At 46.7% G+C, this 127,163-nt stretch overlaps 2 protein-coding genes across 7 annotated transcripts; both read right to left on the reverse strand.

Moving 5' to 3' along the window:
* Nucleotides 1–885: 885 nt before the first annotated feature.
* txndc15 (thioredoxin domain containing 15) lies at nucleotides 886–12,165 on the reverse strand. Of its 2 annotated transcripts, none has more exons than XM_038795852.1 (5): nucleotides 11,948–12,165; nucleotides 8,850–9,364; nucleotides 5,902–6,065; nucleotides 2,283–2,413; nucleotides 886–1,289 (listed from the first exon to the last, which is right to left on the reverse strand). In XM_038795852.1, exons 1-5 carry the CDS (start codon nucleotides 12,036–12,038, stop codon nucleotides 1,093–1,095), a joined length of 1,098 nt encoding a protein of 365 aa, XP_038651780.1. In that variant the 5' UTR covers nucleotides 12,039–12,165; the 3' UTR covers nucleotides 886–1,092. The 2 variants fall into 2 exon arrangements, with proteins under 2 accessions (XP_038651780.1, XP_038651781.1); XM_038795853.1 differs by lacking the exon at nucleotides 11,948–12,165 and adding an exon at nucleotides 11,673–11,879.
* An 18,955-nt stretch (nucleotides 12,166–31,120) lies between these two features.
* On the reverse strand, nucleotides 31,121–74,949 carry c4h5orf24 (chromosome 4 C5orf24 homolog). 5 transcript variants are annotated; one of them, XR_005460486.1, is made up of 5 exons: nucleotides 74,538–74,945; nucleotides 48,562–48,601; nucleotides 44,720–45,145; nucleotides 42,008–42,144; nucleotides 31,121–32,214 (listed from the first exon to the last, which is right to left on the reverse strand). XR_005460486.1 is itself a non-coding variant. In XM_038795860.1 (4 exons), the coding sequence occupies exons 2-4, from the start codon at nucleotides 48,572–48,574 to the stop codon at nucleotides 42,092–42,094; spliced, it is 492 nt and encodes a 163-aa protein (XP_038651788.1). In that variant the 5' UTR covers nucleotides 48,575–48,601; nucleotides 74,538–74,945; the 3' UTR covers nucleotides 39,202–42,091. The 5 variants fall into 5 exon arrangements, 3 of the variants coding, with proteins under 3 accessions (XP_038651788.1, XP_038651786.1, XP_038651787.1); XR_005460487.1 differs by lacking the exon at nucleotides 31,121–32,214 and adding an exon at nucleotides 39,202–41,888 and having other exon boundaries at nucleotides 74,538–74,946; XM_038795860.1 differs by lacking the exon at nucleotides 31,121–32,214 and having other exon boundaries at nucleotides 39,202–42,144.
* Between the last annotated feature and the right edge of the window lie 52,214 nt (nucleotides 74,950–127,163).

The raw sequence follows: 127,163 nt of genomic DNA on the forward strand, positions 1-127,163 counted from the left end.
CTCGAGCCCCGGAATGAGCCATAGGCATAAAGGTTCAGGACAACTGTCACCTTGACAGCCACGGGGAGCGGGTGTCCTCCTCTATGCCCCCACAGTCCCAGGGGAACCACAGGTGTGTGGTGGGGACAGTCAACGTGTGCTTCCAGTTACCTCTATGCCAAGAGACTTGTGTATGGACTGGTCCAACAGCTATGGGTGAGAGAGATGTGTGTTTGCAGGCAGCTTAGCTGCAGTGTTATGCGGGGTCTGGGCGGGGCCTTCTTTGCACCACTGCCAGATATACCTACAGCCAGCAAAGTTCTGACATTCTCTTTATTGATCCTTCTGTTTTGCCTCCTTCCTCTCCTATTAAATGAACCCCACCCTTTTGTTCATCCTCTCCAAATATCAGCTTCTTAGCTTCAAAATCCATTATTTTTCTTCCACTTCTGTATAGCTGTGGGATGTTTTAGGCACCTTGCGCAAACAAGGTATTCTAAGTACATTCCTAAAATGTTCTCAAGATTTTTCTTTCCCGCTTCCATTTCTCTCCAACAGGAGACAAACATGAAATCTATTATAGACTCCAAAACATTTTTAAAATATGTAGTGATTAGCTGGTCTAAATTTGGAGTTTGGTCCTCAGGCTCCAGTAGATCTAATTGTATTCTCCAGCATGAAGTTGAATTCCAAGTTATTTAATATTGTTAAACCATACAGTGGATTCTCCTTCCATTCCTCAGTATTTCTAATTTCCAACATTTGCTTAATCATGAGCTCAGATATAGGTGATCTTCTAAACCGGAGTCATGTCTGAATCCCTTAATTCTGGAACTGATGTTTGATGCATATAGGCAAATCTTTCAACACCTATTAAGAAGCAATCACTGAGAAACAAGATACATCTGATAGTTTGGGAAATACTTTATATGTATTCAAAACAGGCAAATCAGCCTTGATTACTGAATATTTATATCCATAATTTAAATGCTGTAGAACAAACAGAGGAATTGTGTGATGAAAAGCTGTCTTGTTTATGAACATCTTCCACTGCTTCCAGGTGCCTAGTGCAGTTTCTCTTTGTGGTGGGTTGTGATCAATTTCTGTATGAGTTCAGTCCTGGTGTTCATGCTCTTGTCCTGTGACCAACCACTTGATACCATCTGACTGCACTGTACCATAAACTAAAAAAGCACAGACAAAAAACACAGAGAAGACAAGCAGCCAGTCAATGCCTCTCACTGCAACACTGGGAAGTGGGCCACTTAGATCTTGTTCCGTCACTTCAACGGTGCCATTTGCTTCTATGCCTGAAAAGCAGATCAGATTCTTTATTAGTGTCACAACTAGGCTTACATTAACACTGCTATGAAGTTACTTAGAAAAGCCCCTAGTCGCCACATTCCAGCGCCTGTTCGGGTAGGGGAGAATTCAGAATGTCCAATTCACCTAACAGCACATCTTTCGGGACTTGTGGGAGGAAACCGGAGCACCCAGAGGAAGGCAGATTATACCTGAACATGTTAAAACTGTAACTACAGCTCTGTATCCTGTTCTGAACTATTATTCTATTTTCAGGCTTATTTACTCCAATAACAGATAAATGGAACAAGACTTTAGCATAGCAACATGTTTAAGAAAGGAAGCAGTGCACTGAATTAACAGGGAGTACTACTGACCGCCAAGAAACACAATGATCTCCAAACACCTAAATTCCTAATCTTAGTTGCCTCACATGGGAAGGTGTTGAGAATTCCCTTCACCACAGGGAAGGAAGAAAAATCAGCTGTCTACTGCGGCCTCTGTCTTTCATCACATTTTATGACTAACTCAAATGAAGTTGTCGATGGTGAGGTGGCAATATTGGTCTTAGAATAGACGGTTCATCCACTGTCTCAGCTGCAGTTTGTAATTACAGGGCAGGGGGATGGAAGGAGAAAGAGACAGAGTGAGCAAGAGAGAGAAAGAGAGGGAGATAAAGGGGGAAAGTTTTTCCTTCAAATAAATATAAAATTAAAGCAGTCAAAACTGCCCAAAGAATTGTAAATCAATACTGTAAAGCAGGAACAACCTTTGTTCTGAGAGACACCGGAATATAACACTGAGTCAGCATCGGGTGAACTGAGTTCAAGTACCTTGTGCTATCGAAACTGTACAAAAGAAACTACATAATATTAGCCTCTCATGAGACTGTACTGGTCCCAAATCTTTATCTTTACTCACAGAATAAATATAGCTCTATTTTTAAATAGAAATTATACCTTTTAGTGAATACCCAAATAATAGTGAGAATTGCTACTAACCAGTTTGATTAAAAATGAAAGCTCTCAACGTTGAAAGCGTTCTATCCGTATGGTTAAATCTGGCCATTGGCTTGACCCCTTGGAACAAGAGGATGTTGGGAACAGCTACAGTACCAAACCTAGTAGAAAGGCTTAAAGTAATAGAACCCATAATTAATCCAATGATGAAATGCTGGCATCAGGCAACAAATACTAATTTGTGTTCATCACATTATATAATGTACAATACTTGGAATTTCTACTTCCAAAAAATTGCTTCTACAAATTGTGAAATCCCAGTGCTCCAACTTAGAAATCATTATTCCTAATGATGAAAAAGAAGGCTCAAATGGAATAATTCTTCCATTTATGGTTGAGGCAGAAAGATTTATTGAGGTTAGTAGACCAAATAAATAGGTTGCATGCTAATTTAGGTAAATGAACATACTCATGCATTTTGTAGATTAGAACATTTTGCTTTTGTCATAATTCACTCATGGCCAACATTTCTAGGTGCAGTGCACACTTCAGAAGGCTATAAGATTGTTACAAGTTGAATGCAGGTTTACAAGAATGATACCTGGACTTCAGGGGTTTAGGTACGAGAAGAAATTATACAAATTAGGCCACTTTTCTCTGGAATTTAGAAGGTTAAAGGGTGATCTGATAAAAGTCTTCAAGATATTAACAAGAAAAGACAGAGTAGATAAAGATCAACTATTTCCACTGATTGGAAATTCTAGAACTAGGGAGCACAGTCTAAAAATTAGGGCCAGACCATTCAAGATTGATGTTGGGAAACACCTCTACACACAAAGGGAGGTTTTGGAACTCTCTTCCACAAAAGTAGTTGAAGCTAGATCATTTTTAATTTAAAAAAAATCTAAGCTCGATACATTTTTGTTAAGCAAATATATTAAGAGATATGGGCTATAGACAGGGTATATGGAGTTAGCCATAGATTAGCCAGGAACTCTTTGGATAATGGAGCAGGCTTGAGGGGCTGAATGGCCAACTCCCATTCCTATGTTCATGACAATATCACAAGAAAGCTTGTCAAGTGTGTTTGCACCAGCTTTCTTTCTCAAAACTATTTTAATACTTTTGAGAGAATGAAAACTATTCAAAAAGTCAAAACATTTAAAAGAAAAGAGTGCAAAAGCATTTATTGAAGTCATATTAAATCTGATATGACCCCATACTGGAGTTATATTCCATGAGAGTCTAAAATTTCTAAGAGATGGTTTGGATACTTTACAAGACGCATACTAAAGAAATATGCATTTTTACTTTTCATAGTCTTACTTTCATTTCCATTCCTTTCATTGTCCCCTAGCACCAAGTACAATCCTCACATTTTAATATGACCCGTTGGAAGTTTTGATTGACTTAGAAAATGTTACATTCAACATTATGTCTTATACAGTGTGTAAGTAAAACCTTTATTTTCTGTCAGCTGCCACAGATAGAATTCTTGAATTCTTAATGATAAGGAGGTACATTGCATTGCTCAGGTCACCATGGCATCAGCTAAAAAAAAATTGTAACAGGAAGCTCAAAGTGTACTTAGATGAGAAGCCATGCTATCAAATTAAAGCACAAAAGAGCACACAAAATTTGCAGGAATTGGAAGATTATAAAATAACTGGGAATATACAAGATTGTAAACAATTTTCACGCTCACAGATTAATCATAAACCCTCAACGTTTAATGATTTAATTTAAGAAGTAATTTGAACTTGCATAGCCGTTGGCTGTTCCAGGATTCGCGGATGATGTCAACGCAGGGTCACAGGTTTCTACCATAGATCTTCATGTGACTGAATGTGCAATTCTCAACCCACAGATCTTTGGGCACATGGGGCAAGATGTCCCAAGAGCTAGTGGGATAAAGATTGCAGGATTTCCATTTCCTTCTCTGCCACTGCTTTGCCTCAATGAGAAGTTGCAACTCAAAGCGTGCTGCAATTTGATGGACAAGTTCTTGCCATTTTGAACGAATGGTAGCAAGCTCCTGATCAGTTATTAATGTCAATGTTCCCATGCCTCAAGGAGAGCTACAGAGTGGAAGTGTTTTCCTTGTCCTGTCCTGGAACATTGGCCATTTAAGAAAACTGGACCCGAGATGGGGCGCTTTTCACCACCATGAACCATGCATTCCACCACATGATACTGGTGGTTAGCCTGGAGAACATCAGCTGCCACTGTGGATTCATGGTTGAGGAGAGAGTTGTTCAAAATATCCTTTCCAGTTTTGACAGATTAAATTGTCATCTTTAAGAAAATACACACGATCCTGTGAACAAAGGGGATTTTATCTAAAGATATGGCACAATTGGCTTTGAAAAAGGTATTTACAATAGTTGATGGTTGTCCGGGGAGGGGGGTGGGGGGGGGCCTCTTCCCCGGCCAGGATAAAATGTTTCAGCCTATTTTTAGGGCATATCCACATTTAGGGTGAGCAGGGTGAATCATGAAGAGCACTGCTTGGTAACAGATGCAGCTCCTCAAAAATACCTTTGTTCTAACATGGGTGGAACAGCCTTCTTCCATCTGTCGCTTGTGTGCAAATTCTTAACTAGGGACTCCAAGGTTCGCAGCCCTATCCTCGTGACCAATTCACAATTGCCACAGGTTTTGGCAAATGGACCCCTATGGAAGCCTTTTACACAACTGTTTAACGTGGGGACCTCCATAAATTAACCACACAATCTTGACAGGCTGGTGGTCAGATTTCATTGACGTCAAACAATGATGACCAGGACCTGGATCTTGCTGCTGCAACCTTCTTCTGCCTTTGCAATTAGCGAGGGACAGAGTCTTTATTCACTGGTTCTGCCATTGAGGACTTTTTAGACCACATTTTGTCTAGCACTTCCCACAATCTTGCCGCCATGGTTAGTCCTACCATGAGCACCCAACAGCATTGCTCAGGGTTCTAGTCTCTCCACCATGTCATGCTGGCGATCATATTAAAACCTTTTAAAATATTCTTTCATTCTTCCCATGTCATCTGTCAACTGGACCAAAGAACCAAGTAACCTGTTCCAAAGATAATTATCCATAGTGCATCTGGTCCCATTAGAAAGTGCAAAACAGTGACCCATACTTCAACCTTTAATGTTCCCTTCTTCCTGTGGGAACATGCTCATCCTCCACTTGATGCCTCATCTGACTTAAGAGTGAAAACTCAGCAGCACAAGGATAATCAAACTTTCTTCATCATTCTGCGGAGTCAATGGTTTGTCACACAGCTCCAATCATTTGTTTATGGTCCTCTTTGTACAAAACATCACCTCGAAATAATTATTCCCTGGCAAAAGCCACGGTGAAATCAGAAATCAAGTTAAACATGTGGTTTAACTGAACACACTCAATGGCCAAACATAAATGGCCCAACTGCCAAAACTCCGATTTTATTGTCCATTTTCTCCCACTAAATTATTGAAATAACAAAGTTGGAAGAATGTTTTTTAAAACATTTAGTAGCTTGGCAAATTATCATGGTCAGTACATTATCGTGAATTTTTATTGGCTGATAGCATATGCAATACAATGTATTTCAAACGCAAGATTATTTAATCTAACCCCGTGACATCCTGCTTCCAAAAAGTTTCGTCCAAAATGTTGCTCTAAGTACCTGCTGTGCTGAGATGCATCCAGTGCCAGAAACTGCAATGAGGGGAAAGCACGTGGCAGTGCATTGAAATGTGGACCAAGGTCCGCAGAGAAGCGACACCATGGCGTGTAGAAAAGGACTACAGAGCAATCAGTGCCATTGGCATTCAGGAATTCCATCAGGTCCTGTAAATATATATTGCATTCATACCAACATTACTTAACTCAGTCCAGGGTCAAAGAAAACAGAAAAATAAAAAAGTATTCTATTATGTGTACATCTAAAGGCTCAATCATAAAAATGACAGTATGTATTGTGTAACAATGAGCTAAAGTATTGTGTAAAATATTTCATTTACAAGGTACCCTGAAAACTAAATCTACTATGAAGATGCTGGCATGTCTTGCTCTTATCCTATTGTTTTGGCATTTCAATCTCCTGCTTAACCATATTCTTTCCCCAACTCTTCCACCGTTTTTCAAAAAACAATTTTAAGTACCTCTTTGCAATGGCACCATTCTTTTCCCAAGAGGCTAATGGAACAGTGCCTTGGCACGTCCAGCAGCAGCTAAAGATGGAAAAGGTATGCTGTTGGTGACTTATTTGCCAATTTTCCCTTGCCTGATCAACCGTCTAAGAAATGTGGGGGTCACAGGCACATTTTCACCTCTACAAATCACAGCATTAAACAGATTTTGATGCTGCAAAATAACTGTCACAATTATAGTCACTTCTCCCCTGTTTTCTCCCCCCTCTTCAAATGACACGGAATCCTGTTAGCATGTAATTTCACTCATAGCTCAGTCAAATGGCTGTTCTTCAAGTAAGCCCATACAGTAATAGTTGGAGGCTATTCATTATGATGTCATCATAGCAGAGCCCAAATTCTGTCCTCACCCATCTCCAGAGCATTTTCAGCATCAAGTCACTAGATTGAAGATGATAAAATATTGGATCTCCTAGTCTATGTGACTCAGTGCTACACCAACCAATGTCTTTACTCACTAACTAACACAGACTACTAATTCATATTATAACTTGAAGATTTATAACCATAAAAGCTCTTTTGGTCAGAGTTTAAAATGTAACTAAGGGAGCTGATTTTAAGATTTCTCCACATGCAGTATTGTTTCAAAAATTATGATTTAATAACCTGAGAAAAATGTTACGGTCCATACATCTTTCAGGATGCTAGTGCAGCACATGGCTGCAATAACGAAAATCTGTAAGCATTTATTACTTACATCTTTGTGCTTTGGCATCAGCCAGTAACTGAAGTGTTTAAAACTCAAATGCATTTGCGGATTTAAATAAAAACTCATCATCTCCTCTTCAGGTTCCCCCATCCCCACATAAAACTTCTGAGCAGAAGGCAGTCAGGGAATTTGGCAGTATTGGTTCAAAGCATCTGTAACAAACACAGGATGACCTAGCTCTATCCCTCTAGGAGAAACCACTTGGCATCCAGACTGCACCTGTTCCTGACCAAAAGGGCTAGATCGTAAACTTTAACTGAGCATTCTGAATGCTAAAACATGCATCATTGCTCTGTGATACACAAATACAATTCATAATCAAAACCCCTTCTCTTTCAAGTTTAATAGATTTCCCCGTCTAATTTTAGGAGCAAATCCATGCAAAGGACAGTAACCATCAGAAACATTTGTAGATTGATTCCTCATGATTAATTAACAGCACAGAGGTCTTTTATTGTTTAATGCAGCAGCTCCAGCTTCCACTAATTAATCAGCGGGGAGCCATTCCAATATTCAGGCAAGAACTTATATAAAAGCTGCAAATCTGGACCACTTACAAAGCTGGAGGGGCTGTCAGAATCGGAAACGCAAAATCTGCTCTTTTATTTCTATCGGCACTAAAACTTCAAAGTCACTGGGCTAATAAACCAAAGTATCTTGAAAGTCCTGGTTTACTGTCAGTCAGGTAACCTAGTAATTACAGCTTTGAATTCCTAACCAGGCAGACAATCACAAATAATGACATTTTGGATTACAATTTCCAAAATAATCTTTATGCAGAAATTTCTGAAATCAAAGAAATAAAGACACTGTACAGTTTACGGCCTATCACAGTTTGCTTGTAGCTTCTTTTCCTGGATGGGAAAGTAAATTCAGCATGAGCGAAACCATAGGTACAAACTCACATCCAGTATTGCTCCGGTGTATTAGTGAAATATTTTACTATTAATCATTTTTGCCCCTGTGGATTTTCATCCAGTTCTCATTTCAGTTTAAAGTTCCAACAGATCATACACCAGAGTGTAACAGCTGTCTGTGAATTCCACTCCCATTTGTACTGTAGTAAGGAGGAGCTGAGAGTTGGGGCCAGATGTTTCTGAACAGGAGAGAGAGAATTTTTTTTAAAAAAACAATCTTTATGCTTGGCATAAATTGGGTATAAAAGAGCATTGCTCGAGACTTCTCCTGGAAAAAATGGAAGGCCACATTTTAGCATTAAAAAAAACTACTATATCAGCGATGCGCCGAAGGGTCTTTTCTGTGCTGTAGACTATGACTCTATACAGGCAGAAGTTAAAGAAGTTTGAAGACCCACACGTATCCAAACATCGGAATAGCTTCTTCCCCACAGCTGCTAGACTCCTCAATGACTCTCTCTCAGACTGATCTGTTCCCTGTAAGAACACTATTCACGACGTCCTATGCTGCTCTTGCTCATGTATTTGCTTTGTTTGGCCCCTTGTTCCGCACTGTAACCAATCACTGTCGATGTACCATTTGTCAATGTACTCAGTCGATTATTTTTTTTGTCTCCCATGTACGTTTCCTTGGCCACAGAAAAATACTTTTCACTGTACTCCGGTACATGTGACAATAAATCAAATCAAATTAAAATATGTATATATATGACAATAGCAAAAGTTACACAAGACTTTATGAAAGAATTATTAGCAAATTTTCCAAAATAAAATAGAAATTGTAAATTTCTCTTACCTGTGTGCTATTAAGAATTTGGACAATGATGTTCTCCAAACCAGTCATATTCCTTTCATCACAGTTTACTTTTGGTGCTCTGGCTGTTTCAGTTGCATTTGCTTCTTCTGCTGCTGGGTTCTCAGCTGGCACTGGTTCCAAAATGCCAGTTTCTCTCTCTCCAAGAATTTCTCCCTCCTGACTACCAGATCGAATATATGTAAGGGAAGGAAATATCTCCTCTGGTACACTGCATTCGCCATTCCCTCCACTCACGTCGGTACAGGGAGTATCTTTGACTTCAAAGACAGGGTGTTCATTTTTAATATTCTGAATAAGAGACAATATTGCTTCTGGATTAGAATTAATTCCAGTTCCCAGAACAGCATCAGCAATTTCTGCAGTTGGAAACTGCACTTTTCTTTTAGTTTGCTCGTCCATTCTTTCAAGTTCAACATTACTGGCTGAATTGGAAGTTACATCACTTTCTTCCGTGGACAGATGTTTTGACGGACTACCATCTCTTTGAACTTCAGCTGTTCAAAAAAAAAATGTTTCTTTGATTAAATGTTGTATGCTGACATAAACTAAGATGCCAAGACTTTTTGAGCTGGAGCTGTAAGCAAGCAACCAAAACTATTGTGCAATGTTTAACTTTTGTGACATATTTTCAAAAATGGGAAGACCACAAATATGAATATGTAAATTACATAAGTGGCAAATAATTAAGCAGTTCTTTTGATAGTTTTACTAGAATTTAATAAGCAATTTCCTATCATATTGGTGCCCCACATTTCACAAAGTTCAATCTGTACAATGTCTAGTTGTACAGATACAATAAAAGATTGTCAAAACCTGTTTCAAGGCTTCTGTGCTGCTTCAAACTATTGTCACAGAAGGCATGACAGCACCTACGCTAACATAACATTTCCTGAAAATACTTTTCAATTTTGTACATTTATTTCATTTATCCAACAATACCATGACTACCACTTCTGGTTCTGGATGCTTAATTACCTTAAAATAAAGTTATTGGTTGTATTTTTGCAGACTTTTTCCTGTAATTTACTGTTAATTAATCCTGAAATTTTGATTTTGTGTTTTCTATGTATTTTACAATTACTGTTAATATTTATACCCAATTACAAAAAAACTAAAAATTTAGCTAATAAACAAGTATAAATCTGAGACTGTCTGCTCCATGCTCAGACATCATTATTGACAATGGAGAAATGTTAGTAGTAGGACTAGAAATAACTTAGAGCCTCAGAAATGGAAGTGTTACAATTGACCCATATGCTCTTTAGTTTTGTTTTATTTCTTTATCGATTTAAGATCACAGGATAGAGTTGATTCATCACGTGTCACCTCTCAGGGCTTAAAAAGTACTTTGGGTCATAAAGGGCATAATATAAATGCAAGTTGTTTTTAATTTCTAATAGCCAATACATTTTTTAAAAATCCTAACCCTAAGTCTCAGGAATGGAAGGATTGTGAGAATACCATTTGTGACCAGAGCAATAGTGAGCCCAAGTGTGTTGGTAAAGAAAGACCTATCATGTGGGCAGCACAGTAGCACAAGTGGCTAGCACTGTGGCTTCATTGCACCAGGGTCCCAGGTTTGATTCCCCGTGGGTGTGGTTTGTGCGGAGTCTGCACGTTCTCCCCGTATCTGCGTGGGTTTCCTTCGGGTGCTCCGGTTTCCTCCCACAGTCCAAAGACATGCAGGTTAGGTGGATTGGCCACGCTAAATTGCTCTTAGTGTCCAAAAAAAAAGGTTAGATGGGGCTATTGGGTTACGGGATAGGGTGGAAGTGAGGGCTTAAGTGGGTCGGTGCCGACTCGATGGGCTGAATGGCCTCATTCTGCACTGTATGTTCTATGTAACCATTAAAAAGAATAAATGTAGTAACTACTGGCTACACGTGCAGACATGACAATAGTAAAATAGGAACACTGACAAATATAGAGGAGCTTTTGTAAGTTAGCCATTACACTGATAGTAAGAAGTCTTACAACACCAGGTTAAAGTCCAACAGGTTTGATTCAAACACGAGCTTTCGGAGCGCAGCTCCTTCCTCACCGAAAGCTCGTGTTTGAATCAAACCTGTTGGACTTTAACCTGGTGTTGTAAGACTTCTTACTGTGCTCACCCCAGTCCATCGCCAGCATCTCCACATCATTACATTGATAAAACAGGGGAATAGTGCACACCAAGTTCTATCTGTTCAATGCTCCATTATGCCTGAAACATCCAGGCCTATTCTATCTGTTCAACCATTTTTTGTTCCAAAGTTGATCAATGGTTTTACTGTGTCTACTTTATGCAAACAAGTCAATAATTGTTTAACCTGGGCTACAAGTTAAAAATATACATTTTAGTTCCTGTAACAAGCTCAAGATATCCCATTTACAGCCAAGGTACTTTTGAAGCATAGCCTTGTTGGAATATTGAAATGCGGCAGACAAAATTGTGCCCAAGGTCCTACAAATTGGAAGGGGACAATGAATAGCTGGTTTAGCACAGGGCTAAATCACTGGCTTTGAAAGCAGACCAAGGCAGGCCAGCAGCATTCAATTCCCGTACCAACCTCCCTGAACAGGCACCGGAATGTGGCGACTAGGGGCTTTTCACAGTAACTTCATTTAAAGCCTACTCGTGACAATAAGCAATTTTCATTTTCATTTCAATAGATCAGGGAGTTTCAGGGCGTTAGTTAAAAGGTCAATACGGGCCAGGACACCAGGAAGAACTCCCCTACACTTCTTCGAGTAGTGGGATGCGATTTTTTACGCCAACCCAACAGAGAATACAGCATCTCAGTTTATCATCTGACAACACACCTTCAGTAACCTCCTCAATACTGCACTGCAGTGTTAGCCTGGACCAAATCTCTGAAGTGAACCAACAATTTTCTAACTGATGAAGAGAGCTGCTACAATCAGCCTAGGGGCCAGGCCCTGCCCTGCTTCTTTGCACAGAGCGATGTGAATGCTCCATCTCTCTCTGCCTCTGCACAGCTCCTGCTCTGGGCCACGGCCCAGTCCCTGTTGGTGGCAGTGGGCGCAGGCAGCTGCCCCCTTCCTTCACTCAGCCGACAACCCGCCAGCTCACTCACCGTTCGCACTCACTCCTGTGACCATCAGCGAGGCCACGATTAAAATCGCTTTCGTCCCAAGGCCGCCCATTCTGCCCACTGACATGAGCATCGCATCAGATGATGAGGCCGGCGGCCCTCATGCTGAGTGGCACAAAGCGGCCTAACCCGTGTCCGACACCCCCCACCACCAGCAGCCGGAGATCGACGCATAGCAACTTGCTGGCTGGTGCATAACCTCCAATTGGCAGCGAAAGGAACCAATCAACCGCGGCGTCTCTCCGAGCGACCCGCCAGATCAGCCAATAGCCGAACAGTAAGTGACAATGACGGGCCGGAGGGGGCGGGTCTTTTACACAAGTTTGTGTGAAGCGCAGCCGGTTACTAGGAGACATCGTGAAGGCGCTTCCTCCAGAAAACAGGCTAGCCAGGGATTGAAGGGAACGACACCTGTATCGAGCACAACGTCAGGCTGCACCAAATCATTCATTCGTTTCAAACAAATGTTTTGACAATAGTTGTTCAGAAATGTGAACGGTTGTGTTTTATCCTTTCATCTCTGATTTACCGAACTGAAAAAAAGGGCTAGGTTTAGCACACTGGGCTAAATCGCTGGCTTTTAAAGCGGACCAAGGCAGGCCAGCAGCACGGTTCAATTCCCATACCAGCCTCCCCGAACAGGTGCTGGAATTTGGCAACTAGGGGCTTTTCACAGTAACTTCATTGAAGCCTACTCGTGACAATAAGCGATTTTCATTTTCATATGTCGCCCTCAATCACTAAAGCAGATTAACTGGTCATTTGTCTCATTGCTGTTTGTCGGACTGTGCTGTGCTTCGTTGCTATGTTACGACAGTCACTACATTTTTTAAAATTTGATTTATTGTCACGTACCAAAGTACAGTGAAAAGTAATTTTCTGCGGCTGAGGGAACATACACAGTATGTACATAGTAGACAAAAAGAATAATCAACAGAGAACATTGACAAATGGTACATCGACAAACCATGATTGATTACAGTGCGGAACAAGGGGCCAAACAAAGCAAATACTTGAGCAAGAGCAGCATAGAGCGTCATGAATAGTGCTCTTACAGGGAACAGATCAGTCTGAGGGAGAGTCATTGAGGAGTCTAGCAGCTATGGAGAAGAAACTTCCTATGTATGGATGTGCATTAACACTGCAATTAAGTTACTGTGAAAATCCCCTAGTCGCCACATTCCACGCCTGTTCGGTACACTGAGGGAGAATTCAGAATGTCCAATTGACCTAACAAGCACTGTTTTTGTAAATTCACCACTCTGTCTTAGAATTCCCCCTATACCAAAAAGGGCCAATATTCCAAATGGTGAACAGGGATTCTCACTCCCTGACTCCGATGCAGGCTTCGGTGGGTGCTATTCAGGTCAAACTATATTTCCAAGTTATTCCCCGGTATAACCCATACCTTCACCGAAGAATTTTACCTACTTACCCCTTAATAGCATCGATGTCCTGGGTCCTGCGTTATTAAGGAAGTGAAGTAAGCTAATAACCACTTTTTCAGGTTAAGTTATTTTATTATTATATATTTTTTTCCTTTAAGTTGCAAACACTTTCTTTACAGAAAGGAAAAACGATTAGTGATTCTGGATGCTGCTGGTTTGTTGTAGGGACCTTCAGACTCTCTCTCTCTCTTGTAGTTCTCCTCCCCTTCTCTCCTGTTGCTGTTTCTCTGTTTTCTCTGTTCTCTGTGTTCTGTCCTCTGTCCTCCCCATTGCTGCTGGTTTATTGTAGGGACCTTCAGACTCTCTCTCTCTCTTTTAGTTCTCCTCCCCTTCTCTCCTGTTGCTGTTTCTCTGTTTTCTCTGTTCTCTGTGTTCTGTCCTCTGTCCTCCCCATTGCTGCTGGTTTATTGTAGGGACCTTCAGACTCTCTCTCTCTCTTTTAGTTCTCCTCCCCTTCTCTCTTGTTGCTGTTTCTCTCTCTCTTTTAGTTCTCCTCCCCTTCTCTCCTGTTGCTGTTTCTCTCTCTCTCTCTCTTTTAGTTCTCCGCCTCATTCTTGCTGGCGTTGATCTTCGAGCCTTCCACCTCCTTGAGGGGAGCGGAGCTCCCCCGGGCCGTGCCCCGGCCGCCAGCTGTTGCTGCTCTCATGTTCTGCTGCTCTCTGCTCCTGCCTCGCGCGTGGGGGGAGGGGGAGGAGCGAGGGGAGCCCGCGCTTAGTGCTTTTTGGCGGGAGAGATCGGGACCTCCGATAGGGGATGGGCTACGGGACTTAAAGGGGCATGGTGGGACACAACCAGGCCAATGGGTCCCCCTCTATTCAGTACATCACAGTGCTTCAACACAGCAAAAAGAAATCTATGCAAACTCTCTTTTTCTGTTTCCCTTTCTCCTGCTGCAGGTTGTAATAACAATTCTGACAGACTGAAATTGACTGCATTTTTGACAGAAGAGCTGGCCACAGTTTCTGCTCTTTTCAGCTGCCACCAACCTCTTGTGGGATCTTTCCCTGCACTCTCCCAGACCAGATATTGGCAGACCTCTATGTTTCAAATGACACATTCTGTATTTTCCAGAACAGCACGTCTTTCGGAACTTGTGAGAGGAAACTGGAGTGCCCAGAGGAAATCCAAGCAAACATGGGGAGAACGTGCAGACTCCGCACAGACAGTGATCCAAGCCGGGAACCGAACCTGGGACCCTGGCATTGTGAAGCAACAGTACTAATTTCAAACCTATCTATGTATGTAGAGAGCTTTCAGAAGTCTATGTTCAGTCAGGTACTTGGGGGTCCAGGTGGCCAGGAGCTGGGGGGCCTTGCATAAGCTTAACCTCACAAGGCTGGTGGAGCAAATGGAGGAGGAGTTCAAGAGATGGGACATGTTGCCGCTGTCTCTGGCGGGTAGGGTGCAATCAGTCACGATGACGGTGCTCCTGAGATTTCTGTTCCTGTTCCAGTGCCTCCCCATCCTTATCCCGAAGGCCTTTTTCAGGTGGGTTAACAGGAGCATTACAGGGTTTGTGTGGGTGCACGGGACCCCAAGGGTGAGAAGGGTGTTCTTGGAGCGGGACAGGGATAGGGGGGGGCTGGCGCTGCCCAACCTCTGTGGATATTATTGGGCTGCCAACGCAGCGATGGTGCGTAAGTGGGTAATGGACGGGGAAGGGGCAGCATGGAAGAGGATGGAGATGGCGTCCTGTGTGGGCACGAGCCTGGAGGCGTTGGTAACGGCGCCGCTGCCGCTCCCTCCAACGAGGTATACCACGAGCCCGGTGGTGGTGGCTACCCTCAGAATTTTGGGGCAATGGAGACGGCATAGGGAGGAGTTGGGGGCCTCGATGGGGTCCCCGATACGGGGGAACCACCGGTTTGTCCCGGGGAGAATTGATGGCGGGTTCCTGAGTTGGCACAGGGCAGGTGTCAGGAGGTTGAGGGACCTGTTTGTAGACGGGAAGTTTGCGAGCCTGGGTGAGCTGGAAGGGAAGTTCGGGCTCCCCCGGGGAACACCTTTAGGTACATGCAGGTAAGGGCGTTGTCAGGCGACAGGTGGCGGAGTTCCCTCTGCTGCCGCCGCGAGGGGTTCAGGACAGGGTGCTCTCGGGGGTGTGGGTCAGAGAGGGGAGGATCTCGCCAACGTACCAGGTGATGCAGGAGGTAGACGAGGCCTCGGTGGAGGAGCTGAAGGGTAAATGGGAGGAGGAGCTGGGTGAGGAGATCGAGGAGGGGACATGGGAGACGCCCTAGGAAGGGTGAACTCCTTCTTGTGCGAGGCTTAGCCTCATACAGTTTAAGGTGCTGCATAGGGCTCACATGACCAGGACAAGGATGAGCCGGTTTTTTGGGAGCAAGGACAGGTGTATTAGGTGCTCAGGGAGCCCAGCAAACCATACCCATATGTTCTGGGCGTGCCCAGCGCTGGGGGAATTTTGGAAGGGCGTAGCAAGGACGGTGTCGAGGGTGGTAGGATCCAGGGTCAAACCGGGCTGGGAGCTCGCAATATTTGGGGTTGCAGTCGAGCCGGGAGTGCAGGAGGCGAAAGAGGCCGGCATTCTGGCCTTTGCGTCCCTAGTAGCCCGGCGGAGGATTCTTCTTCAGTGGAAGGATGCGAGGCCCCCAAGCGTGGAGGCCTGGGTCAACGATATGGCGGGGTTTATTAAATTGGAGAGGGTGAAATTTGCCCTAAGGGGATCAATGCAGGGGTTCTTCAGGAGATGGCATCCATTCCTAGAGTTCCTGGCAGAACGGTAGAAAAAGGCTAGCAGCAGCAGCAACCGGGGGGGGGTCTCTTTGTTTTGGCTGAAGGGACGTGTATATTTGTTCTTTGCTAATGACGGGCGTTAATTTATTTCTTTTTTTTTGTATGCATGGGGGGGTTTTTGTTCTTTCTGTTCTTAGTATTTTCTGTTATTGATATTTTGTGAAAATTTGAATAAAAATTATTTTTTTTTAAAAATAAGTCTTATGTTCAGAAGTCATGACAATAGGATAAGATGAGATGCCAGCAATTCCAACTGTTGAAGTCAAAATGGACTTTGAGGAGAAGGTCCTTATGATTGAAACAATGCCATCCACTAATGGCCCTTTAATATAACATCAGATGCCCTCATTTTTGGTAAAGGAAATTATGACTGACACCAGTGCCCCAGTTTCTGACAATTCTAACATTCTCCTCTCATGGCTATTGCTATGACTAATGTTTGCTAATGCCACTGTACATGTTCTGGGATCATTATTTCTTATTTACCACAAATTTTCTATTACCCCCAGGATGTTGCTGGCCCAAAGATTCCCTCACAAAATTTTCAGTTTGCAAAAAAAAACGCAAAGAAAGTTGCAAATTACAGATTGATAAGACATCTATTCAGATTGGAAAGAGAAAACACTGCACACAAAGTAACAGACTGATATATTGTGAAGGCAGATCAATCAATCCCTACTTGGTGTCCCCATGAACTGTTAAATTCTGTACCCATAAACCAAGATGAATTCAACATGCAAAATTATTTCATGCATGTGACGTATGGAAAAAAAAATCACTTCTGTCCTGTGAAAATACCACGAGGCCACTGCCTTGCTGACCATGATCTCCTATTGTGCACTGCTTTTTCCTGTAAAACTGAATTGTTTATTAATTATTTGACAATGGCTTAATTGAATTTGCCATTTGTGAAGAGGCAATCTATAAACATTGTAAAGCCTAAAATAGACGAGGCGGGCTGTATGTATTAATGGTGACTATGAGTGATTCCTGATTCCTTTTTGTTATTTGGTTATGTTAACATGTGGGCTGCTGTTTGGGGGTTTGGTGGGAGGATGGATTGCTGTTGTTGATATGGGGATTGACATTGTATTCATAACTCCTTATTGTTTATTGTTGGTGAATGTAAATTTGGGAGAAAATGTGAAAAAGGAGAATAATTTTTTTAAAGACTGAAATAAATAGGCAACTCACAGGTAGTCTGACCATTCTTGTGTTGAAGAAAGTGATGTTGGGCAAGTCTAAGAATCGTGGAAAAGCCCTCCTTTGGGTTGTCTTGCTCATTTGTGCAAATCTTTAAATTGATTGTTATACTCAATTATATTTTTAATGCTATTACTTATTGCCCCTTGGGTAAATAGTTGAGAGGTGACTTGATGAGGAATATTGTGGGTTTGGCCTTCACCAGAAAAACAACATCAGCAGAAATCATGTAGAATGTGAGCAATGACAGAGCGGGAGTTAAAGGCCTCACGGTAGCATGGTGGTTAGCATCAATGCTTCACAGCTCCAGGGTCCCAGGTTCGATTCCCGGCTGGGTCACTGTCTGTGCGGAGTCTGCATGTCCTCCCCGTGTGCGCGTGGGTTTCCTCCGGGTGCTCCGGTTTCCTCCCACAGTCCAAAAATGTGCGGGTTAGGTGGATTGGCCATGCTAAATTGCCCGTAGTGTAAGGTTAATGGGGGGATTGTTGGGTTACGGGTATACCGGTTACGTGGGTTAAGTAGGGTGATCATTGCTCGGCACAACATTGAGGGCTGAAGGGCCTGTTCTGTGCTGTACTGTTCTAAGCAGAAATACCAGCCCTAGCAATGAATTTTTTCCAAAGTATAAGAATAGTTATTGGACAGGGGATTCTTCAAGCAGACAGAAAGCAAGCGGAGGAACCTCAAATGATTGTTCTGTGCTGACTGGTGCAATCAGAGCGTGATTATATGGAGATCAGAGTATAATGGTAATGTTGCTGCACTTCAATATTGCTGTTCAGACATCAGCATATGCCAAATTTTACATGTACTGAATAAAATATAACCATAATATAGGGCAGCAGGGTAGCATGGTGGTTAGCATAAATGCTTCACAGCTCCAGGGTCCCAGGTTCGATTCCCGGCTGGGTCACTGTCTGTGTGGAGTCTGCACGTCCTCCCCCTGTGTGCGTGGGTTTCCTCCGGGTGCTCCGGTTTCCTCCCACAGTCCAAACATGTGCGGGTTAGGTGGATTGGCCATGCTAAATTGCCCGTAGTGTCCTAAAAAAAGTAAGGTTAAGGGGGGGGTTGTTGGGTTACGGGTATAGGGTGGATACGTGGGTTTGAGTAGGGTGATCATGGCTCGGCACAACATTGAGGGCCGAAGGGCCTGTTCTGTGCTGTACTGTTCTATGTTCTATGTTCATTGTCACCAATGCAGGTTATCACTTTAAATCATTTCAGGTGTTTCGGAAAAGGAGGATAAATGGTTAATTGTCTCCCCTCACACTGATTTGGCACACACAATGAAGGTGGTGGGAAGTGTATACTGGAGCAATTTGGACTCATGTGAAGGTGAGAGAAAATTAAGAAATGCAAATATGGGGAGGTGAGATGCTAGTGCTCACTGGTAGAAAGAATATAGAAAAAGTGTGATAAGGAAAAATGCATTCCCTCCACTTTCTGTAGTAAGGTATCAGTGCTTTCCCCATCAAATCATGCTTCTACTACTGTGACAAGGCAAATCAGGTTACCTCCAAGGAAACATAACAGATCAGAATATCATTGGTAACGTGTCTTTTCTATGGTAGAAATCGAGAAAATAAAGTTCATTTGAGGTCATTTTATAAACATCAGATAGTGAATTCACCACTCATTAATACATTCCTGGGCAGCACGGTGGCCTAGTGGTTAGCACAACCGCCTCACGGCGCTGAGGTCCCAGGTTCAATCCCGGCTCTGGGTCACTGTCTGTGTGGAGTTTGCACATTCTCCCCGTGTCTGCGTGGGTTTCGCCCCCACAACCCAAAAATGTGCAGAGTAGGTGGATTGGCCACACTAAATTGCCCCTTAATTGGAAAAAATAATTGGGTAATCTAAATTTATTTTTAAAAAAATAAAAATTAATACATTCCTATCTTTCTATGTATCCACTATGTATTCATAGAATCCCTACAGTGCAGAATGAGGTCATTCAGCCCATTGAGTCTGCACCAGTTCACTCTGCCCTATATCCATAAACCCATAACCTAACCTGCACATCCCTGGACCCTAAGGGGCAAATCAGAATTTTATTGAAACGGTTGCCACTGCTGTATGCAGTCTTCTGGCCAGAAGCAGTGAGCAGGTTACACACCCGGCACGTACACCTGATGTCAAGCACCCTGTATGTACATGCTTTTGGCACCAAATCATGGAGAAGAGCTTCTTCCATTTTCTAGCTACTAGCAAGCAAGGCAAGAAGACTGTGAAGATTAAATGTTTTCTTACAAGTAAGAGACAGCCAGAGACATAAATAGGCAGTGTACTTACTGGCCAGTATCTGACAACTGAATCTGCTGGAGAGAGCTACACAGGGGAGTCCAGGGCAGGACAAAGCAGTGCTTTTGTTCGCTCTGTCCAGAGCTCCATGGCCTCTGATCAATATCCTACAAGAGGAAACTTAACTCGGGAACAAAGCAGTATAAAGCTGCTTTCTTGAGGTCTGTTTTATCAATTGTGCCAATGCAAAGCCCATGCGTGTTGGATGCAAAGAAGTACTGGCAAATGAGAGGAGAATTTTCAGATTTTGAAACAAAAGTGGTGGGTGAAAATTCCTTTTGAGTTTGAGATCTTAGAGTCCATTATCAACTTACATCTGACTCTAACTGAAAAGACTATGCTGCTGTACTTGGCTTGTGACAGCACATTAAAACACGGCAAAAGCCCACGAGGCTGTCAACATTCTGAAGTAGCATCTCCCAGGAGTATCCAGTCAGTGGATTGGATTTTGTTTATTGTCACGTGTACCAAGGAACAATGAAAAGTATTTTTCTGCGAGCAGCTCAATAGATCATTCAGTGAAAAGCAGAGGAAATAAAAGAAAATATATGAATGAAAATGAAAAATGAAAATCGCTTATTGTCACGAGTAAACTTCAATGAAGTTACTGTGAAAAGCCCCTAGTCGCCACATTCCGGCGCCTGTTCGGGGAGGCTGTTACGGGAATCGAACCGTGCTGCTGGCGTGCTTGGTCTGCTTTCAAAGCCAGTGTGCTAAACATAATAGGACAACACAAGGTACGCAATGTAACTACGTAACACCAGCATTGGGTGAAGCATACAGGGGTGTAATGTTAATGAGGTCAGTCCATAAGAGGGTCGTTTAGGAGTCTGGTAATAGCTCTGAGTAAAACATGCATTTTATTCATATTGCCCTTCATGGTGACCTACATGTGTGAGGTTGGATTTTCTGTTCTCACAAAGATGAAGACAGCACAAAGGAACTGGCTGATTTCTGCACCTGATATGTGCATTACTCAATCCTCCTGTGAACCTGATTGAAGTAAGGTTGTGAGGAGCAAGCAGGTTCCCCGTTCACATTATAGGTAAATGAATGCGGCATATGTGGGTCCCAGGAAAAAAAGTTTGAAAAATACTGGTTTAAAACAATGTCAAACGCATAACTGTCATGATCCAGGGTTAAACCTCAAATCCCTGAAAGGCAAGATTTGAACACCCTCAGTCATCACATTACATTATTTAACAGAAGCATGGGGACATCTGGTGGCAGAGAGCTGAGAGTTAAGATTTGTACTTTCAGATTTGGTTATGCTAAGTGTGACAAACACAATGTTGTTTTTGAATGAGAAAAATGCTATTGGACATTAATTGATGTGCTGACCACTAAAAAATAGGATAGTATATATAAAAGGTACACAAATAATTTTCAGTATAAATATCTGAAATGTAAAATATTTTGGGCATTAAAACATGTGGTTAAAATGTGACAAATAAGCTACAGTAGAAACCATGGGCTGAATTTCTATGCCTCAATGGGGACTGGCAAGGAGGTGGGTGGGGGCAAAATTCACAGATAAAGATAGCAGTTAGGATTGTTTAATTGTACTGTTAAGTATTGTTTAACTAGTAAGTGAAAGCTATTGGGCAGGATTCTCCGCCCCACCAGCCCCATTTTCCAGCACGGTGCACCCCTCCAGCAGTGGGATTCTCTGTTCCCACAGCCAGCAATGGAGTTTCCCATTGTGGCCACCCCACACCTGCGGGAAGCCCACAGGCGTGGGTACATTGTTGGTGAAGCGGAGGAACCTGCCGACGGAGAATCCCGCAGATTGTCTTTCTGATGTTAAAGTTAGTAATACTGTGTTAGTAATAATGTCTGCTTTAATATACCAGTCTTACAACAGCAGGTTAAAGCCCAACAGGTTTCTTTCGAATCACTAGCTATCGGAGCACTGCTCCTTCCTCAGGTGAATCACCTGAGGAAGGAGCAGTGCTCCAAAAGCTGGTGATTCAAAACAAACCCGTTGGACTTTAACCTGGTGTTGTAAGACTTCTTACTGTGCTCACCCCAGTCCAACGCATCTCCACATCATTAATATACCAAGGGCAGGATTTGCTGGCTTTACACGCTGACAGGAAATTCCGGTCCCACGCCGGCGCTCGGGTTTTCTGTGACGAGGGTGCAGTCAATGGGAAATCCTGTTCACAATGGTGGGACTGGTAGATCCTGCTGGCGGGCCACCTCCGTCGACAAAAAATACATGGCAGGTTGGTCAGTAAATCCCGGTCCATGGGCGGGATTCTCCGACCCCCCCCCCCCCCCCCCCCCCCCCCCGGCCAGGTCAGAGAATCGGCCAGGGCCAGCGTCAATTCCGCCCCCATCGTGTACTGAATTCTCCGCCACCCGAGAACCGGTGGGAGCGGGAATCGCGTCGCGCTGGTTGGTGAGCCCCCCGTGGCGATTCTCTGGCCTGTGATGGGCCGAAGTCTCGCCACTGACAATCCTCTCCCGCCGGCGTGGATTGAACCACCTCTGGTACCGGCAGGATTGGCGGCACAGGCGGGCGCTGGGGTCCTGGGGGGGGGGGGGACGTGGGGCGATCTGACCCTGGGTGGTGTCCCCACAGTGGCCTGGCCCACGATCGGGGCCCACCGATTGGCAGGCGGGCCTGTGCCGTGGGGGCACTCTTTTACTTCCGCCTTCGCCATGGTCTTCACCATGGTGGACGTGGAAGTCCCCTGTGCATGCACCAGGATGACGTCAGCAGCCACTGACGCTCCGTGCATGCGTGGATTTACGCCCGCCGGCGAAGTCCTTTCGGCCCCGGTGGCGTGGCGCCAAAGGCCGTTCACGCCAGCCGGCGGAACAGAAACCACTCCGGCTTGGGTCTAGCCGCTCAATGTGAGGGCTTGGCCCCTAAAGGTGCGGAGAATTCCGCGCCTTTGGGGAGGCCTGACGCCGGAGTGGTTGACGCCACTCCAATACGCCGGGACCCCCCGACCCGCCGGGTAGGGGAGAATCCCAGCCCATATCCCTATTTGTGCGTGAAATCATTCCTGGAGCAAAGTATCCTTTCCTCACAATCTTACGAATTAAATAATTTATTGGGGTTCCTGTCCGGTATCCTAGCAACAGTTGGGATCTGGTCCGGGATGGTAATAGGTTGATCTCCTAACCTTGGCTTTCCCACCCTGTGCCCAATATCCTTCCTGATTAAAAATCTGTTTTCTCTGTGGTTTATCTATCAGATATCTACAGCCCTCTGGTAAAGAATTCCACAGATTCACTACCTTCTGAGAGCAGAAATTCCTCAGGGGCTGGGGCTGGTTTAGTACACTGGGCTAAATGGGATTAACTAGTAGGAAGGATTCTGGGTCAGTGCCTGGTGAGGACTTCACAGCTGAATGTCCAAAACAGATGGAGGGATGTCCTAGGGAGCTGGCAATCAAAGGGATGCTGGGGCCAATGACTCTGCTGAGCCGCAGGCAGCTGATGTGTCCCTGGGTCTGGTTGTCCCAGAGATGCTGGAGCTACAATGTCAGAGTCACAAGCATCAGCAAGGAGCATCCCTCCTCAGACTGCAAGGCCAACTGGAGGTGTCTCATCGCCTTCTGTCCTACGCAACAAGGCCAACACTGCGAGGGTGGCATCTGCAGAGGAGACGTTGGTGGAGGATGTGCATTCCATGGCAACAGGAATGCAACCCGGGTCCTTCCACCTAGAAGACCCTGAGAGTGTCCAGCCCATCTGGCACCTCCCTCCCTGTGGGCGACAAACCTCCAGCCCTGCACACCGAGGAGGGCAGCACTGTAGTACCCGTGTTACCCAAAAGTAGGCCCGTACCCTCAAGGCCCAGGCCCCTCAGGAGATTCCACCAAGGTCTTCTCAGGCAATAGCATGTGGAAGTCAGCAGGCCGCCTCAACCTCAGCTGTGAATCCTGGCGATACACCTAAACATAGCGGCACCAGAACTTGCTCGACCAGCACACATATTGACGCACAAGACTCGTAGTAGCGAGTCTTAGCGTGTGTTTGTGGCCTCCACACTGGTATCATTAGCCACCTCCTGAGTGGATAACCTTTATCCTCGAGGAACAGCTGCTGCTCTCCCTTAAGAATCGCTGGGATTTGCGAGCATCCCAGAATGTATCATGGACGCTCCCCGGGAAACGGGTACACACCTGCATGATGCGCATTGCGTGGTCAGACAAGTTGGACATTGAGGGAGTGGTATTCCTTGCGGTTCAGAAATGGCGTCCCTTGCTGCCATGGGGAGCACAGAGCTATGTGGGTGAAGTCGATGACACCCTGCGTCTGAGAAATGCCTGCTTTGTGGGCAAAGCCCACGGCCCTGGCCCCAGTCCAAGTTAATGTACATGTGGGCCCTTGAAAAGAGCACACCTTTGACCTCCCCTATGCACTCGTGCATAGCTGATTGGGAGATGCTGCAAAGGTCACCCGCACAGCCCTGAAACGAGCCACTGGCATAGAAGTTCAGAGCAGCATTAACTTTCAAGGCCACCGGCAACGGGTGACCTCCCAGTCCTTTCGGTGCCAACTCTTGCATCACCTGGCAAAGGTGCTCCATTGTCCCCAGGACCGACACAGTCTTCTCTGGCATGGGTTCTCTGATATCTCCAGGTAGGAAGTTCTAAGGTGGCATACCTGTGGCCTCCTCCTTCATCATCTGTTGCTCTGCTCCCAAAATATCAATGGACCCTACATCCTCCTCCACTGCAGGGAGCTGTACCCGGCTATGTGCAGAAGGACGTTGATATCACTGCTGCTGGTCGATCAAAATCAGAAGAATAACCAACTTGACTGGCTCCATGATTCTCTTGAATCAAAAACTGGAAGGAAGAGAACATCAAAGTGAGCAATGAGGATTCCTGACAATGTCCTGACCCAGATCCCTCTCAGGATCTGGGACATCCACCAATGCACATTACACTATGTTTGGATTGGATCGGATTTGTTTATTGTCACGTGTACCAAGGTACAGTGACAAGTATTATTCTGCGTACAGCCCAGACAAATCATTCCATACAAATAAAAAATACATAGGGCAAACATAAAATTTACAGTGTAAATGCATAGACACAGGCATCGGGGTGAAGCATACAGGAGTGCAGTACTACTCAGTAAGAAGATATGTGAAGAGATCAGATCAGTCCATAAGAGTGTCCATTTAGGAGTCTGGTAACAGCAAAGAAGTTGCTTTTGAATCTGTTAGTGCGTGTTCTCAGACCTTTGTATCTCCTGCCCGATGGAAGAAGTTGGAAGAGTGAATAAGCCGAGTGGGAGGGGTCTTTGATTATACTGCTTACTTTCCAAAGGCAGCGGGAGGTGTAGATGGAGCAAATGGATAGGAGGTGGGTTCGCGTGATGGACTGCGCTGTGTTCACAATTCCCTGTCTGTCATGGAACTGTGGGATTAAACGCGTGTGGGCTATGTTTCCAAAGAGTTAACAGTTGGGTGTCAATCGGTGGCACACTCATGTATTGCTATGCAGATTAAATTGGCACAATTGTCTCATCCAGGAATGGTCAGATAGTTGATTAGGCAAATGACTTCCATCTGCCACCTGTGAAGACTGCAGTTTGTAGTTTGCTTCATCCTTCGAGGGCATCCTCATTCCCGCAGTTCTCATGGATTGTGGATTAAAAGAGCCTTCCAACTTAAACAGCCACCCGAACACAATCCCTGACAGACTGGCCTCCTTAAACAGTGGCCTTGACCTTCCAGAAATCTCATGCCCTCAGGCTTCAAAGTGCAGCCCGAGTGTGAGGGTTCATTTTGACGGCACTCATCCTTCCTGCTGTGTGAGGGTCTTCAGCTGTCCTGATGCTGGGAACCACCCCTTGTTAGAGTCCCCCACTGAGCCAATGCAGCCTAGCATCTCAAGTGACTCCATCCAAGTACCTCACAGTCACTCCTGCGCTAACCCTGTGGATTCACCTTCTCCCACCCCTGAAGGGAAATCCCTCAGTGGTTATATCACCACAAGGCCGGCAAGGAGGACACAGGAAGTGCTACCTGCATACCAGCCACCAGACCCCTTGAAACCTCACAACCATGGAGGCCCGCTATGGCTTCGAATGACCCCACTCCCACCCAAAACAACTGGCCCTGGGTTGCATTTATCTGGGTCCCTCACATTCTCTCTCGTGCCCCCTCTGCAATCAGCATCCGGGAAGGCGATGGTGAACCTTCAATATCACCTTCGGAGATGATGTCGCTAGCTTCTCATTTTTATAGAGCTGTTGTAAATCGCACCAGTGTGGCGTCACGCCACCGTCTGATGAATATTCAGTGCGGGGGAGGGCAGGGGTTCACTAATAACATACTGATGTATTTAAATGAGGTTTCCAACCTTCCATGGCAGGATTCTCGTTATGTCATTGGTGGTGACTGAGAAATCAGCAAACATTATCTCGCCAGCGAGAATCATGTTTCCTGATTCTCACCATATATAGAGTCCACATTGCTGTTCTTGTCTTGTTATGCTCTTGGTGTAGCATAAGCGGCTTCCTTGATGTGCACTCTGACAAAGGAAGGTTCAGACGTGGAGATAACGTCAACACGTTTATTAAACTATTTACAATTTTCCTACTCAGATTCGCCACCACTGTTAATCCTTCTATAGCTACTCAGACTGACAAACCAGTCTGCTACAATCCACGGGGTGGGTGTGATATTGAATCAACCCTGTGTCTCTACTCAGAGTGTCTCCACTGGAAAGAGGAAGATCATGTGTGCTGTGTCCTTTTTATATGGGTTGGTGTAATGCCCTCCTGTGGTGGTGTCACCTCTGTATCGTGAATGTCCATTGGTCGTGTCCTATCTAACTGACCTATTGGTTGAGTGTTGGTGTGACATATCTCTGGTGCTCCCTCTAGTGTCTAGCTAGCCTACATGTATTTACATTAACCCCTTGTGCATTTACAGTGATGCATATCACCACATCCCCCCTTTTTTTCTCGTTACATATTTTCTGCACACTTAAAAAAAATTGAACAAAAACAGGTAGATAAGTGATGGTATGTACAAGTCATGAGAACAGTGATTAAACAATAAGTCCAAAACATATGTGCGAGTCCAAAACCCATTATCATGGTTGAATGTTTTTCTTGTTGGGTTGGTGAGTTGGTGATTTTGACGGTGGCATGTCCTTGTGAACGCCATCAGTGTCCCTGTGCATAAGAAACCAAGAAGTGGTCAAATCACTTTGTTGTCTGATTTGGAGTCTTTTTTTCTTCCGATGCTTGTGATAGCGACGTTGAATGGCATCTGTCCTGAAAGCCAGGTTGCCTATTGGTAGTGCAGCACAAGTGAATTGGGAAGATGCATCTTCCAGCCACGGTATGTCATTGTACTGAGCTGAGCAGTAACAGTGTCCCTCATGGGCACAATCGTACCATGTCGTATCAGTCGCAGTTCCAGTAGTGTAGTCTTTGTCGTTGGTACGCGTTGTGTCGTTGTCTTTGAGATGGTGTTCATAGGTTGTGATGTGTTGGATGGTCCTGTTGTGTTCGCTGCACTCAAGGACCACCGCTGTCGATAATGTGATCGTCGAGTGCCTCTGTACACACTAGCTGAGGTCTGTCACATTGCACATCTTGTATGGGAAGTGGGATGCTGTCATCACCTGTCTCACATACAGTGGATAGAGCCTCAGTAGCTTCTTGTTGTTCACTTGGGCTGGGTAGACTGTCAGAGTCTTCTTCTTGTGGCTCAAACAATGTGGGTGGACTGTCATAGTCTTCCTGCTGTGCACTTGAGCATGGCAGACTGTCATAGTCTTGCTGTTGTTAACTTGAGCATGGCAGACTTGCATCTTCTGCTGCTGGTTGCTCAGAGGAGGTTGCTAGACCCTCCTTGTCTTGTTCATGCAAGTACTGCTCTTTGGAGTCTTGCGTTGCTTCTATCATGGAGGCTGTCCACAAGCTCGCTGTGGAAGCTTGTGTCACTCGAGTCACTTCATGTTCATGCAAAGACTGCGGTGTGGAGTCTTGCATGTCTTCTATCGTGGAGTCTTCCATCGCTTTGTGTGTGGAGGCTGGGACCCTTTGTGGTGCGTGGACCACTCTGTGTGGCAGAAGGCCGTCCTCTGTGGGTTTGTACCGCTCTCTGTCTCTCGGTGTCAGGCCGCAGCATAATCCTGCACTCACGAGTCGGGATGTCATATGCGCTGGGCTGAGGATCCTCAAATTCAAAGAACTTGTCATCGGAGGCTTGAATTTACAACACGTCTAGTTGTGGTTCGGATTTGGTACTGGGGTAGTGTCCCAAGGTAAAAGGTTCATCTGAGTCGTAGTCTTCTAGGACCATATCATCACTGTTTGTGTCAGAGCTGGCATTGGGCTCGCAATGTCCAAAGAAGAAATAAAGGTCGGTGTCGTAGTATTCAAGGACTGAATCATCTCTTTGGGCAGTGCTAACTGCTTGTTGCAGGGTTCTGCAGAGGTTACTGAATTGAATTTCAGGCATTGTGCTGTCATTCCAGGTGAAAGAATCTTGTTTTACAGCTTTAAGAATTTTTTTCCCGATTTTTGGACATTTCCCCTTTAAGTGGGCGTGGTCCGGGGCCTCTGACGTCACGACACGTGTAACATCAGTCGTAGGAAGCACTTGCGCATGCGTATATCGCTGTTCCTGTACTGGGGGCCGTTTTTGCAATTGCACATGCGCGGCTTCTCGCGCATGCGCAAACGGACCTTCCCGTTCTGTGCGCTTCTCGTACAACTGCACATGTGCAGTACCTTTACAAAGAAGGCCGTCGATCAAAATTGTTCTCTGCTCCGGGATCTCGGCCTCGTGGTGACTACTGACACCTCTCTTACTGTTTTCTGTTGGTTTGACTGTGTTTTCTACGCAGTATTTACTGAATTTGTCCATGACCAGGACTGCCTGGAAGTCGCTCCTGTTGCACCCTTTGGAGAACTTGAACGTTTTAAAGATTTCTTCTGCTCTGGCACCGGTGATGGTGAGCAGAAGCTCTGTCTTTTCAGCATCGGCCATGTCTTGTAGGTCAGCTGCTACCAGGAAGATCTCAAACCTTTGCCAGAATGCCCGCCAGTTTTTGTAGAGATTGCCGTGGCACTGGAGCCGCTGCGGAACTGGGATTTCGAACATCTTGCCTGGGTATTGTTGCTGGTTGTCACTGTTTGCTGAGTTGTAGCTATATGGATCGAGACAGTCACTCACTGGTACCATGTCTTGTTATGCTCTTGGCGTAGCATAAGCGGCTTCCTTAACGTGCACTCTGACAAAGGAAGGTTCAGACGTGGAGATAACTTCAACACGTTTATTGACCTATTTCCAATTCTCCTACTCGGGTTCGCCACTACTGTTAATCCTTCTATAGCTACTCAGACTGACAAACCAGTCTGCTACAATCCACGGGGTGGGTGTGATATTGAATCAACCCTGTGTCTCTACTCACTGAGTGTCTCCACTGGAAAGAGGAAGATCATGTGTGCTGTGTCCTTTTTATATGAGTTGGTGTAATGCCCTCCTGTGGTGTTGTCACCTCTGTGTGTATCGTGAATGCCCATTGGTCGTGTTCTATCTTACTGACCTATTGGTTGAGTGTCTGTGTGTCACATCTCTGGTGTTCCCTCCAGTGTCTAGCTAGCCTACATGTATTTACATTAACCCCTTGTGTATTTACAGTGATTCATATCACCACAGTTCTCACAGGCGAAATTCACCCCTAATGTGTGTGGATGTGTTTGAATGACAGGATTCTGAATATTCAATGACCAAAAGCAAAGAAAAAGAAATAAAAGAGAAATAAGTGATAACGCAAAAAAAGACATTGGCAAAGAAAAAGAAGTGCAGGCAGAAGTTACGATTTAAAATGATTGAACTCAATGTGGAGCCCAGAAGGTTGTAAAATTCCTGGCTGAAAGTTGAGATGCTGTTCCTCAAGTTTAATTTGATCTTCATTGAAACATTGCAGGAGGCCAAGGGCAGAAGGTTGAGAATGGGAGCAGGTTGGAGTATTAAAATGGCAGGTAACAGGAAGGTCGGAGATCACGATTTTGGATAAATGGAGGTGTCCCACAACGCCATCCCCCAGTCTGTCTTTGGTCTCCTCAATGTAGAGGACAACACATTGTGAGCAGCAAATACAGAACGTGATCTAACGGCCATATCACGCCCAATTCGGGATACGGCACGGTCGGTAAATCTCACGATTGGCCTCTTGCGAGATCTAATGGGATCTTGTGAGATGTTGTAAGCTGGATCCCGCCCACAATGGGCCAGACCTAAATTTGCATATTTAACTATACAGTTAGGCACACTAGCCGGATCCATTCAGCATCCGGGATCGAATTCTCTTGCCAAAGAGGCCCCAGCCGAGCACCGTTTACACTGTTCTCCACAAACGGGGACCAGGTGGGACGGCACTTGGGTGAGTTTCCTAGGCAATCGGAGGCCACGGGTAATCGGCCTCTGGGCAGGATGGTACCCAAGTGCTACTGATGTCACCGGGAACCTTGGCACTGCAAGTGCCAGCCTGGCACTGCCTTCGTTCCTAGGTAGCATTGCCAGGCTTCAGCAGCACTGCCATGGTGCCAAATTGGCATTTTGCCCATTCTTGGGGGCGGGGTGCCTGCCCTACCCTTATGAGGTGAGGTGCGCAGGGCTCAAGGACTCCCTAAAGGTAAGTTGGAACATTGGGGGATCTGGGATCTCCTCCTGCACTGGCGAGCGAGCTCCTCAGTGCAGGAAATAAAGGTAAGTATGGCCTCGAAGGGGCATTCCCCGCTGAGACCCGACAAAATAACAGAGTCCCGTTCGATAGTGGGGTCGCTCCCGGCACCTAACCAGCCCACCCAACGGGACTTTTTTTTTCATCAAATCACACCCACAAATTACTAAATTGAGAGAAGTACAAGTTCATCATTGTTTCACCTGGATGGAGGGTTTGGGATGTTATATAGTGAGGTGGGGATAAGTAAATGGGTCCCAGAATTTGTTGTGGTCTGCTGTCTGCTGCACAAGCTCGCTATTATGGGAGGAAGCTTTTGCCAGTATCTACATGGCATACAGTACAGGAGGAGGAGGAGGAAGAGAGGAGGCATCCAAGACTGACACTTTTTGCTGGCTGTTTATGAACAACTCATCTAAGTGTGACAAGGGCAGCACGGTGGCGCAGTGGTTAGCATTTCTGTCTCACAGCGCCGAGGTCCCAGGTTCGATCCCAGCTCTGTGTCACTGTGTGGAGTTTGCAAATTCTCCCCGTGTTTGTGTGGGTTTCGCCCCCACATCCCAAAGATGTGCAGGAGAGGTGGATTGGCCATGCTAAACTGCCCCTAAATTGGAAAAAATGAATTGGGTAATCTAAAATTTAAAAAAGAAATCGAAGAGTGACATCAGTAACCATATCCTGATTCCCAAGAGTCTTTCTTTTCTTCTGGTCACTGACAGCAGCAACATCAACATGGCCACAATGCAAAAATAAAAACCATCACAAAATAAACATTCCAAACCAAATTTATGAATCCATCCAATATTCCATGTAAAAGTAAACTAATCATGCTTGTGCATTACCCTAGTGCCTGTCATCTTTGTGCCTTTAACTATCCTCGTGCTCCTTCATAGTAAAAGTAAGTAGTGCTACCTCAGTGGCTGCAGCAGAACTGATGGAAGGCTGCTGACTTTCAGTGGAGGACATTTCAGCTATCATTGGGAGATCACTTTTAGGCATAAAATATCCAGTTATGGACTGCAGCATCTTGTATGGGTGGCAGAGATCTGGGTTGGCTGCTTGCCAGGTTAAAAAAAAGTATAGGCATTGGCAGATTGGTTGTCATGGAGGGCGGCATGTTTATGCTCCATGGAATCACTGTCATGGCTGTGGCAGTGTGTGGGGGTGCTGGGTTGGGGAGGGGGGGGCTGTCACTGGAGGACAGATTACTGGACTTCTGTGCCATCCTTTGCACACAGTCATCCACTGCCATGATGGCAACAGTGAACTTGCATGGCAACAAACCGGCATTGTATTGCTTCAGTCTGGGCTTCCACTCCAGCGCTCAGACCTCCAGTGGAAGTAGCTTGTGCTGCAATGGAAACCGAGATATCAGTCTTTAAACAATGCCTCATGGTCAGGTTCACAATTGTACTGATAGGAGTTGCCATCACTGCCATGTTGGAAAGGATAGGTTCCAAGCTCTGCATGAAACCCTGTGCCAGTTTGTCTCTGGACTCCTCCATTCTCCTTGACAGTGCACATAAGCTTTCTGGGAGGTTTCACAGTGCACCAAACATTTTGTTATGCATTGCCACCAAAGGTTTGCCAATTGGAGAGCTCATCTGAGTCCTCTGCAGCAGAACCCGTGTGTGTTGGCACCTATTGTATATTTGCCCCTACCCTAGCTACAGGCCAATCGAGCCTGGTGTCTCACAATGAGCAGTTCCCACCTCTGTACTATGCCCTAAACAATGCAGTGTTAGTATCTGAGCTGGTAGCTGCAACAATGGAATCAGGTGACAAATGCTGCCTATGTCTTCATCATCACTGTCTTCTCATGGCGTCTCCACTGCCTGGCCTGGTTGCACTTCTTTAATATCTGAAAGGAGAAAGGAACAAAGATAAGGTTGTGGTGCAGGGAGGGATTATAGTTAAGAGATATTTTGCTTATACCATTTACAGCTTGCAAATCAGAAGAGTATGTGTGATGAGGGAGAAGTGGGACGCGAGAAGCAAGAGTTGGGAGAGGAATACCGTCATCTTCAAGGAGAGAGTGGAAGAGGGTTTGTTAGTGGCGGCTGTGCAATCTATATGGGCGACGTGGCCATCATGAATATAGCCGGATCTTACCAGCACCCGGGATTAAAATCTCTTGCCGAGGAGGCCCCAGCCGGGTGCCATTTAGCACTGGTCTCCACAAATGGGGACCAGGTGGGACGGCAGGTGGGGGAGCCTCCTCAGTGATCGGAGGCCCATGGGTAGCGCTGATGCCACCGGGGAACCTTGGCACTGCCAGTGTCATCCAGGTGCCAGCCTGGCACTGCCTGGGTTCCCAGGTAGCATTGCCAGGCTTCAGCAGCACTGCCATGGTGCCAAGGTGGCATCATGGTGATGGTGTATTCAAACTAGGGAGGTGGGCGAGAGGCTTGCTGCAATGTTAATTGTATGAGGGTGCACTCTACCATGTGAATGCCAGGTGCGAGTCCAGGTTGATATTAAAAACAAAATACTGAGGATGTTGGAAATCTGAAAGAAAAATAAATTGCTGGAAATACTCAGCAGGTCTTGCTGCAACTGTGGAGGGAGAAACAGCGACAACATTTTGAATGCGACTCTCCTTCAGAACTGGAACTGAATGATATTTTTGATAAATGGGTGATAAATGGTTGGTAAATGGTGCGGTGTCTTCGGCTAGGCACTCAGATGGTAGGATGTGACATTGGGAGATGTATCCATAACCTTAATCACTCATGCGAGCTCATTGAACTTCTTGCAACACTGCATCCAGGTCTTTGGGGCTTGACTCCTGCTCCCACTGCCTTTTGAGCATATGTCAGGTGGGCTTCCTTGCCCCCTGAAGATATAGAATATTTCTCATCTTTGCCATGTCCTCTCTCAAGGCCTCCACCACAACCCCTTGGAGCTCATGCTCTCCCATATTGGGCTAGTCATCAATGTTGCATAGGTCAGATTCACATGTTACCAGTGCCTGGTTCAGCCATTCACCTCCCCTTTAAAAGGTACAGGCTAGCTCTAACCAATGCTAGCTAGTCACTACGCCTGGTCAGACATCCAGCCAAACAAAAGTATGGTTTACACAGGCTGGACGTTGAAACCAGTCAAAATAACACATAACATGAAGTTGGCACGCTGCCTGCATTGCCATCAGCAAATGCAGGTTAATCACGATCGCGATGCCTTGATTTGGGGATTGTAAATTAATGCTCCCACCTATCCAAAGCAACCAAGAGCACCATTTGACAGATAATTGAATCTCCTTCAATAATTGGTCATCTTAACGTATTTCATTCAAAACGTAAGGGGACAGAGTAACCAGTACACTAGCTGCCACTTCCACCAAAAAGACAAAGACACACAGCCACACATACATGTAGTGAAGCCCAATCTCAATGAAGTAGCACGCATGCACAGAGTCTTGAAATTGCAATTGCTACCTGTCCGCTCAGTGTAAGGCACCTGTCGAGGTCTACAGGCAATAGGGACAAAATTTGCTTTTGCCTTCTTTGTGTCACTGCACATGATGAACTTTACCCTCAATAACCATGAGTGATTTAGTCCATCTACCTTCTAGTGAACCAATGTACACTGGAATGTCATGTAATCTTACAGTCCAGAGAATATAACATGATTATGTAGATCTGTCACCTGGAAAGCATCTCAACAACTGGCAACGGGGGTGGGGGGTGATATTTGAAGAAAAGTCTTTCATTTCAATATTTAAAACTTTATTTATTATAAATATTTACAAAGTAGTGGATACAAGATACTTTTAAGCAGAAAACAGCAACATGGATATAATTGCCTCTGTTTCAGAAACAACTATTAATGCTTGGTTAGTGCTGAATGTCAAATTTTTCCATCAGTTGACAAACAAGCAGACAGACATTATACTGCTCTTCATGTGATCACAACATTTTGCTTCATACAATTCACCATATACATGTTGTACATATTCCATTAGTATCATATTTAATGTTTTAAGAAGGCCTCTGTTCACAAACCCTTTCAGTTTCATTTTATTTAGGCAAATTGCTATCATAAACTCAACCACGCCACCTTTCTGTTACCTCTTCTAAGGCAATGTAACGATGGACTTTACAGCCAGCAAATCAAACTGAAAATTAAATTACATTATGGTTATAATGCAAACTATGTGAAACGATAATTTGGTTGGAGAACCTATGAAATGCATTACAAACTTTGGGCAGATGCGAACAACCTACATATGCAAATTACTTGTGTCATACTTCCATCATATGGTGCTGTTGGAGCCAATCACCAGTTGAAAAGTGGCAAAATAAATTAAATGACACCAACATAATGGAGAAACACAACAGGCATGATTGTATAGGCTGCATCATAAGGCCGGTTATCTTCCATTAATTTGCCTGCTGTACAACTTTCAATTTTGTTTATAGCTTATGTTAAAGGGGCCACATTTTTAAAATTAAAAACATAGCAAAAGGAGAGTAATGGAAAGAGGAGTATTGCTCATTTACATCTGTAAGTGGAATAGCTAAGTATTTAATACAATCAGTTTGGAGTAATTTTAAGCCTAATGTGTCCATTAGGTCCCAGTCTAAGCAAATGCTATTCTGTTCACAGTAAATGTCAAGCAGTAAAAGTGAAGAAACCGTATACACCATGAAGACTAACAAAATAATATGGAGAAAAACTGAGACACAAAAAAAAGGAACTTCTGATGTGCAGGATATCAAACATGAGGAACGATTATTTGAATTGAGTGCACACGGTTGCTAAGCAGCAGTAAGTATGCTGGAGGTCATGGAAAGGACACAGCATTATGAAAAGGCAATTGTGTCAGCCATTCCTTACGGTTGTATTTCCCCTGTTGGTCGGGTTCTTGAGAGATTTTGTGTCAATTGTTATAAACCCTGCTTCTGCATTTATCCCCACTAGCTTGCCTTTCCCAATGGGAATTCCCCTAAATGATACGGCTGGAAGGAACGCAAGACCGATGGAGGGATGCCAAGCAGGCCAGATTTCATGAGAGATGTTCTGTGCTCAGCTGGAGGCATGTGTACATCTGCAGACAGAGGTAAACAGACCTAAATTTGACCAGGAATTAGTTCAGGTTGAGATTCCTCCTTCTGAAACTGGACCAGACACAATGGTATCAAACAAGGTGTGTGAATTATGGTTTGATCATGGTCCCCGATGCTGCCTTATGGCGCCCACCATTCAGTGGGACCACCATTCAGTGGCACTGCAGAAAAGAAGGTATGCAGGGGTCCAGATTGGCATCTTGGGTACACTCAAATCACTTCTTGAGGTTGATCTAGCTGCCAATAATCATGGGAAACTATCTTGTCAGAGGCCGTGATACAGACAGTCAAATACAGAGCTTGAAGTGCATGTGCTACTACCAAAAAGCATAGAGCCAGCATTTGATTGACATAAATGGTCAGCTCTGTAGGATGCGGAGGGATTTAATTGAGGTGTTCAAACTTTTTTTGATAAGAGTGAATACGGAGAAGGTGTTTTCACTGGCAGGAGGGTCATAAAGCAGAGAAAACAAACTTAAGCAAATTGGCAAAAGAATTAGGAGAAAGATCAGATAACTTTTTCAGGCAGCAATTGTTTATGATCTAGAATGCACTGCCAGTAAATAAAATTATAGGCATCTGCAGAAAGAGCAGGAGAGTGGGAAAAAATGGATAACGCTTTCAAATTGCCAGTGCTAGCACAATGGGTTTGAATGACTTCTTTTATATGCTGCATGATTGTACGATTCTCTGGTCTGAAACTTGGCTCCACATTTTGCAAGTATGTTGTACGATTAAGCTATGGGAATGGTGCTCTGGCATAATATAGAGGACAAGCCCCCATCAAAACCCACTGCCCACCTTCCAACCCCTTGCAGTTCATTAAACAGGAGATTGAGTACTAACAACTCTATTACTTCCCTGCATAGGCACGCCTGCCCTCTGGATGCCCTTTCCCAAGTTTTGCTCTTTTTAGTCCTTTGTCCTCATCAGTCTTGACAAAGATTCCTAAGGAGTTCAGATTTTATACTCTCCAGAGTGCAACTATTTGCATCCAGCTCTTTTAGTTTCTCCAGCTCAACTCCCACCACTTATGTGCACCCTCCACTCATCCAAATCTACACTTGTAACTATACCAATAAGCTGACCCAGGGAAAATGGGTGTAAGTAGCAAACCTGTAAGGCATTCTTACTAAACAATCGAAAATCGTTCTGGCATGAGCTACAACAGAGGAAGAAAATCTAAAACAACATCATCTGGAACTGTTCGTGGTTGGCCCATTGTGAGTTCTTCTTGACCCAGAAGGTACAGCCTTCTTACACCAGATGTCCATTCCCATCTCGCAGACCACACATCTAACACAAAGTCTCACTACCTAAGATGAAATCTAAGTGCCACAGATGTCACCCGAGATGGATAACTGATGTCACGTTTTCTTGTTAGGACAGGATGTCCTAATTACTTGTTCTTAAATAGTCACCATCTGAAATGCTAAATCTACATCGCACATTTAGTGTGCAAAGTCAACTCTGCTGTTGGTGTTGCAGCAGGGTTTTCCCATACCCACTGTAATAGAATTTAAATAAAATAACTTGTATATTGACCAGACAGGAAGTGAAACTGATCTTTGGCAATCGTGCAAAATTATACCCAATCCAAATTTATTTCCCATTTACTTCTAATTTGCTAAAGTCCAAATTTTGAAACTAACGAAGACCAATTTCATTCCCAATAAATCAGCCCAATGGTGGTCTTTGCAATTTTTGTATATTTTTTTTTAAAATATGAGTTTAAAGGCACAGAAACCCCATAATTATTGGAGCAAAACCCAAGCATGACTTATTTAGATGGGTCTATCCTCTTAATCAAAGTGCAAAATGCAAGTTCACTGTTCTTTCAAAGAAACAAAATACGAGTATTAAACTTGATAACAAAAATTGGAGCTGGATTGCTAGTAACAGAAGATTATGGCTGTAAGTTGCTTTTTCTGCCTACATTGCTGTTGCTTGCAAGCACTATTGAAACAGGTGTGGAGACTACTTATTTGAATAAAGAATTTTTAAAAGGAACACAAAAAATATGGGAAAAATCCTGTAAGTCCGACAAAACAACACTATTGAAAGAGAATTCAGAAACAAAAATATTCAAAATATATTGAATGTTTTTCACATCCCTATATTCAGCAATAATGAAACCAAGCTAAGGGTGGCACAGTGGTTAGTACTGCTGCCTCTCAGCACCGAGGACCTGGTTCGATCACTGCCCCGGGTCACTGTCCTTTGTGGAGTTTGCACATTCTCCCGTGTCTGTGTGGGTCTCACCACAACAACCCAAAAAGATGTGCAGTAGGTGGGTTGGCAACGCTAAATTGCCCCTTAATTGGAAAAAAGAATTGGATACACAAATATTTTTCAAAAATGAAACCATGCCAAATGTAATGCCCTCATATTGTACCACACAAAGTACAATAAATTGTGTTACAGCAATTCTCAATCTAGCTCATTATTATTCAGAGCACAATCAGACAGAAGCTCAAAAATAAAGCCAAAATCAAAGGATAAGCAATCCCCAGCTGCTCTCCTGTATATGTGAAGTTTTAACGGTTATGGATAGAAATATGGGTGTAGCAGAGGCTGCTCACTAACCGTTCCACACAAGAAGCATAGAGTAAATGGTGACAGAATAGAAAGAGGAATAAATAAATAACAATGGAATTACTGAATTAACTCAAAATCCCAGTAGAGGCCAATAGAATCATGATAGTCAACAATCTTGCGAACTATGAAAATGCCCACGTAAGCTGCAGATGGAAGAAAAGTGAGAAAGCCGAAAATTCAATGTTGCCAGGTATGATATCACCGAGAGTGGAACTGGATGTTTATCTTATGTCTACTAATAAAGCTTTTTTGACAGCTCTGTATTAATAATAATAAACTTCATTGTCACAAATAGGCTTACATTAACACTGCAATGAAGTTACTGTGAAAAGCCCCTAGTCACCACATTTCGGCGCCTGTTCAGGTACGCTCTGAGGGAGAATTCAGAATGTCCAATTCACCTAACAACATGTCTTTCAGGACTTGTGGGAGGAAACCAGAGCACCCGGAGGAAACCCACGCAGACACGGGGAGAACGTGCAGACTCCGCACAGACAGTGACCCAAGCCGGGAATCGAACCTGGGACCGTGGCGCTGTGAAGCAACAGTAGTAACCACTGTGCTACCGTGCCATCCATGTTTCACAAAACAAAAACAGTGATAGATATCTCTCATGTGTTCTCGTCTCCTCAAATGAAAGGCTCCAGGCCCCAGCTTGGCACCTTTCCATAGAAGCACAGTTAGCATTGAAGTCCTACCTTGGAAAGAACCATACATGGGAAAGAACCAGACATGCAGACTTGCATTTTATTTGATATCATAACATACCAGGCAACTATGTTTTCAGGTGTGAACTTTTATTCACCAACATACATCTGTTATTTCAACTGCAGTTTGTGAAAGATAAAGGTGGCAGTGATGCAAGTACTGAAAGGAATATGCTAGGGTACCACAATGTTTTTTTTTGGAGGGGATCGTGGGGTGCAGAAGAAGGAGGAGAAATCAGTATAATGTCTGCATTATAATTGTGTAATTCGGAACATTTTTTTTTAAAAGGATAATTTGAAATATTTTTTTCCAAATGTATCATTTGCAAATTTAATGCATAGTCCTTTATTCAAAAATTGGAGTGGTGAGAAGAGATACCTGAACATCTATAAAGTACAGAGCAATAACACAGGAGCCAGGACTAGTAAGGTGTAATCAGAAATATTTTCACATCAATAAACATTTTTTTTTTTAATTTTAAACTTTTAAATAAAAGCACACAGAAGCGTGATTTCCTGATCAAAATATTGTATGAAAATCTCTTTTAAAACTACCAAAAATATTATAATTACAGTTTTAAAAGATTCACCCCAAATAGTATTTTTTTAAATGTAATTTCTAGCTTGTAGTCGTGGAATTTCTGATAGCACAATACTTAATTGATGTTATCCTGATAAAAGCAAGGAAGTTTCAGGCATTTATTTTGGTGGAAATGGATTGTGCAGATTGAAGTAATAAGTGTAATTTTTGCCACGTGGATGTAACATGTCAATGCATTTCAACATTCTTCACCTTATTATTCATTTAATTGAAAAAATATACCTACCGCCCTTCACAAAGATATCTATTGTGCAAAGGAGTTGAGCTGCAAGAGTAACTGACACTTGAATCCCAGCAACTCTTTGAACAGAATTCCACTTTAGAAAGGAAACGAAGCTAATACTGCAACCTTGCAATAATCGCAAGGGCTACATGCAGCAAATAGCAGCAGCTGCAGCAGAGGTCATATGAACCACAGAGGCTGATCTACTCTCCTAATTAAAGGAAAGCAATTATCAATGGAATGTCCAACAATGAGAAGCTATTCAGTACATTGCTTCAAACTGTGTCTCTGATATGCCCCAAAGTAAATGATTGCTTTGCAAATTTGCACAATTAAATAAATATGTAAACAAGCATCCAGTTTCTTTTGCACTAAATTCCAGCAACATGAATTTTCTTCCCAGAGAAAAGAAGAAGAATATGGCAGTCACACTTGTTTTTTGTCTGTTTCTTCCCACTTGCTGTAAAATTGGTGATAGGGAACACGAACTATAATTGATTAACCTAGCCTCTTCCCTTACAACCAGAAATGCACGATTGTATGTGACAAATGGTAGGGATATCCAACCAATGAATCAGTTTCCCCTTTATGGATGACAACTGTTCTCCTTGCCTTTATGCCCAAAATAAATGATCATAAAGTGGGGCACATTATTTACAGCACCAGATTCTCAAATTCGACTCAAATTAGTTCAAGGACAGAAAAGAATTTCTGTCAAGTATGGAAATACTTCTCTCCCCACTTTACCTCAAACCCTGTGCTGAAGTAAGCATGCAATGATTAAGCACAGACTCCTCATGCCCTTGTGGCACATATGTTGGAGAACAGTTGAAGATTATGGTTTTGATGAGATATTAAAATGTATCTTTTAAAAATAGGGCACGGTACCTTTAAAAACATCCCACTGGCCCATTCCAAAAATTAATCTGCTTTCACATTCTGTATCAGATTCAAATCTGGATATAGTTGGAGAAGGTGAGGAAGGATATTCCAGAACATTTTGATTCAAGTTGATACTATTTTTTAAGATTGAGTAATTTTACAATAGAATTTATTCTTCCCCCAGTATTCTCTTTAAGTTAGATGCGTTCATGAATGGGTCTGCATCAATTTCCTTGCACAAAGAAAATGTTAAGAATGAAATGGGAAAGGGCAGGAAATGAAATTAATCTTTTGGGGCCAGAGACAGGCATAATGAGCTGAGTGGTGTCTTTCTTGGCTGCAGACACTTGTGATTCTAAGTAGTGATTCCCCCTTTTCTTTCCATTATTCTTCTCCCAAAGGGTTGTGAATCTGTGGAATTCGCTGCCCCAGAATGTGGTGTATGCTTTAACAGTGAGTAAATTTAAGGAGGAGTTGGACAGATTTTTAATTGGTAATGGGTTGAAGGGTTATGGGGACGGTGGAGTTAAGGCCCAGATGAGATCAGCCATGATCGAATTGTGGAGCAGACTCGATGGGCCAAATGGCCTAATTTGCTTCTATATGATATGAATGTATCTGAAAGCTGCCTCGATAGATTGACAGCTGGTTAAGCAGCGATGGAGAGTATCACAGCTGAATATCACAACGATGTCCCCATATAGCACCTCGCACTCCCAGCTTCGTTGAAATTAGGCAACTTAACAAAGAGCAGGAACTAAGTTTAGGACTTACCTGCTCAAAGCCATCTGATTCATTTACCCCCTCAAAATTAGTAAGGGAGTCCAATCAAGAGCGATTGAAAAAATTTCAAACTTCCCAACCTAAACAAAAAAATCATGTTCCAAATACAAAACATTTCCATCATATAACAGTACTTGTTAAACCCTTACATACAAGCATTCTGGTGAGGCAGTTGTGTATACAGTACACCATGTAGCATCACAAGTAACAGGAAAGCTGAAGCATGCAGTTCTGTCAACAAGTATCTGAAAGGGTTGAAACTGTGCAGCCCTACAACCGAGGATCCTTCAAAGTTAGTGAATTCTGGCACTTGCAGCAGCATCTGGTGGTAGATACCAATTAATGTCCATAAAATACAGTATCTATGTTACCTAAAAGATCATTTGTCTGCCAACGTAAAATATTGAGCAAGGTTTTCTTTCAGACAAGTGTGCAGTTCTAAGCTTCAATATGTATTTATAGAACACAAGCTCTGACGACTATATCAGTTTCAGATACATCTCTTAAAAGTCCATTTTAAAATGTCCGCAAGGATTTCTGAAAAAAAATGGGTTTTATTTTGAAACAGAAAACTCAGCTTTCCGATCTGGGAAACAAGAGTTGCTGGATATGTAAAGCCAGTCCGAGGTATATTCTTGACGTAGAAGATGTCTCAAGGGTGGTAATAGTCAGCTACAAGGGATGCCACAATAATGTAATTAAACTTTAAAGATGCACACATGGAATATTTTAGATGAAAACATCAGTGTTACCATTACAGTAGTACATGTTTAATAAATGTGAAAACCTGCCTTTCTAGGAACGATTCACGTAGTTGTCAATCAACCCTTTTGTATGTCCAATTGTGATTATGTAGAAGCCTTAAAGTACAGTGCTTAACTCTCTGGCTGTTGAGTTTTCCTTCGGTCTTGCCTTTGCCTGTTAAATACTGATAGAGAGAGATAGAGATATTGTATAGCTTTGCAAAAAAAGTTTCATATTATATTGCATTTATTTCTTTTTTTAAGTGCATTTCATATACAGAATGCCATGCAAGTCAGATTTTTATTTCACAAAACACAGTGACCATGGTGCAGTGCCCCCTGTACTACTGAACGGGTTAGAATCAGGATGTTAACAGCTGCGATTTGTCTCTGCTGCAGGCTTTCTTGTTTGCACTTGACTAAGTTTATCAATTTAGTTGTTTTGACGCAGCATTTAACAATGTTTTCTAATTGACCAATAGCATATCAAATATAAAACTTTCTATGAATGAACAGAAGGTTAAAGTAAAAGTCGGTACAGTTAGGAGGGTAGGAAAAAGATCTGTTTCCTGTTGATGGGCCGAAGGGCCACTTCTGTACTGTGTTACTCTGTGACTCTGTGAGAAGGCCTTTGGAGAAGGTAGTTAAATCCACTGGAGAACTGAAAAACTGCACCTGGTTTTGTTCAAACCCAACAAGTGACTAAATAATTATCACAATTTTGAAAACAGCAACTTAACTGTTTTGTGGCGGTCGTGAATTACATGTCTTCCGCCAGTAATCTGCCATTCTCAGAGGGCCATGTAAACTGGACCAAACAATATAGTAGTGCAATGTCATCATAACAAATAAAGCCAACACAGAAAATTGGCAAACACCCGCAGGAAGATAGGGTCCACACTGGAACCTTAATGGAAACTATCTTCTGAACTCCAATCGTGTAAGATTATCTTTTAAGATGAATTCTAGTGTAAGTGCCTTGACCAGTGAATAACAGCAACCATTTTACAGTGTTCTGCTTTCTCAAACCTCTGTCAGTCTACATTAAAACCTGAGCCTATATGAAAATCTTTAACTAAAACTAAAGAATATTATTTCTAACAATCTCTGCAAATGATTTAGTAGTTACAGCATTTCTAGTTTTAAAATACTATTTTTGTTCTGCAGTAGTCTCTTTACATTTGGTCTTCTTTTTGCCTCAGCTGTGCAGAAGGTCACCTTGGCAATTGAATGTGAACATGGGGCTACTTCATTAATGTCAAACCTACTCAATAACAGGTTTGCTTCCCGAGATCATACTCCGCAAAAACCTCTTGAGAACTGCATATTGTTCTGTTTGAGCAGTTACTTTTCTTCTTCCAACTATAATGCAACTTCCAGCAATGAAGAATAACCTGTGTAGCTGCCTCTTCTATTTACTGCCCATTGCCAACTCACCTTTACTTTAAACAAAATCTAAATAGTCCGTCCAACAGCTTGTTAACAAAAAGACAGAACCACTGGTGCGCCATCCAATTCTTACACCTGGAAGATTCATAGTTACATTAGACTTCCTGAACAGCTATTCCAAGAGTATTAAAATATAGTACACAGCAGAATTCCAAAAACACTAGTTTGAAGCAGTATTCCGAAGAGAAATGTGAGGAATTTCACTGTGGTTTGTAACCATGGGTAAATTTATTTCAAATAAAAGACAAGATTTCTGTGTAAGCTAATTGAAGTATAAGTCAACTGGCACACAATTCTATATCATATTAAATATCATCCTGCAAGAACAGTAACTTAGACCTGTCAGATAATTATTTCTCATGAAGTACCGCTCTGCACACCTCCCACAGTAACCTGAGCTATGAGATGCCCTTGATAAAATAGTCTGCAAAGGTTGACCACTGCTCTGGGGCTGAACTTCAGGTATTCTTGCAATCCAACATCAATCCTGCTCACAAAACTGCCCATGGCAACAAAAATAAGCTAACTAAAAGAATTTGGGTCAAAATAAAACCAATGTACACATGCACTCAAAGACCCTCGCAGCTCCAATGCAGCTTGAAAGCCAATATCTACACACATGGATTACAATTTCTCTATTCGCTGAAATCGTTAACTTTTTTCAATCGATGTTTAAATATTTAATAAAATAACCAATAAAAAATTTAGTAGGGTTATCATGGCAGTTCTACATGCAACAGACCAAAAAAGATAAGTTTAATCCATACTGCAATGAGCTGTAGGACAATTGCCCTGTCCCCACTCTCATAAAAATGCAAGAAGGCTGCATTTACTGAAAAACAAAGGAAATCATGTACGAACCCAGGCCCTAATGAATAGACCGTTCCAAGGGAGATATTGTAGCTTTATCTTTGTAAGCAATACCGTACCATACCACCACAAAAGAAAAGTACATTATGCCCATCAAGTACAATATTTTACACAATGGTCCATGGGTGTGTTTACTTTAGGACTGGCATTCCACATCTTCTACACTGCTTAAAAGAGTGGCTATGAATCCTATATCATGGGTGTGTAGATCAATATGTTGTATAGAAAGTTACTGTACTTTGTCAAGAAACAGAACAGACTGTAGACAAACAAAACCAAGGCAGATTTTTACTGATCTTTACTGATTCAGTTCCATTTGTCTATTTGTGGTTTCAGTGGGTCCACTTAATGCTTTGTTATGCACCATGGAATAGTTAAAAGCAGCACTGCTACATGGCGGGAAATCGAGACCAGAAATGCGGGAGAGAGTTTTCATGGTACCTGGGGGCCTTCCTGGGCTGACCCGGTATCCTGCTGCCTTGGTAGTGCCCAAGGGCCTGCCTGGGCTGGTCTTAAACCCAGCTGCCTTTGTTGTTCCCAAAGGTCGGCCCGTACTGGTTCTGTACCCAGCAGCTTTTGTCGTCCCTGATGGCCTTCCTCGTTTCCCCGCTCGGAAAATATTTTTCCTTCTTTTCAGGTCGTTCTGAGCTTCTGCATTTCTTCCCAGACTCAGTTGAGAATTTGGCTCCTCCAATGATTCTTGTTTTACACAGCTTATTGGTTTGTAGCTGTTTCCATAAAGTTTGTCTGGTTGAGAGGAACACAAGTCAAACTGGTCATCGCTGCTCACGTCATCGGCACTGAAGGTCACCTCCTTCTCAGGCTCACAGCAGCCAGAGTTACTGCAGCCAACTGGATGCATGATTTCTAAGAATTAAATGAGGGAAAAGTTTTAAAATAATTTATGATTATTTATGTAAAATAACTAGCAAATGATCACACAAATGCAAATTGCTGTACCACTGGAAAGCTAAAATACACATAATTTTAAACAGAAAGAAACAATGTTATTGAAATTCATTGGCATGAGGAGTTTCCTCATTTTAAAAATATTTGTTATGTGGGTGTCGCTGGCTACACCGCCATTGTGTAGAGCTCCTCCACAGCGGCCGAGGCAGCAGAAGCATTGATTAAGCCAGCCAATGATCTGCTCAATCACATTTTATGTTCCAACATAGGTTCAGTGCCTACATGTGTGTTTGGGTTGCTCACTGGGTTCATGGGGCAGCACGGTAGCCTTGTGGATAGCACAATCGCTTCACAGCTCCAGGGTCCCAGGTTCGATTCTGGCTTGGGTCACTGTCTGTGCGGAATCTGCACATCCTCCCCGTGTGTGCGTGGGTTTCCTCCGGGTGCTCCGGTTTCCTCCCACAGTCCAAAGATGTGCAGGTTAGGTGGATTGGCCATGATAAATTGCCCTTAGTGTCCAAAATTGCCCTTAGTGTTGGGTGGGGTTACTGGGTTATGGGGATAGGGTGGAGTTGTTGACCTTGGGTAGGGTGCTCTTTCTAAGAGCTGGTGCAGACTCGATGGGCTGAATGGCCTCCTTCTGCACTGTAAATTCTATAATTCTATGAACCATGTGGGCTGCGGATTTGTGGTGTCGCCCGGTAGTCATCCTCTGCTTTGCCATGATGGCTCAAATGCAGACAGTATAACAGACTACAACAGAATGAGGGCATGATGACTGGTGCCAGAATATTAAGCATTGTCCTGCATGATAAGCTAAGTGCGGTCAACACAGCAGCCGGACTTTGAGCGGCTGTTGCTCATTCTTGTTACACCTGAGAGTTGGCAAGTGGTGCCCGCAAATTGCATGCTGCCCTGCACCATGGAGAAGCCTGTAACGCACACAAATCCAAGCAATTGCTCAGTTTGCTTCCCATGGAACAAAAACCTTCTGTGACTGACCGGTGAACACGGCGATGTTGCAAGAATCATCTGTTCCAACCTGGAAGAAACCAGATGCATAAATATTTGTGACCATTGTTACCTTCACAGCCGCAAGCAATTCTTGCCCTGCTCGGAGGCTGCAGTTGTGACTGGAGCATGATTTCAGCGAGGATGTGAGGCACAGACATCTCACACACAGTTCCGCACAGAGATTCAGTTTGGAGGATTGCTCGGAACACTTTGGACAGATGTGACCTTGTGCTAAGAGCCTTTCTCCCCTCCGCTTCCTCCCTCTTCCAGCAGCTTGCCCTGCTCCACTTCACCTCTGCTCATTCTTCCCATACCACAATGGGCCAATGAAATACAAAGTACTGCGCCCATACTCCCATGTCTAGGAGTTGGTACTTTCTACAGAATCCTGGAGGTCAGGACAAAGTCCTTCAGCATGTGCCACATCATTCCTTGTAGAATTCAGAAATTGTAAATAACATGAAAAGCACTAAAAACTTCCACAATTACAGCAAGAACCAGTGGAAATCAAGCAGCAGCTAAGGTAGTAGTGTTGCAGAGGTGGGGGAACAGGTGTTCAGCTGTGCAACATTAAGAGGGAGCATGATCTGAAGCACAAAACATCAAAATGGTACTCCTAATACAAATCAACAATGCGTCACAATCTGCCTCCCCTTCTTCCTGTGCACGCTAATGCCCTTGCCAAAATGGAGTCCAGCACAACTGGTACCAGATGTATGGGGAGGCTGTGGCATAGTGGACTAATAATCCAGAATGATGCTCTGGAGTCCCGGGTTCGAATCGCACCAAGGCAGATGGTGAAATTTGAATTCAATAAAAATCTGGAATTTAAAAAATATGATGACCATGAAACCATTGCTGATTGTCGTCAAATCCCATCTGGTGAACTAACGTCCTTCAGGGAGGGAAATCTGCTGTTCTTACCCTGTCTGGCCTACGTGTGACTCCAGACTCACAGATATAGTATGATTGACTCTTAACTGCCCCACTGAAATGGCCATGCAAGCCACTCAGTTCAAGGTCAATTAGGACTAAGCAGCAATGCTGGCCCAGCCAGCGAAGCCCACATCACAAAAGGATGAATTTTTAAAAAATGTACACACAGTCTTGGCAGCAAAACGCCACCTAAAGCACTGAAAAACGGAGCACTACAGTGACAGAATTCACAGCCAATGTTATTAATACAGTAAATACAGCACAGAGGGGAAAAGATGCTTGGATTGGCATAGGAGTGTGGAGAGATGACAAATTACGATTTGAAAGTCAAGGAGCTGGATTTTCCGGTCCCCCAGCCAGGTGTTTCCAAGTAATCAGACTCTTAGCTTCTCTTGAATGATCTACAGAATTTAGTTCCTCAGTAATAAATGGCAAAGATCCTCTGAGTCTTTTAAACGTCTGCCTTCCAGACAGCTTTTTGAGTTGGATAACCATTTACCTTTAAGTACATCCTGAATTTTGATACAACAGAATGGCTTAGAAGCCACCTCAGTCACCTTGGTATGAGAGTGGAGATACATGTATCTAATTGTCACTTGTTAGTGCAGAACCGGAGTATTCCTGCCAAGGTGCCCGAGTGGCACCAGCAGTACCAGGTTGCCACCCTGCCCAGAGGCCAAGCATCCAGGGGCCTCCAATCGCCAGGGAGACCCCCCGCCCCCCAGCCCCCCAAAGTACCGTGCCACCTGGTCCTGGATGGTGGAGACCAGTGCTAAACAGTGCCTGGCTGGGGTCTCTGAGACGAGATCAGTAGATGCCGGGTGGCCATTTGAGCCGGCCAAATTTGGGCGGGATCCAGATTTCGACCCCTCGCGAGATCTGGTTAGATCTTGCGAGGTGTAACAACCGTCGGGAATCCCGGGAGAGGCTTCTCCCAGAATCTACCAGCCCCGCCCTGTCCCAATCCCGGCAGGACATGGTTGTTAAATCATGCCCAGGATTTTCAAAAGAGGGATGGCAAGTTAGTAAAGATGTAACCAAAATGCATGGGATCCCAAGTTCACCAAATAGCAATAAAAAGTACCAAATGCTCTCTAAATCACTGGTCACCTGTAATTTTTAAATAATCTAAATTTAATTAAAGTCTTCTTTGAAAAAAGCGCTCACAAAATGGGACTGGCAATTATTTGGCTGGAAACACAGCCAGCATGAGCAATGAGCAGACATGTGCAGATTGAACAGAAAGTTTATATATCCATAGGTGTCCTTCCAAAGACATTGAAGCAGAGGTTCACTTCATCATTCATTTCAAATAAGTGGGCAGCTTTGGAGGAGGTGGATTCAATGAATTGAACATTATTCCCGACTGAAACCAGAATTTAAATCAGCACTAGTGAATATTAAACAATTAAATTTATACGCACCTCTGTAATTCATATCGAACCTCACAGAAATTGAAACCACCTGGAAAAAGAGAACAAATAAGAAATTGGACATTGCCTTATCTACCATAGGAACATAGGATATTGGAGCAGGAATGGGTCATTTGACTCCTCGTGCCTACCCCACATTTAACTAGATCACGGTTGATTACCTACTTCAAATGAGATTTTCCTGCACTATCCGCACATCCCTTGATGCCTTTATTTTCTAGAAATCTGTTGATCTTGGGCCGCGATTCTCAGCAACCACGATGGGTGGGAGAATAGCAGGAGGTCCGCTCCCACACCTCCCGCTATTCTCCCACCCCCCCAAAAATGGCGTGTCCGGTTTTCCGACACGCCGCTCGGAGAAATACGGGCCGCCGTTTTTCACGGCAGCCCGCGATTCTCCAACACGGATGGGCCGAGCGGCCTGCCGTTCCCGACCTGTTCACGACGGTGGCAACCACACCTGGTCGCTGCCGTCGTGAACATGGCGTGCCAGGTAAGTGTGGGGCCTAGGGGGGGGCGGATCGGGGATCGAGCACCATGACCGTGCTCGGGAGGGGACTGGCCCGTGATCGGTGCCCACCAATCGTCTGGCCGGCGTCTCAAGGGGACGCACTCTTTCCCCTCCGTCGCCCCGCAAGATCAAGCCGCCACGTCTTGCGGGGCGGCTGAGGGGAAAGACGGCAACCGCACATGCGCGGGTTTGAGCTGTCCAACCCGCGCATGCGCGGCTGACGTCATTAGGCGCTGCCGCGGCGTCATTCTTGGCGCGCCGGGCCTTGAAGCCAGGGACAAGACCCGGCCGCCAAGTTTCCCGGTACGGCCCGCCTCTTCCCCCGGGTAGGGGAGAATAGGGGTCCGGGAGAGGCTTCCGACGCCGTCGTGAACCTCTCCAGGTTTCACGACGGCGTCGGGCCTTGCGGAGAATTCCGCCCTATGTCTTGAACATGCTCAATGGTTGAGCTTCATCATTCCTTTGGTGTAGAGAATTCAAAGATTCACCACCCTCTGAGTGAAGAAATTCTGATCTCTGCCTGTGCTACCGTGAGCACGGCACCACAGTGGTTAGCACAGTTGCTTCACAGCTCCAGAGCCCCAGGTTCGATTCCCGCGGAGTCTGCACATTCTCCCCTGCCTGCGTGGGTTTCCTCCGGATGCTCCGGTTTCCTCCCGCAGTCCAATGGATTGGCCATGCTAAAAAAAATTGCCCTTTTGTGTCCAAAAAGGTTGGGTGGGGTTGCTGGGTTACAGGGATAGGTTGGAGGCGTGGGCTTAAATGGGGTGCTCTTTCCAAGAGCCGGTGCAGACACGATGGGCCGAATGGCCTCCTTCTGCATCATAAATTCTACGATTAACTGGTCTGCCCTTTATTCCAAGACTGTGACCCCTGGTTCTGACTCTCCCAGCCAAGGAAAATTGCCTCCCTCTGTCTACTTTACTGAGCCCTGCATTAATTTTGTAGGTTTCAATGAGATCACCGCTCATTCTGAACTCGAGAGATAAAAGCAAACGACAGTGGATGTTGGAATCTGAAACAAAAACAGAAAATACTGGACAATCTCAGTAGGCCTGACAGCATCGTGGAGAGAGAAGGGAGCCAACGTTTCAAGCCTGGATAATCAGGCCAAGTTGAGTCTCCCCAATCTTTCATCATAGGCCAAACCCACCCCACCATTCCAGGAGCTTAAACTTTCCACCTTTCAGGTCCATTCAAAATGATTTTCATTGTATTTAAGAGGATAAAAGCATGCAGAAGTTGAATTTACAGAAGAACTTTGAAGAGGGCAGCAGTGTTACAGCTTCCAAAAAAACAGGCATTCAGAAAAATCAATTTAATAACCAAGATATTAAAGTCATTAGGCAAAGAAGAACTTAAATGCTAGTATTCAAGCAGCCGATGTACTGCAAGTGCCAACAGTGAAAGCTCAAATACAACATGGATGAAAGTATAAATATTTAGTGATGTGAATAGCAACACGCTCCCTTATATCAGATCAGTGTATTGTAGCTGCATATTTAACACTTTCCGAAACCAACCCACAAATATATCTGGAGAAACAAAATCACACAGAAACTGGCAGTAACCTAGATTTGAAGAGTCATGGGCGCAATTCTCCCAAAGGGAGACGAAGTGCCAACGCCGGAGTGAAAACTGGAGTGTTTCGCTCCGGCGTCGGAGGCCGCTCCTCGCCCCCTATTCTACCCCCCCCAAGGGGCTAGGAGCAGCGGCGCGTCAATTTTGCACGCAGGGCCTTGATGCTTGCGTCAAAGTGGCGCCGCCTGAAGGACGCGGCCGTCGGCGCCTAAATGACGTCACCTACCCATGCGCGGTTGCCGTCCTCCCCGCGGACGCCACGCAAGAATGGAGCACTGATCTTGCGGGGCGGCGGAGGGAAAAGAGTGCGTCTTTTAGAGATGCCGGCCCGATGATTGGTGGGCACCGATCGCGGGCCAGACCCCTCCTGAGAACCCACCTGGTGCTCGATCCTCCGCCCCCCCTCCCCCCCCCACAGGCCCCACACGCAGTGGTCGCGCGCTGTTCACACCGGCAGCGACCAGGTGTGGTTGGCGCCGGCGTGATCCGGTCGGATTAGGCAGGCCACTTGGCCCATCCGGGCCAGAGAATCGCTGCTCGACCGTTAGAAACGGCGAGCGTGGGGCGGCACGGTGGCACAGTGGTTAGCATTGCTGCCTACGGCGCTGAGGACCCAGGTTCGAATCCCGGCCCTGGGTCACTCTCCGTGAGGAGTTTTCACAGTCTCCCCGTGTCTGCGTGGGTTTCACCCCCACAACCCAAAGATGTGCAGGGTAGGTGGATTGGCCACGCTAAATTGCCCCTTAATTGGAAAAAATAATTGGGTACTCTAAAATTATTTTTAAAAAAGGAAACGGCGAGCGCCAATTCTCCGAGCGGCCTGTCGTAAAACGCGACACGCCATTTTGGGGGGGGGGGGGAATCGCGTGCGGGTGTCAGGGCGGCGTGGCATGAATCGCCCGGCACTCCCGCGATTCTCCCACCCGGCATGGGGGTCGGAGAATCGTGTCCCATATTTGATTCAAAACATCAACTCTCCAAAAATGTTGCCAGATCTGCTGAGTATTTCCAGCAATTTGTTTTATTTCAGATTTCCAGCATCCATAGTATTTCGCTTTTATTATAGCATTATCAAAACTTCTGTTTACTTCTGTCAACTTCATTTTAACATTTGCATTAAATTCCACCACTTTCATTCCCCACTGTCTGGCGGATTCCTTTTGCCATTATTCTTCCCTGGCTGAGAGGGCAGATGTGTAACTGCTCCCCAGCACCTTCCAGTGTCACTCTTAATTTTATTGCTTGAAAATCCCTGACGGTGGGGATAGTTTCCTGTTTAATTTCCCCCTCACCCTTTGATAAACCTGATTTCCTGCTAGTGTTACAAGCAATGTCAGGATCTCTCTTGGACATTCCAAGTTTATTGCTCAGTTATGCAGCTTGTAACTGTTGTAAGGTTGCATGTTATCTCTGTGGTGATATACATCACTGTAAATACACAAGGGGTTATTAATGTAAATACACTACAACTAAGTAACCATTAGAGGGAGCACCAGAGATGTCATGACATGCAGACATACAGCCAATGGGTCATTACAACAGGACACAACCAATGGGTAATCAGGACACCCAGACGTGGCATTACCACAAGGGGCACTTCACAATCCATATAAAAAGGACAGGGCACACATGCTCTTCCTCTTTCAACAGTCAGACATCGAGAGAGTGCACCAGTGTTGATCAACAGCATCACACACAGCACGTGGCTTAGAGCAGGCTGGTAAAGATAGACTGAGTTACTACAGTTAGATTAGCAGAGAGTCAAACACATTTAAGAACTGTGTTAATAGTTCAATAAACACGTTGAACTCATTTCTTAGTCTGGAGCCTCCTTTGTCAAAGCATACATCAAGAAAGCAGCTTATGCTACATGAAGCAGCATAACACAACAATCTCATGAAGAGGTCTAGAAGCATGTATTGTTGTACAATAACATGTTTATTACTAACACAACTATTTATATACATACAGGATACCATCCCGACTTAGTGCTTTTTTACTTAAATTTAGAGTACCCAGTGACCCGGGGCCGGGATCGAACCTGGGTCTTCGGCACCATGAGGCAGCAGTGCTTAACCGCTGCGCTACCATGCTGCCCTTGACTCGGTGCTATCTTCATGTCAGCTTGTACCAGACTTACTAACACACATTACTACTCCTACGTGACTCTCTACTTCATAGTGTGGGTGGTGCTGTTTCCCCAGTTGCACATTAACCCTTAACTAGTCTGAAAAACACACATCACCACCAGCCAACCCCCCACACCCGGGCAGGATTCTCCAACCTTACCCACAAGCAGGATTTTCCAGTCCCACTGAATGCAATCCTCCTGTGCCAGGTTCCCTGCCGGAAAAACACTGGACATCAGCGAGTCTGGAAGATCCCACTGGCAGACAATGGCGAGTTGTGTCCACTGCTGGGAAACATGGGGGGGGGGGAGGGGGATATCCAGCCCTCGTGACTTCACAGATTCAGATGGCCTGAAGAGTGACTCTTCCAGGCATTCTTTTCACATTTGGAAGAGGAGGAGGAGGGGTCGTCTCAACTACTTTGAGCTGACTTTGTTTTTCTGGATTTCGGTTTGTAATAGTTTGTATTTCAAGTACCTGGGTGTCAATATCTGGTTTGCTCCTTGCACTCCTTAGAGTTGTATTTTTCTTTCGGAGAATAGGAACAGAAGTGTCCCTCGAGCCTGCTCTGACATTTAACTGGATCATACTCGACAAACCTCTGTCATCCTTGGTCGGATACCATGGGCTTTTCCCTCACCTTCCGGATGGAATGTTTGCTCTGTTCTTTTCCTACTTAGTGGGGTCCGTTATGTTCTTCCTAGAAGTTGAGGGTTTCCCTGCCTTATGTTTGGATGTTCCTCATCCTTCAGCTCAATCTGCAGTTTGGTTCCGAATGTTGCGTTGTTTCTTCATGTGCCTCTCTGTAATTTTTTCTTGGTGAGTTGGTGGTTGCTCCTCTCTGCTCCAAGATCGACTTCATGTTGTACATGTGAGCTTGAAGCTCCAGATTTACTGCTGCAGTTTAAACAGGTCCTATGACAGCAACTGTCTGACTCTGAAGTTCAGGTTTAACTTTCTGCTACTGCCCCTTCTCTGTATCTTCTGTTTTAAGTGTGTTGTTGCTCATCTGACAGTTTGGCTGGTCTGACTGAAGAAGAGTATTTTCTGCCATCTGCAAAGAAGCTGGAAACCTGCCTCTGCAAAGAGTAAGGAAAATTCCAAACTAAAGTCCCATTGAGATCATCAGTAATGGTGGACTTCTCAGGAGTCTCCAATTCAATATAGCGGCTGTTTGGATGTCTTCTGCCATTTTGAGGAGGTTGAGGGGAATACAGACATCTCTGCTCAGGAGAGAAAAGTGTTGATTTTGGATAACATACAGAATTTCGATTATTTGCGTGTTGCCATGTAGGAGTGGCTCTTGAATCATACCTATGATCAGTGGTTGGATTCCTTCAGGACGATGAAGTGGTGTGCATGTCATCCATTGCCAAGGGTCTTTTCACCATGGTTCCTGATCCGACAGGACTGTCACACTGGTTCCTGTGCCTAACTTGAAATTTATGAGGAGATATCTTAATAATACATAATTATGTACACATGTACAGAATATACAGAGGGTTAGATAGGGTGGACAGCGAGAGCCTTCTCCCGCGGATGGGGGTGGCTAGCACGAGGGGACATAGCCTTAAATTGAGGGGTAATAGATATAGGACAGAGGTCAGAGGTGGGTTTTTTACGCAAAGAGTGGTGAGGCCGTGGAATGCCCTACCTGCAACAGTAGTGAACTCGCCAACATTGAGGGCATTTAAAAGTTTATTGGATAAGCATATGGATGATAAGGGCATAGTGTAGGTTAGATGGCCTTTAGTTTTTCTTTAGTTTTTTTTTCCATGTCGGTGCAACATCGAGGGCCGAAGGGCCTGTACTGCGCTGTATCGTTCTATGTTCTATGGTCTATAGACCTGCCTAGGTGCTATCTTCATGCCAATTTCTATCAGAGTCGCTACGTGCTACAACTCCCATGTGATTCTCGACATTATAATGTTGATGCCATTGTTTCCCCAGTCCCACATTAACCCTCACAGTCCCAAATACCTTAATGTTACAACAACAGCATTGAACTGCAGCTGTGCTCCATCACTATGTATGTTTAATCTATACATCATGAAGTTTTCAAAGTCATACAATGCAAGAACACTGCACTTCAAAAAAAATTGTCTGAAATGGTTTGAGACACTCTGGTACTCTATAAAAATCCCAATACTGTTATTTATAACCATTCACTTGAAGCCGCAACCGGTGGCTCGCCTATTGGAGAAGTAAGCTGGTGGCTGTACCAGGGGCTCCCAGATTTAAACCCGAGTCAGCACTGAGTTAACCAATGTCAGTCATAGTAATGGTTGGCTTCAATGATTAAGGGGGATGGAACAATACAAAATTAGCAAGGGTCACACTATTAACTGCTGGGTGGGGAGTCTAGCATTAGGGGTCATAGACGACCGCCAGACATTTCAGTTGTGAAAGTAGGAAACACTCTTGTTTTTCACAAAATAGGCTGAATGATATCAGAGGATGGGGGAAAGGAAACAAACAACCCCCCTCCCCCAAGTAAAGTTGACGTGGAGTCGACATGCTCCACACCAACCTGCCCAGCAGCCACAAGGCATTATGGAGCTGTTAAACAAGGGCCAAATGATATTTCCACCCTTCACTGGTGAAGAGGTCCTGCCCTCTTGAGCTGCTGGCCGAACCGATTGATCAACAGTGGCAGCTACTGGGTCTGCTGGAAAAGAAGGATAAAGGCCCCTGGATTTCAAGTAACTTCATTGCAGTGTTAATGTCAGCCTACTTGTCATACTAATAACGATTATTATTAATTAGTGCGAAAGACAAGGCTGGAGCATTTGTAACTATATTCAGCCAGAAGTGCCGGATGGATCACCATCTCGGCCTCATCCCAAGGTCCCCAGCATCACAAATGCTGGTCTTCATCCAATTGAATTCAAGAAATAGCTGTCTGCACTGGATATGGCAAAGGCAATGGCCCTGGCAATGTTCTAGCAATAGTACTGAAGACTTACACTACAGAACTAGCTGCAATGCCTGTCAACCAATACAACTACTAACACTAGCATCTACACAGCAAAATGGAAAATTGCCCCATTGTTCATGAAAAGCAGGACAAATCTTGCACAACTTATCAGTCTACTCTCAATCATCAGCAAAGTGATTGAAGGGGTCATCAACAGCGCTATCTAGCAGCATGCACTCAGCAGGGGCTGGTTTAGCACACTGGGCTAAATAGCTGGCTTTTAAAGCAGACCGAGGCAGGCCAGCAGCACGGTTCAATTCCCGTACCAGCCTCCCCGAACAGGCGCTGGAATGTGGCAACTAGGGGCTTTTCACAGTAACTTCATTTGAAGCCTACTTGTGACAATAAGCAATTTTCATTTAATTTCATTTCAGTTACCTGCTCACAGACAGTCAGTTTACATTCTGCCTGACCTCATTGGTTCAAACATTAATAATAATAATCCTTATTGTCACAAGAAGTTTTACATTAACACTGCAATTAAGTTACTGTGGAAAGCCCCATCGTCGCCACATTCTGGCACCTGTTCGGGTACACAGAAGGAGAATTCAGAATGTCCATTTCACCTAACAGCACGTCTTTCAGGAGGAAACCGGAGCACCCGGGAGGAAACTCACGCAAACACAGGGAGAACGTGCAGACTCTGCAGAGACGGTGACCCAAGCTGGGAATCGAACCAGGGACCCTGGCACTGTGAAGCAACAGTGCTACTCACTGTGCCCATAAAAAGAGCTGAATACCAGAGGTGAGGTGAAACTTTTGATACCAAGACAGCATTTGACTGAGTATGGCATCAAGGGGTCCGAGCAAAACTGGAGTCAAATGAAAATTAGGAATAGATACCTAGCATAAAAGTTGGTGGTTCTGGAGGTCAATCGTCTCAGTCCTAGGACATCACTGAAGGAATTTCTCAGGGCAGTGTCCTAAGCACTGAACAATCTTCAGCTGCTTCATCAGTGATCTTTCATCCATCATAAGGTCAGAAGTGGGGATGTTCAGCACCATTTGTGACTCCTCTGATACCAAAACAGTCTCAACACATATGCAGCAAGTTCTGGACAATATCCAGGCTGGTAAGTGACAAGTAACATTTGCGCCACACAACTGCTAGACAATGACCAGCTAAAACAAGGACAGAACCTAACCACCTCCCTATGACATTGAATGGCATTACCATTGTTGAATCCTCCTCTGAAAACATCCTTGGTGGGGGGGGGGGGTTTACCATTGGTCAGAATCTAAATTGGACCAGTTGTATAAATACTGTGGCTACAATAGCAGGTCAAGGCTAGAAATCATGTGACGCTTAACTCATCTGCTGACTCCCAGAAGCATGCAACACGCAAGAAGCTTGACACCATGCAGGACAAAGCATCCCATTTGATTGCCAGTCCATCCAGGGAATCATTCACTCCTTCCTCCACTGACGCACAGTGACAGCAGTGGGTACCATGTACAAAATGCACAGCAGCAACTCACCAAGGTTCCTTCAACAGCACCTGCCAAACCCGCAACCTCGATCATCTAGAAGGACGAGGGCAGAGGACACATGGGAACAGCGCAACCTGCTAGTTCCCCTCCAAGCCACACACCATCCTGACTTGGAAATATGTCGCTTTAACTTCACCATCGCTGGGTCAAAATTCAGGAACTCCCTTCCTAACTGCACTGTGGGTGTAGGTAAGCAATTCAAGGAGGTAGCTCACAATCGCCTTCAAGGGCAGTTAGGGATAGGAAACACATGCAGGCCCAGCCAGTGAAGCCCACACTCCATGAGCATTTTAAAAAAAATTGCAAACAGCTATTGTAATACTTCAGGCAGTGACCCGAGAGGTTTTGTTATCCAAGTGATTAGGTCTGATAATTTTTGTTATTTCTTTGCTCGAAGGGATCGCGGGGCATTGCTCCATGTGTCCCACTCCTTGTACTGGTATTTCTCCTGACCCCATTGCGGTAATGTTCGACGGCGGTCTTGGTGTTCAAGCACGGACTTATGTTGTCGCTAGTTAGCCCCAATCCTTCGCTTTTTGAATAGTCCTGATTGTTGGGGTGGGTTCCCTGGTTCTGAGGGGGGGGGGGGGCGACAGGGCCGGCCCTACCTCCCGGGGCGCTCCCCTTTTTTTGGGGGGGGGGGAGAGAGAGAGAGGATTTGCCCCGACGGCCCCTTCTCTTTAGAGTGGGGTTCCTTCCTTTTATCGATTGTGACCTGACTACATCCCTTCTCACCTTGGCCTCCATGATATCTTGTTATGCTCTTTGGAGATGTTTTATTGCTGGTGGTTTGCTCCATTCGGGGACTCGGGAGATGGAGATCTGATGGCTCAGATTTTTGTTCCTGGCTCCTTTTCTTACTTTCTTCTTATTTTTTTTATGGGAGAACTTGGGTTGAGATTTGAAGTCTGAGATTTTCTTGGGCTGGTGGTGCCTGTTGTTATGCAATGGATATCTGTTCTGTCCTAGGCCCAAGGAGGAGTTTAATTGTGCGGGAGTGTTAGTGGATTTCTCCCTTAGCTCTGTGATCCTCAGGATTTGTTTCCCCCTCTTGTTACTGTTTTTCTTGAGGCTATGGGAATAATGTAGGTCTGTGTTGATGCCTGTATCCTGTTTTGGTGTAGACGGGTCCTGTATCTGTGGAGGGAACATGTTAGGGATTTCTTCCCTGATTCATCTGGTCTTATTTTTCCCATGCCTGGAATGGGTCCAGTTTTGTGCTATGCCTGTTGTACATTGATGCTGATGAGGCTTCCTTTTCTGTTTGTTTCGATGAGGCTTACGTCAAAGATTGAAAATCTCAATAAAAATACTTTTTTTTCATTGCAGTCAGAATGCGGAGGAGGTTGTGATGGTGTTCCCGGTCATATTCCCACCTCCATGCACGTTTCCTGGAGGCAGTATCCCAACTGCAGGTAACAAAGAGGACGCTAAAATGGGACAATGAGCCCCTCTTCTGGAATTAGATTGTTATTTTTCAGATGGCGAAAGGGCCCCCAGCTTCGTCAGGAGCCCGGAAATTGAAAAGAGGCAGTTTCACAGCAGGAGGCCTGAGCCACCGGCCACGTGAGGCCTTATTAAATTGCAGTGCTCAAGTCTCCCAAGTTGAAAGCATATAATTGCAACCATGTCATGTAGACTGACATCTCCATTAACATCACCTTTGCTGTGGCACTGTTACGCTCCTACTGATGGTGCCTCCGTGACGCTGCTAAAATTCTGCTGCTGTTGCCTTAGAAGTGCCTAAACTGCAAATTGGGCCGGCAGTTGAACTGACTTCCCCAAAGATGGAACCCAGTCACCATACCTAACTGTGGTAACTACGTACCCTGTCACTGCACCCCTAATAATTGATTCTAACATTTTCCCTCCTCCTCCCCCCCCCCCCCCCCCCCCCCCCTTCGTATGGTCTTTTTCCTGTTATTGTTGCTTTTATTGTCTTTTTCTGGGTCTTTCTGCTGTGGTGGGTACCTTTTGTTGGGCTCGCTGAGTGCACTGGATCCGGTATTGCAACAAAGGGGTGGCCGGTCAGCAATGGGGATTAAAGACGTGGGTTGAGGGCGTTCGTTTCATTTATGTTTATGGTTTGTTTCGGGTGGGTGTTGTATGGGTACTGGGGTATTGCGGGGTTATTTTATGAATGCTCGGAAAGGGACGTGGGTTAACACTGTTCTGTGTACGCGGCGGGATCTGTATTGCACCGGGAGCAGCCTCGTGGTGCTGTTTGAGGTTTACATTTTGTTTGACCTTCCTGTGTTAGTGAGATTGCTCCAGTGGGTTGGAGGGCGGATGGTGTGCTGGGGAGTTGGGATGAGGTCGGGGAAACAATGGGAATGGGACAATGTGCGCCGGAGTGATGAGTCACCGGGCTAGCAGATTGGCTAGTCAAGGGAGTCGGGGGGGGGGGGGGGGGGGGAATACAGCCAATGGATGGCAGGGGTGGGGCTACCGGGGGATGTTGCTGGGGGGGGGGGGGGGGGGGGGGGGGGGGGGTGTTATTCTGCTGACGTGGGAGAGATCTGAAGTAGGTAATGGAAAGGAGGTCGGGGGTGGAGGCGGCCAAGAGGACAGCCAAGAATGGTGCGGCACACGGGCCGGGGGCAGGCCCGAGAAAGGTTATGGCTGACTGGCGTGGGGCGGGGGGGGGGGGGGGGGGGGGGGGGGGTTGTGCCCCCCAACCAGTTGATCACCTGGAATGTCAGGGGACTAAATGGGCCAGTTAAAAGGGCACGTGTGTTCGCACATTTGCGGGCTCTGAAGGCGGACGTAATTATGTTGCAGGAGACACATCCGAAAGTGTCTGACCAGACTAGGCTAAGAAAGGGCTGGATCAGCCAGGTCTTCCACTCGGGGTTGGATTCTAAGTCCAGGGGGTAGCAATTATGATCAATAAGCGGGTTCAATTTGAGGCGGAGGGCATAGCCACAGATAGGGGGGGCAGATTCCTGATGGTAAGGGGCAAACTGGAGGGGAGAAGAGTGGTGCTGGTGAACATATATGCTCCGAAATGGGACGACGTGGACTTTATCAAGAGAGTGCTGGGGAAGATCCCGGACCTGGACTCACGCAGGTTGATAATGGGGGGGGGACTTTAATACGGTCCTTGACCCGGGGCTGGACCGGTCGTGTCCCAGAACGGGTAGACTCCCAGCAATGGCAAGGGAGCTGAAAGGGGTTCATGGAGCAAATGGGGGCAGTGGACCCATGGAGAGCCAGACAGCCAACAGGAAGGGGCTACTCGTTTTACTCACATGTTCATAAAGCATACTCTAGGATTGATTTCTTTGTGTAGGGGAGGTAAAGAATACGGGATATTCGGCAATCACTATCTCGGACCATGCCCCGCACTGGGTGGACCTGCAGGTCGGGGGGGGCGAATCACCAATGCCCGCAATGGAGGTTAGACGTAGGATTGTTGTCAGAGGCGGGGATATGTGAGAGACTTCGGAAGTGTATGCAAAATTACTTGCAGGTGAATGATACGGGGGAGGTTTCAGCAGCGATCCTGTGGGAGGCGCTGAAGGCAGTAGTGAGGGGGAGCTGATCTCAATTCAGGCTCACAGGGTCAGGGCGGACATAGCAGAAATGGACAGATTGGTTAGGGAAATGTATTGGATAGACGAGGAGCATGCGGGGTCCCCGGGGGAGGACCTACTCAGGGAGAGATGGAGATTACAGGCGGAACTGGGGGTGCTATCCACGAGTAGGGCCATGGAACAACTGAGAAAGGTGAGGGGAGTGGTGTATGAGCATGGGGAGAAGGCCAGCAGATTGCTAGCGCAGCAACTCAGGAAGAGGGAGGCGGCCAGGGAAATAAGTAGAGTGATTGATGGGGAGGGGAGCAGAGTGGAGGACCCGGCAGGACTGAATAAGGTATTCCGGGACTTCTATAGTAGGCTGTATACTTCAGAACCCCCAGAAGAGCCGGAGGAGATGAAAAGGTTCCTGGATGGGCTAACATTCCCAAAGTAGGCGGGGGACTAGTGGACGGGCTGGGGGCCCCGATTAGAGTGGAGGAGGTATTGGGGGGGCCTAAAGGCCATGCAGTCGGGGAAAGCCCCGGGGCCGGATGGATACCCAGTAGAGTTTTACAAGAAGTTCTCGGACTTAGTGGGACCGGTCTTGACGAGGGTTTTTAATGAGGCAAGAGACAGAGGGACCCTGCCGCCGCCGATGTCGCAAGCCACTATCTCGCTGATACTGAAGTGGGACAAGGACCCGGAATCCTGCAGGTCATACAGGCCAATCTCCCTGGCTCTTTCCAAGAGCCGGTGCAGACTCGATGGGCTGAATGGCCTCCTTCTGCACTGTAAATTCTATGAAACTATGATCAATGTGGATGCCAAGCTCCTGGCAAAGGTCCTGGCGATTAGAATTGAGGACCGGAGGTGAATACCGGAGGTGATTGGGGACGATCAGACAGGGTTTGTGAAAGGGAGGCAGCTGACAGCTAACTTGAGAAGATTGCTTAATGTGATCATGATGCCCCCGACGGGCAAGGAGGTGGAGGTAGTGGTGGTAATGGGCGCTGAGAAGGCCTTCGATCGGGTGGAGTGGGGCTATCTGTGGGAGGTGCTCGGACGGTTTGGGTTCGGGGAGGGACTGGTGAATTGGGTCAGACTACTGTACCAGGCCCCAAAAGCTAGCGTTAGGACGAACAGGGTAGTGGCAGATTATTTCAGACTACATCGCGGGACCAAACAGGGATGCCCACTCTCCCCGTTGCTGTTTGCGCTGGCCATAGAGCCGTTGGCGATTGCGTTGAGAGCTGCAAAGGGATGGAAGGGAATGACCAGGGGAGGGGTGGAACATAGAGTCTCTCTCTATGCGGACGACCTGCTCCTGTACGTGTTGGACACACTGGCCGGGATGGAAAATATACTGGAAACACTGAGGACATTCGGCCGGTTTTCAGGGTACCAATTAAATATGGCCAAGAGTGAGATGTTTGTGATGCAGGCAAGGGGCCAGGAGAATAGACTGAAGGAGCTGCCATTTGGGCTGGTTGAGGAAAGTTTCCGGTACTTGGGGATACAGGTGGCACGAGACTGGGGCAGATTGCACAAGTTAAATTTGACCAGAGTGGTGGAACAAATTAAGAGGGAGTTGCGGAGATGGGATGCACTCCCGCTGTCACTGGCGGGGAGGGTGCAGACTGTAAAGATGACAATCCTCCCTAGATTCCTGTTCATCTTCCAGTGCCTCCCAATCTTTATCCCACAGTCCTTCTTCAAAAGGACTGGCAAAATCATCATGAGCTTTGTCTGGGCGGGAAAATCCACGCGGGTGAAGAAGACGATGCTTGAGAGGAGCAGCAGCGAGGGAGGGCTGGCATTGCCGAGTCTGATCAACTACTACCGGGCGGCTAACATAGCCATGATAAGGAAGTGGATGGTGGGTACAGGGTCTATCTGGGAGCGGGTGGAGGCGGCTTCGTGCAGGGGCACCAGTTTGGCAGCCCTGGTCACTGCTCCCCTACTGCTGTCGCCGGCCAGGTACTCCACCAGCCCAGTAGTGGGGGGTGGCACTGCGGATATGGGGCCAGTGGAGGAGGCATGTAGGGGAGGTGGGTGCGTCTGTCTGGGCTCCAATATGTGATAACCATCGATTTTCCCCGGGGAACATGGATGGGGGTTTCGAACATGGCGGGGGTGAGGAGGGTGGACGATATGTTCCTGGAGGGGAGCTTTGCGAGTTTGAGGGGCTTGGAGGAGAAATTTGGTCTGGTAAGGGTAAATGACTTCAGGTACTTACAGATGCGGGACTTTGTCCGCAGACAGGTCCCATCCTTCCCACGCCTGCCGCCAATAGGGATCCAAGACAGAATAGACTCTAGGCGAGAAGGAGGAGAGGGTAGAGTCTCAGATATTTATAAGGTGCTCATGAAGGGGGAAGAGTCCCAGACGGAGGAACTGAAACTCAAATGGGAGGAGGAGCTTGGCGGGGAGATGGAGGACGGGCTGTGGGCAGAAGCCCCGAGTAGGGTAAACTTAACCGCAACATGTGCCAGGCTCGGCCCGATTCAGTTTAGAACATAGAACATAGAACAGTACAGCACAGAACAGGCCCTTCGGCCCTCAATGTTGTGCCGAACAATGATCACCCTACTCAAACCCACGTATCCACCCTATACCCGTAACCCAACAACCCCCCCCCCCCCCCAACCTTTACTTTTTAGGACACTACGGGCAATTTAGCATAGCCAATCCACCTAACCCGCACATCTTTGGACTGTGGGAGGAAACCGGAGCACCCGGAGGAAACCCACGCACACAGGGGGAGGACGTGCAGACTCCGCACAGACAGTGACCCAGCCGCTTAAGGTCGTTCACCGGGGCCACATGACGGTAGCTCGGATGAGAAAATTCTTTGCGGTTGAGGATAAGTGCGCTAAATGCGGGGGAGGACTAGCAAACCACTTCACATGTTTTGGGCATGTCCTAAGCTTAGGGGGGTACTGGGAGGGATTTGCGGGGATCATGTCCCAGGTGCTAAAAACAAGGGTAGTGATGAGTCCAGGGGTGGCAATTTTTGGGGTTTCGGAAGACCCGGGAGTCCAGGGCGAGAAAGAGGCCGATGTTCTGGCCTTTGCTTCCCTGATAGCCCGGCGACTAATAGTGCTGGTATGGAGGGACTCAAAACCCCCGAAGACCGAGCTATGGCTTTCAGACATGTCAAGTTTTCTGGGTATGGAAAAAATTAAGTTCGCCTTGAGGGGATCTGTACTGGGGTTCGCCGAAGGTGGCAACCATTCATCCACTTCTTCGCGGGAGAGTGAACGTCAGCAAGGTGGGGGGGGTGGGGGAGGTTAGAGTAGAGTAGGACGGATAAATAGGCGGGTAGTGTCGATGGGAGAGGAGCAGGCCTGTGCAGTATGGTTCGATTGAAGTATTGATTTTACGTTGATGTTTGCACATTTTTGCCTTTTTTGGGGGTTTTTTGTTGTTATCTGTAACTGTTTACAATGCCGAAAAATACCTCAATAAAATTGTTTGATAAAAAAAGAACAAATGCATCCACTAACTCTGTAGCTACCTCTTGTGAGGCTCAAGGGCAGCACTGTGGCACAGTGGTTAGCACTTCTGCCTCACAGCGCCAGGGACCCGGTTCAATTGGGTGTCTGTGCGTGTGGACTTTGCACATCCTCCCTGTGTCTGCTTGGGTTTCCACCAGGTGCTCCCGTTTTCTCCCACAGTCCAAAGGTGAGCAAGCTAGGTAGGTTGGCCATGCTAAATTGCCCCTTAGTTTCCATAAAAAGGTTGGTAGGGATAGGGTGGGGGATTGGGCTTAGGTAGTCTGTGCAGACTCAATGGCTGAATGGGCTCCTTCTGCACTGTAGGGATTCTATGATTTGTCAGCTTTTCGTCCCATTCATTTTTCCAATCCTATCCATTTACAAATATTAATTTATTTAAATTCCTCATTCTCACTAGATCCTTACTTCTCCACTATTTCCGGGATGCTTTTTGTATTCTTCTGCCAGATTAAGAAGAGGCCCAATTCTGTGCAAGTGGACAGGTTTTGAATGAGTTAAAATTTCACCCTGAAGTATTTGTTTAATCTCTGTGCTATTTCTTTGTTCCCGGTCCTGTTTCTGGTCTCTAATTGGCCCTGGTTCATCCACTAGGAGAGTCTCACAGAGAAACTGAGCTCAAAGAGAGAACACTGGATGATAGGAGGGAAACCAGAGAAGGTTGTGAGTTCAGGGTGAGAATTGTAAAGGAAATTTGGACAGTGGGCGAGGAGAACATAGGGGCAACAGTGGCAGACTCAGCTAAATGAAAAATCTTCAGCTCAATGACAAGAAATCCATGCATTTCTAGCACTTGATGTTTGGGATGAAAGTGGAAGAGAGACGCGAATGGTTTCAGAAGATGGCTTGATCCTAGCATAGTGAGCAATATTGTCAAACGAGAGCGGGATCAGATGGTGCTTTTCATGGTCCAGCCTGATCTGGCAGTGAATGGTTCACAACTCATTTAAGAAGTGGAGCAATAAAGAGTCACCGGAATCAGCGAATTTAAAAAGAAAATACATTGCTGACTGAAATTAGCTTCATTTATTTTAGTTTTCCAGCAAGTTTTAAAAGAAGACATCATTTCACCACATGGGTCAGTAAGTCATCTCTTATTCTGCAATCCATTGATTCAAATTGGCACTCAGCAATGGTTCACAATTTTTAAAGGATTTGGGAAATATACAATTTACTCCTCTCTTGTAGGTGTCCTTACACCATTCCTTAACATCCAAGATGACTAACAATAATTAAAATTTATTATCACTCATACAATAAATCCTTGGATACATGACTAAAGGTCAACAAGATTGGTTTGATGAGAGCAATGCAGAATAAACAAACTTAACAATTGGGCAGTACGGTGGCGCAGTGGTTAGCACTGCTGTCTATGGTGCTGAGGACCCGGGTTCGATCCCGGCCTGGGTCACTGACCGTGTGGAGTTTGCACATTCTCCCTGTGCCTGCATGGATTTCGCCCCCACAACCCAAAAATGTGCAGGTTAGGTGGACTGGCCACCCTTAATTGGAAAGAAATTGGGTACTCTAAATTTATTTTTTAAAAACACAAACTTAACCTGCAAACCTGGCAACCAGGTCTAACTCTACAAAGAAGAAGCTTCCTCATCAAACAGCCAAAGCTCAGGCAGCACGGTGGTGCAGTGGTTAGCACTGCTGCCTACAGCGCTGAGGACCCGGGTTTGATCCCGCCCCAAGCAACTGTCTGTGTGGAGTTTGCACATTCTCCTCGTGTCTGTGTGGGTTTCACCCCCACAACCCAAAGATGTGCAGATTAGGTGCATTGGCCACACTGTATTGCTCATTAATTGGAAGCAACATAATTGGGCACTCAAAATTATTTTTAAAAAACAGCCAAAGATAAAGTTCAAGGATGAACCGAGGTTTGAAGAACAAATATGGTGGATAGGGAAGGCTGAGGAAATTAAACTCCTTACTGACATTTACGACACATTTCCTTCTGCAAGAGACCCGTATCAATAATAATCTTTATTATGTCACAAGTAGGCTTACATCAACACTGCAATGAAGTTACTGTGAAAAGACCCTAGTCCGGCAACTGTTCGGGTACACAGAGAGAATTCAGAATGTCCAATTCACCTAACAGCACGTCTTTCGGGACTTCAAAAGGACTAACACATTAATATCCAAACATGGCAAGTTTCTCCTCAAAGACATGAACAGCATCAACACCTGCTGGAGAGAGCATTCCATATAGAGCTATGTACTCAAAACACTGTGGACATGCACCTGCGTGACAACCACCACAACTTAACCAGCAGAAGTGAGCCAGACAATGATCTGATGCTCAACAAAGTGATAGCTCAACCAGAGGGAAAACAACAGAGCTTATGAACCTTACAGCATCTCTGTGGAAATACTGAAACAAGCTGGCCAAATGAAGAATTTCAAGTGACCATTGAGACACCATGATGATCACAATCTTCAACTAAGGGCACAAGTCAAAATGGGGCAAAGTATTGCTCTCAATTGTTGTCCAAAATTTAACTAGGCTAATTCTTAATCACCTCTTGGCAGTTGCAAAGGAGGTCCTTCCAAAGTCACAGTGTGGCTTCTGACCCAGAGGAACAATCAACATGATAGTTATGGGACATTAACTTCAGGAAAAGTGCACAGGAGCAAGATATTTGTTCATGGTTTTCTTCAATCCCATAGAAGTTTCTGACTCAGGTGAATCAAGCTACCCTTTGGATGGTGCTACAGCCATATGGATCACATAAGCATTGTACGTCTCCTACATGACTATATGAACACAAGAGCTTTGACAAAGTGACATCCAGACTCGAGACGCTAGCTCCCTTCTCTTTCCACAGATGCTATCAAACCTGCTGAGATTGTCCAGCATTTTGTTTTGTTTCAGATTCCAGCATCCACAGTAGTTTGTTTTTATCTCTGTATAAATAATAGTATTCTGCACTGGCTCCACCACAGGCCCTTCCCTGTCAAAACAGACAACAAACATGTTGCCCTTGCACCAACTCTATTCTCAATCTTTCTTACGGCAAAGTTGCAAGTAACTACTGACCTTCTCTCCCCCCCCCACACCCCACACACACACACACACACACACAGGTATGATAATAACTTAATCACACTGATGGCAAATTCTTCAACCTCAACCAGCTGAAGACCAAAACCAAGACACCAAACATTTCTGTAACTGCACTACAGTATGCTGACAACAGACACGTTAGCGCTCAAACAGAACTACAACAAATAGTTGACACTATGAACCATGAGCACTAGGAAGACCAAAGCCCTCTACCAACCCACATCATTGTGTCAAATCCAACACCTTGAAGTGTAGAGACCATCCCTATATATGCCACAGTCCTCTGCAGAATTCTCCTCAGAAGTAACACATTAATTTCTCCTCTCTTGATGGTTTCCTTCTGGTTACCTTTGTAATAATTCCAAGCTAATCTGCTAGTTATTTCTTCTATAATAAGGCACTGTGAGGCCCAATGTGGATTTTCCCACTAACTTCAAACTAGGCAATATTCCTTCACAAGATTCAAACTGCGATTAAGCCTCACCCACCTTGCGCACGGTCAATGATGAAGTTAGTGATTTACTCTCCTTACGGTGCAGGTCTGTCTGTCATTTACTTTGGCTAACTTCACTCAGGGGAGCAACAAACCACAGGAAGTCCAAACTGCAACTAAGAACCTCTCCCAGCAAACACCCATATAATTTGAAACCAAAGAGCCTTCCTAAGCTCCAGCCATTTTCATATCAATGTAGTCTGCTCTCTGCTATTCACGAACCCACCTTTAAGCTAATTATCCCTCATTTACAATTTCTCCAATTTAGTAAACCTACTTTCTATTTCATAACCCCATTTCTTCTATTTTGACTGTATTAACCAAACAGGAGTACATTCTGTACTGCCATTTTTTTTAATGTGTTCTGGCAATCACCAAGGCGCCAGTATTTTAATTATCTTACCTTTCTAACTGTTAACCTCTTAAGGAACATGGTCCCAACCTTTTAACTGTAACATGCTCCACTCTTGCTTTAACTGCATTTATCCCATTTTCCACAGGCCTAAAACTATTACATACTAAAACATGAACCATTCTCAACATAATGAAAAGATAATCTGTTTTTTGTGATGTCTATCGAGATGTAAATTTGGAGTAGGGATAACTCACCCATTCCCCTGTTCTTCTTGAAAATAATGTCATGGAATCTTTTAAATTCACCCAAGCAGTCAGATCGGGACTTCATTTAACATCTCAATGGAATGAATACACCTCTGACAATGCAATGCTCTCTCAGTAATGCATTGGAGTGTCACACTTGGGTTCCGTGCTCAAACTCTGGAGTGGGACTTGAACCTGGAACTTTGAGATTCAGAGATGAGAATGCCGCAAGCCACAGCTGACACACACAATGTCAACCAGCCAAACTGGATGAGACACGTCAAACGCAGGACCACCCAAACAAATTCTCTGCTCATAGCTATGCTACAGCACCCACTCATACAGGGGCCCAATTGAAACATTGCAAATACCATCTCAATGCCTCATGAAGGTCTGCTCTACTAATGTCAAGGTGCTGAAAGTAGATGTCTAATTGTGATCAAAACGGTGATCCATCATCGAGACTGTCTGATCAACAAGGAAAGCCACTGAGGGAGAATAGTCAGAGAGATAGTAAGAGAGGACAGCTGCTTGAGCCAAAGTTTACCATCACCTCGACCAGCTGATGTCCTCATTATGGAATAGTCTACACGCTAAGATTGGATCTGCCACAGCCATAGCCAACAGTGGCATCTCACTTTCATTCAGCCATCCACAAGAAAGAATCATCCTCTACATGAGGGTTTGTCGATAGGAATAGCACCATTAGAGAGAGAAATACCCATCCATGCAATGTTGTTGAAACTCAGGAAGTATAAAAGCTATCTGAGGTAACTATGTTTATAATTTTACCTCCCCTAACAGATTCAGGGGTGGGGGAGAATAAAAAGCAGGATTTAATGTCTCTTTGGCCATTCCACTGGCAGATTGAGGAGTGGTAGGAGGAGAAAGGGGAAGAAAATTAATTTGACCACCTACACCTTCATAACAAGTTAGAGCCTAAATGCACACCCCTCTAGATGGATTTTTGATTAGATGATCCAGACTGAGGTAAATAAGTGCTTACTTTCAAACCCAACATAATTTTCAACATCTCAGCAGGAAGCCTTCAATGTGTCTGGTGTCAAAATGTTTCCTTCAAAAGGCCAAATGAGTTTTAAGCCTATTACTGATTTTCATGATTAGCTCCTGCAGAAAATTGTTAAACAATGATTACATCACGTTAATTTGATCTCAAAATAGTCATTCCATAGTTTATCTTTTGAAGTTACAGATGGATGTGGCATGAGGTAGCTCCTGTGGTAGATTGCCGATCCTCTTCATTTGACTGCAGAGTTATCAGACTTATGTTTATTTTTTTTTCACCATAATATCTTCCTTACTTGCTGTGCAACTAGTTACGCTATGTACTCCTTTGTGAGCTACAAACAATTATTAAAGCCTTGATTAAAGTGTTCACATTCTCTTTATTTGATGTTCTATGATACATTTCTGAGAATTATAAACATTCACCCCGATGTTTGAGCTCCTGCAGGGATTCCTCTAAGGAATCTTTGAATAATCCTAAATTATTTGTGCTTTATTACAGTAATCTGCTTACCAACGGTTACTGGGCAGTCCTCAAGAGTCAACAATTTTGTTTGGAATCGACTCCAATCTTTGGCTTTGACACATTTAAAACTCAAGTTAATCAAAGTGTTGAAAATGCTCAATAGTAACAAAACAGCTTATTAAAATGTTCTTACAAATGTGATTGAAGGGATTATTCTAGTTAATAGGAATATCAAGCATTTGATGCCTTGACTGATGCTTGGTTGTTGGAGAAGAACAGGAACAAAGACATTTAGTCATTCCCTATGTACTTCCTGGCCCACAGGGCACAATTTTAATTCTAAGTACTTGGGGTTTGAATACGTTAAAATTCAAGCCCGATTAGATTAATATTTACAGGTCCATTATATCCCATAGCATCCATCTATGCTTGCAAAAAACAATTAAACTCTATGTTGGATGTGGATTATAGCAGCACATGGACTGAGGCCAGGGTAGAGATGGTCCATGTTAAGTAGGCAGTATTTGTAATGCAAAGATATATAAAGATCTGAAGTTCAGCCTGGGTTATGAACAATTTGCTTATGATTCAACCTTGTTCAGTTCAAGATTGATCATCATCTCCTGGACAATGATTTGATTCCAAGATAATACCAAGACTGGAAGTGAGGAAGAAACTCCGTCTGAACTCCAGCATCTAATAATAATAATTTTTATTAGTATCACACATTACCACTGTAATGAAGTTACTGTGAAAATCCCCTAATCACTACATTCCAGCGCCTGTTCAGGTACACTGAGGAAGAATTCAGAATGTCTAATTCACCTAACAAGCACATCTTTTGGGATTTGTGGGAGGAAACCGGAGCACCCGGAGGAAACCCACACAGACACGGGGCGAACGTGCAGACTCCGCACAGACAGTGACCCAAGCCAGGAACCAAACCTGGGTCTCTGGTGCTGTGAGGCAACAGTGCTAACCATTGTGCTGCCATGCATATCTTGTAAGCCTTCTAGATAACCAGCTTGATACTGGGACTGCCTCGGCAATATTTACATAGCTTCCATTCTAGGTAGACAACAAAGTACAGTCTGCCTAAAGTACTCTCTGGGCGGCATGGTAGCACAGTGGTAAGCACTGTTGCCTCACAGCACCAGGGATCCGGGTTAAATTCTGACCTTGACTGTCTGTGTGGAGTCTACACATTCTCCCTGTGGCAGTGCAGATTTCCTCCGGGTGCTCCAGTTTCCTCCTACAGTCCAAAGATGTGCAGGCTAGGTGAACTGGCCATGCTAAATTCCCCCTTAGCATCCAAAGGTTAGATGGGGTTACGGTGGGGGAAATGGGCCTCGGTGGGGTGCTCTTTCGCGGGTCAGTGCAGACTCAATGGGCTGACCTGCTGCACTGTAGTGATTCTATGAAAAACAAGCGGTACAAACAAAAGAAACCTCTCAAATCACCCATTTCTGCAAGTTTCCATTTTCATTGAATCAACAAGCCTTTTCAAAAGACAGCTGCAAGATTACAGATAGTTTTGGCATTCGATAATCAGCAATATCCACCTTTAAACTGACAAAAACAATGAATAAAATAGCTTTCCAATTCACTACACAACAATTACATTTTGAAGTTAAGTGTATTGCTTTTAATATGATGTGGACATCAATCACATACATTAACCTGATAGAAATTTGCATATTACACTTGATGCCTCCTTGAATGTAACTATTTTAAAAAGTCTAGGAGCTTCCTGAACAACTCTGGTCTTGTCTGTACAGCTGGGCCTGAAACAGCAAAGATGGCTGGAAAAGCTGGTAAAACAGTATGGATCCTAAAGAAGGTTCAGCCTCATTTGTTGCTCTCAGCACCATCTAGTGCTGGAATATTGTAACATTGTTTGACAGACTGGGAAGAAATCCCGTCTGTACTCCTTAGACCATAATGCATACCTGCTGAGTGGACAAAGATGGCCTACTCCATTCCTTCCCTCTCAGATGTGTCAAGGTTGCTGACCTGCTTTAACAGAGTATGGCTGGAGCAACACCACAGCAGCTAATACTTAAGCTGGGGGCCCATGTTTATGCCAGCATCAGAACAGCTCTTACAGCCAAACCATAAAATTGTATGCCAATCCAAAACGCCTGCACGTAATGCCTGCAAGTAGGCTGTCCCCAGATCTCCCACTCAGTGTGGTCCCTTGCTGAAATTCTTCATTTCCCAGCCTAAACAGGACTTGTTGCAAAGCTTACCAAACATGCAAGCATCACAGTTGAGACAATCTATGATCTAAATCCTGATGTTCAAACACAAATGATAATTTCCAATGATAATTTAATGGGGTGGCACAGTGGTTAGCACTGCTGGGTCACAGCTCCAGGGTCCCAGGTTCAATTCCGGCCTCGGGTGACTGTGTTGAGTTTGCATATTTTCCCCGTGTCTGTGTGGGTTTCCTCCGGGTGCTCTGGTTTCTTCCCACATTCCAAAGATGTACAGGTTGGATGGATTGGCTATGCTAAATTGCCCCTCAGTTTCCAAAATCTTAGGTGGGGTGACTGAGTAACGGGGATAGGGTGGAGGGATGGGCTTAAGTAGGGTGCTCTTTCCAAGGGCCGTGCTGACACAATGGGCTGAATGGCCTCCTTCTGCACTGTAAATTTTATGATTCTATGATTCACTGATATTTCTCCCCCACTTTTGCCCTGACGTATCAAGGCAAACTGTTGCAATCCTAGCACAAGCTAGAAATCAGGGCAGGATCTTTCTGACTTATTTTTCTTACTACATCTCTGAGCAGTACTTCTACTTCTACTGGCCATGATTTGCCAAACGTGCATTAGCTGCAGGAAATTTCTGACTTGTCTTTTGATTCCAATTTTCCAAAGTTTTTTCATGTTCCCACCAAATCCAAGGCCAAATTTGTGAGACATGCTTATGCTACCGTTCCAACCAACTGCACCTACATCTGTTCTCTTAATCTGTAGCTGCTAAGGGTCCCAAGTTTAATTACATTGATGATTTGACTACAATTCCATTCAGACTAAATCCAATACGGCAAAATCTGCTGCCCTTGCATTTGACATTAACAGGGCACCTTGCTCACAGGACTAGAGAATACGTCCTTAATGCTTGCTAGCCTAGTACCACCATTCTGTATTTGTGAGTGTGCAGTATTCATATAAAATTAGTTGGTACTGCATCATTCCTGAACCATATTACACCTGACCAATGAGGACTCAGCATCCTTATATATTGTGGATAATTTTGACCCTACAATGGGATCATTTCACCCGTGAGCAGGTTTCTTGACAGGGAAAAACCCTTTGCAATGATAGCTGTTCTATTATAAAACCCAAATGTTAATGTTTAATCCCATCACAAAATGGGCCTCATTACTCATTTGATCTAAATTTTTGTCCTTTCTCCATTTTTGTTGACTAACCTGCTCACTTATCACACATACCTTTTCACAATTAAGTGGGGTGGGTGTCTAAGTTTGCTTTTTTTTAATGTTGATAGATATTCGGGCAGCAGGGTAGCATGGTGGTTAGCATAAATGCTTCACAGCTCCAGGGTCCCAGGTTCGATTCCCGGCTGGGTCACTGTCTGTGTGGAGTCTGCACGTCCTCCCCCTGTGTGCGTGGGTTTCCTCCGGGTGCTCCGGTTTCCTCCCACAGTCCAAAGATGTGCGGGTTAGGTGGATTGGCCATGCTAAATTGCCCGTAGTGTCCTAATAAAAGTAAGGTTAAGGGGGGGGGGGGGTTGTTGGGTTACGGGTATAGGGTGGATACGTGGGTTTGAGTAGGGTGATCATGGCTCGGCACAACATTGAGGGCCGAAGGGCCTGTTCTGTGCTGTACTGTTCTATGTTCTATATTGCTTTTCAGGGAAGTCAGGTAATAACTAACAGAATATGCTTAGCTCATGGGAATGAATGTGTCAAACTATTATTAAGCATTTTTTAAAAAATAACTTCAACAATGACGGATTTGCTTTTCTATAGTCCAGCTGTTTGGTCGATTAGCTTTACAGTTTATGCAATGTGACTTGATGGCCAGGCTACCTGCCTCCCAAAAGGTTGTAACATTATTATTATTTGTTTTGCAAACTTCTAGCACAGGCGAGTGATTCAATGGGAAGCACCTGAAACATTACACACACGGACAGCCCACCAGCAAAGGAACCAGCTGCACACTGATGATATTTCAAAATCTTTCAGGCTTTTTGCGCTCCCCTTCGTTTGCTTATTTAATGCCGATTGTCATTTCCTGCGTGGAGCAGATGAGCGGGACACATGGAAAAGAATAAGAGAATGTAGTGGCCGCGTCCAAATCGTAGCTGCAGAAGTCACCTGAGGAAATTTACCTGTGTTGAATCCTGCAACCTGCCCCGTTACATTAAGAAAATAAACAAGACTGTCACAAAACGAACTGCAAGCCAGGGCGGATTTTTTTTGTGTGTTTTGTTTATCTCGAGGCTCTGGTTCTATTTCCAAAACCGATCGTGGAACACCAGTCATGAAATCTACACGTTGGCTGCTGTTTTTTTTTTGTTTAAAGACCTAGCCGGGCATTGAAGCCACGATCTTACCTGACACAATAGACCCACGAGCAGCTGATCGGGCTGCTACATCCAGGACCTGGCCGCAGGAGCCGCTTCTCGCTGGAAAGGGTGAAGAGCTAAAAGCCCAGGAAGAACATGGCACAGCTCATCCTGCCATTCCTGCTCCCCGCCCCTTTCTTTTTTTTTTGTAAATTTCACTCAATTTCCTCCGATCCAGAAGCAGATCTCTCGGTCGCTCGCGCACACAGACACACCTTTCTTTTTTTTACAAAACTCTCTTTAGAAAAAGATGGTGCAGGGAGGCAGCTTTGGGCTGACGTGTGTCGCCGCTGCTGCTGTTCCTTCCCCCTTCTCCCTCTCTCTCTTTGCCGAACACAGGCGCTGCGATCCCTTTTCAACCTTTATTAAAGCAACGAAAGTCACAACGCGGAAATACGTGCGGCGCAAGCGCACTTCCGCCCCGGGGAGAGGGAGCCAGCCAGAAAGAGCAAATAAACAATTAAATTTTAATGTCCAACATTCACTGGCCGCCCCTCGCTCTCCAAAGGTCAGCCTCTCGTGCAAATGCTGCTCTTTTTTTATTCGTGAACGCAACAACGTTTTGTTACCCCCACCACTTCTTCAGCATATTTCCACCCCCTGAAAATCGCTCCAATATTTACACCCACAGCTAAGTCCAGAGTCAGCGGCACACAGCTTTATTTAAATTTTGCAACGATACGTACACGACACATATGTTTACGAGGAAAATGGTACGAATTGGGTTGTTAAATATGAGCATTTCCTGTTCGGCTTGTATTTCTGATTTACGACCCAGGTCTTGGTGGGGGTGGGGGGGAAGTTCATTGTGTCTGTAGCTGCACCTCCCACTTTACACCTCACTGTCAGGCTGCATTTCAGAGAGGAAGTCTTGTCTCGTACTTAAAAACTGCTTATGGTCAATAATTGTTTCTGTGGTACTGAACAGTTTACCCTAACCAAATATGTAAAAATTCTTGACCTCGCTTATAATTCCCTACCGGGTCGGTGCCCCACCCTGCCAATTCAATCTCTGTACTATGAACCAGTTCACGTATTCTGTTCTTCTGAGTCAAGTCTATTCTAGTCCACCATCAGTGCACCAGAATAGATAGGACTGCTGACTCTGCTCTTTGCCACATATATCTCCCCAACCTGTGACACTAATAAAGATTATTATTATTCCAAAAGTCTCAAAAATACTCTGTAACTGCATCTTCTGTCACCTCCCCAAACCATCATTTCAACCTCCTGTTTGGTACTCAGTTCCTCTTTGAAAATTGCCTTCGATCGTTTCACTATCTTCAAAGGCCTGCATGGACATAAGTTGTTGATTAAGTATGCATAAAATCAAAAACGTGCAGTTACATTCTTTGTAAATTAAGGCACTTTGCCTTCTTATTGTGAGGCAGAATTTATTCGTCGATGCATCCAATGTTTTTCTGCACTTTGTGCACCTGAAAGTTAAACCGTAGTAGTTGATATAATCAACTTTGTTTAAAACGTTTAGATTCCTGTGATGCAACAAAGCGCTTCAGGCTTGAGGAATAGAACGTAACTGAGGGGATGATAAAAGGAATTTAAAATCATCAATATCAACAGAAGACTTCCAAAACAGTGCCGCGTAATAGACTCGTGCTCATGGGAAAAAGGAGATGTAGAAACGTGGATACCTAATTGGCTAAGCAACAGGAAACAGAGAGTCGTGATTAGTGGATATCTTTCATGCTGAATAAAGGTTTATAGTTAAAATCCCCAGGAATCAGTGCTGGCATTCTTGCCTTTCCTGATTTATATTAATGACATAGATCGTTAGACGATCAAGGAGGGGACATGAGAAGTCTTTGGCAGGTAGGATCAAGGAAAACCCAAAAGCTTTCTATAGGTATGTCAGGAATAAAAGAATGACTAGGGTAAGAGTAGGGCCAGTCAAGGACAGTGGTGGGAAGTTGTGTGTGGAGGCTGAGGAGATAAGCGAGATACTAAATGAATACTTTTCGTCAGTATTCACTCAGGAAAAAGATAATATTGTGGAGGAGAATGCTGAGACCCAGGCTATTAGAATAGATGGCATTGAAGTGCGTAGGGAAGAAGTGTTGGCAATTCTGGACAAGGTGAAAATAGATAAGTCCCTGGGGCCTGATGGGATTTATCCTAGGATTCTCTGGGAAGCCAGGGAAGAGATTGCTGAGCCTTTGGCTTTGATTTTTAGGTCATCATTGGCTACAGGAATAGTGCCAGAGGACTGGAGGATAGCAAATGTGGTCCCTTTGTTCAAGAAGGGGAGTAGAGATAATCCCGGTGAGCCTAACGTCTGTGGTGGGTAAAGTCTTGGAGAGGATTATAAAAGATACGATTTATAATCATCTAGATAGGAATAATATGATTAGGGATAGTCAGCATGGTTTTGTGAAGGGTAGGTCATGCCTCACAAACCTTATCGAGTTCTTTGAGAAGGTGACTGAACAGGTAGACGAGGGTAGAGCAGTTGATGTGGTGTATATGGATTTCAGTAAAGCGTTTGATAAGGTTCCCCACGGTCGGCTATTGCAGAAAATACGGAGGCTGGGGATTGAGGGTTATTTAGAGATGTGGATCAGGAATTGGCTAGTTGAAAGAAGACAGAGAGTGGTAGTTGATGGGAAATGTTCAGAATGGAGTTCAGTTACGAGTGGCGTACCACAAGGATCTGTTCTGGGGCCGTTGCTGTTTGTCATTTTATAAATGACCTAGAGGAGGGCGCAGAAGGATGGGTGAGTAAATTTGCAGACGACACTAAAGTCGGTGGAGTTGTAGACAGTGCGGAAGGATGCTGCAGGTTACAGAGGGACATAGATAAGCTGCAGAGCTGGGCTGAGAGGTGGCAAATGGAGTTTAATGTGGAGAAGTGTGAGGTGATTCACTTTGGAAAGAATAACAGGAATGTGGAATATTTGGCTAATGGTAAAATTCTTGGTAGTGTGGATGAGCAGAGGGATCTCGGTGTCCATGTACATAGATCCCTGAAAGTTGCCACCCAGGTTTATAGGGTTGTGAAGAAGGCCTATGGTGTGTTGGCCTTTATTGGTAGAGGGATTGAGTTCCGGAGCCATGAGGTCATGTTGCAGTTGTACAAAACTCTAGTACGGCCGCATTTGGAGTATTGCGTACAGTTCTGGTCACCTCATTATAGGAAGGACGTGGAAGCTTTGGAACGGGTGCAGAGGAGATTTTTTCCAGGATGTTGCCTGGTATGGAGGGAAAATCTTATGAGGAAAGACTGATGGACTTGAGGTTGTTTTCGTTAGAGAGAAGAAGGTTAAGAGGGGACTTAATAGAGGCATACAAAATGATCAGAGGGTTAGATAGGGTGGACAGCGAGAGCCTTCTCCCACGGATGGAGGTGGCTAGCATGAGGGGACATAGCCTTAAATTGAACGGTAATAGATATAGGACAGAGGTCAGAGGTAGGTTTTTTACGCAAAGAGTGGTGAGGCCGTGGAATGCCCTACCTGCAACAGTAGTGAACTCGCCAACATTGAGGGCATTTAAAAGTTTATTGGATAAGCATATGGATGATAAGGGCATAGTGTAGGTTAGATGGCCTTTAGTTTTTTTCCATGTCGGTGCAACATCGAGGGCCGAAGGGCCTGTACTGCGCTGTATCGTTCTATGTTCTATCGTAGTGTGCATGGCACAATTTCAAAGTTTGCAGATCATAGAAAACTTGGTGGAGCGGCACGGTGTTGCAGTGGTCAGCACTGCTGCCTTTCGGCGCCGAGGACCCGGGTTCGATCCCAGCCCCGGGTGACTGTCCATGTGGAGTTTGCACATTCTCCTAGTGCCTGCATGGGTCTCATAAGCGCAACCCAAAGATGGGCAGTGTAGGTGAATTGACCACACTAAATTATTCCTTAATTGGAAAAAAAATGAATTGGGTACTCTAAAAAAAAATTTTAATGATACAAAACTTGCACACATGGTGAACTGTGAGGAAGATGGTGTAGAACTTCAAAAGGACATAAGTAAGTTTTTTTTAATGTATTTATTCAAAGTTTTCAATAAGTTTACAAAACCCTCCAAAAAGGAAAATAATACAAAGAAAGAAGGGCAACATGCCAACAGAACAGAACAACTTAACCCTCTAAACGATAAACAGTTTAGCAAATAACACTAAATTCAAACAGGATAGAGCATGCTTCCCTTACAAAAGGAAAATAAATCTCCCCCCCCCCCCCCCCCCCCCCCCCACCCCGGTTGCTGCTGTTGTTTTTTTTAAAATTAAGGTTTTGCAAAATTTTCCATATTAAATAGTAATAATCTTAACACAGCAACTTAGTGAACATTAACATAGTGCATAAAGAGAATATACATCAGCAATCCACTAGACGTTACCCCACGCGCCTCAATCCTCCCACCCCCTCCCATCGGGGCACTCACAACCCCCCCCCCCCCCTCCTCCCATGGGTCACTGCTGCTGCTGAAGTGTTAATTTCCCCCGCGAAGTCAGCAGACAGTATTGTGCCCCCGCTCAACAGCGGCAGCTCTGTACCCTTGGCAAAGTTATTTACACACATATGTAGGCATCCGTTCGTGGTGTTGTCCCTTGCTTCTTCCGGACGGATTCCGCTGACGTTGGCGTTTGTGCGCACTTCCGCTTCTGCGGCCCTTCCGTCTTCCCCATTTTCTCTGTTCCTGTGGATGCCAAGTTTGTTAACGTTTCCCTGCCTCCCCCCTCCCCTTCCCTGGCTCTCCTGTATTGTTCCCTGTCTCTCCCCTCTGCCCCCCCTCTCCCCGCTTCTGCCCCACCCACCCCCCGTTCTCCCCCCCCCCCCCCCCCCCCCCCAGCCCTGTGGTTCGCCTTTCCTTCCTCTTAGATTTAGCTGTCCCTCCCCCCTCTCCCGGTCTATCTCTCCCTCTCATGCTTTGGCTACTTTCCCGTTTCTTGGCTACCTGGCTGCTCTTCTGCTTGTTTGTTGGCCATGAACAAGTCCCGGAACAATTGGGTGAACAGCTCCCACGTTCTGTGGAAGCCGTCATCTGACCCTCGGATGACGAATTTGATTTTCTCCATTTGGAGAGATTCCGAGAGGTCGGACAGCCAGTCTGCAGCTTTGGGTGGTGCTGCTGACCGCCAGCCGAACAGGATTCTACAGTGGGCAATCTGGGAGGCAAAGGCAAGGGCGTCCGCCCTCCTCCCCAGGAATAGAAGGACATAAGTAAGTTGGCAGAATAGGCGGACAGGTGACAGATAAAGGGACAGTATAAAGTAAAGTTTGCAACTTTAAAGGGGGCACAGGTGCCGAGGGACCTGGGTGTACATGTGTATAAGTCATTGAACGTGGCAAGACAGGTGTAGAACAGTTGCTAAAACATACAGTATCCTGTGCTTTATTAATAGGAATATAGGGTACAAGAGCAAGGAAGTTATGTTAAAGTTATATAAAATACTGGTTCAATCTTAACTTGTGCATTGTGTCCAGTGCGGAGTGTGACACTTTAGAATATGAAGGTATGAGAGACGGTGTATAAAATATTCACAAGAATATTCCGGGATGAGGAACCTCAGTCAGAAAGATAGACTTGGGGAGTTGGGACTGTTTACCTTCCAGGAAGTAAGGTGAGAAGAGAATGATAGAGGTATTCAAAATCATGAGGGATTGGGACAGAGTAGTTTGGGAGCAACAATCTCCTAGGATTGAGGGTGAAAGGGTACACATTTAAATAATTAGTAAAATAAACAATAGTGATATGAGGAAAAACATTTTCATGCAGCGAGCGGTGAGGGTTTGGAATGCTCTACCCGAGAGTGTGGAGAAGACAGGTTCAATTGAAGCCTTCAAAGGGAATTTGACTGTTATTTGAAAAGGAAGAATGTGCAGAATACAGAGCAGGGTGAGTTGGTGCAGACACAATGGGTCAAAGACTTTCTTTCTGTGCTGCAACAGTTCTGTGGTTCTGTGATAAAGTATTACAGGAGATCTAAGAAACTAAGAACTCACAAATCCCCAAGGCCTGCTGGTCTACATTCTAGGGTTCCAAAATTTCATAGATTATAGAATGGTTCCCACTGTATTGGAAGTAATAAAATGAATTCTGTAATTGAAGAAAGGAGGGGGAGCGCGTGAACAGGGAACTACAACCCAATAGCTTACATCAGTCATCAGCAAACTGCAGGAATTTATTATTTTTTAAAATAAATTTAGAGTACTCAATATTTTTTTCCCAATGAATAGGAAATAGCTAAAGACCCAGCACTGATCCTTGCAGCCACTCACTTTAAAATGTCCCGTTTACCCCTACTCTCTGCTTCCCGTCTGTAAACTAATCCTCCATCCAAGCTAATAAAGTACCCAAACTCCATTTGCCCTTATCTTTCTTATTAACCTTTAATATGGTGCCTTATTGAATTTATTTTTTTAAATCCAAGTATACACATCTACTGGCTGCCCTGAGTCTCTAAAACACTAAGAATTTTGTCAAACATGATTTCCCTTTTGGAAAACCTTATTGACTTTGTCAGATCTTACAACGATATTCGAAATGCATTGCTAAGATTTCTTGATAATAAATTCCTTGGTGGTATGGTGGTGTAGTAGTTAGTATTGCTGCCTCACGGTGCAAAGGAAGCGGGTTCAACCCCGGATCACTGTCATGTCAAGTTTGCACATTCTCCCCATGTCTGCGTGGGTCTTACCCCCACAACCCAAAGATGCTCAGGGTAGGTGGATTGGCCACATTAAATTGCCCCTTAATTGAGGGGAAAAAAAGAATTAGGCACTTTAAATTTGAAAAAAACTACACAACAAGACTTCATGGTTTTAAACTAAAACAAATGTTATTATATATTGTGAGATGATGCTGGTTACAGAATGTGTCTGTTAAATAAGTCTTTATAATCTTCTTTATGTTAACAGCAAGCATTTATTAACTACTTGGATCCATATGCAAATATACAGTAAAGGTACAGGAATAGAACTATCTCCACCCTTGATCTTAACACACCTCTGGCCAACACCACACTGACCTTAGATCGAGGTCATACCACTTACGTACATCATTGTGTGAGTGGTAGTGTACTCAGTCCCACATCTACCCGATATATACCAAACCCTTCTACTGCAACTTATCCCAAGTCTTTATCCCATGCATATCAAGTTACTTTCGTCTATTTAAAGTCTTACACTGTTATAAGTCGTCTGCATTAACCTTACTGTTTCAACCTTAATACTATTCCAATATTATTGCTATTACAGTATTAGCATTAACAGCATTATCACTATCACATTTCCTCCCTTCATGGTGGACTGGAGGCCAAAACTGTGGTAGCAGGGCCCCTTTAAGGTGGAGGGCTCGACAGACCCTATGACCAGTACGGGGCCAATCGCACAGGAGCTCGTGAACCCCAGCCAATCGGGAGACTGTGAGGGGCACTGGGAGCAGGATTCTGGGCAGTGTGGAAGTGATAAGACCTGTTACATTGAATTCTGTGCCTGTTACTTATCTGCCTTTGCCTTTCATCAATAAACCCCTTTTTTAACTACTGGAATCCTCCAGTGTATGTCTCGACAATAACCCTTCCACATTTCATTCGCCATTCTGTAGGGAGAGGGGTAGGTTCTGTTAGCTCTGGACCTTGTTGTTGGCTTGGAGGTTGGACTGGAATTTGGGTATGCTTTCATAGGTGGGATTGCTGGGTTATGGGGATAGGGTGGAGGTATGGGTTTGGGTAGGGTGCTATTTCCAAGGTCCAGTGCAGACTCGATGGACCAAATGGCCTCTTTCTGCACTGTAATTTCTATGATTCTTTCCTTCCATTGTTTCATGTTGAACTAAGCTCAGTCGGTTCAGTAGTTGTGTCAGTGCATGGTTGCTGTTACTCTTGATTGTTTCTTGTGAGGTGGGTGAAGACGATATTTGTCTCCTTGGCATTGCTTTTTCTTCTTTTTCCATGTGGGCCATCTCAAAGCCTCTGAGAGCGAGGAAGAGTGTTCCAGTGGCGGGAAGCAGCTTGAATGGTACCCTCACCTTTGCTGTTTGCTACCAATGGTTATAGGTTGTTACTTGGTTGCTGCATCCATTGTGGTTGTGACATACTGGCTGGAAGTTGTAGTGTGTGCACAGTGGTAGATGTGTTGACCAGCTGTACCATTATAGTAATTGGAGGAAGAGGCTTCTCGGACTACCAATCATTTTCTGGCACCACTTCTACCAGAGATGCCATTGTAATCTTGTAGGCAGTAGGTTGTTCTGACCATTGGGGACTTAGAGGGATCTGGAATGATAATGGGAAAACCTGCTCTGCAAAGAGAGAAGAGAGATCGAAGGTGAAGTCAGAGTCTGAATACTCTTTAGTCTTGAGTTCTCAAGAGAATGTTGTTTTGGCTTGATAATGCCAGTGGTAGCCTTTACTGGCTGGAGGAGATTCAGGGCTGTGCAGTACCTCTGCTCAAAACAGAGAAAGGCTGGGTACAGATGGCGTACATCCACTCAAAGGCTTGTTTGCTGCCATACTCCAGTGGTTCCAGGTTCATGCCGATAATGGGGAGTCAGACTCCCCCTGCTCCGTAAAGTTGAGTGTCCATTGTTTGATGCCAGAATCCACTGAGTCAAGGTTCCTCATCAGGCAGGACTGTGACACTGCCACCTGAATTTAATTTACAAATTGTTAGATTATTGTTGTGATGGACATCTTCCAGCTAACCACAGGAGGTCCAGGGACAGGTTTTGATAGTTTATCCATGATTCAAGCATGGAGGGAACAACCTCAGAAAAACCTCTGAAGTAGCACTGTCCTCTGATACAGCTCTCACAGCACTAACAGGAAGAGCATTCAAATACCACACTCTTCCCCCAAGTCACTGATACAGACTGGTTATTCAGTTAGTCAGTACACATCATATTGTTTTAAAATTCAGACCTTTCCTAAATAAGTTTATTATTAAACCTTCACCAAACAGCTTGTTTATAATCTAGCTAGAAAATTGTCGTTCCCCTAAAAAGGAAACAACTTTTGATATTGCTGATATAGTGGGCGGGATTTTCTGTGCAACCCATCACATGTCTTTTGGCGGCGGACGCGGCATCCCAGCGGGATATTCTGGTCTTGCGGTTGTCAATGGAATTACCCATTGAAGGCACCCCTTGTCGCTAGGAAACCCGAAGTGGGGGTGCGCTGTTGGTGGGACCAGAATATCCCACCGGTGTGAACAGCTGATAAATTCTGTCCTCGGACACTGAGGTCAAGTATTCGACTAGTATGCTCTCTTATTCTAATCATATTCATAAAGTCATGCAGCACAGAAAAGGCCCTTCAGCCCATCACATCTACGCTGGTCGAAAACAACCACCTAATTTGCGGTAATCTCATTTTCCAGCACTTGGCCCATAGTCTTGTATGCCCTGGCATTGCAAGTGCACATCTAAATGCTTCTTAACTGTTATGAGGGTCTCTACCTCCACCACCATTTCAGGCAGCGAATTCCAAACTCCCACCACCCTCTGGGTAAAAATGATTTTCCTCAAATCCCCTCTGAACCTCTTAAACCCCTTACCGTAAGTCTATGCCCCTCGGTCATTGATCCCTCCACCAAGGGGAAATGTTTCTCCATGTCTACTCTATCTAAGCCCCTCATAATTTTATACATCTCAATCACGCCCCCGCTCAGTCTCCTCTGCTCCAAGGAAAACAATCAAAGTCTATCCAATCTCACTTCACAACTACAATTCTCCAGCACAGGCAACATCCTGGTAAATCTCCTATGCACTCTTTTCAATGTTATCATATCACTCCTATAATGTGGATTCCAGAACCACTCACAATACTCTAGCTGTTAATGCGACCATCAATTCACTCAAGACACGAGTGGAAGTAAATTGTGGCTTTAATTGACTTACAACTGAGCCTACCTGCGACCAGAAGAACTGAGGGCAGACTCACAAGACCGCAGCATTTTATACTTCCGGTAGTGGGAGGAGCCATGGGCGGAACCAAGGTGGAGCCCTGTACAAGCTCCTCATCTCCCCCTGTGGGCAGAGTCACGCAACGGCTCACAGATGGCGCCCACAGGGACACAGTGATACACAGTGTGAATTATGCCTTATACATTCACCACATTCACCTCCTGTAAAAAAATCAAGTCCAGCAGGGGTGATGGGTCTACAGATTGAGTCGGTCCGGTGGCCGAGTTGTCCGCTGGGATCGGCGGAGCACCGGGGTTGCAGCCACTTCGGATGGCTGTGTGCTGACGTCTGGTGTGGATCTGAGGGTGGGCGATCTGGTTGACCATGTCTGCAATCCGGGGGAGGGGGTACGCATCGAGGTGCGTGAACCGGTTAATGGTCTGGCTATAATCAACCACCATCGGGAACTTTCCCTCGGTCTTGACGACCACCACCTGAGCTCTCCAGAGGCTATTACTGGCCTCTATGACTCCCTCACGTAGGAGCCGCTGGACTTCGGCTCTGATAAATACCCTGTCCTGCAGGCTATACCGCCTGCTGCAAGTGGCTGCGGGTTTGCACTTAGCGGTGAGATTAGTGAAGAGTGGAGGGGGGTCGATTCTTAGAGTCGCTAAGCTGCATATAGTGAGGGGGGGGGTAGGGGTCTGCCGAAGCTGAGTGTTAGGCTTCTAAGATTGCATTGAAAATCGAGCCTGAGTAGGAGGGGGGCAAAGAGATCTGGGAGTACGTACAGCTGGAAGTTAAAGTAGCTGGCACCCTGTATCGTTAATGTCGCAACGGTGCGCCCTTGTATTTGGACCGAGTGCAAACCCGAGGCGAGGGAGATAGTTTGCCGTGCTGGGAAGATAGGGAGCGAACAGTGTCTTACCAGTTCTGGATGAACGAAGCTCTCGGTGCTCCCGGAGTTGAAGAAGCACGGTGTCTTGTATCCGTTAACCTGAACGGACATCATTGAGCTTCTGAGGTGCTTTGGCCGTGACTGGTCCAAAGTGACTGTGTTGAGTTGCGGGTAGTCGGTGGCTTGATCAGCAGTGCTGGAGTGGCCCCGTGATGACTGTCCGCGGAAGTCGTAGTCGTCGATATGAACATCGGGTGATGGCCAAGATGGTGGACCCCATTGATCGCATGTGGCGGGCGATGAGGAAGATGGCGTCCAAGATGGCCGCCCCCGTGGATCGCACGTGGCGGGCAGCGAGGAAGATGGCGCTCAAGATGGCGGCCCCCATGACTCGCACATGCCCGGCCGCGTGGGGGAGGATTGCCAAGATGGCGGCCCCCATGAGTCTCACATGTCGTGCAGAGGTGTTGTCAGCAGACACGCTGCAACATTGCGGGGTCTGCGGGCCTGCGAGTTGGAGGAGTGATTGCTCTGAATAGCGGTAGAGTTTGAGGGTTTAGTTTTAGACAGGCATACCTTAGCAAAATGCCCTTTTCGACCGCAGCTTCTGCAGGTCACGTTGTGGGCCGGACAGTGCTGCCGTTGGTGTTGGGGCTGGCCGCAGAAATGGCACGATGGCGCTCCGTGGTGGGCGGGTGGCCGCGCAGCGCAGGTCTGGGGCAGTCTCTGGTCGGGGGTCCACAATGGGGTCGCGTGGTCGTCGGGGAACGAGTTCAAACTTTGGAACGCGACCTCCAGCGAGGTTGCTAGCGTTACAGTGTCCTCCAGGTTCTGGGCCTCTTTTTCGAGGAGACGTGGCGCACGTAGTTAGACCGGACCCCTGCAACATACACATCACGGACAGCGAGTTCCATATGCTGGGAGGCAGTTACAGCCTGAAAGTTACATTCCCGTGCAAGAGCTTTTAGGTCATGCAGGTAGTCCTCTAGCGACTCTGCGGGGTGCTGGCGGCGGGTAGTGAAAATATGCCGCACGTAAACTTCATTTACAGGCCACACGTATAGGCGGTCGAGTATAGCGAGGGCTTCGGTGTACGAGTCGGTACTATCGAGTTGAGTAGAAATGCGATGGCTCACCCATGCGTGTAGGAGACCGTGTTTCTGCTCTTCAGTAACAGCGGAGGTAGTCAATGCAACCAGGTAGGCCTTGAAGCACCGAAGCCAATGTAGAAAGATTTCCTTCGCTTCTGCGGCCTGCGGGTCGAGTTCTAGTCAATCAGGTTTGAGGGCTGATTCCATGGTGGTTTTTTAAAGTCGATTAAATTGATGTGATCATCAATTCATTCAAGGCACGAGTGGAAGTAAACTGTGGCTTTAATCGACTTACAACTGAGCCTGCCTGCAACCAGAAGAACTGAGGGCAGACTCACAAGACCGCAGCACTTAATACTTCCGGTAGTAGGAGGAGCCATGGGCGGAGCCATGGACGGAGCCAAGGGTGAAGCCCTGTTCAAGCTCCTCATCTCCCCCTGTGGACAGAGGTGCGCAACGGCTCACAGATGAAAATGAAAATCGCTTATTGTCATGAGTAGGCTTCAATGAAGTTACTGTGAAAAGCCCCTAGTCGCCACATTCCGGCGCCTGTCTGGGGAGGCTGGTACGGGAATCGAACCGTGCTGCTGGCCTGCCTTGGTCTGTTTTAAAAGCCAGTGATTTAGCCAAGTGAGCTAAACCAGCCCCTAAGGGATCCTCAGTGATACCCAGTGTGAATTATATGTATTATACATTCACCACAGCTGTGGCCTAACCAACAGTTTTATACAGTTCCAGCATAACCTCCTGCACTTAAACTCTATGCCTAGGCTAATAAAGACAGTGACCTTCTTAACTACTGTATCCACCTCCTCTGCTATCTTAAGGGACTAGTGTACATAAACAACAAGATCTCTTTGATCATCGGTGCTTCCCAGCGTCCTGCCATTTATCATGTATTCCCTTGCCTTGTTTTTCCTTCCCAAATGCATCACCTCACACATATCCAGATTGAATTTCATTTGCCAATGATCAGCCCCTCTGACCAGCCTGTCTATATCCCCCTGTAATCGAAGGCTATTCTCACTATTTACCACCCCACCAATTTTTGTGTCATCCTTAATCTTACTGATCAATCCTCCTACATTCATATTTGAATCATTTATATAAACCCCAAACAGCAAGGGCTCCAACACTGATCCCTGCGGGATCCGATTGGACACAGGCTTCCAGTCAGAAAAACACCCCTCAACCATCAGCCTCTGCTTCCTGCCATGCACCCCTAATGCAGGGGTGTTAGATCTATTCCCCCATTTTACTAAACCTATTAATTTTGCCCTTACAATGGCCATTTACCAGGATGTTTGCATTACAAAATGAAGAACCACAATCTTTGATCTCACCCAAGAAGCAAGTGTCTTCTAGGTTTTTGGTTTCAACCTCACGAATTACCTTTGGGCTATCTGTGTGGTTCTGGGATTTTGACTTGTAGTTTTCCAAAGTAATACTAATAATCTTTATTATTGTCACAAGTCTTACATTAACAATACAATGAATTACTGCGGAAATCCCCTCGTCGCCACACTATAGCACCTGTTCGGGTACACGGAGGGAGAATTCAGAATGTCCAATTCACCTAACAGCGCATTTTTCGGGACTTTAGGGGGAAACCAGAGCACCCGGAGGAAACCCACGGAGACACGGGAAGAACGTGCAGACTCCGTACAGACAGTGACCCAAGCGGGAATCGAACCTGGGACCCTGGCGCTGTGAAGCAACAGTGCTGTTACAGTGGAAGCATTGGGCTGTACTTGCAGGACACTGATCCCTCCTGTGAGGGTGCATCAAACCACAGCACTGGCAAGGTCATTCTGCTGGGCGGTCAGGAATTGCTTTCCTTTACTTAAATTGTGCCTGCTGACCTGATAATCTCGACTGAGGGTAGGCTTCTGCCCCATGTTGTATTCTCTCCCCTTTGCATTGCCCTGCATTGTTCACGTAGCTCAGACAGTCTAACTATCTGGATTGACTTGTCTCGGGAAAGATCGGGCGTGATTCTCCCAACGGGAGACTGAGTGCCGACGCCGGAGTGAAACCTGGAGTGTTTTACAACGGCGTCGGAGGCCGCTCCTCGCACCCTGTTCTCTCTCTCTCTCCCCCCCCCCCCCGCCCCCCCCCCCCCCCCCCCCCCCCCCCCCAGGGGGCTAGGAGCGGCGGTTCGTGAATCCCGAACGCCCGGCCTTGACGCTTGCGTCAAAGCGGCATGCCGGGAATGACGCAGCCGGTGGCGCCGACGTGACTTCAGCCGCGCATGCGCAGGATGGCCGGCTCCAACCTGCACATGCACGGTTGCCGTCTTCCCCTCCGCTGCCCCCGCAAGACATGGCGGTTTGATCTTGCGGGGCGGCGGAGGGAAAAGAGTGCGTCTCTTAGAGATGCCGGCCCGACGATCGGTGGAAAAGGTATTGGAGGTGTTGGCAGGTTTATAAGTGGACAAACCTCCAAGCCCAGATGAATTGTGCCCCAGACTGCTGTGGGAGGAGGTTGCAGGGGCTCGGACCAAAATTTTTAATTCCTCTCTGGCCAAGGGGAGGTGCCAGATGACTAGAGAATAGTTAATGTCATACCACTATTTAAGAGGGATTGTAGAGATAAGCGAGGGAACTACAGGCCAGTGATGTTCACGTCAGTGGTAGGGAAACTATTGGAAAAAATTCTGAAAGGGAGAATCTATCTCCAGTTGGAGAGGCAAGGTTTGATCAGAGATAGTCAGCATGGCTTTGTCAGAGGGAGCTCATGCCAGACAAATTTGATTTAATTTTCTGAGGAGCTGACTAGGTGTGTAGATAAGGGTAGTGCAGTTGATGTAGTTTATATGGATTTCAGCAAAGCCTTTGACAAGGTCCCACATGGGAGACTTAAAAAGAAGGCAATGCACATGGGCTACAGGGTAATTTGGTAAGGTGGATTCAAAATAGGCTTGTAGGAGATAGAGGGTGATGACAGATACCTGCTTTAGTTACTGGAAGTCCAGGGATCTATGCTTGGTCCCCTATTATTTGTCATCTATATAAAGAACATAGCTGACTATGTGGGGATAGCATAATTAATTTTCGGATGACAAAAAGATTGGCCAGGTGGTTATCAGTGAGATTGAGTGTCTTGGGTTACAGGAAGATACAGACAGGTTAAATGGAAGATATAATAATAATAATCTTTATTGTCACAAATAGGCTTACATTAACACTGCAATGACATTACTGTGGAAAGTCCCTCTCTGAAGGCGGGAGGGCAGCTTAATAGGGTGGTGAAAAGGGCATATGTGACACTTGCCTTTATCAATTGAGGCACAGGATACAAAAACAGGGAGGTCATGTTGGAGTTATATAAGACTTCGGTGAGGCCAGAGCTGGAATACTGTGTGCAATTCTGGTTGCCACATTATTGGAAGGATGTGATTGCACTGGAAGGGGTGCAGAGGAGATTCACCAGATGTTGCCTGGGATGGAACATTTAAATTATGAACAGTGTTGGATAGGCTTGGGTTGTTTTTGTTAGAGCAGAGAAGACTGAGGGGTGACCTGATCGAGGTGTACAAGATTATGAGAAGCGTGGAGAGGGTGGATAGGGAGCAGCTGTTCCCCTTAGTTGAAGGGTCAGTCACAAGGGGACATAAGTTCAAGGTGAGGGGGCAGCAGGTTTAAGGGGGATTTGAGGAAAAACCTTTTTACCCAGAGGGTAGTGACGATCTGGAATGCACTGCCTGGGAGAATGGTAGAGACAAGTTGTCTCACATCCTTTAAAAGTACCTGGATGCGCACTTGGCACATTATAACATTCAAGGCTATTGGCCAAATGCTGGCAAATGGGGATTAGGTAGTTAGGTCAGGTATTTTTTGTGTGTTGGTGAAGACTAAATGGGCCGACGGGTGTCTTCTGCACTGTATTATTAGTTACTCTGTGAAAATATTTTTTAAGATACAACATTTCTTCAGGTGTAAATAAAAAAATTAGAAGCAGAACAAGTAAAACACTTCTTTGCTCAATTGCAGATCTCATCATTGCCCAACACGATATTGATGAGTCGTCTGGAAAATTTGAGGTGGATTTAAAATCTTTGGATGTTTGTTTAAACTTAAGATCCAACAGAATATTGGAAAGTGTTAAATTCAATAACAGAGTCCAGCTGCCTTGGTGACCTGTCAATTCCTTCATAAATGGTCTTGTATGCTGGCAGGTGGATGGCAATACGGAGATTTAAAGACTGAGCTCATCCAGACACAATCAGGGTGGATATTGCAGACAATTCACTCTCTTGCCTCCTCCAAGCTAAAGATGATAGGCGCGATTCTCCGCTCCCCAAGCCGGGTGGGAGAATCGAGGGAGGGCCGGGCGAATCACGACATGCGTTTTGCGTGACGCCGCTCGGAGAATCGCCGCTCCCAGAATCGCCGCTCCCCGTTTTTCACGGCGACCTGCGATTCTCCGGCCCGGATGGGCCGAGCGGCCTGACGAACCCGACCGGTTCACGCCGGCGTCAACCACACCTGGTCGCTGCCTTCGTGAACAGCGCCCAACAGGTAAGTGTGGGGCCTGTGGGGGGCAGAGATAGGATCGAGCACCACGGGCGTGCTCATGAGGTGACTGGCCCGCGATCGGTGCCCACACTTATAAACCTGCCAACACCTCCAATACCTTGTCACTCCCTATGTCAATTTCCTCAAGAACCTCACAGTCTCTCTCCCTGAGTTCCATATCAACATCCTCATTCTCTTGGGTGAAGACAGATATGAATTATTCATTCAACACCCCATCAATGTCCGAAGGCTCCACCCACTGATTGACCCCTTGGTCCCTAATGGGCCCTACTCTTTCCCTGGAAAGTTGGAAGGTTCCCAAGCGTTGGATAAGTTATTTTTTGTTTCTGTTCAACTTGGAGGGCACATGTTGAGGCTTGGAGTCAGGGATCTGGATTAGCGACAGGTTTCATTCAAATGACACCTCTGACTGAATTAATAAGAGGGTCTTCTCAGGACAGGCTACAGCCTGGAAGTTAAAATGCTTGAACTCACCTTTGAAGACTGTGAACTCTGCATGCTGAAGCTGGGCTTCCAAGGGAGATCATAAGGAGTATTTTCGTGCCTTTAGCTTTCAGGAAAGTTTTCTGGTGAAACAGCATCTGTAGCTCCAGTCGGTACCTTCTATCTGTTCAGAACCTCTGTGAGGTTGAGGGTTTTTGATTCGGAGCTGTAACGATGTTGGAACAGTATTTGTTACAAAACGTATCTGTTAAAGAAGTCCTTGTTGTCTTCTGTATGTTTTTTTATCTTTAAAAAATTCTAATTAAGGGGTAATTTAGCGTGGCCAATCCACCTACCCTGCACATCTTTGAGTTGTGGGGGTGGGACCCATGCAGACATGGTGGGAATGTGCAAACTCCAAGTCTTGTGTATATTAATAGAAAGTCTTTATTAACTACTTGGAACTATAAACAAATATATAGTTAATGGTAATATATAGTTAATTTGACAGGAATGGAGCTATATCCATGTTTAGCTCTTAAAACATCTCTGGCCAACACCATACTGATCCTAGGGATAGATCATGTGCCTTCTTACAATACTTTGAGGGCAGTGCTGTATCCAGTCCCACATTAACCCTATATGTACCAGGCCCTTCCATTACATATATAAGGTATAAAATAAAGGTGTATTTTATATATATATATAAAAGATAAAGTATCACATCAAAGGTTACGACAGAAGATAAGAGCACATGATGTAAGGGGTAACATGTTCACATGTATAAAGGATTGGCTGGCTTACAGGAAGCAGAGAGTTGGGATAAATGGGTCTTTTTCACATTGGCAAGCTGTAAATATTGGAATGTCACAAGGACCCGTGCTGAGGCCTCAATTACTTACAATCTATATCAATGATTTGGATGAAGGATCTGAATATATGGGAGCTAAATTTGCCGATGACACCAAGATAGGTCGGTAAGTTGTCAAAAGGAAGTAGTGAGTCTGCAAAGGCACATAGAAAGGTGAAATGAGTGGGCATAAAATTGGCAGATGGAATATAATGTAGGTAAATGTGAATTTGTTCACTTAGGCAGGAAGATGAGATCGTATACTGTTTCAATAGAGAGAGATTGCAGAACTCTGTGCTACAGAGGAATCTAGGTGTCCCGTTACATGAATCACAAAACATTAGTATGCAGCGACAGTAATTGATTAGGAAGGCAAATTAAATGTTGTTTTTATGGCAAGGGAATGGAGTAGGAAAGTTTTACTGGATCTGTACAGCGCTTTGGTCAGATTCCGGGCATGATTCAGTAGAAATAAATCTAAGTCCACTTTTGGGCTTGTTTGACGGGGTGCATCTCAGTGGCTGCAGAGCCTAGATTCACCCTGCTCTTCACCGGCACTTTGCCAGTTTGTTGGGCCTTGGGGAATTTCTCCTGTCGAGATCACATTTAGGCTCTTTTCCTACACGGGGGAGAAGCAGAACCAACTCCTTGAAGATTGGAACAGCTGCCCTGATCTCTACACCCTCTTTCAGGACTCTCCCGCTTTCCAGATCCCTCACCCCCACTCTCATGAGCAAGGCCCCCCCCCCCCCCCCCCCCCCGGGCCTGATTTTTGGCAGTGCCAACTTGTCACCTGCACAAATTGGCACTGCCAGGGGCAGTGTAATGTCCGAAAAAGTGGTGTAGCAAGTCTTCCTGCTAACACAGAACATTTTCTCCCTTGGGACAATGGTGGTGCTTGCAGAGATTGCTTTATAACAGATTCTGTAATTCTCAACACAATCAACAACAGCTGCTCCCAGGTCTTCTTATTCATTGCTGTGTGGACAACCATGTATCTGTCGATGTTGAGAACACATCTACACATGTCTACATGCTCATCCAACAGATTCCAATTTCATTGGCAGGTTCCAGCAGCAATATATTTGCTGAGTTGGTTATAAAAACCTGAAGGGATGCCTGAACACCTGCACACACGCTCCTCTCTTCTTCCTCCAGGTCAGTAGCTTTGTTAATTGCATTCTGGTGCAGTGATTAGCACTGGGACTGCGGCGCCGAGGACCCGGGTTCGAATCCCACCCTGAATCACTGTCCGTGTGGAGTTTGCACATTCTTCCCGTATCTGCATGGGTTTCACCTCCCCAGCCCAAAGATGTGCAGGTTAGGTGGATTGACCAGACTAAATTGCCCCTTCATTGAAAAAAAATAATTGGGTACTCTAAATTTAAAATAAAACTTGGCAGTGCCAGCTTGGCACCCTGGCAGTGCCCTGGAACACTGGCAGTGCATCCAGGCACCCTGGCAGTTCCAGTGTGGTATTAATAGGGTGCCCCGTGACACTGCTAGGGTGACAGGCTGACAATGCCAAGGTGTCGGGGTGCCGGGGTAGTGCCAGACACTACCCCGCCCTGTCCCCAAACATCCAGAGGTCTCTAATGGCCTGCGAAACCCCCCCCCCCCCCACCCCCCCACCCCCTCCCCGAGGTGCCGGCATGTCTAGTCGATGTTTGTGGAAACCAGTGCTAAATGACGCCCAGTTGGCGCGGCTGTCGACTCCCAAGCACCGGGTGCATACGCCTCATTCAAATCTCATTATCTGGATCAGCTCCCAGCGAAGATGTGATCCAAATCGCGCTGGGTGGAGTGAGACATGTGACCCGCGATCAGCCAGACGCGGAACTCGCATTGGGGCTTTGGCGGGATTCACCTGTTGCGCCCAGATCCACGCTGGGCACAACACAGTGGCTGAATCATGCTCCTCATCTGGAATACAATGTGCAGTTTTAGTCTCCTTATTTTAAAAAGGAAGATATCTTTGCTTTAGAAGCAGGACTTATTCCTGGATGAAGTGGTTGTTTTATGGAGAAAGGTTGAACAGATTAGGCCTTTACCCATTGGGGTTTAGAGGAATGAAAGATGATCTTATTCAAATACATCTGATCCTGAGCAGACTTGATAGGGTGGATACCCAAAGGATGCTTCCTCTTATGGGACAGACTAAAACTAGGGAACATCGATTACAAGAAGAGACCTCCCTTCTAAGACAGAGATAAGGAGATTTTTCTTTTCTCCCAAAGGGTTCTTGGTGTTTCAAATTCTCTTGCCCAGAATATAGTGGAAGCTGGGTCATTGAATTTGAGAGCAGCCGAGTGTGATAATTGCCAAAATGCACCTGTATCAGGACCAGGAAAGAATCCTGCGCTGGGCCAGGCAATCAAAGACCTGCAACTGGGCAGGGCCCCAGATCAGGATCTAGCAGGACATTGGGGTGGACCTGGCCAAGTGCTGGGCGAAGTCCAACAGAGCCAAGGTGCACTGTATAAAAACAATGTGAAGTTTGGGATCCTGTACCCGCCCAAACGTTTGTGGAGCACTACCTCAAGGCCCCGGCGGCTGAGGACATATTTGTCCAGGAGATCGGGCTGGGAAGACAGCAGCAAAATCAGAGGTGAAAAGAACACCGAGAAAGACTAAAAAGGACTTGAGACACACTTTGCGCAAGATTGTACTGTCTCGCTCTGAATCGGGGAACTAAAATGTAGGAAGGAAGAGGGGAGGGCAGCGGAGAGCAGGAAAGGGTGAGGAGGAGTAAGAGGGAGAAGAGATGTCACAGGCGAAGGGTAGGCTTAAACCAACCCCAGGAGGGGGACCACCACACACTCGCAGGAAAGCTATGAGGTACTAGTGAGACCGGGTGTCCACTGTGCATCTCCCGCCGGGGATAGAGTGCCTGGTGACAGGGTGTACACACCACCAACTGGGGGTAGTTAAAGGGGCTAATGGAGGAGGGAATAACAATAGTAAGGGGGAGGAAAGTCCGGGGGTGGGGGAGCAAAACCATAAGGGAAACAACGGGAAAGGTGGGCTCACCTACATGACGTACACATAGCTGGCAGCCATGTTGGGGGGGCCCTGGACAAAGGGAAACCCCGGTGTCATGGATGGGGCACCAGTGGTCCTGGTCAACGTGTAAGTGCCCAACTGGAATGATACGGAGTTTATAAAGAGGATTATGGTGGAAATCCATGACATACTGACTAATCGTGAGAGGGGACGTCAACTGTGTATACGACCCACGGACGGACTGATCAAACCCCAAATCGGGGAAAACCGCAAAAATGGCGAAAGAACTGCTTGCATTTCTTTTTTTTTATAAAGTTAGATTACCCAATTATTTTTTCCAATTAAGGGGCAATTTAGTGTGGCCAATCCACCTACTCTGCACATTTTTGGGTTGTGGAGGCGAAACCCACGCAGACACGGGGAGAATGTGCATACTCCACACGGACAGTGACCCAGAGCCGGGAATCGAACCTGGGACCTCTGCTCCGTGAGGCAGCTGTGCTAACCACTAGGCCACCGTTCTGCCTATCTGCTTGCATTTCTGAAGCAGATGGGGACAGTGGGCCCATGGAGGTTCATACACCGGGAGGGAAGGAGTTCTCCTCCTTCTCCCAGGTGCACCGGGTACACTCGTGTATCGACTTCTTTGTAGTATCAAAAGCAGTGCCTCCAGGGATAATGAGGACGGAATATTCCACGATCATAATCTCCAACTACGCTCCACATTACATGGAAGTGAGGTTGAAGATGGGCCGTGCCCAACGCCCCCTGTGGGTGTTGGTCACGACCCTCCTTGCCGATAAGGCATTTTGCGAGAAAATATCCCAGCCTATAGACGGGTACATTGCCAACACCCAGATTGGCGAGGTCTCACTCTCCACGTTCTGGGAGGTGCTGATAGTTGTGATCAAGGGTGAGATTATTGCTTACAAAGCATGCAGAGACAGGTAGGAAAGGATGGCCAGACAACAACTGGTCGACTCCATACTGGAGGTGGAATGGCGATACTCCGACGCCCTGACCACAGAGCATCTGGCAGAAAGGAAAAAGCTCCAAATGGACATTGACCTATTTCCCAACACGAAAGCAGTGCATCAGCTCCACCAGACACAGGGAACCTTTCACCAACATGGAGACAAGACCAGCCTCCTGCTGGCACCTACAAATTAAAAACTTCCTCCACAAGGAGAGGACATCATACCCACAGACACCAAGCCACTCCTGATAGAGAAACTGTTGCACATGGGTGACCTAGGAAAGGGGAATTATGGGGAGCTATATGTATCCACAAAAATGGGGAGACCTTGTTGGCGTGTCCCAGTAAGGGAGATGACCTGGTTCCCTCTGCGGGGTTAGCCGAAGAGGTAGCCCTGTTTCTTTCTCTTGTGCTTGCTGGACAGCTTATCTCCAGCAAGAGAGTGAAGGAGGTGCTTCTTGCTTCTTCTGCTTGTCACTGGTCATCAGCCAGTTTTAACACATTTTCCCTGTGTATTCTCAGGATGGGAAGCAGTCATGTCCTACATCCATCTCAGGAAGGTTTACACATTCCGAGAGGGAGATCAGCAGATGTTTTTGGATGTCTGATGAGATGTATGAAACAATCTCCATTTGTCCTTACAAACCCAGCAGCCTTTTGCATTTTCCATACATTTCTTTTAGGTGTCTCTGTTTGAAGTGGTCCTTCACACCTCTTCAAGCGTGAAATTCCATGCCCTCCCAGGAAGGTCTGTCAGTATAATCCACGTACTAATTTTCCTGAAAGTAGTCACTCTGCAGAATCAGCCATCCTTTGGTCAGTGTTTTTAATAACTTCTTTAAAAAACAATGGGTGGGAATCTCCGAGCCTCTGCGACGAAATCGTGCTCGTCACAGGGGCGGAGAATGGTCGTTGATCGGGTCCAATGCCACTCCCGCGATTCTCCAGTCCCCGGAGAATTGCCGCCAATCACACGCGGCGCTGGTTGAAGTCCATTGAAAGAGGCCCCCGCGGCAATTCACCGAGTGCAGCTGGCCGAGTTCCCGCTGGCGTGGTTCTCTCATGTTTCCACTCGGCGTGGCGGCTGCGGACTCAGTCCACGGCCACCTTGGTGGTGGGCAGGGGTATCATTCACCGGGGGGGCCTCCAAGATGGCCAGGCTACTGATTGGGGGCCATCCATCCGCGGGCGCGCACGATCTCGGGGGGGCCTACCTTCTTGGTGCCGGTCTGCAGTGTGGGTTGGCCATATCGCGCAGGGCAGCTGACTCAGGCTGCCGCCGTGCGCATGCGCGGTCCTGCAAGCGGAGGTCCAGGGCCCCGTATCGTCAGCCGAGGAGCTGCAAGGAGCACTCCCGGGCCTTGCTAGCCCCCTACAAATCGGAGAAACACTCTGGACTTTCTCCAGGTAACTCCAGAGTGATTCACGTGTTTTTTCGCAGGCGAGGGTATATAGCCCCATTATTGGAGAATCCCGCCCAATAGTTTTCCTTGAACAGTTCAACATTCCCGTCGTGTAGCACTGTGGCCCCACGGCGCCAAGGTCCCAGGTTCGATCCTGGCTCTGGGTCACTGTTTGTGTAGAGTTTGCACATTCTCCCCGTGTTTGTGTGGGTTTCGCCCCCACACCCCAAAAATGTGCAAGCTAGGTGGATTGGCCACGCTAAAATTGCCCCTTCATTGGAAAAATGAATTGGGTATTTAAAAATTTTTTTAAAAACATTCCCGTCGTGGAAGTTATAGCGCACTTTCACGTCATTTGTTTTATATTGCTTCTGTGAAGCACCTTAGGACATTTCATAGAATCCCTACAGTGCAGAAGGAGGCCTTTCAGCCCATCAGGTCTGCACCGACCCTGTGAAAGACCAAGCCCACTTTCCCGCCCTATCCATCACCCTATCCCAAAAAACCCTGAACCTAAACTGCAAATCTTTGGACTGTGGCTGGAACTGGAGCACCAGGAGGAAACCCATACAGCCATGGGGAGAATGCGCAAATTCCACACAGGCAGTCACCCAAGGTCGGAATGGAACCTGGGCCCCTGGTGCTGTGAGGCAGCAGTGCTAACCATTGTGCCGCCCCATGTTTATGTTAAAGGCACTCTATATGTATAATTTTTGTTTTGTGATTTGATCCTGACGTTGAAGCAGCAAATGAACCTTAATAACCTGTTCAGCATGGACAAGCAAACTGTCACGCTGAAAGCACATTATCTATCCATCTGTAGTTCTAAAACTCTTACAAGCATGGAAGAAATATGCTATTCCAATTCTTTAAACCATTAAACTAATAAGCAATTATTATTATATATGCACAGCGATGGCCAACTGGTGTGTAGCAGTCCATGTGTCTTGAAATTGCATCTTTATATTTAAGTTAGGCACTTCCATAATTTCAGGAAGAGCTTCCTGCCACCAAGTCCCACCCAACTGGAAATTCCTGCCAAGTGCAGAGACTCCACAAATATATTTTCTGACCTGATTTCCAACTCCCCTCTCCACATGCTGATGCTGCATATTGCCACTAGAACTTGGAAACTGTTTTAAGGGAAATCAAAATTAATTTGCAGGGCAAAAGGATTATAGGTTTTATTTTGAAAAGCAGGAAAGGCAAAATGAGCAAAGAACTGCAAGGAAAAGAACAATTAAATATTGCAGGGAAAAATATGACAGTTAACAGAAAGACCAAAACAAATATTGCAATTTGTTGTTTGTAGCACAATCCCTATTGTACTGAAGCATCTTAGATTTCTGTGATTCTGCAGCGTAACGTGTACACTTTTAACCACCGGTTTGGAAATGTAATCTTGGAACATTGCCAACTCGGCAAAGCAGCAATAATTGTCCATTCCTAGCTGCCCTGAGTGTATTAAGAGTCAACCTGCATAGTGTAGGACTGGAGTCACATGTTGATTGATTGATTTATTGTCACATGTACGGAAGTACAGTGAAAACTATTTTTCTGCAGCCAAGGGAACATACCAGTGCGTACATAGTAGATAAAAAGAATAATCGACAGAGTACCTTGACAAATAGTACATCGACAAGTAGTGATCGCTTACAGTGCAGAACAAGAGTCAAACAAAGCAAATACATGTAGCTTAGATCAGGTACAGGTGGGTCATTCCTCTCCTTGAAGGACATTAGTAAATCAGTTGGGGTTTTCCAGGAATCTGGCAGCTTCATGATCACTTTCTAGTGTTGGCCCACAGACCCCACATTTGAGTTGCCTTTTATAAGCTGCCATTATGTAATTGACTTTCAACCCGCAACGAGTGGGTTTCTGGTCCTGTATCATGACCATTGGGCTCGCATCAAGTTCCGAACATGGGGCGAGATTCTCCGGACTCACGACGGGTCGGAGAATAGCGGGCGTCGGAAATTTTTACGGCGACGCTGTTCCGACGCCCTCCTGCTATTCTCCGAACCCCGCAAATTGTCGGAGTCGCGTTTCCCGACAAACGCCTCCTTCCCGCCCCTGACACGACCAGAATCGCCACTGAGAGCCCCCCCGCTATTCACCGGCCCGGATGGGCCGAAGTCCCGACGTCATGGCGCCCTGTTTGGACGTCGTGAAACACACCTGCTTTTTAAATTCGTCAACCAGTCGGCCTGGCTGACGACTGCTTGGAGGAGGTCAGGGCACCACTCTGCGCACCGCTCAGCGCACCGTTCAGCGCACCGCTCGAGTCTGGCCACAACGGGGAAGGCATCCCTGGGAACGGGAGGGGGTCCAGAGCGGGGGCAGTGGGGGGGAGACGGGGGAGGCAGTGGGGGAGACGGAGGTGGCAGTGGGGGAGACGGAGGGGGCAGTGGGGGAGACGGAGGTGGCAGTGGGGGAGACGGAGGGGGCAGTGGGGGAGACGGAGGTGGCAGTGGGGGAGACGGAGGTGGCAGTGGGGGAGACGGAGGGGGCAGTGGGGGAGACGGAGGGGGCAGTGGGGGGCGACGGAGGGGGGGGGGTTAGGTAGAGAGTGAGCCGTCCAACCCCGTAACAAAATGTCTGTCACCATGCCATGGTGTGGAGGTGACGAGGACACGGCCGCTGGTTCCCCTGTGGCTTCCGGCCACAGGCCACTGACGCACCCGTGAGGAGGCCATAGTTTACTGGCCGTTGGATGCAGAAAGTGACCAGGGGTTAGGCTGACCGCGTGTCAGCAGCGCGACCAGGCCACCGGGACACACTGGTATCCCATGGCTGGCGGCTGCCGAGGTGTCGACTAACGTCCGTCTAACATGTCCCGTTTCTCTGCCCCCCACCACCCTTCTGTAGGTTAGCATGATGTCTGTGAACAGAACGGCTATGTTCTGCGCAGTGGTTGGGGCAGCTCTACTGGATTTGGAGATGCTGCAGCATCCACACCCACAACCCGCAGTGGCTGCAGGGCCAGCTGCAGCAGCAGAGGGAAGGGCCGAGGAGTTGCCAGTCGTCGAGCAGCATGGGGGGGGGGGGGGAGGAGGAGGAGGAGGAGGAAGAGGAAGAGGAGAGAGTGAGGGTGCAGCCACGGCGTCAGAGGCGACGACCAAAGCCGAGGGTGTACCGTGTCCGGGTCTCTTTCCTAACAATGCCGGACATCACCTGCAGGAGAAGACTCCGGCTGAGTAGGCAGACGGTGATACATATCTGCGAACTCCTGTCGCACCTCGCCCCACGTGGAACGGGGGGAGGACACGCGATCCCGGTAGCCATCAAGGTGACGGTCGCTCTGAACTTCTATGCTACCGGCTCCTTCCAGTCTCCGAGCGGGGACGTCTCTGGGATCTCCCAGTCATCGGTGCACAGGTGCATCCGGGATGTGACCGACGCCCTCTATGCCATCGCCGATCGCTACATCACCTTTCCCGAGGACCGAGCAAGTCAAGACTCACGAGCCCGTGGATTTGCCAGTGTGGCCGGGATACCGAGGGTTCAGGGGTCAATCGACTGTGTTCACATCCCCATGCGCCCGCCTGCTGTGGACAGGGACGTGTTCACAAACAGGCGGGGGACATACTCCATTAATGTCCAGGTGGTATGCGACCCCCACATGAGGTTCATGAACGTCTGTGCAAGGTTCCCAGGGAGTGTGCATGACTCCTACATACTAGCGCAGTCGTTCATCCCTGCGATGTTTGAGGGACGTCCCCCCCGGCTGAGGGGCTGGTTGCTAGGTGACAGGGGTTATCCGCTGAGGTCTTGGCTGATGACGCCGATACGGAGGCCTCAGACCAATGCGGAAACACGATACAACGAGGCCCATGCAGCAACCAGGGGTGTGGTGGAGCGCTGCCTTGGCCTCCTGAAGATGAGATTCAGGTGCCTGGACCGCTCCGGAGGGGCCCTGCAGTACCAGGCCGACAGGGTCGCTCGCATTGTAGTGGTCTGCTGTGCGCTGCACAACATCGCGATGCAGAGGGGAGATGACCTGTTGCAGGAGGCGGAGGGAGAAGCTAGTGGCAGTGGTGCCAGCACAGAGGAGGAGGAGGAGGAGGAGGAGGAGGAGGAGGAGGAGGAGGAGGAGGACGCTGGCGGAAGTGGCGGGCGCAGCACGCAGACACGACCCAGGTGCTGGTGATGTCCAGGAGGCGGCACGACGGACCCGGCAAGGACGGCGGGCACGCGACGCCATGGTGGCAGCACGGTTCACGCATCGCATGTGATGTCCCCGATGAACACCAAACCACCACCTGCATCGCTAGTCATGCAGAGGGTCACCACACAACTGCCACCACCACAACCCCCCCCCCCCCCCCCCCCCCCCCTCAGTGTACACTGCTCCACTTCGACATGACGCTTATCACTGGGTCCAGACGGAATGGCACAACATTGATGGCTGTGTCAGCGGGTGTGATCAGTGCCATGTGGAATGATGACAGCCCGCTCTGCGAAGAGCTGTGAGCTCAGAATCGTTAGAGAGAGTCTGACCCATGGCAATAGCTGAACCATCCACCTTGGTGGCCGCTGAGTTCGTCACTGACACTCCATCACGTGCCCGCGTGGGCTAGCTGTGGGAGGGGGGTAGGGGCAGGGACTGCACACCCGGCACCGAGGTTTCACCACCCGTCACCCCCAGCGACACTCGGTCACCATCACGATTCCTGTGGCTGTGGAACAATCACACGGTATTACAAGTAAGGTGGAACAGTGCGTTTAATATTAACAATTATTTACAGGTGCCCTAGCCCCTACAACTAAACTGTGCCCTTCACCCGTGCCAACTTACTCAGTGTCTATCTTTGTTGCCTTACGGGCCCTACCACTACATCTAAGTGACTCCCCAGATGATACAGCAGGAGTGGAGGAGGATTGCTGCGAATCGCCCCCCTCGACTCGTTTCTCCTTGGCCAAGCGTTTCCTAGGGCGACCCGGCCTTGATGGGCCAGGCTGCTCTGCGGGCGTCTCGGGTGACATTGTGCCACCCTGCTCTGCCTGCTGCCCACCCGATGCACCAGGGATGGGACGGGGGGAGGCCGAGAATTCCGGGACGTCCCGTGATGGAGTTAATGGGACGGGCCCCGAAACCTCCTCCTCCCTCGGGGAGCCCGGTGGCCCCCGGGCCTCACTTTGGGACAGAGGTGCGAGCGGGGAGGTTCCCCGTCGCACCACCGACACCTGGCGCTGCCAGTCCTGGAGGCCTGCAACGGTATCCACCAGGATCCGAAGGTTTGCAGAGACGGAGTCCAGGGAGTTAGACATTCCCGCCAGGGACTGTGTGATCTCAACCTGATTGTGCACGACGCCATCCAGCACATGTGTCAGGCGGTTGATGCTCTCGGCGACTGACTGCTGCGACTGGCCAATGACCTGCTGAGACTCGGCCATGGCCCGCAGGGCGCCGGCAATGTCGGTTTGGCTCTGGCACATTGCTGCCTGTGAGAGGGCAACCCTGTCCAGGGCCGAGGATGACGCGTGCACATTAATCCCAACGTCTTGCATAACCTGACCCATTGCCTCCACCGCGGATGCCACCCGTGCGGTGTCGGACTGGGTCTCTGCCATGAGCGGCACCACTCCCTGCTCTTGGACGCGGATCGACTCCTCTAACAGCGTCTGCAGAGTCTGGAAGGAAGCCCTCATCCCGTCATTGTTTCCCTGGGTTTCCTGAGGCATCGGCTGTGCGGGTGGGTTGAGAAACTCCGAAAACGTCTGGGAGCCAGCTGCATCCTGGGCCTGGTCTGGCCTCCGCGAGTCCGGGCCCTCTGTTGCTCCGACCTCTACCTGCTGTACCTGCTCATCTGTGATGTGCCAACCAGACTGTGCCCCAGGAGACTCATCACTAAATAGGCCCGCCGGGGTGTGTATCTCTGGGATGATGGAAGTGGTGGGAGAAAGCAGTGCCGCAAGCCCGACGCTCTCAATGGTTAGGTCCTCGTCCAGGGTGTGGGGCCGCTCAGCGACAGGAGGGTTGTCCCTGGCCATTTCTGGTGGTGGTGGTGGACTTCGAACCCTCTGTGCGTCCTGGTCCGCAGATTGGGTTGGGGCAGATAGGGCTGCCCGCTGATCGGGCACCCTCTGTTGTGAGGCCCCGGGTGAGGTGGCGGCAGATTCCTGTCTCCGTCTGCAGCCAGACGGCCCTGGTCGTTCGGCATCACGTCCTAGGGAAGAGAATGAGACGGGTTATTTCGATTTGCTCGGCAGGCCGCTGGACGGTCCCAGTGGGCAGGGTGTGTGAAGGGACAGAGGATGGGGAGGTGTCCCAGTGGGCAGGGTGTGTGAAGGGACAGAGGATGGGGAGGTGTCCCAGTGGGCAGGGTGTGTGAAGGGACAGAGGATGGGGAGGTGTCCCAGTGGGCAGGGTGTGTGAAGGGACAGAGGATGGGGAGGTGTCCCAGTGGGCAGGGTGTGTGAAGGGACAGAGGATGGGGGGGGGGAAGGTGTTTGTCAGGGAGGGTTGTCTCACTTGCTGCAGTTCCGCCAACCTCGCATTGCGCGATATCGCGGGTGGCAGACCCCCCAACAAGGTCCAGTGCCCTCTGTTCAAAGGTGCTGAGGGGGTGCATGTTGGGCGAACCCCCTCCAGTCTTGTGCCGCTCACGGTGGTTATGACCGGCCTTGGCCTGTTGGGGGAGGAAACATAGGTAGATCATTACAAAACGGTAGGTATCAGAAGTCCGTTCTGATACTGGCACAGTTTGGGGGGGGGCAAGTTGTCATCAGATGATTGCATCTCTCCTCGGGGCCAGAGCGCTGGGTCTGTGACAACTTTGTGAACCACCCTCAAATAACTCTGCCCCAATCCCTCTCCCCCCCCCCCCCCCCCCCCCCCCCCCCCCCGGGCAGTTAAGGGGGAGGGATGGTTGTGACTAGGGGGCACCCTCATGGCACTTACCCTGGCAGACCTGGTGAGGTCGTGTAGCTTCTTTCGGCACTGCTCTGCTGAGCGAGGGGTCTGCCCTACAGCACTGACGGCAGCAGCCACGTCACGCCAGGCCTGGCGTACCGTGCTGGCAGGTTGGCGATGCCCTCTCCGCGGGCGGATGATGCCCCTCCTCTGCTCCACGGCATCGAGCAGCGCCTCGACGTCTGCATCAATAAAGCGAGGTGCAGCTCGCCTAGACTCCGACATCCTGCCCGACAGATTCTGTGGTCGCCCGCGCCTTTTTACGGCGTCGGGCGGCGTCACATGGGCGGGTTCGTGTCGTCGTCGCGTTCCGTCGTCATCACGCACGTAATTGACGCGGCCGCGCTGCTAGCCCATTTCCAGGAAGTGAATCGGTCGGGAAATGAAGCCTTCGCGACCGTCGTAAAACAGTCCCGATTTTTACGACCGTTTGCCGACTTTCCGCGGGTGCGGAGAATTTCGCCCATGGTTCCGGACTGAAGCAATCCATGGAGTGCTTTGCCACATGAGCTTCTTCTATCAGCAGTGAGTTGTCTGAAATTCCCCTTCGTATCAAAATAGTGAGAGGTAAAGACTAAGTTGAGGTGGTTACCATTTCTCACAAGCGACTCTAATTCAGAATGAGGTGTGAAGTTCCTCGGAAATCTGGTTCTCGGGAAGTGAAATTCCCAACGTTGAGCAGAGATCAACAGGATACATTGTAAAAAGAACAATCACTACTGAAACGGAGTCATCAGCAAAGTGTATGAAGAAGTCGCAATGCTGAGAGAAACGTGTCCTTTTGCAACATTAGCTGATACACTGAAACACCAATCCCATAGAACAGAGTGAAATTTACAGCTAAAATGTTTGCCTTACAGCACAATTCAACAGGTGACTATGAGAAAATCCCTTAATTTTATTTGTAAGGTGTAAAAAAGTGTACCTATTTAATTATAAGAAGCAACTTCACACCAAAGTTACATAAATATCAAATTTATTTTTCCATCTGTCAAGCACAAATTCACACTTTTTCTGCATTGGCAATAAGGCAAGGAAATTAATTTGTTATTTAGAGTGCAACATTTATTTGATTCATCATGGAAATTATTTATTTTAAACAATACATTTAACTTATCAATTATGCTAAGTACTTCCAAGGCTTTTTTTATCCTCTGTATGTTCCAGAGTTTATCAAATGTTTATTACCTTAGGTACTCGGGCTTGCTAATTAGAAGTTGAGCATGAATGAAATCAAGTCAAAATGCTTGTTTGCTTAATTACCATGTACACATTGCATGTGTTCTGTAATATAATTATTTGTTAACAATATTGAAATGTTGCAATTTAGCAAAGATACACACGATGAACTCCAATTATTTGCCATTGATTCCACTCCCCCGTCTAAGGCAGTCCCAGAGAATTCAGGATGACTTCCCTTCACTCTGGTTCAATGAGTTCCAAGATATTCATAATGTCCAATGCAAACTTTGCTGCATACAGGGGATAGTATGCTTGAAGAGCTGGCTGGATGGGTTGTTTGGAGGTTTGTGCATTCCCTCTTAACAATTCCACTCTGCAATTATGAGTGGCCAGCTATTACATAAAACCATTGATTGTTAACTCTGGGCCTTTTATAATCCAATAGCTGTATCACTACAGGCACGATCTAATAAAAAAAAAATCAGAGTCCGTTCTGGGCAGGATTAGCGGGATTGTTCCTGGTGCTTATAGCGTTGGGAATGACCCTGCTATCTAACGGCACTATGTTGCTATTTCAGGCCCTGGCATGAGTAAAATGCCACCCTGGTACTGCCAACCTGCAACCCTGGCAGTGCCCCTGCCAGCCTGCCAATTCCCCAGGTGGCACTGCCAGGGGGCCATACTGGCAGTGCCAAGGTGCCCAGGTGGCTCTGCAGTGCAAGGATGCCACCCTGCCCGGAGGACGGCCATCCAGGGGCCTCCGATTGGCAGGGTAGCCCGCCCAAGTGGCGAACCACCGGGTGTCCATTTGTGGGGATCAGTGCTAATTGCCGCCTAGCTGGGGTCTCCTTGGTGTGGCCGGTAGATGACGGGTGGTCACTCGATCCAGTGTCTGCACAGCTGTGTGGGTTTCTAAACTCATTTCACTGTGCCAGACCGAGTCCCACCCATTATGGACAGGACCCAGATTGCGATGTCTTGCGAAGTCTGGCTAGATCCTGCGAGGCATAACAACCGTCGTAAATCCTGGGAGAGACCGAGAACTACTGGCCACCTTTGCCATGATTCCGGCAGGACACGGCCAGTAAATCATGCCCTAGGACTTAATTGCATTGATGAGTTTGAGCAAGACATACATTTCCTTCCATTCTACAAAGAAAATGTTTTGTCACACCTTTTTGAAATTTTAATCTATTGCCACACCTTTCAAATGGAGCACCCACATTGTCACATATTCTCTATTGCTACAGGTACTTCTAAGAAATATGTGTCCTAAAAATCAGGTACTTCTATACAACTGAATGGTGCATCCAGAAAAGATAAAGAATTTAGGAGACAGATATTGGGGTGAGACTCAAATTTACCAGGTCTCCACCCATTGTTCCATAGAATCCCTACAATGCAGAAGGTGGCCATTCAGCCCATTGGGTTTTCACTTACCCTCTGAAAGATCACCCTACCTACATCCACTCGCCTGCCCAATCCCGATAACTCTATAACCCCACCTCCTAACCTGCATATCTTTGGACAGTATGGGGCAATTTAGAATGGCCAATCCACCTAACCTGCACATATTTGGACTGTGGGAGGAAACCGGAGCACCCGGAGGAAACCCACACAGACAAGGGGAAAACGTGTAAACTCCACACAGGCTGTCACCCAAGGTGGGAATCATGGTTGTAGGATTTCTCATGGTGAGGGGGATGGGCAGCTGTTGCTTGAGACCCTTAGTAGCCTGATGTTATTAATGGAAATGGAGCTATCTGAAACTATTCCTACTAGTCCAACCTCATCATTGGGCAATAGAGCCTCTACAAGAGTAATCTAGTTTATTGTGATCGCCGCATTTTGAAACCCCCAGGACCCAGGACTAACCAAATCTGCTATCTACACACAGACCCATCTCCCTATTCTTTAGCAAATCCACATCTTCCAGTCTCACACAGGGACAAATTTCTCATTTTTGTAGTGTGATATCAATGCTTTCTACTTGCTTCCTTGAAACAGAAGATAAAAAAAGTATTAGAAGCTATGTAAAGTGTCTCAGACAACTGCTAGAGTCAAAGTAGAGATCCAGGCTCCAAAGATCTTGACAAGTAAATACGTTAGATTCTTATGATTTGTAAATATTTATGACTTATAATTAAAATGGAAGTGGAGTAACGGACCCTGAGCTTGACTAGTGCATCCAGGAAAACAAAGAGCCAGCACATCCCAGATGAAGATTAATAATGTCAGTTTTCATCACTGAAGGAAATAAGATTGATGCAGAGACGTCATTATTGACATGATAATCAAACATTTGGATAAAATAGGACTCTTGAAAGATTATGTTCAAAGTTTTTGAAATTAACGGCATTTATTTTGTGGAATGGATATGAGCCCTATACAGTTTTCTCTTTCATTTGCTTTTCACTATTTTCTCTGCTAATTGTCTGTTCTTCAACTTTGACATTTTTTCCCTTTTGATTTGCCATTTTAATGATAAAGATGAAGAATAATGCTGAGGAAAAAAAAACATACGCAAGCTTCTCATCAGGACACTTTACAAGAAAACCAGTCTAAGGGGAAAAACAACAATCTGTATGTAAGCTACATACATTAATACACAGGGCCCTGTTCTTTGCAGACAGAAATAATGGGCGGGATTCTGCGAAACAGCGGCTAAGTGTTGACGCCGGCGTAAACACCGGAGTGTTTCACGCCGGTGTCAACGGGCCCCTTGGCCCAGCGATTCACTTACCTGAAGGGGGCCAGCAGGGTGCCAGAGTGCTTCCTGCAGCTCCGGCTGCCGATACGGGGCCCTGCATTTCTGGCCGGGGGACCGCGCAACATGGCGGACCCACACAGCGGACCGACCCCCACAAAGTAGGCCCCCAGAGATCACGTGCACCCGCCGATCACGAGCCTGGCCATCCTGGAGGCCCCCCCAGTGAAGGAACCCCTGCCCCACCAGGGCGGTCGCAGACTCAGTCCGCAGCTACCACCCCGAGTACCCGCCGGATGGAACCATGTTAGACCCACGCCGGCAGAAACTCGGCCAGTTGCTGGCAGAGAATTGCCGCGGGGGCTTCTTTCAATGACCCCCGACTGGCGCCGCTCGACCGCGTGCACGATTGGTGCTGATTCTCCGGTGACCGGAGAATCGTGGGAGCGGCGTCGCGCTGGATTTTGGCATCGACGCCCATTCTCCGCCCCCGTGCCAAGCACAATTTCAGCTTAGAGGCTTGGAGAATACCACCCCTTATGCCCACTCATTGCACCTGTTGCAGTTAAACAAAGTAGGTGACAGCTGTTTGCTGATTCATTCAAGGGGTTGGTTTAGCACAGGGTTAAATCTCTGGCTTTGAAAGCAGACCAAGGCAGGCCAGCAGCACAGTTCAATTCCCGTACCAGCCTCCCCGAACAGGTGCCGGAATGTGGCGACTACGGCTTTTCACAGTAACTTCATTTGAAGCCTACTTGTGACAATTAGCGTTTTTCATTTCATTTTTTCATTCCCCAGGACAATGTCTTGACCAATCAGGGTCAAGCTCCCTAGTTTAAATATCAAACAATGCTTGGCAGTTATCTGTCAGTCACCATCAACTGGAGCATTCTCCATGGAAATGCCTTTACCAATCAGAGCTGCTGTATCTGTAAAACCTCAGATATTTTCGACCAGTTCACTTACTCAAAGGTTTTACCTAGGTATCTTTAATAACGAGGAGAACAAACCACAAACACAAATTCAAGTTCAACAATATTTATTATGCACAATTTATGCGTATACTGCCCACAAATATAATCTAAAGGTACCCAAACTTGGTTTGTACCACCCGTAAGGATGACTTGGTAGGTAGTGGATCTGATCCGTGAGCCCCTCTGGTTCGTCGTCACGGAGATGAATCTCGCACACTGTTTCATTGTTTCTTCCTTCCTTTTCTGCTCAGTTGTCTTGATTGCCTCTGTGCGGAGCTTCCACTCCTGATGGCAGCACAGTGGCGCAGTGGTTAGCACTGTTGCTTTACAGCTCCAGGGTCCCAAATTCGATTCCGGGCTTGGGTCACTCCCTGTGTGGAGTAAGCATTTTCTCCCTGTGTCTGCGTGGGTTTCCTCCGGGTGCTCTGGTTTCCTTCCACAAGTCCTGAAAGACATGCTGTTAGGTCATTTGGACATTCTGAATTCGCCCTGTGTACCCGAACAGGTGCCAGAATGTGGCGACTAGGGGCTTTTCACAGTAACTTCATTACAGTGTACTTGTGACAATAAAGATTATTATTTTGTGCCTTGGGTGCCTGTTTGTATCCCCCTTCCTTCACACCCTTTTGCCATTTCCTCTGGCTTTCTGCCAATGAGGCCTTGGGAGGTGGTCTCAGCACCCAATGGTTGGATTGATGACCATTCAGCACGGTAGCATGGTGGTTAGCATAAATGCTTCACAGCTCCAGGGTCCCGGGTTCGATTCCCGGCTGGGTCACTGTCTGTGCGGAGTCTGCACGTCCTCCCCGTGTGTGCGTGGGTTTCCTCCGGGTGCTCCGGTTTCCTCCCACAGTCCAAAGATGTGCGGGTTAGGTGGATTGGCCATGATAAATTGCCCGTAGTGTCCTAAAAAGTAAGGTTAAGGGGGGGGTGTTGTTGGGTTAGGGGTATAGGGTGGATATGTGGGTTTGAGTAGGGTGATCATTGCTCGGCACAACATCGAGGGCCGAAGGGCCTGTTCTGTGCTGTGCTGTACTGTTCTATGTTCTATTTGACAGGACACTTGAGCCCGTCCCAGGTGTCCCATCTCTGTGGGCTGACAACCTGTTCCATATAAGGTAATAGCAGAACTCTGGGTGACAGAAAGTCTGGCCTGATCTGGGCTCCTGACAATAGCCCTGTGCATGTCAAATAGCGTGTGATCTCCTGACGGATGATTGGCGGGGCAGATCCAGACATATTCTGGCAGCTTGTCTGTAGGTTGTGTATTCGAACTTGGCCAGTTTAAATTCCCATGGTGCTGTGTGCTGGAGTGTCTGTGGCTTGTTTTAAAGTGCCCAATTATTTAATTTAAAATACCCAATTTTTATTTTTTTTATTTTTTTTTATTTTTTTATTTTTAACATTTTTTTTAATAAACATTTTATTGAGGTATTTTTTTGGCGTTGTAACAGCAGCAATATAAACAATGTACATGAAAATATAAACATAGTGCAAATACCACCTCCCTCCCCAACAGGTCCCACCATTAATTAACCCCCTAATCTATGTTAACCTAAACCCCCCCCCCCCCCCCCCCCCCCCTCCTCTGCTGACCATTAATACTCTGCGAAGAAGTCGATGAGTGGATGCCACCCCCGGGGACGAAGCCGAACAGTGACCCTCTCAAGGTAAACTTAATTTTCTCCGGCCACAGAAAGCTAGCCATGTCCGATAGCCAGGTCTCCGACTTTGGGGGCTTTGAGACCCTCCATGCTAGTAATACCCGCCTCCGGGCTACCAGGGAAGCAAAGGCCAGAACGTCTGCCTCTTTCTCCTCCTGGATTCCCGGATCCTGCGACACCCCGAAAATCGCCACCTCTGGACTCAATGCCACCCTTGTTTTTAGTACCTTGGACATGACATTAGCAAACCCCTGCCAAAATCCCCTCAGCTTTGGACATGCCCAGAACATGTGGACATGGTTCGCTGGTCCTCCCGCACATTTTGCACACCTGTCTTCCACCCCAAAGAATCTACTCACCCGGGCCACTGTCATGTGAGCCCGGTGAACGACCTTGAATTGAATCAGGCTGAGTCTGGCACAAGTTGCGGTCGGGTTGACTCTACTCAACGCGTCCTCCCAAAGGCCCTCCTCTATCTCATCCCCCCAGCTCCTCCTCCCACTTTCACTTCAGCTCCTCAGTCTGCGTCTCCTCTCCGGGGCAAACCGGTGATTATCGTAGATTGTGGACCAGACTGATGCTCCCTCTGCTCCCACATGCCTCCTCCATTGCCCCCAGACTCTCAAGACTGCCACCACCACGGGTGGTGGAGTACCGCGCCAGCGGGAACGGCAGAGGCGCAGTTACCAGTGCCCCCAAACTTGTGCCCTTGCAAGAAGCCACCTCCATATGCACCCATGCCGGACCCCCCCCAACCAGCCACTTCCTAATCGTGGCTATGTTAGCCGCTCAGTAATAATTGCTAAAGTTCGGCAGCGCCAGCCCTCCCTCTCCCCGACTCCGCTCCAGCATCACCCTCCTCACTCACGGGGACTTCCCCCCCATACAAAGCCCGCTATAACTTTATTGACCCGCTTAAGATAGGACCGCGGAATGAAGATGGAGAGACATTGAAATACAAACAGGAATCTCGGGAGGACCGTCATTTTCACCGTTTGGACTCTACCAGCTAGAGACAACGGGAGTCTAGCCACCTAAGATGGACACTGGGCTACAAAATGGAGAACTGCTAAGGCTGCAGGGAGAAAACAGTCTTAGCAAGGACAAGCAGTTTGCAGAAGACTAATTAGCATTCTGCACGTACAGAAACCAGTTTGTGGCCAGGTGCAAAGTGTCAGCCAAAGGTGTAAATGGCAACAAGATCTACATAGTAATGAGGTGATCCAGATCCAGACCCCACACAATAGAAACATTTAAGTATGAATGGATACTTTTGAGTAGACGCCCAGACAGAACGGCACCATAGTATCCAACACAAAGAACCATAGGTACCGCCCCACCCATCGAGAAGCGACCCTCAGATTGGGGGGTTAGGAAGATATCGATTGTGAAAAGGCCCAATCGATACATGGCAGGTAAAAGACCGCCCCGAAGGGGCACGGAATGGGGGACCTATAAAAGTAGACCCCGCACATGGTTCGGTCTGTTTTTGGCTCCGGCTCTCTGCTGTTTGCATCGCTCCGGCTTCGCTTTGCTGATACATCGCATCCTGACTCCAGTTCCATCACCAGCCGTTGAGCCATCAGCCATCGAACTGTAAGTGCCACTACGACGATCGCTACGGGATCCAGACTTTGCTAGACCCTGACAATTTTAAGTACCTGAGAGTTGCAGACCAAGAACGGGACGAAGGCCTTGCTCCCTGACCTTGCCTGTTCCTGTCTAGATAAGTATTTTAGTTGTTTAGTATTAGAAGTAAGTTAGTCTCTTTAGCGTATGCATGTATATTTATTATATTTGTCATAATAAATATCAATCGTTTGGACTTACTAATCGGTGTACAGATTTATTACTTTGAACCTGACCTTGATATACTTGTGAGGTGTCTAAATACGGCACCTGGCGACTCCTGAGCATAATTACATACACAGAGCCATAGCAGTGTTAAGCACACGCCCTTTAAACAGAGGCGTGTTAATACACTCCAGTAAAACGCGCAACAGGAGCGCATCCCATCTCCGGAAATCATCTTTCATCTGATCCACCAACCGGATCAAGTTCAATTTATGTAGCCGGTCCCAATCCCGTGCCATTTGGATACCTAGGTACCTGAAACTGTTCCCTACCAATCTAAACGGCAGTTCCCCCAGTCGCCTCTCCTGACCCCTTGCCTGGACCGCAAACATCTCGCTCTTCCCCATATTAAGCTTATACCCTGAAAACCGGCTGAATTCCCCTAAAATTCCCATGATTTCTTCCATACCCTCAACTGGATCTGAAACATACAGAAGCAGGTCGTCCGCATACAGCGAGACTCTGTGCTCCACCACCCCCCAGACCAGCCCCATGAGGCCCTCAGAGCAATTGCCAGCGGCTCCATAGCCAGTGCAAACAGCAGTGGGGATATGGGGCATCCCTGTCCCGTCCCCCGGTGCAATCTAAAATAGTCCAAAGTCATCCTGTTCATCCGTACACTTGCCACAGGAGCCTGGTACAGCAACCTGACCCAGTCAGTAAAGCCCCTTCCAAATCTGAACCGCCCCAGAACCTCCCATAAATAATCCCACTCAACCCGGTCAAAGGCTTTTTCCTCATCCATCGCGACCACTACCTCCACCTCCCTACTTTCCGGGGGCATCATGATCACGTTTAACAGCCTTTTTACATTGGCCACCAGCTGCCTGCCCTTAACGAACCCCGTCTGATCCTCCACAATGACATTTGGTACACAATCCTCAATCCTGGAGGACAAAATTTTGGCCAAGTTTGGCGTCTACATTCAACAGGGAAATCAGCCTGTAAGACCCACATAGCTCCGGCTTCTTGTCCCGTTTCAGGATAAGCGAAATCGTGGCCTGTGACATTGTCTGGGGCAGAACCCCTCTTTCCCTTGCCTCATTAAACACCTTCATCAGCACCGGTCTCAATATCCCGGAAAACTTTTTGTAGAACTCCACTGGGTACCCGTACGGTCCCGGGACCTTACCCGACTGCATGGCCTTCAAGCCCTCTACTCTCTCTTCCAACCTGATTGGGCCCCCCAATCCTTCTCCCAGCTCCCCATCCACCTTCGGGAAAATACCCAATTTTAATCAGGCCCAAAGCTAGCCCTTGCTAGGTTACCCATAGAGCCCATTTGCCAACCAATCAGAATTCTCTTCTCATATATGAATTGTTTTTTCCTTGTACTGGAATTCTTGTGAAGTGCCCTAATGAGTGCAAAAGGAAAAGCGGCAACGTCTTTTCTTTCAGCAATACTTAAGTTCTGTACTACCAACTGACTGAAGATGAAGAATATAATATTTTTGTGCACATTCTGCGTATTGAATTTGACATCCTGGAAAGTTTAACCTCAAAGTTTTCTTTGTGTGTAAGATATGAATTTGATCTAATTAGGAAGAGGAAACACATGAGGGAATCACACTTTTTGAGATTCAACAGTATACAGACCTGCAATCACTGAACCAAATACATCCACATTCTGAATTCTCCCCCAGTGTACCCGAACAGGTGCCGGACTGTGGCGACGAGGGGCTTTTCATAGTAAATTCATTGGGGTTTTAATGTAAGCCTACTTGTGACAATAAAGATTATTATTACTTGTCTATGCACCTTATTAGAAGTTTTGCATATTTCATGCAGATTGCTCACATTCAATGTAATTGAATAAATACTTGACTTCTTGTAACACTTACACTTTTCTCAACTTATCATTTCATCATTGTCTGCCTGTGACACTTTTTACCACAATTTCTGACACTATTGCTGCTTCTTAAATTGCAACAGTGGCCACACTTGGGAATTCCTGATGTTGTGAAAAGCACTATAATGCAAATCCTTATTTTCATTTGTTACAGTAGTTCATATTGGTTTCTTAACTTGTAACAAATGCCTGGTCTGATCTTGAAGTTGCATAACCTGCAGTCATTGGAAGCCCAAGACCTGATGAACAGGTTGAACAATCGTATCAGTTATTTTTGTAACAATTCCTTTCGCGTCTGCAGCTCCTCTTTTGTTGGATCGCAAAAAGTGTGATTCCCTCATGTGTTCCATCTTCCTACTTGCATGACCATTATTCGAAAAATAGTTTAAAATTCTTCATGACATCAAAATGAACAATTAATTCAGTCAGGCCACAAGACCTGCTTCCTGAGAATTAAGTAAATAATTGAGAAAGCTGGTAATGTATTTTTATCTGCTTCCACTATTTATTTTTTTATTGAATCCCCCTGCCTAATTAAAAATAAATAACAATTCTACACATAATCAATCCAGTTAAGCAACCATAACTTCCTCTTACTATTTAAATAAATAATACTTTCTTTGTGATGGAAATAATGAATATATTCCCAAAGCTTCAATTTCTATTTGCTGAATTGCTATTTCTAGTCAAAGGCTGTGCTAGCTGGAAATAATGTTACAAATGCAAAGTTGTACAAACTGTCATGTTTTGGGACTAGGCCTTTACTTTAGGGTAAATCTTTTTTTTGGGGGGGGGGGGGGCAGCATGTGACATGTTCTGAAATCTGCCTGACAACAGTCCTGGATGACATGGTTGTTAAAGATTAAAGAGAGGCCCGGGTTGTTTGCTGGAAACAAAGTGTAAGGTCCACTGGGAAACAAGGTGTCAGGTACAATGGGAGACATTGACAGCAGCATCCATGTTTACAGTGGTTCGATTGCTGGTCTCCAAAGTCCCAGGAGATGTTGAGAATGTTGGGTTATAAAGATTATGCTTTAAACTGTCCATTCACTTCTAAGATAAAGAAGTTTGGGTCTCAAGGATAGCTATCCTGCATTTCTGCCTGGATAAAAGGCCCAGGTGATTCACATTTCCAAAGAGTGGAAGAATTTGTAAGATATCCCTGAAACTTATAGACACAGGGACTCTGCCAGGAACCGGAAAGATAGAGCAGCTAGAAGCCAAATGTCTCTTTGGTGCATCATGCAGGAATGTGGGCGAGAGACTGTGCTTGAATAGAAAATACCAAATTCGCAAGGATTTGAAAAAGGCTACATATTCATCTAGCTTGTGCTGAAGGGAGAATATCCAGGAGTCACCTTGAAAGACAGTTCTGGGGTTAAAAGGTACCAGGCTGGGAAAGGAAAGGAACAGAAGTAAATCCTCAGAAACGAAGAATCACATTAGACTAGGATTGAGTACCTACCTAAGGAACAGTATAAAGTGTAATTGTGAATTGGGATTTCAGTTTTGTTCAGAAAAGATTCTGTTTGGTATTTTAAAGCAGGGGTTTCCAAATTGGGGTCTGTGGAAGAGAGCAACCAACCAAATTCAAAGATAATTATTGCAATGCAATAGGCCATTTAGAGGTAGACCTCTTGGAGCACTGGATGCTAATAGGCTGATGAGGCATGCCTGAGAGGAGGGGGAGTGGATTCGAGCCTCAAAGATGTGTGCATGAGGGAGGTTTGCGTGTGAGAGGGGGGAGTGAGTGCCTGTGCGAAAGAGGAGGGTGAATGTGTGTGTGGACAGGGATCAATATGTGAGGGGGGGGGGGGGGCAAATGTATGTGTGTGTGTGGGAGAGGGGGTGAGTGTGTGTGTAAGAGAGGGGGTGAATGTTTGTGTGAGGAGGGGTGAATGTGTATATGAGGGGGGTGAACATGTGTGAGTCAGAGAGGTGAGTGTGAGCATATGTATGTGAGGGAGAGAGAGGTGCTTGTGTCTGATATGCAAATCAGTTTTCCAACAATCATTCTTCCCATTAAAAATGACAGGTAAGACTTAAGTTTTTTAAAAATAAGAGAACATTTTAATTATTACCAGATGACCCACTCTTCCACCTGCCGCAAGATTGCCACGGGTGGGACGCGGACAGTGTAAAGGTCCATTTACATCGGGCGGGATTCTACACAAATGGTGTTAGTCAATGTTGCTACTGTAAAAGTTTAAAAAAATGAAATCTTGATTTGTCATCCCACAGCTATTAATTGTAAGTTCAATCTCCTTTTTTAAGGTTATCGGTCTCTACAGAGATTGTAACATTAGAATCATACAATAGTTACAGCATAGAAGACCATTCAGCCTGTCATGGCCATGCCTTTATATTTATTAAAAATACTACATATGTACACTGTCAGTCTGCATCACTTGGCTTCACATTGCTACATTTTCCCCGCCAATTTTTCTTTTGCGCTAATGTCTTTCCATTCTGAATTACAATGTTAACATTTGTTATCAATTTTGTCTGTAAGTGACTTCCGGTTGCGGCTATGACCAGCTAAGTCGCACATTTGGCAGCTCCTGCGACAAAGGTGTTTAAGGGCCGATTGGAGGGCCCCGACGGTACTGTAAAGACGAATCCCGGTGGGGGAAGGCTCCCTGAGGAGAGTGAGACCAACTTTATGGTCGGTACTCGGAGTGGGGCGACAAAAAAAGCGGCAGCAGCTCCCCGAAAAAAGCGGGGGAAGAGGACCAAAATGGCGGCCGGTGGCGCACTAGAAGATTGGAGAAAATGGGCGGAGGAGCAGCAGGCCGCTCTCCTCCGGTGTTTTACGGAGCTGAAAGTGGAACTCTTAGAGTCCATGAACGCGACGACCACAAGGCTGATGGGGGCCCAGGCGACCCAAGAGGCGTCGATAAGAGAGCTGCAGCAGGAGATGACTGCAAGGGAGGAGGAGGCCACGGTCCTCGTGGGAAAGGTGGAGGTGCACGAGGCACTCCACCTGAAATGGCAGAGCCGCTTTGAGGAGCTGGACACTCGAATGAGGCGGAAGAACTTGAGGATCCTGGGCCTAGCAGAAGGCCTGGAGGGGCCTGATCTCCCGAAATATGTAGCGGAGATGCTGAGCTCCCTGATGGGAGAGGGGGCCGGTCCATCGCCCCTGGAGCTGGAAGAAGCATATCGGGTCATGGCTAGGCGGCCCAGGACAAACGAGCCCCCGAGGGCGGTGCTGGTGCGATTCCAGCGTTTCTGTGATCGGGAGAAAGTGCTGAGGTGGGCCAAGAGGGAGAAAAGCAGCAAATGGGAGAATTCGACGGTGCGGATATATCAGGACTGGAGTGCGGAGGTGGCAAAGCGGCGGGCCCGGTTTAACCGGACGAAGGCGGTGCTGCACGCAAAGAGGATCAAGTTCGGAATGCTGCAGCCAGCGCGCTTGTGGGTCACCTACAAGGACCAGCACCATTACTTTGAGACCCCAGAGGAGGCATGGACTTTTGTTCGGGAGGAAAAGCTGGACCTGAACTAGAACTTGGGAACGCCGGCGGTCGAGGCCGCCCGAGTACCCTTGACTGATCAAGTGGCCCATGTCTTTCTTAGGCCAGGTCGGAACTTGGTTAAAGTTGATGGATCGTTTGGTTTCTTTGAAACTTGTGTTATGGGGGGTTTCTTTGTTCCTTTTTGTGTGTCTCTTCCCGTTACCAACTTCCCTTAATTATTGTGGTTGTAGGGGGGGCTTTTTTACTGTTTTTTGATCTGTTCTTTAAGGGTTATGGTTACTGTTCTGTTCGATGGAGGGTGATGGTTAAATACGTTATTATTGGGTAGTTATTTAGTTATGCAGGCATAGTTGTGTATTTATGTATTTATTTGAGATTTGTTATTTATATTGTTATATTGTTAAGTTGGGGAGGCGGGACGGGGGGGGTGCAAGTTGGTTATGCGGGTTTTCTTTTTCTCTTTTTTCTTCCTCTCGTTTTAAGGGGGCTTTTTTATGGGCTTGGATGGGGACGGGGGTGGAATTGAAGATGGCGGGGTAGGGTGTGGCCGGGCGAAAGCGCGGGCTTTCCCCTGTTTCCCGCGCGCGGGACGGAGGAAGGGGGAGGAGAGAAGAGTGGGGTGTGGCCAGCAATGGCGGCTTTTCCCGCGCTGAAGCGGGGTCAGAGAGGGATGGCAAGGGGGGGGGGAGGCCCCTCCCCCCCCACATCGGGAGGAGTCGGAGTGTGGCAGGGGCAGCCGGGTCAGCGAAAATCAGCTGACTCTCGGGAGTACGATGGTGGATACACCGCGGCTAGGAGGGGTCCTAGCCGGGGGGGGGGGGTGGGGGGGGGGGGGGGGGGGAAGGGGGGTTAGGGGGGGATACCGGGTTGCTGCTGGAAAGGCCGAGGACGGGAAGGGAAGAACGGGAGGAGAGAGGGGGGGGGGCCATCGCCATGGGGAACGGGTCAGAAGGGGAGGGTCGACCCGGGGCGAACAGGGGACAGGACATGGCTAATAGACAGGGGAAAGGGACAGGTCGCTCCGCGACCCGGTTGGTTACTTGGAACGTGAGGGGGCTGAATGGGCCGGTCAAGAGAGCAAGGGTTTTTTCACACCTAAAGGGACTGCAGGCGGATGTGGCAATGTTGCAGGAGACTCACTTGAGAGTAATAGACCAGGTACGCCTGAGAAGGGGGTGGGTGGGACAGGTGTTCCACTCAGGCTTGGACGCAAAGAACCGGGGGGTGGCGATTTTGGTGGGAAAGAGGGTGTCGTTCGTGGCGGCGCAGGTGGTAGCAGATAAGGAGGGTAGGTACGTGATGGTGAAGGGTAGGCTGCAGGGAGAGAATGTGGTGCTGGTGAATGTGTATGCCCCGAATTGGGATGACGCGGGTTTTATGAGGCGCCTGTTGGGCCTCATTCCGGGTCTGGAGGCAGGGGGCCTGATCATGGGGGGGGACTTCAATACAGTGCTCGACCCTGGGCTGGACAGATCGAGTTCCAGGACGAATAGGAGGCCGGCAGCGGCAGAGGTGCTAAGGGGGTTCATGGAGCAGATGGGGGGGGTAGACCCTTGGAGATTTGGCAGGCCAAGGGCGAGGGAGTATTCTTTTTTCTCCCACGTCCACAGGGTGTACTCCAGAATAGACTTTTTTGTACTGAGCAGGGGGCTGATTTCGAGAGTGCAGGACACGGAGTACTCGGCCATTGCGATTTCGGACCATGCACCACACTGGGTAGAGGTAGAACTGGGGGAAGCACGGGACCAGCGCCCGTTGTGGCGCCTGGATGTGGGGCTGCTGGCGGACGATGAGGTGTGCGGAAGGGTCCGGAAGGGCATTGAGAGATATCTGGGCACGAACGACACGGGCGAGGTGAAGGTGGGGGTAGTCTGGGAGGCCCTGAAAGCAGTGATCAGAGGAGAGCTGATCTCCATAAGGGCACACAGAGAAAGGAAGGAGAGGCAGGAGAGGGAGAGACTGGTGGGGGAACTTATAGAAGTGGACAGGAGATATGCGGAGACACCAGAGGAGGGGCTGTTGAGGGAGCGGCGCAGTTTACAGGCCCAGTTTGACCTACTGACCACTAGGAAGGCGGAGACGCAATGGAGAAGGGCACAGGGCGCGGTCTATGAGTACGGGGAAAAGGCGAGCAGGATGCTAGCACACCAGCTGCGCAAGCGAGATGCAGCCAGAGAGATTGGGGGAGTGAGAGAGAAGGGAGGGAACGTAGTGCAGAAGGGGCAAGAGGTGAACGGGGTCTTCAGGGATTTCTACAGGGAATTGTACCGGTGTGAGCCGCCCAGGAGGAGGGGGGGAATGGAGAACTTCCTCGATAGATTGAGGTTCCCAAAGGTCCAGGAGGAACGGGTGGAGGGGCTGGGGGCGCCGATAGAGCTGCAGGAGCTAGTTAAAGGGATAGGCCAGATGCAGGCGGGGAAGGCGCCGGGGCCGGATGGGTTCCCGGTGGAATTTTATAAGAAGTATGTGGACTTGGTGGGTCCAGTGCTGGTGCGAGCCTTCAATGAGGCGCGAGAGGGGGGGGGTTCTGCCCCCGACAATGTCACAGGCCCTGATCTCCTTGATCCTGAAGCGGGACAAAGACCCTGTACAGTGCGGGTCCTACAGGCCTATCTCCCTCTTGAATGTAGATGCCAAACTGTTGGCAAAGGTCCTGGCAACCAGAATAGAGGATTGTGTGCCAGGGGTAATCCATGAGGACCAGACGGGGTTCGTAAAGGGACGACAACTTAACACAAATGTCCGGAGACTGTTGAATGTGATTATGATGCCAGCAGTGGAGGGGGAGGCTGAGATAGTGGTAGCACTGGATGCGGAGAAGGCATTCGATAGGGTGGAGTGGGAATACCTGTGGGAGACGTTGGAACGGTTTGGGTTTGGGGAGGGATTTATCAAGTGGGTGAAGCTGCTGTATTCGGCTCCGATGGCGAGTGTGGTTACAAACGGGAGGAGGTCAGAGTATTTTGGGCTCCATCGAGGTACCAGGCAGGGATGCCCCCTATCCCCCTTACTATTTGCATTAGCGATCGAACCGTTGGCGATGGCACTGAGGGGTTCAGGGGGGTGGAGAGGACTGACAAGGGGAGGGGAGGAACATCGGGTATCACTCTATGCGGATGATTTGTTGTTATATGTGGCGGACCCGGAAGGGGGAATGCCGGAGGTAATGGAAATACTAGCGGAGTTTGGGGACTTTTCGGGATATAAATTAAATGTGGGTAAAAGTGAGGTCTTTGTGATACACCCGGGAGATCAGGGGGAGGGAATTGGGCGGCTCCCCTTTAAGAGAGCAGTAAAGAGCTTCAGGTACTTGGGGGTGCAGGTGGCAAGGAACTGGGGGACCCTCCACAAGCTGAACTTTTCAAGGCTGGTGGAGCAGATGGAGGAGGAGTTCAAGAGGTGGGACATGGTACCGCTGTCGCTAGCAGGGAGGGTGCAGTCAGTAAAAATGACGGTCCTCCCGAGGTTCTTGTTTCTGTTTCAGTGCTTGCCCATCTTTCTCCCCAGGGCCTTCTTCAAGAAGGTAACTAGCAGCATTATGGGCTATGTGTGGGCACATGGCACCCCTAGAGTGAGAAGGATTTTCTTGGAACGGAGTAGGGACAGGGGAGGATTAGCGCTACCCAATCTTTCCGGATACTACTGGGCGGCGAACGCATCGATGGTGCGCAAGTGGGTGATGGAGGGGGAGGGGGCAGCTTGGAAACGTATGGAGAGGGCGTCCTGCGGCAATACAAGCCTGGGGGCGCTAGTAACGGCACCATGGCCGCTCCCCCCCACAAGGTATACCACGAGTCCGGTAGTGGCGGCCACCCTGAAAATCTGGGGGCAGTGGAGGCGACACAGGGGGGAAGTGGGGGGTCTGATGGCGGCGCCACTGAGAGGGAACCACAGATTTGTCCCGGGGAACACTGGCGGGGGATTCCAGAGCTGGCACAGGGCGGGCATCAGGCAACTGAGGGACATGTTCATAGAGGGGAGGTTTGCGAGCCTGGGAGAGCTGGAGGAGAAATTTGAGCTCCCCCCGGGGAACACGTTTAGATACCTGCAGGTGAAGGCATTTGCCAGACGACAGGTGGAAGGATTTCCCTTGCTTCCCGATAGAGGGGTGAGTGATAGGGTGCTGTCAGGGGTCTGGGTCGGAGAAGGGAAGGTCTCGGACATCTACAAAATAATGCAGGAGGTGGAGGAGGTATCGATAGAGGAGCTGAAGGACAAGTGGGAAGCGGAGCTGGGAGAGCAGATAGAAGATGGGACATGGGCGGATGCCTTAGAGAGGGTCAATTCGTCGTCGTCGTGCGCAAGGTTGGGCCTCATCCAATTTAAGGTGCTGCACAGAGCCCATATGACGGGGACTAGGATGAGTCGGTTCTTCGGGGGTGAGGACAGGTGTGTTAGGTGTTCGGGAAGCCCTGCGAACCATGTACATATGTTCTGGATGTGCCCGGCACTGGAAGAGTTCTGGGAGGGGGTGGCGGGGACGGTATCGAGAGTGGTGGGAACCAGGGTCAAACCAGGGTGGGGGCTAGCGATTTTTGGGGTTGGGGTGGAGCCAGGAGTACAGGAGGCAGGGGAGGCCGGAATATTGGCCTTTGCGTCCTTGGTAGCTCGGAGAAGGATCTTGATTCAGTGGAGGGACACAAGGCCACCAAGTGTTAACACCTGGTTAAACGACATGGCAAGCTTCATCCAATTGGAAAGAATCAAATTCGCCCTGAGAGGGTCGGTACAGGGGTTCTTCCGGCGGTGGCAGCCCTTCCTTGACTTTCTGGATCAGAGATAGGAACTGGAGGCCGAAACAGCAGCAACCCGGGGAGAAAGGGGGGGGGGGGAAAGGGAGGGGGGGGGGGGGGGATAGCAACGAAGGGAGCACGTCAGCGGGGGGTCGCGGGCAATGACTGCCCGAGGCCATCGGCAGAAAGGGAAAAACGGTTTGGTTGCTAGACTGGTAGCGCGGGGGGGGGGGGGGGGGGAGGGGGGGGGGGGGGGGGGTTGTGGGGGGGGGAGGGCGTGGGGAGGATTTTCCAGGGGGGATTTGTTGTGTTATAATTTAAAATGTAGTAGGGGTAAATGTTTGTATCGAAAAATTTCAATAAAAATTATTTAAAAAAAAAAAAAAAAAATTTTGTCTGTAAGTACATTACAACATAATCGGAGCAGGAATATGTCTGATGGCCTTTTAAGCCTGATACACTATTCAATAAGGTCATGGTTGAACTTGTAATGTGGAAGTACAGAATATTTACTACATTAGGTGGCCAGTATTTACCAGTTCCTTCTTTCTTTGAAGCATGGGTGTTTTGTACAGGGCATTAATGAGATATCTGTCAATTAAATATTGGCAAGACCAAAGACATTTTCTTCCGTTACTGTCACAAATCTGCCTTGGCACCGTCTATCTTTTTCCCTGGCGATTGCCTCAAGTTGAACCAAATAGTTTACAACCATGCCGCTTTATTTGCTCTTGAGCTGTGCTTTTGACCCCATATCCACTCCGCCACAAAGATCAGCTACTCCCACCTACATACCATCAGTTTCTCTGCCCCTGCTTAAACTCTGTTTCAGGAACCTTCATCCATGCTTCTGCTAGCTCCAGAAGGCCATTCAGTCTGTCATGTCTGTGCCGCTCACTCAGAGACTCAGCTAATCCCACTTCTCTGCTTATTCCCTGTGATTCTGCAACTGTTTCTCTTCAAGTGCTTACCCAATCCCTTTTGGAAGCCCCGATTGTCTCTACCTCCGCCATACTCTCAAATAGTGCATTCAGATCTGAACGACTCACTGTGTAAAAGATTTTTGTGTTGTTTTTGCCAATGACCTTCATTCATGCCCTTTGATACTTGATCTTCCACCAAAGGGAAGTTTCTATCTATGTGGAATCCTGATTTTAAAGTTGTTTACGCTTCTGTTCAAATCTATTTGCTCACCCGTCCCTATTTCTGTAACCTCCTCCAGCCCTAAAACCCTTTTAAGAACTTTACGTTGCTTTAACTTTTGCTTTGCACAACCCCCACTCCCTTTATCGCACCATTAATGGCTGTGCCTTCAGCCATCCAGACCTTTAATAGAATTCCCTCCCTAATTCTCCCCGCCTCACCATCCTCATTTTACACCCTGCTTAAAATTTATCTTTTAGTTAAGCTTTTAGTCACCCATAACATGTTCTTCGGTGCAGTATCAGTTTTGACTCATTATGCTATTTGAAGCATCTTGAAACTTTTTTTGGCTGAAGGCACAATATAAATTTAATTTGTTGTTGTTGAGATTATGCGGGCTGATGGACTTTCTGCATTAAAAATGATCCTGCAATCTGTTGCAGCCACAGCAGTTTAAATAGTTAACACATAGGCTCAAAATAATGTACTGTGAATTGTTTTCAAGTTTGCTAGAGCAATGGGCTGTAGGATGATCAAAACTTTACCGGTTACTTTCATTAAAAATTCAGGATTTCAGAAGGGCTGCTTCAAGCACAGGAACAGGAAAAGGAAATACAGTAATTATCTGGAAACAAATTAAATCCCCAAAAGATCGAGCACACTGAAAAATCAGTTTTTGAAACTAGCATTGCATCCACACAGGTTTGTCTTAGATTTTATATTTCTCTTTGAAGATCATTGTCATTGGGGAGAAGCCATCCAAGCATCGTTTGTTTTCACTCAAAGGAACTAGGCCACCCACTGGTCATTCACACCAAGTTTTCTGTAAACCATCGGAATAATTACTTATTTAGCTCTATTTGACTATGGATCAATTATTTATTCAACACTGTGGACAATTGTTTATGTACTGAGCCAGATCATATTTTACTAATTTATTAAGACTATCAATTATTTATGTCAAATATATTTATTAGTATCAATTATTTATATCTTAAACGAGGCAGTATGGTTTGATTTTACATATATCCCAATTTATGAGGAATTCTCTCTCAGGTGGTTACTATTAAATGAAGTCCACGGTGCTAAAGTAAAAGATGTGTTGTATTCCATATCCATAATGAAAAAAATAAAATCACAGCAGGGATTCCAGTACTGAAACAAAGCATCAGTTCAGCATCCTTTTAAAAATATTTTTTTTCTCCTTTTTCACATTTTCTATCAGTTCAGTATCAATGTTTCAGCAAGGTTCTCGAGGTGGGGAGGACAGTTAGGAAACAAAAAGATCTGGTCAAAGCAGTGATCATTTGTGCAAGGGTATTTAGATAGAAGCATGGATGCAGTGTACCAGAGCATTCTGTGGCAATAGAATATCTTCCAATAACAGGGCCATTGGCATCAGTTGTTCATTCTTGGATGCGAGTATTGTTGGCAAAGCCAGCATTTATTGCCTCGCCCTAAATACCACTGGGATGGTGGTGATGAGCCCTCTTCTTGAATCACTGCAGTCTGTGTGGTAGGTACACCCAGATTGCTTTTAGGGAGTGGGTTCCAGGATTTGACCCTTTCTGTTGTGCATTTAAATTTTTCAAAAAAAAGTCTGACAAAATATCAAATTATAGGGCAGCATGGTGGCACAGTGGTTAGCATTGCTGCATACGGCGCTGAGGACCCTGGTTCGAATCCCGGCTCTGGGTCACTGTTCGTGAGGAGTTTGCACATTCTCCCCGTGTCTGCGTGGGTTTCACCCGCACAACCCAAAAGATGTGCAGGATAGGTGGATTGGCCATGCTAAATTGCCCCTTAATTGGAAAAAATAATTGGGTACTCTAAATTTATATTAAAAAAATATCAAATTATCATGGTGGTTAGCATTGCTGCCTCACAGCGCCAGGGACCCGGGTTCGATTCCGACCTTGGGCGACTGTCTGTGTGGAGTTTGCCCATTCTTCCCGTGTCTGCGTGGGTTTCCTTCCACAGTCCAAATTTGTGCAGGTTTGGTGGATTCGCTATACTAAATTGTCCCTTAGTGTCAAAAAGGCTAGGTGGGGTTACAGGGAGAGGGTTGGGGCATAGGCCTAGGTAGGGTTGGTGTAGATTCAATGGGTCAAATGGCCTCCTGCTGCATTGTAGGGATTCTATGATCACATAATACACTTGTTCACAAAATTAAAGGCAATAAGATTAGAATCATAGAATTTACAGTGCAGGAGGAGGCCATTTGGCCCATCAAGTCAGCACTGGCCCTTGGAAAGAGCACCCTATCTAAGCCCGCACCTCCACCCTATCCCCGTAACCCCATCTAACCTTCTTTGGACACTAAGGGCAATTTATCATGGCCAATCTACCTAACCTGCACATCTTTGGACTGTGGGAGGAAACCGGAGCACCTGGAGGAAACCAAGCAGGCATGGGGAGAGCCTGCAGACTCCGCACCGACAGTGACCCAAGCTGGGAATCGAACCTGTGACCCTGGAACAGTGAAGCAACTGTGCTAACCATTGTGCTACCCTGCTGCTCAGTGGAAATATAGATACAAAATTGGCTAAAGGACATGGAACAGTTGTTTTCTCAAACTGGATGGAAGCATACAATGGTTTATCGAGTGGTAGGTAGTAGGACAACTGTTCTATTTGTTATTGTTTTTCTTGTTGTTCCTTAATACGGTGTTTTTAAAATTATATATAGCTGAGTGGTTGCCAAGACATTTCAGAGGACAATTGATATACTTGTGAGCATGTCACATATAGGGCAGGCTGTATGAAGTAACATTGTGATTATGTTATTAGACTAGTGATGCAGGGTCCTCAACTGATAATCCAGAGATGTGCTGGAAACGCAAGTCAGACAGAATATGGGGAGAGAAACAGCATTTCAAGTCAGAAGATCTTTCATCAGAAGTTCTCTTTGCAACATACGTGATTCAAAAGAGGCTTGGCAGGGTAGACACCAAGAAGTTCTTTCTGCTGGCTGGGGAATGTAGAGCATTGGGAGGGCGGGGCAGTGAAACACAGTTGGTTGGGGAATCTGGAAGATTTGGGGGGTGGGGGGGGACTATGACAGTTGGCTG

The sequence above is a fragment of the Scyliorhinus canicula genome, chromosome 4 (assembly GCF_902713615.1).
Source record: "Scyliorhinus canicula chromosome 4, sScyCan1.1, whole genome shotgun sequence".
NCBI lineage: Eukaryota > Metazoa > Chordata > Chondrichthyes > Carcharhiniformes > Scyliorhinidae > Scyliorhinus > Scyliorhinus canicula.

Bases quoted from the DNA above. Each gene is read 5' to 3' on its own strand.
- txndc15 (XM_038795852.1), bottom strand. From the start codon at position 12,038: ATGCTCATGTCAGTGGGCAGAATGGGCGGCCTTGGGACGAAAGCGATT. The intron at 6,066-8,849 runs GTAAGAGAAATT...ATATATTTACAG, and splicing joins AAATTCTTAATAGCACACAG to GACCTGATGGAATTCCTGAA. The intron at 2,414-5,901 runs GTACTTAGAGCA...TATTACTTTAAG, and splicing joins GATGCATCTCAGCACAGCAG to CCTTTCTACTAGGTTTGGTA.